This window comes from Telmatherina bonti (assembly GCF_933228915.1).
Source record: "Telmatherina bonti genome assembly, chromosome: 22".
In the NCBI taxonomy this organism is placed as follows: Eukaryota; Metazoa; Chordata; class Actinopteri; order Atheriniformes; family Telmatherinidae; genus Telmatherina; species Telmatherina bonti.
Window position 1 is genome coordinate 28,016,935 of NC_136631.1, and position 130,097 is coordinate 28,147,031.

The 130,097-nt window shown below is 43.4% G+C and overlaps 1 protein-coding gene across 1 annotated transcript; it reads right to left on the reverse strand.

Moving 5' to 3' along the window:
- Nucleotides 1–13,818: 13,818 nt before the first annotated feature.
- prkd1 (protein kinase D1) lies at nt 13,819–118,211 on the reverse strand (the record flags this gene model as incomplete). Its single annotated transcript, XM_079262707.1, has 21 exons — nt 13,819–14,046; nt 33,199–33,284; nt 48,005–48,111; nt 48,246–48,406; nt 49,341–49,439; nt 54,026–54,187; nt 58,642–58,748; nt 60,838–60,910; nt 66,319–66,371; nt 66,871–66,982; nt 71,608–71,775; nt 72,544–72,621; nt 72,751–72,874; nt 72,951–73,152; nt 76,515–76,592; nt 77,084–77,294; nt 79,121–79,144; nt 79,314–79,483; nt 79,580–79,711; nt 93,949–94,087; nt 118,005–118,211. The coding sequence occupies 21 exons, from the start codon at nt 118,209–118,211 to the stop codon at nt 13,819–13,821; spliced, it is 2,721 nt and encodes a 906-aa protein (XP_079118833.1).
- Nucleotides 118,212–130,097: the final 11,886 nt, after the last annotated feature.

Below are 130,097 nucleotides of genomic sequence, written 5' to 3' on the forward strand. Positions count from 1 at the left end.
AATAGAGAAAAATGCCAGGAGAAAAGAGAGCACAACAGAAAGCATCTGCACAGCAGCGAAGCAGGAAACAAAAAAGCGACTAAATAGTTGTTCAACATTCCTCCTCTTTGAAGCTGGATATCAGGTACCAGGCAATCAAAATGACACCCCTAAGTATGCTGAATTTCTATATAAAATCACTTCCAAATGGAGGAGCCTCTAGTAGATGAAGGGGAACTGCAGGTTCTGCGTTCACTTTTAACCACCAGAGGTTGCCACTTATGCAGAACACGCGATTTACATGTCAAACAAAAGCAGCGAATTCAAGCATGCATATCAAAGGAGGTTTCTGCTTCGATAGCAGCTTAAAAAAAAATCACAAAACACAACAACAGAAAGCGCTTTACTAAACAACAGTGAAGGCTTGAAAGACATGGTTATAGTCATTGTTTCTCCAGTTCAGACTCAGGAATCATTTCCATATTTGAACAATAAGATCTCTGAGCCCAGTTAGATTTAAAGAGGTTTTTCCAGAGTTAGACTTATTGTCCCTAATTCTTAGGGAATTACCCTCATTTAATCTGTGAGTTTGGTTTACTAGTTTCATTTTGGGCCATTCACTTTGAAGCAAAGCACAGCTTTTTCAAAAAAGTTGTGATACATACAACCTGCTTCAAAAATGTGCTTCTCTCATTAGGGCAAACACATCAGTTTACCATTCCTCATTACCTTCACGTTCGCATTCTCATTTTCTAAAGATAGTATATAAAGACTACTATTGTTTGTTGAAGTTTACAACAGAACAGTTATGTTTTCTAATTCTCTACTTCAATGTTTTTTCTCACTCTGCCCTTCTTTTTCTCAGTGAGTACCATGGCTGACACCAAACCTGTTTGATTGCTGGTCATTTTGAGCAAAGACAACATCGTAAGAATGGAACTACACAAGCGGATCCCTAACTCTCTGGAGGGGTTCATTGATGAGGTCAAAAATGCTTGTGGATTAGAGGAATATATAAGGGAACATATTTTGGGAACACATTTGTGAATCTGACTTCAACATCTGTGATTAAGGATCTTTCAGTTTAGTTAGAAACTGATTCCACAACTGTTATCCTGTACCCAGTAGATCTCTCAATAAGCACCAACACTTCATTCAATGTAGACAGTGAGGAGTCCTCACAACCCTGGAGGCCAACTTCAAGCCAATCGCACAAGTCTCTGATGTGCCATATACCAAGGTCCCCACTGCTGTTGTGCATATGCCTGACCACCTCGGCCAACTAATTAACAAGACTGGCTATGGATACCGCCTCGGGAATGGGGAAACCATCAGTCACCCTACTCTACACTGATGACATTAAGCTGTACGCTAAGAGTGAGCGAGACATTGACTCACTGATCCACACCCCCAGGATCTACAGCAGGGACATCGGAATGTCCTTTGGGAGAAATGTGGCTGAATGGTAATAAAGAGGGGGAAGGTAGTCCATACTGAGGGCATTGCACTCCTATAAGGCATGATAACAATTGGACTTATGGGTCTCATATTTGCAAAGATGTTTCTGTACACTATGCAAGCTACTTGGTTATAGTGCTCCATGTATTCTTTGCCTACAAGTATCTTGCACCATGCTGTGAGGTGCTGGATTGTTTAAGGGCTTCATTTGCACAGTCTGCACCTGGAGTCCTGCCTGGTATGGTAGATCTGAGCCTTGATTGCCCTGATAGTCAACACTTGCTTTTGTGCTGCCATGATTAGTCTGTGCTGTCCGTCAGTCCAGCCCTCTCTAGCCATTGTTTAGACTTGTTTATATCAGCCTCTTCAGCAATCTGTTGGTGGTACATCTTATGCAGGGGCTTTTCCTTCCATGATGTTTCTTTCTATTAATTCGGTCTCCTCCAGTTTCCATTGTCTGAGACATTCACTTAGTGCTTCATCCCTGGGGCCCTCTTCCTGATGTATTCATGGAGCTTGGATGTTTCATCTTGGATAGTAGTCCTGATGTTCACTAGTCCTAGGCTTCCTTCTTTGCACTTAGCGTATAGTTACTGGACACTGGACTTGGGGTGAAACCCTCCATGAATGGTGAACAGCTTCCGTGTTTTAACATCTGTGTCCTAAACTTCTTCCTTTGGCCAGCTTGTTATCCGAGCATGGTATCTGATCACTGGCAGGGCATAGTTGTGAATTGCCCGGATCTTGTTCTTGCCATTTAACTGACTTCTCAGTACTTGCCTCACTCGTTGCAGTAATTTGACTGTGGCAGGTTCCCTGGTGGCCTCTTCATGTGGGGTGGACTTGGAGAAGGCACTTGTATTTCCAGTGGACATTGATAGAACAGCATTGTTTTCCCTTGTCTAGTTTTTTTTTTCTTTTGTAGTTCTGAAATCTTGTTGTTTGTGGGTGTGAAACCACTAATGTTACCTCTGTTAGTTTTTTTGTTACGGTTAAACCGGTGCTGCTTTTGTTTGTGAAAAATTAAATGCCTGTTTTCCACTTGTGGTTTTCTGTGGAAATTTTGAATTTTAAACATCTCACACTAAGGACTACATGAGCTTAGTTATAGCATTGTTGAGTGGGTGTGTTGGGACCTGAAGACTCCAAAAACTGGTTCCGGTACAGATGCTGGTGAGGTGACAGCTTCCATGTGGCAGCACTTTAAGGACATGAACGAAGTGTTGGGTGCCAGGCCTTCGGTGGAGACTCCTATAGTGTGGCATGCTTTGTGGAAGATGAGGATCCAACATCAATGCTATTGGTAACATTTTTAAATGTAATGTGTACCACGTAATGGGATATATTTTGTGGTCAAGAATTAATCGATCCTGTGATGGCAGAATGATATCATACATCAAAATTATCTTAATTCTCATTTTTGGAAAGAAAAATATATCAAATGATATACTGCCTTTTTAACTGTTTCTGAATTATAAGTACTTATATATTCCTTCAAGAGACTGTCGAGCCAGGTCCTTAATCCACAGCAAGTTCCTCATCAGCCAACACCTCATGGGCAATTTCTCCAGCACGTAGTGAAACCCCAGTTGCCCCCAGAGCAACAGGAAGGCCCCCAACTCCGTCACCAAAACTTAAAAAAGAAAGGCTAATGCAATTCTTGATTTTTTTGGTGGAGGAGTCCAGGAAAGAGCAGAAAAGGCATAAGGAGAGTGAGACCAAGACAGAGAGGTCTTTGGGTTCTTCAAAAACTGGTTGACAAGTTGTAGTTGTGGCAATCAAAATGTTTCCTAGTGTGGTTGTTTACATTGCACAACTCTTCTTGAATATATATATATATATTTTTTAGTCTGGATGTTTTGTTTAATTTTATTTATTTATTTATTGTCCAGCATTTAAGCAAGCAGAATGATTATCTGGATGCTGTATTCTGCTCAGAGGTGGTAATTCCTGGTCCAGAAAGTAAAAGTCCTGTCCGGCAGCTGTTCCAACCAGTCACCAAACCAGCTAAATTTAATGAGCAGAGTTTATTTGCCAGGTAAAGGAGCCTGTTTGTGAAAACACCTGTTCTAAATGTACAGGTAGATCCAAAAACATGGCAGGACTTTTCCTTTCTGGACCAGGAACTGCCACCTCTGAATCTGCTGAGCAAATTTACTTTGCCAAGGGAAACATAATATCTATAGTATATCATATATATTGCTCCTCTTGATATTTTGGATTCCTCTTTTATTTTTCTATTTATTTTGCATAATTGTTTGAATTACAAAGTTTGTATTCCTGAACTAGACCAGAGAAGATAGAAGAGGTACAGAAAGAGAACCGAAAAGAAGAGAAAACAAAAAAAGGTCCAGTAGGGAGAAAATGAGGGACAGAGATAATGAAAGAATGAGAGGGAGAAAAACCAACATACATAAGCATATAGATTTGAACAGATACACACCTGCCTTTACATACACATATGCATACACATAGACACATTCGAGTCATGTTCCCCCTGCAGGAGGATGAAACCATCAACTCTCAGGAGAACCAGAACTTAACAAGCTCGATCAGACACACAGAAAGAAAACTAGCTGAGAGGCTAGAGGTGAGAGGATGGCCAGGAGAACCCAGAGACCCGGGCAGTCGGCAGCCACCCCCAAGCACAGAACGCAACCGCCCCACTTTGGAGGTGGCAGAGAGAGGGCCTGTTGGAGAAATTATTATGGGTTTTGGTTTGTATTAAGTATTAGACATATATGCATTGATTTGCTGTGATCCTGCTGTGTTTTGTGTCTATGCACAAAACTTTCTTTAAGTTATATGATCCTTGTCTGGAATGTGCAAAGTCTGAGACAGGAAGAGTTTCCTGCAGGACATCTGTTTTTGTCAGCTGCTTGGTTGACCAGTTGTCTAAAGGTTAAAGGTAATAAAGTAATACAGTGAGTGATTGATGCTTAGTGAGCTCAGTTTAGCTTTGGAGGAGAGAATGATTGTTTTCTGTGGTCTTCCCAGCAACTAGGAGGAGTTAAGCAAGGGTTATAATTGGGTGTTACTTCAGCATCTGGGGAGAGAGTTCTCTCTCCAAGCTCCAGCGCGTGCTTGTATTAGTTTATAATAAAATGTTCACTGTAAGAAGACAGTTGACTCTTAGATGTATTACAACTTCTCAAGGCCAGACTATTTTCCACCACAGGCCCCAGCCAGAGTCCACTACAGTCAGGGGGAACAGGCCCCATCGGGCCTGGACCAGCAAAGCCCAGCCCCGCCGGGCATCGGCCGCCCAGGGCAGATAGAACACAGGCCCCAGGGCCCAATGAGCCCGAAGGCAACCCCCCGAAGGGTCCAGCCCACACCAACGGAGAGCCAAGACACCCAGACCGCCACCGAGTGGCAGCCAAGTCGCACACCAATGCACTGTTGAGCTCCCCGATCATCATTACCCCCGTCCCCTTCAACCAGACACACACGCACACACACCCTATCTACCCCATCGGTTACACACAATCAATCTCACATTCCCCCACCCCTCTGCCCCACCTAACACACTCTCCTATACACCCATACACACCCCAAAACATGCCCCCCCTCACACGCTTCCCCTCGACACACCCTCATCTCATCACGCACCCCCTACTCAGTATTCATTCGCACACTCCCCTGTATTACACCCCCCCCCACCTCCACTCATCCATTCCTCCCTACATATACACGCACACCCCACACCAACCCTCCACCTCCATTCATACACTGCCCCCTATACATGCCCACACCGCCTCATCCCTCTACCTCTACACACCAACACACGCCCCATCAGACACCCCCTACCCTACCCCCACTTACATACCCCTCCTTGATTCACACACATGCCCCATCACATACTCCACTCTACACACATACACACCCCCAGTCCCCATTCCATTTGACCCCATACGGAACCTTTTCCATCAGTATCAGCTTGTCTCAACTCGCCTCCGCTCGGTTTGTAGGGTTTTCCAATTGGCTTTTGTACTTTTTTACCAGTACTTTTTTTGTAACTCCTCAACCCAGGTTCTGAGCGAGCTGAGTTGGGTTGTGTGTGACATCGCCAGACTGCATGTCGCTATTGGTCAGGTGCGCGACCAATCAGAAGTCAGGGAGTGACATCAGTGGAAGAGCGACTCCAACTCGCAAGTTGTTTACATTATGTGACAAGCGATGGTGCAACAAAAGTCTGTTCCGTGGTCCAACACTGAGGTGGAGACATTTCTTTGCTTGGTTGCTGAGGAAAGGATACAGAGGGAGAAAGATGGAGTGACAAATGAAAAAGTCTATCAAGAGCTTTCCAACTCAATGGCTACGGGTAGCAACGGAGTTTTCAACAGTGTCGAGAGAAGCTGCAAAGCTCCAAAGTGACTATCGGCAGGTCAAGGACCACAATGGTCAGAGTGGATCAAACAGACGAGACTGGAAGTGGTTCCAACAGATGGAGACGATTTATGATCAGCGACCTGCGAGCCGCAGACCAAGTAGAAGATTGCCTCTAGGTTCCTGTGTTGCTATAGAGCTTGTCGTGCACAACACTGACATCACAGTGATTTTGCACAAAGCCCGCCTATTTCAGACCTGGTACTAAATTGTAATGGAAAAGAAACAGGACCAAGCTGAGACGAGTTGAGGCGAGTTAAGTTGAGACAAGTGGAAAAGAGGCAATACTCCTCTTTATACATAAACACACTCCATCATAAACACACCCATCAAGCCATCAGTTTATATCCTTCTTTCAAAGGTATCATCAGTGCATGCACAGGAAGGAGCATCTCTTGATCCTTTAACCTAAAAGACACGTTTACATTTGGTGGTTTCTCTCCTGGATTTTGCAGTAAATAATCAATAGTTTATGACATGCAAGAAAGTTGGAATTGTATTACCGTACTGTGGTATGAGGTAATTACAGGTCTGTTCATCCTTCTCACAACTCCTCCCCACTGCCAGTTAGTCAGACAGTGAAACAACCTTCTGGTCAAAGGTCCCATAACATCTCTCACCACCATAATCAGACACCTACTGACCATAATCACCGTGGTACTGCGCACAGTGCTCACACCTGGCCATTTTTCTATTTCTCTCTGTTTGCTTTTTCCTTCATTACCAACTGTTGAAGAAGTCGGTACCCTCTGAAGGTGACGAAGTAGAAATGCAGATGGATCCCTCTAAACAAACAGATTTGGAGCACTACATGATAGCTGCATGTCACAAATCAGATCAAAATTTATTTATAAAGCATTTTTCATGCTAAAAAGCAACATAAAGTACTTTTCACAATAAAAACAATTTATGATCATTAAAATGAAAGTATTTAAGGATGTATTAACATCTGCAGAATAATACCAACCAGTGTCCTGAAAAACAACATGTTTATCCATAGTTTAGGAAATTCAAGTAATTTCACTCAGACTGAAGGATGTGAGAACTCTGACACATTCCACCATCACCCCACTGACTAAATAACCCCCAGCATACTGCTGGGCAATATTTGTTGAGCTTTGTTTGCTTTTATACTGTTGTTTAGTCTATTATCTTTGCAAATTTCTGTAGAATTTGCTTGCACTTTAAAATGACTCCTAAACAGATTTTCATTGCTCCTGTAAGAATGACAGTAAAGTTTGCAGCTCTGATGTAGTCAGTACAGACGCCTGGCAACAGCAGACGCGGTGGGAGCCAGAGTCACACATATCCTTCCTTGTGGTCATTCAAAGAAACATGTTTCAACAGATTAATTCACAAACTTAATCATTTTATCATTTAAAAAAAAAACCCAGTTTAAAGGGTTCAATATTCTAGTTTACATACAATTTAAAAGAAGCCGAAGACATGAAGAAGCTTTGAGAAATCTGCATTCCCTCCCAGATCCCACTGTAATGTTTGATCCTTCTGGTGTTTTATATATTTTCCTCTTTAACAAAGTTCCTTGAAGTTGGCATATTGATGGTTTGCAGCATGGCGAGTTTGGAGAGAAAATATGACCTACAGGAGAAAAATCTGACTGACACACAAAAAGGTAATGCTGTCAGTAAAACAATGTGAACAGGGGATGAAGTAAAAAGATGGTATAAAGACATTAGAAGGTGAACAAATAAAAAAATCGGCATGTAATAAAACAGGTGCAGGGTGTATGGTGTATGTACTGTCACCATAACAAAAGCCACTTCTCAACTTGAAGAACAGAATGAAAAGAATCGTTTCCACATTTTTATACAATGAGCACATATCTTCCTTAATCAGTCTATCGGCCTGGTGGTTACAAAAGTGAATTTGTGCTTGTCAGTTACATGTTTTTGCATGTGAACTTGTGTGAACTGGGCTGGAAGATAGATGAAGTTGAAGAACTTATCCCAGTTCTTTGAAACAAATATTATGGTATTCATTCTTTGTATTTTAATATAGGGAACAATATGTGGTGGGGAAGAAAAGTCTTTTTTTTCCATTTCCTGCTTGTGTTGTTCTCACTCTCATATATGTAAGTCACTTTGGATAAAAGCATCTGCAAATGACTGTAGAATAGAATAGAATAGAATAGAATGTAACGGATGGGATGTAGACAGCAGAAATAATTTCTATGAATTGTCAATCTGTTAAAAGGCATCAGACAAATTCTAATTGTCTCTAAAGGTTTAAACAGATTTTAATTAATTTAATTCAGATAATATTTTATTTCCGGGACTTGTAAATATTCTGACATATCAAATCAAAGATACTTTATTCATCCCCGAGGGGAAATTCAGAGTTCAAGCCAGCTCGTTCAAGGTTTGACATATCGACATGTAACATTAATGACAAAGAGTAAGAGAGTAAGAGTCAAGGAAGAGTCGAGGAAAAAAGGTCATGTAACTTCGGGCCGCGCCACTAGATGACGCAGTCTGGAGATACAAAGAAAAAAAACCTCATACACTGAAGCACAGACTAAAACAAGACACAGAAAGTCCAGGGAGGTGGTGAGTCATGTGGGAGGGGACCAGGGGTGGTTGAGGAGGGGGACAGAGTGTTTATGAACATCTCTTCTTCCGTTCTCAGGGGGGGCTGTGCCGGCCCAAGGCCGCTGGGAAGCCGAATCCAGATATGATTGTGGTTTGGGTTCCAGGCGAGGAAAACAATTTGCCCTCGGCCTTGAGTCCATAGCAGGTCTCAGGCAGGCAGCTCCAGACAGCCGAATGGGGGGGTCAATTTCCACCCATCCTAGCAGACATCTTCTCCATGTTGTTATCGATTTTGCGGACCAGCTCCGGGACCGCAGCCAAAAGTCCAGTATGGACCAGACTGGCATCCTGCTTACGGTCGAGTCCGGTCAATGCAAAGGTGTGCACTGCTAGCCCGGCACATACCGTTGCAGAACACAGGCAGCCTGCCAGATGTTGCCAAAATCTCACGGGTCTTCAGGTAGATCAGGACTCCACCAGCGCCAATCAGCAGAATCCCGATCACCAATAATCCAAAGATGTAAACATCCTCCACGTCCTCAGAGGACAGAACCGCCAGACACATCGGTCTCCACCTGGCCCATGAGTCCTGAACGTATCCAGCCAGAAGCGTCCCCTCAGGACATGCGGGCTCTCCTCAATTGCGTTGAGACCAGCCGATCAGATCCATGATGTAAATTTGAGTGGAATTACAGAGATGTAAAAGGAGGCTCAGAGACAGATTAAAGTTGCAGGCCAGAGCGGGAGGAGAGGGAGGAAAGGAGCAAAAGAGAGAAGCCTTCTCTGAGAGCAGAGTGGAAAAGATCTCATATTTATCTCATATTTACAACATTTCAAGATGAAATTATTCCATTTATATTCATAATGCATAATCATATGTATTAGATATAGTGGATAGTTCTGCTTAGACATTTAAATTTAAAGTCATGAGATGAAAAGACACTCATGACATTAAACAAAATAATTGTGAGATATAAAGGCCAGCAGCACTCCGGCCTCCTCAGAGGAATGGGGAATCAGACTTTGGTCGAAGTTAAAAATTTTGCTGAATTTAAATAAAGTTACAACCTTCACAACTAACCTGTGCAGATTTAAACCATTCAAGTCTTTCTATCCTGACTGAAAAATAGAAATTTAAAAGTGATTTGTTTTCTTATAATACATCATTTTACACAGCATAGGCTTAAATCAGATTATATCTGAGTAATTTAGTTTTTATTGGATGACATGCTGTTTCCTTTCAAGATAGTGATTAAGCACAAAAAAAGAAGACAAAAGAAGTGTCTTAATCATGAATATATTTGTACTGGTTTGAAATATATAACTTTTCTGGGTGGTTTCTACCCTAGCAGTTAGTTCTTTATCACTTCTCTCACAGACCTACAATCATCCAGAGAATGTGACATTATTTAGCACAAATCTTTAAAGCTGTTGTGTGTGATGACAAGCTTGCAAGCTTTTTTTTTAAACTTTGCCCCATATTCCTTAATATCTGGTAGAGCATGTGGTTTCCAAACTGAAGTGGGGACTCTCGGAAACCCAGACTACATAATAATAATAAAACATGTGAAGCACAAGTACCAAAGAAAAACAGCAGCATAGAATATTTAGAGCTGTGTGCAGCAGTACAGACTTTATTCTTTGTAAACATGAGGAAAGAGCAAACAGCAAGACAAACATCCAGCCTTGGTTTTAGCACTTGGTAAAATATCATTTGTTTCTTTCTTTTCAATAGAACAACAAACACCAGAGTGTAAAAGAGATGAAACTCATTTGTAATGCCTTGATGCAAAGGTTACACAGGTACATCTGGACAGGTTGCCAGTCCATCACAACCGGTGGAATCAGAGGTGTGATGGACTGGAAAAAGTGTCAACTATTGTCATTTTTAGACCTTTGTTAAACACATCAACATCTTCTCCAGGACTCAGTACACCTTCTGACACGGATGTCTGAGATGTCAGTCAGAGTTAAATAACTTTTAGCCAAATAAGAACTACGATGTGTAAACACAGAAACAAGTTTAATCGAACAGGAAACTCTGTATTACGGTTAAATGACAGCTACAACCCGGAGTGTCGCTGTTTACTGTCGTTACTTCCAGTCCACAGAAGATTCATTTAGCGACACAGAAAAGTGATGCCACTGTCTGTGTGAGCTGACAGAGCCGAACGCTTCAGTCTGAGCTAAGGCTGAATGTCCGGGCGACCCGTAGAAGGTGCGACAGAAAGACGAGACCACGAAGGGCTCACAGTGTCTATAACACATTATAAAATCATAGTATAAAATGTTGAACGGATGCAACTTGAGGGAGATCACGCTGGGGCAGGTAATGTTGGGGAGCTAGCAAGATTTGTAAGTGGCACCTTGTCTTGCCCCCCCCCCCTCTGGTTTTGCTCCTTGCGTGATCCAAAGCTTTTTTTTATTAGAAATGAACAACTCCATTTGGGTCGGAACGTCTGGATTGGTCAGACTTTTTACAGATTTACAGTAAACTGAGGGGTCTAACTATATTTCTTATTGTTGATGATTACAGAATGTATAGACTACTATCAGGACGAGGAACCACTTCACCCAGAGGAACATGTATCTGAGCAACGTTACCTACCCCGGCTTTAAATCATTAATGTATTACTGATTGTCTAAAGTCAAAATAGTCAGATAAGAGTTGATATGATAAAGGTTTTTAAAAGTGATAAAACAGTCATGTGAACTAATTTTAAAATAATAATTTCTTAAAGAATTTATACTAAATATTCCAAAGTAATAATCCAATCATTAAAATGATTATATTGGTAAATTATAATGTCATTAGTTAATTATCAGACCCTTATTTTGCAAGATCAGAAATGATTATAAGATAATCACAGGATAAAGTTGCAATTAAACCCCCTCTCTAATTACACAACTGGGATTTTGAGATTGTAAATAAATGAATAAATAGAAAACAAACCAAATAAAAAAGAGAAAGCTCGTTATTTTTAAAATCACGAAGACATATAGTGGATGTTATAGTTATAAGTAAATATTCCATAAAAATGGCACAAATTGTACACACATTGTAAATATAATTGTAAATAATTATGACGTCCTTCATTCCATGTTAGTACAGGATCATTTTTCCCACTATGAACAACACTATTATGAGACAATTTTACCTAAAGAAAGACTAACCTGGCAAACAAAATCAAAATGGTGAAACCACCAATGCACCAAATGGAAAAAAGATTTCAGTCTTTTTAAACAATCTACTTCATTATTAAGCACATGAGGGAGTGGAGGCCACATCCTGCTAGCAATGCAGCATTGATGTTAGTGTGATGGAAGCGTGGGGGTAGAGACGCCAATGAGGAGCAGGATGAGCAGGATATGTAGCGGTCACACCCTCTCACTGAAAGCATGCTGGGAAAAATTCATCTTACTGCTGGGTTGAGGTGGTGGTCTTCAGGTTGAATCTCCAGAGGGCTACTTATCATCTGCTGGTGTCTGTGATGTCACATAATAGCAAGTGAGGTCAGGTCTACAAGCAACAAACTCCAAGAATCACAAGCTAATTGACTGTCAATCAGTTAGGAAATTAAAAAACGGTCACGGAGCTACCAGGTCTTTCATCCATGATGGACAGCATTTCTGTCACAAGGGTCTCAGTCCCAGTTGGCTTAGGACCATAGGACCAGAATAGAGCTGCTTTTAATTGCACATGTTTATTGTGCCTGCTTCACACATTCTTATGCACCTTCCCAAAGGTTTACAGTGTGTTTGCAACCAGCAAGATGACGGTAACTAGTAGGGGCTGTGCAAAGAACCAGTTTGACCTGATGTATGGTCAAATGGCCAGCAGTGGTAAAGACGATGGAAAGACAAGACACGGCAGCTGGGTTTAGAGTCCTGACATGCATCTACAGCCCAGAGCGCATGTGCACATGCTAAGTGCTGGTTTCTAGTCTAACTGCTGCAGAAATCCTGTGATGGTGCTACTTTATGCTTTAGGTGCAGCAGCCTGTCTCTGAAGTAGCTCTGCAGGACTGTTGGCATTCAAGAGTGTGGGGCAGGAAAGGAGATTATCTTGCAGCATGGATGAGAGCTCAGCCATCATCTTCTTCCTCCCCACCACCTCAGCGAAGCTCCCAGTACAGAGCTGTTCTTTACTGAAATGCCCAGTACAGTTAAACTAGAAACCATCACTTATCATTACATCTGGCTTTACTTCACTTGTGACAAAGTTATTCTGAGCAGAATTATTCAACCAAATGCAAACATGCAAACATTTGGTGTGATCAGACACTCTGCATGTTAAAAGACTGCATGCAAAGAGAACTTCCTCGCTATGGATGCAGAAAAAGCAGATTAACCTCTGCACCAGCAGTTCTCACACGATACAAGTTAACGGGCGACTTTCCACAAACTGTTTTCTCTCCCTCCTGTGTGGAACAGTTTCCTGTCGTTTGGGGATAGAAAGCATTCACAGATCCTGTATGATGGCTGTCCTTACGCATTAGATTTTCAATAAAACTCACACTTTGTCATCAAGCTGTCATTCATTCATTCATTCATTCATTTTCCGAACCGCTTATTCCAATTCAGGGTCGCGGGGAAGCTGGAGCCTATCCCAGCTGGCTTTGGGCGACAGGCAGGGTACACCCTGGACAGCTCGCCAGTCCATCGCAGGGCCACACAGAGAGACGAACAACCACACTCACTCCTAGGGGCAATTTAGAGTAATCAATTAACCTATCATGCATGTCTTTGGATGGTGGGAGGAAGCCGGAGTACCCGGAGAGAACCCACACATACACGGGGAGAACATGCAAACTCCACACAGAAAGGCCACTGACCAAACCAGCCAAGGATTGAACCAGTGACCTTCTTGCTGTGAGGCCACAGTGCTAACCACTGCGCCACCGTGCAGCCCCGTCATCAAGCTGTCATGAGGTCTATTTTGATCAATGAAATCGAGTGTAACACAATAACTTACTTATGAACCCCCATGTTAATCACGAGAAAACAGTTCTTGTTATGTGGAAATAACTAAAAGAAGAAGAATAATTGAGCTCGACTGCTTGGCTTTTATACATCTCTGAGCTGCAATGAACCAAACACCAACCTCCACTAGTGTTGACATCATTCTCTCTATGTTTCCATCCTGCAAATTCAGCTTCTCTTTCTGGCCTGAGGTCTCTAATGTACCCCCTACTGGATCCTCCAATAGGAAACAAAAAGTACACATGCAAGAACGTGAACAGGCTGCGATGGTGCCTGGCAGCACAAGAAGCAGAGCGGAGGTCTGATTTATGACTGTAATAAGACGTACTGATATGTTTTTTCACAGAAAAAGAGGCAGACTTTGGTGGATTTGAATGAAACTGATGTGTCCTGATTTGTTTTTATTTGGCACTTTTGTTTATTTTATTATAAACCTCTAAATCTACCTGTGGAACCTTCCTCAGAGTTCACTGACCCTCTCACTGAGGGTCTCCAGCTCCTCTTTCTCCTGGTAAAGTTCCAGACCATGATCATCATCACTGCGGGGGGCATTGATCAGATTTGTGGGGTAGTCAAGCCCACTGAGCTGGGCATGATGAAGCCAGCGCAGGTCGTCACTCTCATGCGTGATGTAACGCTTGTTCATCCGAGACTCAAGGGTCCTTAGGTCTAGCCACATCTGGTAGTCCTGGTGGAGAAAACAAGCATACCGTAAGCTTAATGACTGTCAAATTGCTGATGTACCCAGCAAGAAGCAAAGGCGAGACGTTGGAGTCAATTGCATATTTATTTATTGTGACTTTTTTCAGCTCATTGTAACAAGTATCGGGCTATGTCTAAGAAGAATTGACATGATAAAGAAAAGGAATTTGTCATGTTGGAGAAAGAAGGTGACTTGCGATATAAATTTCAAATGTAGGCCAACCGTAAGTAGAAAAACAGAAGTTTGAAAAAATAATGCACAGATCAGCAAGGACCAAGCCTTTTCTCATCTGCACATCATTTTCTCATGTCTGAAACACACAAACACCAAAAACTGTTTCCATGTTTCCACACGTCTTCCTGCTACTATCTACCTGCTATCCTCACTGCAGCACCTCCACCTCAGCTGCATCCCAAACGTCTTCCTGGCTTTATTCCAGGAAGACGAAAAGGATCATTATTTTCCTGCTTTTCTCATCACTTGTTGATCTTTGGCTGCTCCTGATTGGACGTCACCGTCAGTTTAAGCTCTCTGATTGGTGGAAATCTAGCATGGCTTTATTGGTTAAAAAACATGTATACAATTTGGTCAATTTGTGATAAAGAGCCTAATTAAAGAAAAACCAATAGATTTTTATCAAATCTTGACTTGGCAATAATAAATTAGTTTGAATACAGGCTTTAGTGTGGCCTGTAGGTGACAATATGTGTTATTTAGAAATACGGCCTGGACAGCATGGCATTTATCTGAGCCTGCCTCAGATGATTTGGTGGGCAAAACTTCTTGTAGTTCTTATCATCACTACTAGGATCCTGAAATCACTGTCTTCCGTCTGTTGGTCCCTTTTCCTGTCCTCTTCACCACAACTGGTCCAGGAAGATGACTGACCTCCCTGGGCAGGGTTGCGCTGGAGGTTGGTCCTTCCTGTAAAAAGGGAGTTTTTTTTCCTTTCCTTTCGGATAAATGGATCCAAGTCAAGATTTGATAAAAATCTGTTGGTTTTTCTTTAAATAGGCTTTTTTATCACAAATTGACCAAAACAGATGTCTGTAAGTGTTATGTGACGACATTGTCGTGAAGTGGCGCTATACAAAGAAAACTAAATTGAATTGAACTAAAATCTTAAGTAGTTAAGATCAACATCAAAGGCTTTTTGCTCATTTTTGCTACAAGACTTTAAGTTTCTCTGTCCCTTCATTGCTTTATTTATCCATCTCTTTATATCTATATTGCTAACATAACTTACCTGATCTCTTCATACCTGTCTTCAGCTTTGTTTTTATGAATGCACACTTTATCACAATAACAAAAAAAGACGAAGCAAAATATTGAAGTGAAATCCAACATAACAGAAGACACCTTTTGGAAAGGCTTCAGTAGGGATTTAGAGTGTATAATCAATACAGACAAAACCACATAAAGCTCAGGTGAAAGTTGCCAATAATCTCCTCACAGTCTCAGATAATGTCCTTGTTTTAATATCTGGTTTGATCACAAGGCGTTCCCAGGCCAGCCGAGAGATATAATCCATTCAGTGTGCCCTGGGTCTCCCCTGGGGTCTCCTGCCACAGGTACATGCCCAGAACACCTCATCCAGGAGGCATCCTGACCAGATGCCCGAGCTTCTCACCCTAACTCTAAGGGAGAGCCCGGTCATCCTGCAGAGGAAACTCATTTCAGCTGCCTGTATACGAGATCTCGTTCTTTCGGTCACGACCCACAGCTCATGGGGACCACCACCCCAGTCTGCCAGTCCAGAGGCACTGTCCCCGATGTCCACGTGATGCTGCAGAGACATGTCGGCAAGGACAGCCCCACATCATTGAGAGCCTTAAGAAACTCCGGCCTGATCTCATCCACCTTGGTGGCCTTGCCAGAATCACCTCAAAGACTCCGGAAGTTGTTCTCCATGCCATCACTGAACTCCTCCCATGACCATGTTCCCCCAGCAGAACAATGGAGTCCCCAGAAGGAGCACCCTCCAGCACTCCCTCCAAGGACTCCAGAAAGGGTGGGTACTCTGAACTGCTGTTCTGCACATAAGCACAGACAACAGTCATCACCCGTCCCCCCCACCCGGAGGCGGAGGGAAACTACCCTTTCATCTACCAGGGTAAACCCAACGTGCAGGCACCAAGCTGGGGGCTGATGAGAATGCCCACACCTGCTCGGCGCCTCTCACCATGAGCAACTCCAGAGTGGAAGAAAGTCCAGCCCCTCTCGAGGGTACTGGTTCCAGAGCCCAAGCCATGCGTCGAGGTGAGTCCAACTATATCTAGTCGGAACCGCTCAACCTCGCGCACAAACTCAGGCTCCTTCCCCACCAGAGAGATGACATTCCACATCCCTAGAGCCAGTTTCTGCAGCCATGGATCGGACCGCCAGGGTCCCTGGCTCTTGCTGCCACCCAGTTCACACTGCACCCGACGCCTATGGCTCCTCCCGCAGATGGTGAGCCCACGGGAGGTGGGGCTCATGTAACCCTTTCAGGCTGAGCCCGACCAGGCTCCACGGGTAAAGGCCTGGCCACCAGACACTTGCTCTCGTGCCCCAGGCCTGGCTCTAGAGGGTGGCCCCAGTGACCCATGTCTGGGCAAGGGAACATCTTCACCAATGGTCATCATCATCATAGGGGTCTCTGAGCTGCACTTAGTCTGCTCCCTCCCCTAGACACCTGTTTGCATGGGCGACCCTACCAGGGGCATGGAGCCCCCGACAACATCACTACTAGGATCTTCAGGACACACAAACCCCTCCACCCCAATAAGGTTACGGCTCAACGAATTTATTATTGCCTTTTTGTTTGCCACAAGATAGTGTGATGCATTAAAACGTAGGCTAATGTGTAGCATTAGCATTAGCCCCCCCCCCCAGAAATTATTTATGTCTGCTCATACTAACATGATTAATTAAAATGATGAAAGAGCTTCTCTTCTCAGAACTTGGTTAATGCACAGGACGGCCATATTAGGGCACTATTTGTTAGTTATCAGAAGAAAAAAGAGGGAGGAATCAGGAACTATTTGCTACTTACCATGGAAACCAAAGAGTAATGAATGAGCTAATAGATATTTAACTAAACTAGCAAACAGGTAGTTAACCTGTACTTACTGGTGAACACACATTTTTCAGTTTAAACATTCAAAATGAACATGCTTTAAAATGAACAAAAAAAACCTGTCATCTACAGATTTAACACAGCAACTTGGCATACAGTGTCTTCCCCCTGAAATGAAGCTCCTAAATTTACAGTTTTATGATGCCTGCTCTTCCTTCTGCGCCAAGGCCAGTGCCCATAAGTTGAGGTAAAACTACAACAAATGTGAAAATAATACCAGAAATTTCTTGTGCAATGATATGTGACTACAATCAACCTCCACACATAATTAGAAGTCCAGAGTTTGTGACCATTACAACAAACATGTTTGTCAACGTTAAAACAAAACCTAGCTTAAGAGAGAGTTGGTAGCTTTATCATTATCATCAATATGAATATATAACCAGAGATAGCCATAATACGTTTATGTATTATAAAGTAATATATAAATGTTGTGTGTGTGTGTGTGTCTGTGTGTGTGTGTGTGTGTACAAACATACAGATCAACTCCTCAGTCAATAACACAATGCATGAATATGACAGCATCTATAAATTTACTATCACAACCATACACTTACTTTAATAAATATGCATAGGTATACATGTGCAACCACATGCACACAAGTACAATATATCTGTACATACATATGTAAATACAATGACCACTACTAGAACAAGAATTTTCCCCCACGTGATCTTTACAACACTTATTTATTCTTCAGCAAAGAACAGTAGTTTCGATTTTCTACTGCCTACTTAATGCCTACAATTCCATTCTAGATTGCGCCGTCTGTTGGCAGCAGATTGTAGTAGCTCTGACTTGCTATCTTGAATTTTCTTTTAAAGTACAAAGTCTTCTCGCATAGATATTACCTCAAATTAAGTATTTTTTCTGAGGATTTCATGCCGGTTCGGAGGGTGTGTTGCAAGGAAGATTTTTCTGCAAATTTTTGCTCTTTCAAGGCTTGTTAGGATGAGTCTCCATGGCAACGAAAGACTTGTTTACAATCGAGATCAAATGATTAACCTCTCCCAAATCAGGATTATCAGCGAAACAACACATCAAATCCCGATGGAGTTGAAAAGAAAGAGAAGAGGTTGCAGAGCGGGAGTGAGACAGAGGACAAAGCGATGGAGATTTAAACCATTTCTTCCGACCGTCGTCATGGATAATGTGAAATTGCTAGCTAACAAAACGGACGATCTCGAGATGGTAACAAGGTCTCAGAAAGAATACAGAGAGTGCAGTATTATGTGCTTCACAGAGACATGGCTGCATGAACACATCCCTGACGGTAATGTGTCTGTACTGGGCTTTAAAACGGTCCGTGCAGACCGCAGTAGACAACACAGCGGAAAGCTAAAGGGTGGTGGAATTGCAGTGCTGGTTAACCAGCGTTGGTGTCATCCTGGACATGTTACTGTCAAGGAGAAGATATGCACAAGGGACATGGAACTGTTAGCTGTGAGCTTCCATCCATATTATTTACCCAGAGAGTTTACCTGGGTTATTCTGGTAGCGGTTTATATAATACCTGGTACCGCACCAGACACAGCCTGTGACGTCATCAGCTCCGTCGTTGCTCGGCTACAAACACAGCATCCAAACTCATTCATGGCGATCTCTGGAGACTTCAACAGTGTCTCCCTCTCTGCAACTCTACCAACATTCCAGCAGTTTGTCAGCTGCTCCACCAGAGAAAATAAGATCTTGGACTTATTTTATGCAAATATGAATAATGGATATAGTTGTTCTGCCCTGCCTCCTTTAGGAAGATCTGACCATAATCTGGTTCTTCTCACCTCCACCTACAAGCCCATCGTTCAGCAGCAACCAGTCATCACAAAGACTATCAAAATCTGGTCTGCTGAAGCTGAAGATGCTCTTAGAGGAGGCTTTGAGGTTACAGACTGGAACGTCCTCTGTGAACCTCATGGAGACGACATCAACGCCATGACTGAGTGTGTGACAGATTACATAAACTTCTGTGTGGACAGCATCGTCCCAACAAGAACAGTGAGGTGCTTCCCCAATAACAAATCCTGGATCACCAGTGACCTGAAAAAGCTGCTGAACATCAAAAAGAAAGCCTTCAGGGTTGGAGACAGGGAGTTATTGAGGGCAACACAAAAACAACTTAAAACACAAACTAAGAAGTGCAAGGAGGACTACAGGAAGAAGTTAGAAAGTCAGCTCCAGCAGAATAACGTGAGGGATGTGTGGTCTGGAATGAAGAAGATCACCGGCTTCAAGTTAAAGGGGAACCAGCCTGATGGAGGTCTGGACAGAGCTAATGAGCTGAACATATTCTTCAACAGGTTCGGTTCACCCCCTACCTCCAGCCCAACAGACCACACACCCTCCATAAGCCCACTGCTTTCCTGTCACACCTCCAATCTGTCACCCTGCAGCTCAGTCATGGACCAGAACACAGCTTCATCTTCCTCCACATCAGGACATCCTGAGACCTCCACCTTGTTTGTCTCCTGCAATCAGGTTATGAAGCAACTTGAGAAACTGAACCAGAACAAGGCTGCAGGTCCAGATGGTGTCAGTCCCAGAGTTCTCAAGACCTGCTCAAAACAACTATGTCCAATTCTCCAGCACCTTTTCAACACCAGTCTGAGACAAAATAGAGTCCCAGTGCTGTGGAAAACCTCCTGCCTTGTTCCAGTGCCTAAAAAAAAAAAAAAAACAGCTGAAACAAGTGACTACAGACCAGTTACCCTGACATCTCACATCATGAAAGTCCTGGAGAGACTCTTACTGGCTCATCTCAACAAGCAAGTAAACACCTTTCAGGACCCATTACAGTTTGCATATCGTAATGGACTTGGGCTTGAAGATGCAATCATATACCTGCTCCAGAGAGGACACACTCATCTGGACCATTCAGGCAGCACTCTGAGGGTCATGTTCTTTGATTTCTCAAGTGCTTTTAATACCATTCAGCCTGCTTTGTTATGGGAGAAGCTCCATAAATTCCAGGTGGATACCTCCACAACCACCTGGATCTATGACTACCTCACAAACAGACCCCAGTTTGTGAGACTGAAAGGTTGTGTGTCTGAGATGGAGGTCAGCAGCACTGGTGCTCCACAAGGAACTGTACTCTGGCCATTCCTCTTCACTCTGTACACCTCAGACTTCCAGTACAACTCTGAGTCCTGTCATCTGCAGAAATACTCTGATGACTCTGCAGTTGTGGGGTGTATCAGGGATGGACAAGAAGCAGAGTACAGAGAACTGGTCAGTCAGTTTGTTAAATGGTGCGGTGACAATCATCTCATATTAAATAGCAGCAAAACAAAAGAGATGATTGTTGACTTCAGGAGGAACAAGAATAAACAAAGCACTGTTTCCATCCTGGGAGAGGAGGTGGAGGTGGTGGAGGAATACAAGTATCTTGGAGTTCAGCTGGACAACAAACTGGACTGGAAATGCAACACTGACTACATCTACAAGAAAGGTCAGAGCAGACTGTACTTCTTAAGGAAGCTGAGATGGTTTAACGTCTGCACCAAGATGTTGCATATCTTCTATAAGTCTGTTGTGGAGAGTACAGTCAGCTTTGCAGCATCTGCTGGGGTAGTAGCATCAGAACCAGAGACTTGAAGAGAATCAACAAACTGATCCAGAAAGCTGCTTCTGTGCTTGGAGTAACTCTGGAGCCGCTGGAGCTGATTGTCCAAAGAAGAATGCTGCACAAGCTGATGAAGATGATGGAGGATTCTTCACACCCTCTCCACAACACAGTGATAAAACAACAAAGTGTGTTCAGTGAGAGGCTTCTTCAGGTCTGATGTAAGACTGAAAGATACAGAAGATCATTCCTGCCAGCAGCCATCAGCCTCCGGAACAAGACCTCCTCTAGTTAATTATTATTATATACTACAATATTGAATTTCCCTTTGGGGATTAATAAAGTTTTCATTTAATTTTCATTTCATTTCATTAAGTGATTAATTTTCAAAGATATTATCTACGCCCATGCACATACTGGAAAACAGCTTTTAAATATATTTCCACTGCAGTGAGCATTATGAATGAAAGGGTTGAAAGGTCAGAAAGGAGTTTTATGAATTTAGATATCTTGTTTCTTCTGTCATAACAATGACAATTTAAAAACAAAGTGTTTAAAATAGTGAAACATCTTGAATATAGCAAAAACAACTATTTACACGTATTTATACATAGAGCAGAAATAAAAAGAAATCACATTAAATAAAAGAATAAAAATGTAAATAAATAAATATAATCAATGATAAATATAATCACAAGATAAATGTAATAGTGCAAAAGAAAAATAAATAAATAAAACAAAAAAACACAATGGCTAACTAAGCATCCATTGCCTGAAAAAGCAAGCATAATAAATAATATAAAGAGAAAATAAATCAAAATAAATATTTAGGTATAGAACAGGACAAGAAAGAAATAAGAGTCAAATCCACAAGTTAAATGAAATGTAACTGTGCAAAAAATTAAAACAACTAAAAACAGAGTGATTGTGACCGAAACTGCGGTCCTGTGACAGGCTGCAGGTTCCTCATTCACCACATATTTTCTGTTCTCCTGAGACGCCCTCCACTCATCATAGGTCTGGTTTTCAGTCGCTTTGCAGTACAAACTATAGTATCTGTTTGTTATGTTTGTTTTGTTCCTGTGTTTTTGTTTAAAAAATACCCGCCTGTTCTGCCTCCCTTTTTCTTTTCCTATACTGTTGTGTAGTGTACGGAACAACTTGATACACTGACTGTGTAGTAGATGATGGTGGCTGTGTTAGCAGGCGTAATTTTGAGGCTGTTGTACAATATATCGTGGAATGGTAGGTAGAACAGACTGAATGTAGAGCAGTCCCTGCGCTGGTGCCTGCGGCGGTAGCTTCCCTTTGAGCTGTGCCTGTCCAGCAGTGTTTGCGGGAAAAACAAAAAGATGAGGTTGAGCCAGCATGTGTTGAAAACTGTCCTTTCTGCAAGGCATCTGGAATTCTCTGCTTCAGGATATCTTGCTCCTGTGCTTTGCACTGCATGCATGACATATGAAAACACAAAATAATTTAGATAACAAGAGTTTACACACAATGAAATGCACAAAAAAATCTAATCCTTTTCAGTCAAAAGTTTGGAAACGAAGTACATTTGACTTAGTGAGAAAGTTGGTTCAAACCTTTGACTGTACATTAGTGTACATTAGAATATTTTTCTGACACCTCAGTCAGGAATATGTATTGACTTCTCATAAAAAAGTCTCATAATTAGGGGTCAGGAAAATTAGGACCAAATAAAATGTGTGGATAATGCCCTGTCTTTTGCTCTAATCCATGGCTGTAAATCAAATTGCTCCTTAGGAATAAATAAAGTTTTCTGAATCTGAATGTACATTTATGTGCATTTAGTCCGACTCACCGCTGTGAAACAGTTGAGGCATTAACTTCAGGCGGCTGTTTTGTTGTCTCGCTTATCAGACCAGCACTTCCTGATGTTTTGTATCTTGATACCTCCTTTCCTCCTTTGGACTGAGGGCAAAGAGCTTCACAAAGACAGCTCCAACCACTCGGTTGCAGTCGTGCCCCTGCGCAGGACTTTGAGCCCCTGCAAAAGACCTGTAGTTGGAAAAGGTATGTGTAACATACCTGGAGTGATGAGTGATTTATAATATATTCCACTTTTTACATTACCCAGAAATTGTGTTTCTAAGTTGAACTCACCTTTTAGTGTTCTCCACACCTGGAGCCACAATCTTTTTGTAGCCGGAACCCACCCCTTGCTCAGGCTGTTTGCTGACATGATGGGTACACTGTTTTCACACCAATCAGCTCTTCTTGAAGTAAATGTTAAAAAAACACAAACAATGAAAGTATTAACATTGAGGCATAAGTTGAATAAAAAGGAATTATACAGCAAAAATCGATCAGTGTATTTTTGTTGGCCCGAAATAAGTCATGAACTTCTCACCCAGAACCTCCTCTGCCAGTGTGTTGGCAGCATGATATATGAGCCTGACTGCTCATCCATCATTTCTGAATCTGAATGTACATTTATGTCCTACTGTGAGTCCGGTCTACATTCCATTTTATAACACATCCAAGAGACAGGCCTGGAAGCAGACATCACTTGCCGGGTACTTATAAAATAATTCAGATAATAGAAATGTTCTTTCATAAATATTGTTCCCACAATATATTCATCAGTTCATCATTATAATCATAAGTAGACTTTTACATATTGTAGTTCTTTAGGATCTAGCCTCTCATTTCTAATGTGGTCAAAAGATGCTTAAAATAAAAAGAAATACACAAACACACTAATACATACACACACACATATAATATATATATATATATATATATACATACATACATACATACATACATACATATATATATATATATATATATATATATATATATATATATATATATATATATATATATATATATATATATAATGTCAAGTTGGATTTTAAGGTGTTGCCACTCTTCAAACATGCTCTTGAAAAAGCTGTTTCCACAGCAGTCTTTGTCGACTCATAGCAGCTCAGGAGAGCCTTCTCCAGCACCCAGCTGAAGGTATGTCCACGGAAAACTCTAAACTGAATTTCAAAGCAACCCAGCAAGTGTTTTCTATTGCATGGATCTCCTTTCTGCTGCAGCAGGGGGCTCCCAGCTTTATCCAGAACAGCTTCTGGGAAGAAGGGCCACATCCATGGCTTGCCCTTGTTGGCCTTCCTAAGCGCCATTGCCTCAATGGAATCCGATAATTTCAGGCTTCCATCTGCCCATCTAAAAAAAATGAGGTTCCATTTGATTATGAAAAAAAAACAAAACAAATCCAATTAATATGTCAGCAAAACAGTAGATCAGTTGCAGAAAATGAGCAAAACATTTTTATTAGAGGTAAATATTTACATACATTATATACACACTAACTCACAATTAAAGCAATATTCCTACTACTGCTAGCTTTTAAAAGAGGAACTTGTTACAGGAAAAGAGAAAAGAGCTTGAAGCAAGCTTTAAATAAATACAAACAAGTAACTAAGTAGCTACAATTATCTATAAAATAAGTGGAAGAAATTGATGTGGGTCAGTTACAGTAACAACGCTGGACACAGGACACAGGACACAAAGTTACAGCGGTGAGAATAACCATGTCCATTAAAAAAAATTAATGTCTGTCTGTAATATTATATTCATTAATGAAGTACGACAGCAAAATACCAGCTGGAAATTTTACAACATAAGCGCTTAACGTTACAGTAGTCATAGTGACAGATGAAACCTTCTTTGCTTACCCTGAGAAAACTGTTGTCTGAAAAAGTCTCTCATTTTGTAGAAATTAGATTTTTTCTTTGGAAGCATCCATCCTTATTTTGAAGCCAGCATCAGCTTCTGATCAATCATGTCTGATGAATTGAATTCAGGTGTGCAGCAGAAAAGACATAAAAATCCAGCAGGGCAGCTCCCTCGACACCCGAGTTTAGACACTCCAGATATAAAAGCTGAAAACACTGAAAATGAAAACTGTCAACAGTTTTTTTAATTGTTGAGGTAGACGCAAACTGCTCAGTGTGTGTTTGAGCACACAACTTAGAGGTGGAAAAACATCAACTTTTTTTAGGAATAGTAATCATAATTCCCAGACTAATATAAAATCTCACACATCAAATATAGAAAATAAAGAGACCTGACTGTTAACAGTATATGTGACATGTCATGTAATTTATAAAATTTATAAAAAAATCACACACACAGACAAATATATATATATGTATGTATGTATGTATATAGGAGGGGAAAATTACATAAATATATTTAAAAGAAAGAAAAAATAAATTTAATTTAAATTAAAACATAAGATGAAGGAACAAAATAAAACCATATATCAAAGACTAAACAGAAACAAATACACATACACACATGACCAGGCTAGCAACCTGGTTCATTTAGTTATATCTGCCAAGCCTTCGACTTAAACAAAACAGAACAAGTACTTACACACAACTTCTCCTTGATCCTGCATGGCACGCTGTTAAGGCTGTTTCCTTTTACTCTTCTTAAAAAAGTGACACGTTTCACCGGGTCTATATCATAGTTTACTTTAGAAGAATTCCACACGTTCTTAAAGTTGAAACTTTGCGGGTATAACTCAGCACAAGTGGAAATTGTGATTATTTTTACACTTTTACAAATTTTGACTGTGAAGAGGATTCAAACCTGGGCGTGTGCACATTAGAAAGAAAACTTATACGCAGAATTCTAAGCTTTACAGCCATCCCAGTCACACATTTTGTTTAGCTCCTCTCCCTGTTTTAGCAAAAATTGTGATTTGTCTTTCATAATTTTACAGCATTTAATTTTGAAATGCATTTCTTACAGGTTCCTTGTTTTATTTTTAGTAGTCGCAAAAGAACTATTGGTGATTATTGTCGGCATGGCTCTGCACAGAAAATACTTTCCCTGACAGGGGAAAAGCATGCCATGAAGAAAAAGAGAGGAAACTTGACTCAATGCAAAGTGAAATGCCAACTATGCAAAAATAAATGAAAATGAAGAAACATTCCATTATTAATGGATGTTAGTGGTTTTCAGCGTTCATAGTGATGTCATGCTAGGTACTAGGTATTTTATGCTTGTTATGTAACAGTTGTAAAAGTTTTTATAAAGTAGTAAAAAATAATTAATGAAATGAAATGAAAATGAAATGAAAAATACTTTATTAATCCCCAAAGGGAAATTCAGTGTTGTAGTATATAATATTAATTAACTAGAGGAGGTCTTGTTCCGGAGGCTGATGGCTGCTGGCAGGAATGATCTTCTGTATCTTTCAGTCTTACATCAGACCTGAAGAAGCCTCTCACTGAACACACTTTGTTGTTTTATCACTGTGTTGTGGAGAGGGTGTGAAGAATCCTCCATCATCTTCATCAGCTTGTGCAGCATTCTTCTTTGGACAATCAGCTCCAGCGGCTCCAGAGTTACTCCAAGCACAGAAGCAGCTTTCTGGATCAGTTTGTTGATTCTCTTCGAGTCTCTGGTTCTGATGCTACTACCCCAGCAGATGCTGCAAAGCTGACTGCACTCTCCACAACAGACTTATAGAAGATATGCAACATCTTGGTGCAGACGTTAAACCATCTCAGCTTCCTTAAGAAGTACAGTCTGCTCTGACCTTTCTTGTAGATGTAGTCAGTGTTGCATTTCCAGTCCAGTTTGTTGTCCAGCTGAACTCCAAGATACTGGTATTCCTCCACCACCCACACCTCCTCTCCCAGGATGGAAACAGTGCTTTGTTTATTCTTGTTCCTCCTGAAGTCAACAATCATCTCTTTTGTTTTGCTGCTATTTAATATGAGATGATTGTCACCGCACCATTTAACAAACTGACTGACCAGTTCTCTGTACTCTGCTTCTTGTCCATCCCTGATACACCCCACAACTGCAGAGTCATCAGAGTATTTCTGCAGATGACAGGACTTGGAGTTGTACTGGAAGTCTGAGGTGTACAGTGTGAAGAGGAATGGCCAGAGTACAGTTCCTTGTGGTGCACCAGTGCTGCTGACCTCCATCTCAGACACACAACCTTTCAGTCTCACAAACTGGGGTCTGTTTGTGAGGTAGTCATAGATCCAGGTGGTTGTGGAGGTATCCACCTGGAATTTATGGAGCTTCTCCCATAACAAAGCAGCTGAATGGTATTAAAAGCACTTGAGAAATGAAAGAACATGACCCTCAGAGTGCTGCCTGAATGATCCAGATGAGAGTGTGCTCTCTGGAGCAGGTATATGATGGCATCTTCAACCCCAAGTCCATTACGATATGCAAACTGTAATGGGTCCTGAAAGGTGTTTACTTGCTTGTTGAGGTGAGCCAGTAAGAGTCTCTCCAGGACTTTCATGATGTGAGATGTCAGGGCAACTGGTCTGTAGTCACTTGGTTCAGCTGGTTGTGTTTTTTTAGGCACTGGAACAAGGCAGGAGGTTTTCCACAGCACTGGGACTCTATTTTGTCTCTGATGACGTCACAGGCTGTGTCTGGTGCGGTACCAGGTATTATATAAACCACTACCAGAATAACACAGGTAAACTCTCTGGGTAAATAATATGGATGGAAGCTCACAGCTAACAGTTCCATGTCCCTTGTGCATATCTTCTCCTTGACAGTAACATGTCCAGGATGACACCAACGCTGGTTAACCAGCACTGCAATTCCACCACCCTTTAGCTTTCCGCTGTGTTGTCTACTGCGGTCTGCACGGACCGTTTTAAAGCCCGGTACAGACACATTACAGTCAGGGATGTGTTCATGCAGCCATGTCTCAGTGAAGCACATAATACTGCACTCTCTGTATTCTTTCTGAGACCTTGTTAGCATCGCGAGCTCCTCCATTTTGTTAGCTAGTGATCTCATATTATAGATTTCATTTCACATTATTAGAATCATATTCAATTGTTAGAAGAAAAATAAATCTTTTTACAATCTATTAAATTTGAATAAATATCTACACGAGACAAATTATTGGAATAAACAGCTTTTTTACATAGGTTCTAAGGTTTTTCTGGCTGTAATAGACAAATCTCCTATGATAATTATAGTATAATTTAGCAGTTCAAGTTTTAACTCCAACTGAATGTCAGTAATGGTATGAAAGTGTCTTTGTAACCAAATGGTTCCTTGTAATGTATTTACATCATCAATATTTCAATGCCTTTTAATTGTCTGCAAACAGATTTTGTCAAGGGTTGATATGATACAGGATGGTAGAGCAGGAAGCAGCTGCACACTGTCAAAGATGAGCAACAGGTTGAGAAAGATCAGCAAGAAAGCAAATAAACAAATAGAAAGACGAAGAGATGGTTCTGGGAGGAGCACAAGAATTTGTCATTACAGATGCAAGCAACTTACACTTTATTGATCCTTTGGGTTGACTCCCTCAGGGAAATTAACATTTCCAGCAGAAAAAGGAAAAGTAGCATGCACATGAAATTAAATAAATAAATAATAAACCAGTCTTGATAAAATTAAGACTAAGATTTAAATAAACAATAATAAAAACAAAAACTACCTTGCCCCCCTTATTTACTACATCTATGTCCTCACCCCCCAAGTGAGGAGCTGTAGAGCACAATGGCATGATGAACAAAGCTTTTAAGCCTCTTGGTTATACGCTAAGAAAGCAGCAGTCTATCACTAAACAGGCTCCTCTGGTTGCTGATGACAGTGTGCAGAGGGTTGCTGGCATTTTCTAGAATATCCGGCAGTTTGTCCAGAGTTCCTCAGCTCTTCCACCGTCATCAGAGTCCAGCTTCATGCCGACAACAGAGCCAGCCGGCATGATCAGTTTATCCAGTCTGGATGTGTCCTTCTTGGAGATGCTGCCCCCACAGCATACCACAGACTGGTAAAACATCTGCAGTAGTTTGCTGCAGATGTTGAAGGACCACAGTCTCATTAGGAAGTACATCCTCCTTTGTGTCTTCCCATACAGGTGGCTGGTGTGTGTTGTCCAGTCCAACTTACTGTCCAGCCACAGCCCAAAGTATTCGAAGCAGTCCGCAGCCTCCACCTCAGCTCCCTCTAACAGGACTGGTGGCTGTCTTGGTCTGCACCTCTCAAAGTCAATTACCTTTGTCCTTTGTCTTTAAGGCGTTTAGCTGCAGGTGGTTAGTGTGGCACCATGTAGCAAAGTCCTCTACCAGTCTGATACTATCTCTGTCATCCCTGATGCACCCAGCGATGGCTGTCATTGGCAAACTTCTAAATATGACACAACTCCGAATTGTAGCTGAAGTCCGAGTTGTACAAGGCGAAGAGAAGAGGGGCCAGCACTGTGTCCTGGGTATCATGTTTTTCTTCCCTGATCTGGTGGCACTTATCAGTGGAAACTCTATCCACCTGTGGCTTCCTAACTGTCTCTGCTGTTCTCATCAGTTTCATTCAGTTCACATGGTTTTCATGTCTCGCAACCTACTTAAACTCTCTCCAATCTCTTCCCCTCTGCCAGATTATCAGCAGATTCATGTCTAGTTGTTTTCCAGCATTCTACGGATTGTCTCCAGTTGCCGACCTACTGCTTCACATCCCAGGATTACCCACCTTGCCTTGCCCACGACGGACACCTCCAATTTCTTGGATTTTCTGGTAACAGACCCTTGCTTTGTCTTTGGATCCCCAAGCCTTGTCTGGATAAGTACTTTGCCATTCTCTTTACCTCCTGCCTCCATTCTGACCTTGTCTCTGGAGCCTGGATTCTAACAGCTGCTCATTCACCTGGATTGATCCTCTTCTCAGTCTCATCTCACATTCCTTTTTCACCAATAAACTGGTTATTTGTTTACAGCTCCTTGTGTGTAGCTGAATTTCCGGATCCTCACAGTAATTCATTACACTGGGGGGCTTAAGTGCTGCTGACCACCATGTCAGATGTGATGTCCTTCAGCCTGATGTACTATGGTCTGCTAGTGAGGTAGTCAGAGATCCAATCCACTAGGTGGAGTTCCACTCACATTCTGCTCAGTTTATCCTGAAGCAAAGGGGGCTTAATGGTATTAAAGGCTCACTGTACCACTTCCCTCGATGGAGCAGGGAGAGTATGCCATCCTCCACACTAACACCTGGCTGGTAGGCAAACTGCAGGCGATCTTGAGGATGTTGCACGTGGGGTCTGAGGAGGCTGAGAATCCAACGTCTTCATCAGATGTGAAGTGAGTGCCACTGGTTGGAAGTGATTCAACTCGCTGGGCCGGTTCTTCTTCGGAACTGGAACAATGTGGGATGTCTTCTAGAGGGTGGGCACTCTCCCAATCTGCAGGCTATGGTTAAAGATCTGTTGTAGTGGTTCCCCTAGTTCTGCTGTGCACATCCTCAAGAGTATTGGACACAATTTGTCTTGGCCTGCGGCTTTCCTGGGTCAGAGCTTCCTCAGCTGTCTTCTGACTTGATCTGTGGAAAAGATTGTGTTGGAGCAGGTGAGGAGGAGGGGCGTGTTGTGTTGTCTGGGGGGAGGAGGGTCCATCACCACATGGCTGTGGTGAAGACAGGGACAAGGACTGGTTGACCTTGTTGAAGAAATCATTCCGTTTGTTAGCCCTCTCCGTTGTCCCCCCCTACGACTCTGGTCTTTGTGTTGAGACCTGTGATGGTCCTTAAAACCTTCCCAGACCTCCCTCATGTTGTTTTCTCTCAGCTTCTGCTCCACCTTTCTCTTGAAGCTGTCTTTGCCTTCCTTCTCACAGTGCTTCACCTCCTGCTGTGCTGCTTTCATGGCCTCCCAATCTCTGCTCCTGAAGGCAGCGTTCTTCTTGTTGAGGACAGTCTTGACTTCCCGTGTTACCCATGGCCTATTATTAAGGTAAAAGCAAACAGTCTTGACTGGTGAGACCACATCTGCACAGAAGTTCGGGTGATCCATCACAATGTGTCATGCCGTCTATGTCCTCACCATGCAGATTCATCAGTACATCCCAGACTGTGGTGTTAAAGCAGTCCCTCAAGGCACTTTCCTTCTCAGGAGACCATCTCCTGACTGATCGGATTGTCAGCAGTTGCTTTTGGACAAGGAGGAGTGTACAGTGGCTGAAGGTGGACAAGGTTGTTATCAGACTTCCCCAGTGGGGGAAGGGAGTTGCTCTGTATGCATCCCATACATTAACATACAGCAGATCAATTGCCCTGTTGTTTCTTGTCAGATTAAAAACAGCCAAAGTAAAGTCCAAAGTTGCATAGTTCAAGCCCCTAGAAATGATCATAAGGGCTTCAGGGTGCGTTGCCTGCAGCCTTGCTGTGACAGGGTGGATTTTATCACAAGCAGTAGCTGCATCTGCTCTACGAGGGATGTAAAAACAGACATTGATCATGTGACTGAACTCCCCCGGCAGATAACATGGCCACAGGCTAACAGCCAGCAGTTTGAGGTCCCGGCAGCATGAACCTGTCTTTAAGGAGACACGTCCTGGGTTAAACCAGTGTTCGTTGACATACATGATGAGTTCCCCACCTTTGTTTTTCCCGCTTGCTTTAGAGTCTCTGTTGGCTCTCACAGCAGTGAATCCCAGCAGATCCACATTAGCATCCGGTACATGTGGTTAAGCCATGTCTCTGTAAACATGAACAAGTTGCTCTCCTGGTAGATTTGCTGGTTGGCAAGTGTAGACAGCTTGTTCAGCAGCAAGCTCACATTCCCCATGATGACAGAGGGAATTGATGGCTTGTAGCACCCCTGGTTATCTACTAGCTCACCCTTTAGCTTAGCCCCAGCCTTGCAGCACTGGGGTTGTCTCCTCAGCTCTGCTGGGATGGGGTTTCATATCCTGACTTGTCCCTTTGATCAAAGAGCCAGTAGTTCCTCCCATGAATAAAAGTGAGAAAACTGGCTTTTAAAGTTGAAAATATCCATGGATATATGAATCAAGCAATCTCTTCGCAAGAACAGTGAACGATAGTAGAGGAAAGGGGTTTAAAAAAGGTTTAAAAGAGCATAAAGTTGAAAACTTTACCACATAAGAAAATCCATCCATCCATCCATCTTCTACTGCTTATCTGGGGTCGAGTCGCCGGGGCATCAGCCTATGAAGGCTAGCCCAGACTTCCCTCTCCCCAGCCACATCTGCCAATGCTGGGGGGGGGGTTTACAAGGGGTTTCCAGGCCAGCCAAGAGATATAATCCCTCCAGCGTGTCACCCCCAGGGTCTCACCTGGGGTCGTCTCCCAGAGGGACGTGCCTGGAACACCTCACCAGGGAGGTCCAGGCAGCATCCTGACCAGATGCCCAAGCCACCTCAACTGGTTTCTCTCGATGCGGAGGAGCAGCTGCTCTACTCTAAGCCCCTCCGGGATGACCGAGCTCCTCACCCTATCTCTAAGGCAGAGCCCGGCCACCCTGCGGAGGAAACTCATTTCAACCACCTGTATACAAGATCTTGTCTGGTTCTGCCTGTTTCCTCCGACCTGAAGCAGCTCTCAGAAAAGTGTATACTGAAGTGATTCCATAGAAGCTAAATTAATTCACAATATTGTATTTTTCAAATTACATTGTTAAAGCCAATGAAATGATCTAATCATATGGTTTAGGCAATTATATGAGATTTGTGTGTGCTTTTATAAGTTAATTAAAAGAAAATTTAGAATGCCTGGATTTCTAAATTTTAGTTGAAAGAGAGAACCCACGCATACATGGAGAGGAGATTCAAACTCCACACTGTTTGAACATACCAATGCAGAGGTAGACCTTGCAGTAAGGCAACAGTTCTACCTTTACACCCTTGTGCAGTGTTTGTCAATTTTACATACATTTACAAACACAGTAAGTACTGGTCAGGTAATGATTAGGTAATGAATCGTTCCTCAATAAGTACTTGGTTTTGATGTTTCACTTTACTGTAGGGTACACAAACACAGTAAGTACTGGTCAGGTACTGATTACGTAAGGTATCGTTCCTCGATAAGTACTTGGTTTGGATGTTTCACTTAACTGTAGGGTACACAAACATCGTAAGAATTGGTCAGATACTGATGAAGTCACGAGTCATTCTTCGGCAAGTAGTGGGTATGATGTAACACTTTACATGAGCGGGTAAACAAATTTTCACCAGGCAGTGTGTTAATGGTCAAGTAAAGTTAAGATTTCATAGAATTACAAGAACATGAAATTGCTAAAGCCTGATATCCTTCCTGATTTTACAAAGGACAGTATCTTATTACATCAGTAATTGCTAAGAAACAGGTTTTTGACAACTGCAAGCTGTTTCCTCACTGGTTCAAAGTAAATCCAGAGTGTGTTCACGAGTAAGTACTGGTTAACTAACCATTTGTTCAGTATAACTAACTAAGCAAATGTTGTGTCCTTATTGTAAAGACTTTCCACATAAATGTCTGAAAACACTCCAGAAGCAAAAATTTTATATATGTTAATACATCATAAAAATATATACAAAACAGTAATAATAACAATAACACCTACTGTACCATATTTCACACGTTCACTTGTGCAATATGTCCAAACTGTTGTCACAATAAATGATTCATTGATGGTTTTCTTACCTGTAACCAGGGGTGACTGAGGGTCTTGTCCACACTGTACCTCTTTCTCATCTTTACTTGCAGCAGGTTGTTGATCAGGTCTATTGCTGTAAGAAAAGAAAATAATAAACTTGCAGGAAAGAAAACAAGAATTAAAGAACCAATTAAAGATTCTCTTTTTATCTAAAAGGCTTTCAAGCCAGCATTCACATGCCTTCAAAATGATGCACCATGCCATGTGAAAGAGGTGGCAGCAAGAATCCAAGTTGACCTTCTAAACTTCTGAGACAACAAGAGGGGTGGTAAAAGAGGCAAAAAGAGTCTGCTTTGTGTCAGCATCAAGCCAACGTTGTGGAATTGGAACCAAATGTTTCACCACTCAGCTGACTGGATCTGATGAGTATGAGGACACAGTGGTGCGATGCCTCTGTTTGGTATGTTTACGGAGATGACTAGCCAAAGAACAGAAACCAGCCAAAATGTTTCAATGGTTTTATTTTCATCAGCACCATCCACTGATATTTTTTTTAGAAATCAGCTTCCAAAGGCAAACGCATCAATTGGAAATTAGAACTCTGACCAAGACAAGAATATTAAGGGATATCCCATAATAATAAGCAAAAACAAAAAAGGTTTGTAGATTTACTTCAAGTAAATAAGGTCATTAGTGAATCGATCTGGACTGAGTCCCTCTATTTCTATTGATTATTGAACAAACTAAATACTGGAACAAAAGCAGCCAACATATCAAAAGCAAGATGTCAAAGTATCAACTCAGAAAACTAAAATTCAGAAGGAAAAACACAAATCTTTGATTCATGTCTGTGACTTAAGGCAAGGCAAGTTAACTTTTACAACACCTTGAATATACAAGTCAAATTGCTTTACATAACATTAAATGCCTTACAGATTGGGTAAAGAAGCTTGAAAGACAACAACAACAACAAACAGAAGAAATCACAATAAAATCTGGTCTGGTCTCTGATCTCTGGTCTGATCTGGACTCTGGTCTGGTCTCTGGTTTTGACTCTGATTTGGACTCTGGTCCGGGCTCTGGTCTGTCTTTTGTCTGGTCTCTAGTCTGGTCTGAGCTGGACACCCCTGCTCTCTCCTTACCACCACCAGCAGTTGTCCTTTCAATTCCCCATATGCTTCAAGTTTGGACACATTGATTTATTTTCTTTTTAATGAGTCGATGTCTCCAAATGTTTGACTGGTGTTGTATTTCATAACATATATAAAAAAAAGTCAAGATAAAAACTGACTATATTTACCCAGCTTAGACAGCTACACTTCAATCTCAGATCTGCTACAGTATATTTGATCAGAGAGAGGCTGAAAAACTCCACGTTTAACCCCCATAAAAAGAAAAGTGGAATTGTTTTTTCTTGTGGGCAGAGTCTCCTTTTCACCTTGTATTTCAAAATGCAGATATTTTTACACACTAACAGTTTATTCTCTGACATTTCACTCTTGTGCGACCTACATGTATTTCCAAACAGCAGCTGGAGTTACTTTGGCAGGATGAGGAGGTGGGTGGAAACGTCTGACTCAGGCAGATAAATCGGGCTTGCAGTGAGCAGGATCATTCCAGTCAACACAAAGTGCAGACACATTTAGAGGCATCAACATGAGTCACTGACAGTGGGAAATAGCTTGGACCACCACAATGGACATGGCAAGCGAGAAAAAAAATCCCATTTTCAAACTTTTGCAGATTAGAAGAAAAGGAGCTGATCATGCTCAGATAATTTATATAGTAAATGTAATCCAAAGTCATTTTTCATGTGACAGCTTGTAATAAATAAAAGAAAGGCGATGATGAGTCATCATAAATCAGCCAGCCTCTTCATGTTGGCAGGAATAAATGTAAGGCCTTTTGGAAACTGGAAACGATAGTCCAGACCTGCAGCCTAGATCTTTTTCAGTTTCTCCAGCTGCTCATTTACCTGACAGCAGGAGACAGACAGGCTGGAGGGAGGGGAGCAAAGGAGGTCTGAGGAGACAAACAGGATGGAGGGGGAGGCCGAGGACATCTCAGGAGACAGGCTGGAGGGAGGGGTGCAGATGACATTTTGATGTCATCCATGTAGAGGAAATGACTGATGGTGGCTCCATTCCTGAGTCTTTATGTTTATTTGGCTGAGGGGTTCCAGGCCTGTGCAGAACAGCAGCAGGGACAGGACATCTCCTTGGTATATGCCACGTTTCATACAGATTTGGGCAAATGGCTTGAATTTGGCCTGCAGGGTGGTCTGCCACAGCCTCATTGAGTTTGAAATGAAGGCTCTTATTGTGCTGTTGATCTTGGACAACTTCAAACATTTCAGGATCCACGTATGCAGCATGAAGTCTTGGGTTTTTTGGCAATTAATCCAGGGAGTGCACAGGTTTGTCTGTGTGGTTTTGCAGTCGCAGGTGACAGATCTGTCTGCCAGTAGCTGGTGTTTGGCTCCTTTGGTCCCTTTACCAATGCCTTTCTGTATCTCTGCTAGGATTGTCACCTCAAAATTTCAGTTTCAATTTGGGTACTGTTACCATACTTTTCTATACAGTACTTTTTGTAAAATGGTAACACACAGCCTAATGCCAATAATAATAATAATAATAATAATAATAATAATAATAATAATAATAATAACTGTGGGTGCCTTTCTGGACACTTAAGGTGCAAATCAATAACCTAAAAGAGCATAAAGTAAAAATGACAATCAGAGACAGTGGAAAATGTTACAGAGACTATGCCAGTTTTAACAGATGTGTTTTGAGTTTGGATTTGAACAATCGTACAGAAACAGAGTTACAGAGGTCGAGGGAAGAGAGGTCCAGAGATGTGGGGCAGAGCAGCTGAATGCTCGGCTCCCCAAGTTAGCAAGGCAGGTGCGGAGGATGGAGAAATTGATGGAGGTGGAGGATCTGAGACAACAAACTGGTATGTTGATGTGCAGGAGGTGAGAAAAGTTGGGAGGGGTGAGGTTATGGATGGCCTTGTTGGTGAACAGCAGTTTGTAGTGAATACGATAGGTGATGGGGAGCCAGGACAGGGGTGGTGTGGAGCCATGTATTCCTTTCTCACTTAGCTGTGATGATTTCATGTATTTTTTCAGGAATAAAATTGACACTATTAGAGATCAAATTCACAATACTCTTCCTTCTACCTATAATGTTGAGCCTGTTGTGGTCTCCGAAGCATCCTTAGAACCAGGATCTGACTTGTGTCTAAATAGTTTCTGTCCTGTCCAACCCTCTGAATTAGCTAAAATAATAGCTTCATCTAAACCATCCACCTGTATCTTAGACCCTCTCCCAACGAGCCTCTTTAAGGACATTTTCCCTTTAATTAATACATCACTACTAAATCTTATCAATATGTCTTTAGTGACAGGATATGTACCACAATCATTTAAAACTGCTGTAATCAAGCCTTTACTTAAAAAGCAATCTCTGGATCCAGAGGTGATAGCAAATTATAGACCTATATCTAACCTCCCGTTTATGTCCAAAATTCTGGAGAAAATAGTTTCAGCTCAGCTACATGCCCACCTGAGCAGAAATAATTTATGCGAGGAGTTTCAGTCAGGATTTAGAGCTCATCATAGTACTGAGACAGCATTGGTAAAAGTTACTAATGACCTTCTTATGGCCTCAGACAAAGGACTTGTGTCCGTACTTATCTTGCTTGATCTTAGTGCTGCATTTGATACAGTCGATCATAACATTCTGTTACAAAGACTAGAACAGGTGATTGGAATTACAGGTACAGCGTTAAGCTGGTTTAAATCATATTTATCTGATAGACTTCAGTTTGTTCATGTAAATGACAAGTCCTCCTCCCAAACTACAGTAAGTCATGGAGTTCCTCAAGGTTCTGTACTTGGACCAATACTCTTCACACTATATATGCTCCCTTTAGGCAAAATTATTAGACAGCATGGAATAAACTTTCATTGTTATGCAGATGATACTCAGCTATACTTATCCTTTAAACCAGATGAAACAAATCAGCCCAATAGGCTACAAAATTGTCTCATAGACATAAAGACTTGGATGTCTAGAAATTTTCTCCTCTTAAACTCAGATAAGACTGAAGTAATTCTCGTTGGATCTGAAAAACTCAGAGCTAAATTTTCCGGTTTTGTAATGAACCTGGATGGCATTACTTTAGCTTCCAGTGCTACAGTGAGAAACCTTGGAGTAATATTTGACCCTGACCTGTCCTTTGGCCCACATATTAAGCAGGTTACTAAAACAGCCTTCTTTCATTTACGTAATATAGCCAAAATTAGGGACATTCTGTCTCGGAGTGATGCAGAAAAACTGGTTCACGCTTTTGTTACTTCGAGACTAGATTACTGTAACTCTCTATTACTGGGCTGTCCTAAATATGCCCTGAAAAGCCTTCAGCTGATCCAGAATTCTGCAGCCAGAGTCCTGACCAGAACCAGCATGAGAGATCATATTTTCCAGTTTTAGCCTCTCTTCATTGGCTGCCTGTTGAATCTAGAATAGAATTTAAAATCCTTCTCCTTACATATAAAGCCCTCCACAACCAGGCACCACTATATATCAAAGACCTCATTGTTCCTTATATACCAAGTAGAGTACTTCGTTCGCAGACTGCAGGCTTACTTGTGGTTCCTAGAGTCTCAAAGAGCCGAGCAGGAGGCAGAGCCTTTGGTTATCAGGCCCCTCTCTTATGGAATAAGCTCCCAGTTAGTGTTAGGGAAGCAGACACCCTCCCCACCTTTAAGACTAGGCTGAAGACTTATCTTTTTGATAAGTCCTATAGCTAGGGATGGTTAGCATCCCTTAGTTATGCTGCTATAGGTTTAGACTGCTGAGGGACATTTCCTGATACACTGAGCTTCTTTCTTTTTCTCTTTATCTCTTTCTTTTACCCCCCCATAACAGTGTTGCATCATTAACATGTATGTCTCCTGTCTCAGCAGGTCTCCCTGGCCGGGAGTAGCAGTTCCTGTTGTCTGTTGTCTTTCTGTCCTCTTCCCCCCACACAGCAGAGGCAGATGGCTGCCTGTCCTGAGCCGGGTTTCCTTCCTGTTAAAAGGGAGTTTTTTCCTTCCCACTGTCGCCAGTGTGCTTGCTCAGGATGGGAGATTGAGTTGGACTCAACTCAATCTGTTGGTTTCCTTATATAGGCTGTTATGAATTGGCCTTCATTATGTTTTCCCCTCTGTCTGTAAAGCGTCTTGAGATGGCATTGCCGTGATTTGACGCTATATAAATAAAGTTGAATTGAATTGAATTGAATTGGTGTGATGGGTGGATGGGGTTCTTGTAATGACCCGGGCTACTGCCCGGGGGAGATGGAAGAGTTAGTAGGAATTGCAGATTGCAGATTTGGTGCCTATTAATAACATTTCTGCTTTACTGTTGTTTAATTTCAGAAAATTTGAGGTGAACCAGGATTTAATCACTTGGAGACAATCTGTGAGGAAGGATGGTGAGAGGGAGGAGTTTGGCTTGGTGGAAAGATAGAGATGGGAGTCATCTGCATAGCAGTGAAAATGTATGTATGTCTTCTAAAGATATAACCAAGGGGGAGGAGGTAGAGGATAAACAACAGGGGCCCCGGGACAGAGCCTTAGGGCACACCTGTGGTGACTGGGAGGTGGATGTTTTTAACTGGATGAACTGAGTGCGGCTGTAGAGGTATAATTTGAACCAGCTGAGGGGAGTGAGGGTGATCCAGATGGAGGAAAGTCTAGCAAGGAGGATGGAGTGGGAAAGGCTGCACTCAGATCGAGGAGGATCAGGATAGATAGAAGACCCGAATCAGCTGCTAGGAGGTCATTCGTGATTCTGAGTGATGCTGATTCAGCGATGTGGAGTGGATGGAAACCAGATGGAAAATGTTCGTACAGATTGTTGTGGAATAGATGGGTTTGGAGCCGAGAGGCAACCACTTTTTCCAGGATTTTTTATATAAATGGGAGGTTGGAGATGGGACGGAGGTTGTTGAAGATGTTGGGATCCAAACCAGGTTTATTTAGTACAGGGGTGATGACAGCTGATTTTGATAATGAAGGACCCAGTACAGTGGGGAGGGGGAGTGAATGATGTGCATAATAAGAGGTGCCAGTGAGGATGCAGATGCTTTGACAAGGGGGTCTAATCGACAAGGGGATGATTTGAATTTTCTTATAAGTTCAGCAATGGCAGGGATGAGGGGAAGAGTGAATGCAGTAAGCGAGAGGGAAGACAGCATGGAGAAATATTGGTGGTGTATTGTGAGAGAATGAGCAGTTGATGGATTTTAGAGGTAAAACATAAAATCAAACTGTCACAGAATGCAGAGGAGGTTATGTGTGGAGAAGGGAGTCAGGTGGTTGATAGTTTTTAGGACAAATATTAAAGCCTTGAGGTCACATTTATTTCAATTAATTAAGCTGGCATAGTAGGTGGAGTTGGCGTGTTTGCAGCAGTCCTTGTAGTGGGTAATATGGTTGAGATCAGAGGTGGCAATTCCTGGTCCAGAAAGTAAAAGTCCTGTCATGTTTTTGGATCTACCTATACATTTAGAACAGGTGTTTTCACTAACAGGCTCCTTTACCTGGCAAATAAACTGCTCATTAAATTCAACTCGTTTGGTGACTGATTGGAACAAGTGCCGGACAGGACTTTTACTTTCTGGACCAGGAATTGCCACCTCTGGTTGAGATACATTTCTTAATGAAAAGTTAAACCCATTTTCATGTAGAGGTGTTCCAGCTGGCGTGCTTTGGCTTTGAGTTGTCTTAGAGCGGGGCTAAACCAGAGTGAAGAGCAGGTGGAAGTGACTGCTCTGGTGACTGTTATTGTATGTTACAAGTTCGTCAGGACTAGAAAGACTGCCAATGTGTGGTACAGAGTTGATACTACTTGAAAGAGTGTCCAGGTTAATGTCCTTAATATTAAGGAAAGATATATTCCCAAATAATGTGTTAGGAGAGAGCCAGATTAACATCAAAATAAATTAACGTGATCAGCAAAAGGAAGTACATTTACTTTTCAGCCTGTGGGAATGACACTTGAACAACAAATTGAATAAAAAATTTGCCCTTTTGAACGAGTTGGAACGTTAATAAACTGTCAGAAGCCAAAACTGTTAAGACAGGATATAAAGTCCCTGGTGAGAAAATTATTTACATTATCCATGTGTATATTAAAATCACTGAGAATTATTTCATTGGGTGAGTGTAAAGAGAGCTCAGCCAGAAAAACAGGAAATTAATTTATGAAGTCTTTATTTCCTTTATTTGAAAAACTTTGGGAATTACAACACAAATAATCTAAAATAAATAAATGGCATCGGAACTTAAATTTTCCATCCAGATCAGAGAGAACCAGTTAAACAAAGCAATGGATTTCAAATTAAAACAACCATGGTAAATAAAACAATGTAGCAACAAAAACTCATCCTATGCTGATAGTTGTATCACTCTTACTGGTAAAACAAAAGTGAAAACTTTTCTCAATCAGTCCAGAAGTTTCAGTATTTTAATTAACGTGGTTGTTTTTATTTAAGCGTTGTTGCTTTATTTTACTCATTCTAATTGTTCAACAGGTTTGTGTTTGGAAACTATACATGAAACATCTAATATGTGTTTCTAGCTATGTCCATTATAATGTCTCATCTATCTAAATAAATTTAAATTTTGAAGGCTAAAAGAATGTTATAACTACCTTTTTATTTTAATTTTCCTTTTGCCTTTATGTTAAATATTTAAGATTAAGTGGGGAATAGGGTGATGTCTCTTCATAAAATTGTCTATGTGACTTAACTAAGACATCAGTCAGAGCATTTCTTTAGGCCAATAACTTTCTAAAATATTTTAAAACGTAATATCTTCTTAAAATGCATTTATTAACCACGGACATGTTTTAGCTCTGTGTATGTAGGTTACTGTAGGGTTACTACTGGAAAGCTTACAATAACACAAAGAGACTTTGTGTTATTTTCTTTCACATAACAGTGCAGTAAACAGGTGAACTACAAGTCTTTGTGTTTGTCCCTTAAATATTTGATAAAATTTGAGGTGTTGCTTCCATTTGCAAGACACTCTGTTGCTTTGCTGCACTGTAATTCCTTGGGGTGAAGTGGCTCCCTTTTAGTCTTCATTTTGAACCTAAAATATTCCCAAACTGTAATTCAGGCACATATCTTGTCAACATAAAGATACTTCTGTAGCCACCATGTCTACCATGATTTCTAGGCTGTAGGGTGCACCTGAAAGTGAACCACACATTCATCGAGCATGCAGCAGGCGCATTAATATCATGTTTAAGGTTTGTTGAATCCTTCACTGAATCCTAAACAGCCTACTTTTTTGTGTAACAATGATAATGGCTTACAGCTTGGAAATTATGGGCTGTGTCTCAATTCGTTAGTGCATAGTGTATAGTGCATAGTGTGCACTACGCACTTTTCTCTCTAGTGCGCACTACGGTGGGTAAGTACTGTCCCAAATGGAACACTGGACGTAGTGCACTAACCGGTGGTGACGAACTCGCATTTGACCACAATTATTCTGCCGCCAAAAGTAAAACAAAGCGCTAAATTAGGAGAATGAATTTGCTTCTCTCATGAAACTACATCGCATTAAAGATGACAAAGGATCCTCCTCCGATTGGCTGAACATGAGTTGGTACGTATATTTATTTATTTCTAACGTGTATGACCCGCCTGCATACGTGCCCAGAGTGCGTACCTGTTGCCAGTCTCGCATCATTGTTGGCTTATCGTTTCAGGGACGGTTCGTCCCACTAAATTCTTTATAGGAAGTTGTAATAAAGAAATGAACAAATCCAGCAAACTTAACTTTATGTATCATATCATCATATATTATGGCCTACACTAGAGTGATCTATCTCAGTTGTTAACAATACAAAGCAACATCAGACTGTCATGTGTCTTTGCATGTCTCCCACAGGCTTATTAATATAATAAAGTGCAAATCAAAACACTAATAAAACGGCTTTTAAATATGCAAAGATATTGTCAGTGGAAAAAATGTCCTTTACATTAAGCACATCTGTTTTAACTGGTGTTTACTCTGATGCTGTGCACATTAGGATTAGGATTAGGATTATAAATGATAATGTAGGGAATGTAATGCTGTAAAGAAGATGCTCAGACACAGAGATGCAGCAAAGTTGTTATAGAAACATTTTATTGAATCCTTTATTGAATCTCCCCCTGCTTGTAGCAGTCCATCTTCCTCATGACGCTCCTCAGGCAGCCTGTCTGAATCCACCTGCAAGCTCGCTTCAACTGCTGCCTGTCAGAAGCCAGGTGTGTGTGGAGAGGTCTTTCAGGATCCTAGAGACCAGGTGGAGGTCCGTCTTCCTAAAGGCTCTGGAAGGAGGTGAAGAACATCCACCGTCCTCCACAACATCTGCATGAGCAGCGGTGACCTTCTGGAGCCAGATGATGATGATGATGTCAGGAGGGCAGCTGGGGAACAACCAGAAGGAGAACCAGCAGCATCTCCAGGAACCGTCTGTGAGGCTGATGAGAGGCAGAGGATGGCAATGATGTGTTACTCCCCAGATCATGACTGCATTTATATCTAAACAATAAATAATTTGGCAAATGGGAAACAAATTGTGTGTCTCTATATAATGAAGATGTACAATGAACTTCTCTTTACATTTTTCTAATATAATTAAATATTTTGTAATGATTGATTTATTACCACACACAAAACACAAGAAACATTCAGTAAATATTACATGACACCAACTACAACGTAAACTAAACACACACACACACACACACACACACACACACACACTCGATCGATTTTCAATCAGGGACAGACGAGGTGGAGCCATGTAGAAGAAAGTTACACACCACACACTTTGCACTCTAATAATCATACCAACTAAATTCACTTCTATGTTTATTTTATATCTATATTTTCTCGTTCAGTCTCAGCAGTTCAGATCTGACCATACGATGCAGATTTATGGCATCAGTGGTAACCATAGTAACAGACCGTGCTCTAAAAACTGGCGCTATATCAGTATTAATAGTTTACGTTATAAACACCATAATGCTTCATCTGGACGTTCAACAAGGATGAATGAACATACAGAACCTATAACATTCATCATTTATAACACATATAACCTGTATACGTCCACTACAGCGGATAAAAACTGCTAACAGTGTGCTAACCTACGGTGCTAACTACCGAGTCTGACAAGTGGTCAGATCCATAACTGTCGTCAGGGATAGATTAGCAGGTTGCAGTATACATCACAATCATAACGGAATAATTTAATACTTACATTTATACAAATGAATCCCCGCCTGGACCGGCGTTAAACTTCGCCATTATTTACCTGGTAAACTGATGGAAAGTCCATCCTCTTCCGCTACGTCAGCAAAATGGCGTCAATTTAGTGCGCGAAGTGTCCATCGTTCCACACTGCATTTATGGGCGGGTTTAGGGCAGCATCCGGGTACTTTCAGTGCACTGAGTTTTTTGCACAAAAGTCAGTGTAAACGCACTACACACTGAAACATAGTGCGCGAAGTAGTGTTAGTGCGCTGATTGAGACACAGCCATGGTATTGCTTTTTTCTCTTGCCATTTTTCCTCCTCCAGTGTTTTTCATGTTTCAGTTCTGCTATGTCACATTTGCTGGCCTCACAGACACACGCTCCAATTTACAAATTATTTTGTGTTAAAAGAAAAATAGTACTGTTTTTTTTTTTTTTAAATGCTGGTATAGTATTGTTTTCAAAGTTTTAGTATTGTGGTAACATACTGGTATCCATGTGCCCTCTTATCTTTGACAATATAATACCTGACAAGAGCTTCCATGTTGTTGAGAGTCAGGTTATCGGCCAATAGATGGATGGGACCCAAATCTGAGACCATGGTCCTCAGCCGGAATAGGGTGGATTGCCCTCTCCGGGTCGGGAGTCAGGTCCTGCCTCAAGTGGAGGAGTTTAAATATTTCGGGGTCTTGTTCATGAGTGAGGGAAGGATGGAGCGTGAGATGGACAGACGGATCGGTGCGGCGTCTGCAGTAATGCGGACTCTGTGCCGGTTTGTCGTGGTGAAGAAGGAGCTGAGCCAGAAGGCGAAGCTCTCGATTTACCAGTCGATCTACGTTCCTACCTTCACCTATGGTCATGAGCTGTGGGTCATGACCGAAAGAAGGAGATCTCGTATACAGGCGCCTGAAATGAGTTTCCTCCGCAGGAGGAACTCACCCTATCTCTCCCTTAGAGATAATGTGAGGAGCTTGGTCATCCGGGAGGAGATCAGAGTAGAGCCGCTGCTCCTCCGTATTGCGAGGAACCAGTTGAGGTGGCTCGGGCATCTGGTCAGGATGCCTCCTGGACCTCCTGGATGAAATAGCTAAATTACCTCTTATGCACATCATCAGGCTGTGCTAAGGCCTGGTAATGAGCCATTCATTTGATTCAGGTGTGTTGGAAGGGGGTTGCTTCCAAAAGTTTCTGGATGGTAGATCCAGGGCTTAATGTGAGTCGCATCCAGCTGGCACCTCTAACATTGGATCCAGAACCCTTTAATTGGATCCGCCATCTGCTGTGTCCATACAAAATAAATGATTATATAAATAAATGTTTGTTTTGTGGTTAGAATAGTCTTCTGTTTTGTTACCGTTAAATATTACCCATATAGGTTAAACAAAAAATATTGTGTTTACATAATTGAGAGGCGCTAAATGGTGAATTTTGGGTTACGGAAACAGAGGGCGTAGAAGAGGAGCAGGATACACAGGGCGCAATGATTTTGAGATTGCAAGTAGCTTTCACTTAGATGGGAAAAAAATGTCAAAAAGACAAGAAAGCTTGCTGAAATTTTTCAAACTAGCTGGCCAGTCGAATCTTAAACAAGCCAAAATTGTATCGGCAGATTAACAGTGTGTCCCAGTGGACACATGAGCAGTGTTAATGCCAGTGATGCACATGCTAGCGGTAATGACCCACTCAGGGATCAAGGCAAAGAAGATGACGAGATGGCAAACGGGGACAGCGAGAGATTATAATAGCGATGAAGCAGTTACATCTGTCGGGGACAGTCAAACTGGAAACATCTGGACGGATGCTCAGTTTAAAGAAAAGAAAAAACCTATCCTTGGCTTACAATGAGTCAAACTGGACTGGGTTGTGCCATTTGTAAAAAAAAAAGTAGGGTCTCTGGGTCCAGAAAAAACTGCAGGTATGAAGCTTGCCAAGGAATGGGTCTCAGGATTAGTTACATCATTTGCACCTGACATTTAAAAAAAAAAAAAAAAAAAAAAAGAGCCTTATGAAAAAAGATTTTTGAGCATTGCAGTACAAAAGCACATGTAAATGATTTGATATAAATGACATCAAATGTTTATGACAGGTACAGCTAGGACAGATTTACCAATGCTATAATAAATAGCCAAAATGACCAGAAGCAAACAGCTTCCAGAATTTTTCAAACCACTTACAAGGAAGCCAGGCACCATAGGCCAGCTTACAGGTTTGAACATGAAATATACTGTCAGGAAATGGATGGTTTGGAAATGGGGAGGATTGTCACAGTGTTGAAAAATTGTTGGATGCCTTAAACAGTGCAAACTTCAGCGAGGCCTTCCTCCTAAAAACTCTCGTTGGTCTCACATGTGATGGTGCGTCAGTGAGTGATAAGTGGAGTGGCAGTTCGAATCCAAAGCCACTTCCCAAACATCATGATTTGGCACTGCTCAGCTCAACCTCTTGAACTTGCATTTGCTGATGTAATAAAAGAAATGGGGGCTATTAATCCTTTTAAAATCCTTATTGATAAACTTTATGCATTACACAGCACATCAAACAATAACCGAGCGGAGCTCAAAGAATGTGCTGGCGGTCTGGACATTGAGTTGTGTAAAACTGGTCGGGTGGTGGACAACAGATGGGTGTCATCTAGTCTCAGAACGATTGAGGCAGTGTGGAAAAATGATCCTGCTCTCTACAAACATTTTATTCAGGCAGCGCAGGATTCTGTGTGTGACAACACAACTCCAGAAAGCTACAATGGCAAAGCGCATCACATCCCATGCTTTTGTAAACAATTTACAAGTCATGTACAAGAACTGTCAGAGTTGTCTCTCGAACTCCAAAAACGAGAATGCAATATCATAATTTTTTTTTGTCAACAGATCAGGGTGTTCCAGGCCATGTCTGAGTGGCCCAGTCGACACTGCCTACTAAGCCAGTGCGGGATCAAAGAAAATTCTTTCCAAGGTGTACCCCTGCACGCAGGACGGCTAACCAACAAATCCCTGGACCAAAGGACATTGAGGATTTAAAGGTGCTTTATCCACAATATTGGCTGCAGGATCACGCAAGTGAGTTGTTTGGAGAAAGTGAAGTTGAGATACTCTGCCGGCAGTTTTTCATCAATTTCTGGCAAAATGTCGATTTTGCATTCAGAGAATACCAGGAAAATGATGGGGAATTGATCCCAGATGGACTCAAATGGTTGCAGTGAACTCTATCCCCATCTCAAGTGCAGAGTGTGAGAAAGGCTTTTCCCAGATGAGCCTGATCTGTACAGCAAACAGGGCCTCTCTTCTCCCCTCTACCATCTCTTTCTTTGCCTCGCCTGCCTGCAGCTTTACCAGTTCAACCTGATTCCATACGTGAAGTCATGGATTGCAAAAGGACATAGAACTGCTCAAGACACCAGGAGTAGAGAAAGAAACAGGGAAAAGGAGACCGGGGGGCCCATGGATGCTGTATGGCCCTTTTTGGACTAAATTGATGGTAGGAAGACATCGTAATTATTCTCTGCCGTGTATTTGTTACCATTAATTATTAGTAATTGCAGTATACTGAGCTAAGAAAAAAGCAGTTACTGTAGGCAAATTTCATTGTTACTCAAAGTGACCGCAAAGTGATGGTTTGATCAAACGCGTGCCTGTGCACGCACTAATATATTTGAATGTCAATAATTACCTGCAGTTTTATTTTCTAGTCTGGTCCGCAGTACGTATGAGGTTCTGTTTCTGTGTGTGTACATAATTTCATATCCTAAAAGTCACATAAGTTGCCTAAAGTGTAGTCTAATTTGGCTTTATTTGTTTTTATATTGTATTCATGATAAGTTGGTATGGTTGTGTCATCCAGTTGATTTTTGCTTAACTTCATAGTCCGAATAATACTATTGCTATTGTTGTTTATGAAGGCAACGTTGCGGTGTTGGCGTAGTTTTTCATTTTGTTGTATCTTTATATTTTCCACCCAGTTTAAACGCCGATGTGATTCTCATGTATTGTCAGGCCAGTGCTCTCAGTTTAAAATATATATCACCTGGTTATGCGCACAGTGATGTTTGGATTTACTTAAATGGGTTATAGCAGACCTTGGCCCTGTTTGTATGCATGTCTACGTGTGTGTGTTCCATACCAGGAAATTGTGAAATGACAAAACTTCTGCTCAGCTGTGAGGACCTACCGGTAACACTGATTTTGTACAGCTTCAGTAACATATAACCTTTAACCAACTATTTTAAAATGGTATTTAAAAAATGTGTTCTTTTCAAACCAAGAGTTGGAAACAGGAAGCAGATTGTTTTCATTTTATTTTATATTTTCCATCCTAAGTAGATTTGGTGGGAAGGTACTGAGACTTATTTAATATTTTCTTATTGTACCATCAAACATCCAGGTATTTCTATCCTGCTGACACACAGTATTTATTAACTAACACAGATGTTGTGGTTTATTATTTATTGAGCAGTTTCTGTTTCAGGTCTGGTATTTCTGGTCCTGAGTTCACATTCATGTCATTTAATCCTTTTACCACTAAGAGAAGGAAAACTCTTACATACCTTCCTGGGAGACTTTCTTCCAGGGATGAGGAGGGTACATGAAGGCAGCATTCTGGATCTGCTCATTGATATCTTCATCTTCATTAAACGGGAACGTTCCACTGAGACTGCAAACAGAGTTTAAATAATGCTTATTTATGTATTGTGTTTATATAGATTTAATATTTTAGTTCTAAGACAAATAAACAAGCGCTCACAAAGCACCCTGAAGGTGGCGAACGTCCATTATGTGTCACTTTACCTGACGTAAATGATGACGCCCACAGACCACATGTCCAGAGAGCGGTTGTAACCTTTGTTTCTCAGGACCTCTGGAGCAAGATAAGCTGGTGTGCCAACCACAGAGCACCTGAATGACTTCTCTCCAATGATTCGAGCAAATCCAAAGTCACAAAGTTTTACCTGAAGCAGGACGATGGAAGCATGTGAGACCCAATAAACTGCTAGTTACCAGGATTGTGGTCCTTGAGGGTCAAAATGCTGCAGGTTTTCGTCTATCCCTATTTGAACACATCTGACTCAAATTAATACGTCATTGTGCAGAACTTCCTTGACTGTTGGATACATTTAATGTGTTTTGGAGCAAAGATACATAGAAAAACCAACAGACCAGCCATCTGGAGGACTGACTTTGGACACTCCTGCCTTAAATGATGGTTTACATCACTACATTTAGGCTTTTAATAAGTTAATCTGATATTTTTGAGACATACGTAGCAGACATATGGTTGATCCTAAGAGGATGCAAGTTGTTGCGCTATGCTAGGCTAGCCCCACAGGAACCTCTCTGTACTGATAGATGATGAACATGTATTCCTCTCACATAAAACTTCTCAGAAAAGGCAACAAATACTTTCATTTGTACTTTCCTTCTTTCATCCTCTGAGCCTCTTAAATCCTGAACCTGAACACAGTATATCCCCCAACATCAGGAAAGCAGTGACGTGAACTGCCTCTATCTCCAGGTCCACCGCATCTGTCTCAGGCAATCATTTGAAAAGGCACCCTGACAGACTGGACCAGAACCAGGCTATTTGGGTTTGCACAGTAACTTGTCAACCTTAGTGTGAGACAGGAGGAAACGCATGTCCTATGACTTATTCACTGTCTTCATCTAACTCCTTACATTGCTCTGATGGATGGCATCAATAGTAACAGAGGTGAGTTAAGTTGACAATACAATGGCTGAAAAGAAAATCCATTTGGTAGATGTCTATCTGACAGAGGTTAATGGGGCAAATTGGGGTTAATTCTGAGCTACATGCTTTAAACTCACCTGAGCAGTAATCAGGAAACAACCATCTAACCTTTAACTTCCTGCATGAACACAAAGTACCTGCGGAAAAGAGTCTGCAGAAGCCAGGAGGACATTTTCAGGTTTTAGATCACAGTGGACGATGTTCTTGAAGTGGAGGTGACGCAAAGCCACCAGGATCTGATGGTAAAGCAGAAACACATTAAAAAATGAACATTCTGCCTTGAAGTTGTTTACTGTAAATGTTCTTTACCCGAGTTCAAACACACTCAAAGTTGAGCGTTAAATCATACTTCCTATTCTGTGACATTGACCAAATCACAAGATGCATTCAACCCTTTAATTTTGCATCCTTTAATTGTCTTCACACCCTGGATCCATGGCTGAAGTCCATCATCTGACCTTCGTAAAAGGAGCATGGCGATGCAATCCTCTCGATGACATCAATATGGACTGAGATTCACTTTGCTGCTGGAGTTGTCCGTTTTAAATTAATAAGTTGAAAAATTTTGATCCTGTTCAGAGAATTGAAAGCACCAGAAGAGCCAGACAAACCTGGTAGGTTACCATAAATCAGCTGTTTTCTGACTCCACCCGAGAGACAAACAAACGAGACACAAACAGTAGTTCTGTAGGAAGTTTGTGCTGGTTTCACTTCACCTGCATGCGATAAGAGGGGAGGAGTGGGATGACAAGTTCATATCATTTATACTGTGGTCATTAACAGTTCATTCATTCATTATCCGTATCGCTTATGGGTTGTGGGGAGCTGGAGCCGATTCCAGCAGTCTTTGAACGAGAGTTACTGATAGCTGGGCAAGTTAACTACCGTCCTATCATTTCGTTGCGGGCATTACCATAGCAACGGGTCAATCAACTGACTATTGACAGATGAATGAGAGAAACTTGCAGTAGCTTGAGGCCAACATAAAATAGTTTCTATACTTAAGTATATTTTCTTAAATAAAAAAAAGAAACATTTGTTATAAAATGTTTACCATGTGGGACCATGACGGGACCATGTGGGACCATGACGGGATCATGTGGGACCATGACTGGACCATGTGGGACCATGACGGGACCATGTGGGACCATGACGGGACCATGTGGGACCATGTGAGACCATGACGGGACCATGTGGGACCATGTGGGACCATGACAGGACCATGATGGGATCATGTGGGACCATGACGCGACCATGTGGGACCATGACGCGACCATCTGGGACCATGACAGGACCATGTGGGACCATGTGAGACCATGACGGGACCATGTGGGACCATGTGGGACCATGACGGGATCATGTGGGACCATGACGGGACCATGTGGGACCATGACGGGACCATGTGGGACCATGTGAGACCATGACGGGACCATGTGGGACCATGTGGGACCATGACGCGACCATGACGCGACCATCTGGGACCATGACAGGACCATGTGGGACCATGTGAGACCATGACGGGATCATGTGGGACCATGTGGGACCATTACGGGACCATGTGGGACCATGACGGGACCATGTGGGACCATGTGAGACCATGACGGGACCATGTGGGACCATGACGGGACCATGTGGGACCATGACGGGACCATGACGGGACCATGTGGGACCATGACGGGACCATGTGGGACCATGTGGGACCATGACGGGACCATGTGGGACCATGGGATCATGTGGGACCATGTGGGACCATGTGGGACCATGACGGGACCATGACGGGACCATGTGGGACCATGACGGGACCATGTGGGACCATGACGGGACCATGACGGGACCATGTGGGACCATGACGGGACCATGTGGGACCATGACGGGACCATGACGGGACCATGTGGGACCATGAAGGGACCATGACGGGACCATGAAGGGACCATGTGGAACCATGTGGGACCGTGACGGGACGCTGCACATCGTGCCGTGAAATGCGGCTCCTCGTGATTTAATCCTTACATTTTGGACTGTATTTGTTTGCTGCTTGTCTCATGATGTGAAGGGAAGTCATATTATCGTAACATTTTACCACCACATTAATGAAATAGTTTACAGCACAGCACACAGGTGCAGAGGGGAGGAGGCTGGATCTGTACTGATTCTGCCTGAAAAGACATTTTTACTGGCTGTTGTATTTTCTGCGTTTCATTTAGTTATTTATTTTTAAATTGAGCGTTGATGTGTGTGATCAACGTGTGTAGGCTGTTGGAAAGTTGTGAAAATACGGAACAAAGTGTGTCCTGCATTGGTTCAATCCGGGACGCAACATTTGTCTGTCAATTAAAGGACGATTCCGTATTTTATGGCAAACATAGATTATATGGTGGCAACTCTACTTGAAGTAGTTCTTCTCCTGCGCAGAAACTTCTCACAGAATTGCCGTTTGTGTCCCCTTTGTTGTCTCTCGGGTAGAAACGGGCCGGAACACTCCTGTTGTGAGACTGAAGATGCAGCGTTTTTTTGTGGCAGCTGTTTTCGTTTATGCAGCACTTTTCTGTATTCACAGTTTGTTTCTTTATTTGCAACACTTTTTTTTTTTGCTTTACTTTTTTTTATTTGCAGTGCTCTTCTTTATATGCAGCGTTTTCAGCTTGCATTTCTATTCCTAAATGCAGCTGTTTTTCTGTATGAAGCATGTTTGCACCCGTCGGCCACCGCAGATTTAACATTATTTTTATCCAAAAAATACATATCTTACCAATGCAAAATGTTTATCTCCACAGAGTGACATAAATTTATTCTGTTGGGTTGTTTCTTACTCATACGTGTGTTAGGCATCTCAGCATGTGTGAACGGGATGTGAGAGTATGCACAGTGCGGCGCAACCGGATGTTCGGGACCGGAAGTGTGTGCGTGTGGAAAAAATGGAAAGCGGAAAAAGAGACGGAGATTGGAGCAGGTAGAAGTATAGAGAGCAATCATTTATGTTAATGCATTCGTAAAAATAAAGCCAACCTCTTCAACAGATGTGGTCTTTCCTTTTGTATGTCACCCTCCCGTCTCTTAAATGCTGAGTGTCGACCTGTGAAAGTTAGCTTCGGAGGAACGTAAAACTTCTTTGATCAACGCGGGAGAAGACGGATATTCCCTTTACCTCCAACCACAATTGGAAGAGAATTCAGGAATGGGTAACAATTTTGTTTATACCATGGTCTGGGTGAATACTCGATTCTGATTGGCTGCAGGGTGTCCGTTAAAAAGTGATATGGGACACCAGTTAAAAAAAAAAAGTTAAGTCAAATAGGCCAATAGTTCTAAATCATTGTGCTGGCTCAAACGTAACAAATGTTAGCAACAAATGGGCAGAACAGAGCAGAAAGAATATCTGGACTAACTACGTCAGACAGCAGCCCATGGTTACTATGATCTGCCAGTCTTGAAGTTATTTTAATTTTCCAGGTTAATTTAGACCATCGGATGAACAATAACCAGAGTAGAAAAGGGAGAAAGGAAAAAATGATCAGATTCTTCTCCATCTCACTATTGTATTATGTTGTCCTACCAAAATTGTTAGTTGAAATCAATCACTGCAGATAAAATATTCATCATATTGTTTCAACAGTATGAAACAACATTTAATTAGTTAGTTTGTAATGAAGCTCCAGGTCTCTGAAAGAGGGGACAAAGCGGCTCTGATCGTCACCCTGAAGCAGTGTTTCTCAGCATTAATGCTCCAGCGGATATGCCAGCTTCACAGCAATCTTCTGAAGACTAGAATAAAATTATTGCAATAAAAAGAACAAAGAAATTGCAGGAACAATCTTCATGAATTAAAAAGGTCGTGCTGTTCGCATTTAGATTTTTCCACGGCCGAATTTTTCTTGTGCTATTATAGAAACCAACCATCGCACTTCGTCCCTGATTTCCTTCATCATTTTTCATTCATTCATTTTCTGAACCGCTTAATCCAATTCCGGGTCGCGGGGAAGCTGGAGCCTATCCCAGCTGGCTTTGGGCGACAGGCAGGGTACACCCTGAACAGCTCACCAGTCCATCGCATCGCATATTGTGAAGAAATATGTATTTTCAGGCAGAAAATCAACTTATTTTCATTAGAATCCGTTAAAAGGAGGGGGACGGCACTTCCATTCAACACTCTTATCTATTAGGCTCGATCACCTGATGGCGCGCCACGTTCATATTTCACCACCATCGGTGATTTGTTGCAACATTATCTACTGCCGAATGAGCTGCAGTTGCTGCCAAAGGCGGATGCCTTGGGAACGCCACAACAAGACCAATAAATAGTCCGTTCTTGTTAAAAACATGATTTTAACAGTAAAGACAACATTCGTGATTGATCTTACATTATTTCCCTTGTGAGTGACCATGGCATAAGTGGGATAATGCCCGCCAAGGTGTCCATTAATAGAAATTAATTGACTTTGCGGAGGCGTGAACCGTCCAATTCATTGTTAAATCCTGATAATGGACACCTCGGAGGGCATCATTCCTTACTTAATTTGGTGACTTACATGAATAACCATATTTCTGACTGGTTTCACAAGATTGTGGATTTTTCCTGAACCTCAGTCATTCACACATTCTCATCAAATTTACAAATATATTTCATCCCATCACATTGTTGGGGTGTGCTTCAAGGCTCAGTGCTTTGACCTTTTTTATTCACCATTTATATTAAAAATCTATTGGATAATTTGCCAAAAGTCTATCATCACTTCTCTGCTTTAACATGTTTGCATCAGGAAAAGGATAACTGAATGAAGTAACCCCCAACTATGGTAAATCCAGTATGATTTTCATCTGTTACCTGTGTAACCAGGAACTTGGTGATTCTTTCAGGAAGCCGACCTTTCTCGCTCGAAAGGATCATCTCCAACATGTCACCATGGAGCTTCTCCATTACCACAAACACTCGCTCTGGTGTCTCAAACATGCAGTCCAGGATGACCACACCTGGATGGTGCAGGCCCTGAAAAAGGAGACCAATGAAAAAACTTTAGAGAAACTGTTCCGAATGTAACCCAGTGGACACAAACAACACAGGTATGTCTGTTTTACTGTGCAAAAGTCATAAATCACCCTTTGCTTTTATAGATATATTACCAGTAAGTCAATAAATACACTGTAATAAAAGATTCTGTGGTCATGTAGATTTTAATTGAAGAATTTGGTAAAATATATTTAATATTAATGTGTCCTTGATTTTGTTGTAATTCAAACCAACGTATTCTGGGTTAATCAAATATAAGCTTTCTTTTTATGTCATTCAATTTTGTAATTGAAAAGCACTTCCTGTTAAGCGCACATTTTGATAAACGTGACCTGTCCAGGGTGGACCCTGCTTTTCATGGATGGATGGAAAGCCACAAAAAATAGTGATAAGGAGTACCCTCTACCACTTTACTCATGCTATCTGGTTGGTCACCATAAGGAATTAATTTTGTTTGCACTGGGATGGTTAGAACAGTACATATTTACAGTGTATACTAAATTATAATACAACATGAGTAGTCACAGAAGAGGAGAAAAAGATTCAGCAGCAGAAAGCTGTTTTTTTTTTAGCAATAAACTATCTTAAAAATGGTTCAAATAATAAAGTCAAATGACCAAGGTTTATTTTGGGAGAAACCCTCAAATCTAGAATGTAGGCTATAATTAATTCGTTCATTCATTTTCCAAACCACTTAATCCAATTCAGGATTGTGGGAAAGCTGGAGCCTATCCCAGCTGGCATTGGGTGAAAGGCAGGGTACACCCTGGACAGCTTGCCAGTCCATCGCAAGGGATACACAGAAATGAACAATCAATCACTCCAAGGGGCAACTTAGAGAAACCAATCAATCGAACACGCATGTCTTTGGATGGTGGGAGGAAGCCGGAGTACCCGGAGAGAACCTACGCATACACGGGGAGAACATGCAAACTCCACACAGAAAGACCACTGACCAAACCTCGCCCCAGCCAAGGATCAAACCAATGACCTTGCTGTGAGGCCACAGTGCTAACCACCATGCCACCATGCAGCCCTAGGCTATAATTATGTAAAAAAAATAAAAAACACAAATTTAAGTTCAAGTTCAAATCAAGTTGGATGTCTTCAGTGAACATTTAACAATAAAGGGATGTAAATATTGATACCCACCAGCCCAATAATATAGCCTATACATGTAATTGATACAGGGATGTTTTTCATCTGGAGAATGGCACATTTTGCAATTAACATGACCGTGTTTCTCTTAGTGCCCCCAGATGCGATGGCGGATTGTCTCCTGTTGCCTTTTTGTTTCAGGTTAGTGCAGAATTTAAAAACATAAACACTGTACAAGCTGTTTCATGCTAAAGGTGGAGCACTTGGACAAAGACAGAAGACCATAATGGAGCCACTGGAGGTACTTTTCAATATTACAAGCAACTTTGCTGCATACAATTTCCAGGCAACACTTTTTTGTACAACTAAAGGTAGCAAAACTTAATGAAAATTTTGAAAGTACATATTTTATCATGTTGAATATAAATGTTGATTTATTTATTTGTGAGGGTTTTTTTTTTTTTTTAGGTAAATTGCTTTATACAGTGATTTGGAATTTAGGTGTTCGTGTTTATTTGACTCCATTTCAAGATAGCAATAATCATTTAATTCCCTTGTGTTCAATATTGTCGTGTTAATGTAATATTTTTCCCAGATGCCACACATTACAAAACTAGAACGGCCATGCAAACTCTTGAAAATAAGGTTCCATGCAACAAAGCTTGTATTACAGCAATGAAATATCAGAATTAACAGAATTATGAAACTGCACTGACTCCATTTATAAGAACAGGAAAAATACACAAAAAGAATACGACCAGATCTCAAGGATTCACGAAATGTATATTTTACTCTACAGGGTAGCAGGCAATATACGCTCACAATTAGAAAAAACAAAATTAGTCCCCTACGTGTTATGTATTGAGATTTCCAAATGATTAAAACATTGACAGTCATTCTTGTTTTTATGATTGGCTTATCAGTTTTTCCATTCCTCTCCAGAACTCAGCAAGCCCTACTGTATAGACGGCCAGATAAGTTGTCCTTCGGTTCTTGATTGAATACCTTGGAGAGTGTGGGGAACATCTCATCGAAGACTTCAGTGTAAGTGAACTTAATTTGCTTTTACCTAATTCAAGGATTGGAATTCCTTGATTACATGCTGACAGGCACATTGATATGTGATGTATAACCAAAATTGTCTTTGTAGTGTTTAATTTTTTGCCTTACCAGAGCAGCCGTCAGCTTAACAGTCTGTTGCTAAGAAGCACTACAGTTGTTGGTTCTTGGTGGATTAGCTCCTGGTTTTCATGAGTTTGGATTCAGTAAAGAGTGGAAAGCGGCCTTAATAAACATAAACTTAAAATTTTGTTTTAATTTATCACTCACTTCAACATGGGTGACCTAGAACCTTTTATTCAAACACCTTGTGATGTGTTGTGCAGTTTTTTAAGTGACATGCTGCTTTAAAAAAATTTTTTCTCTGATTACATTTTTATGTTGCAGGGTGCTGAGAACTTGAACAAATTGTTGTACCAATAACTGGGATCCCAAAGGACATAGCCTCCAGAAGTGGCAATGCAAAAGAAATTGGAGTTGTCATTGGGTGCGTGGAAGTCATTAAAGGACTTGGAAATATCACTCGGACTTGCTGTATTTTCTTGGGTTTGACCCATGCACTGAATCTAGATCGTCCCAAGCAGATGAAGTACACTTTTGAGATATTCCAAAACTTTTCTTGGACCTGAACGCATTACAGCTGTCAACAAAAGTCTAATCCCCTCAAGAGCAAACTTCTGGTTTGAAGTAAGACTATGGTCTTATTCTTTTGTGTCACACAAGGTTCAGCTTCAACAAAGCTTGAGAATTGCATGATTGAAAGTGCTAAATATTAGTTAAATTTCTGTTGTGGTGAGTTCAAGGTAAACATTAATATATAAATTGTTCTGTTACATGTTAGCTGTTGGGGCATGTGCAATTTAAAAAGATTTGTACTTTTTCTTAGAGATTATAACTGATATTAATGAATGGCTCAATGTGCTGAAGAAGCAAGCAGAGGGTTTTTCTTTTGGATAAGTACGTCTTTCAGTTTATACAATGGCTATAAATAGTTTCCTCTCTTATTTATCTCAAGCATCATTGTCACGGGGTTCTCTGCAGTTCACAATGAGGATGGCAACGTTGTGGTTTCATTTGAGGTGGTTTATTTCCAACTCCTCCCAAGTGAAACAATATTTACAGTGATTCCGAGCAATATGTACGATATTCACAAAATATTTACAGTATTTACACGGGTTTCTCACCATACGTTTTCTACACTCCAGCTGTGTAACACAATCCAACCTACTCGCCACTCCAAGCAAATCAGAATGCACTCCTTTTAACCCTGAAGCTCCTCCCACAACAGGAAACTTCCCAATTAACTGAGAAAATAAAGTTTTTCTTAAATAAGAGTTCTGCATCACAACTAGCCATACTGACACAATTCCAGAACATATATATGTAAAAACACCACAAGATTACAATAATCAACATTGTAGGAAAAGAAGGAATCCGATAATATGCCGCGATGAGTCATTTCAATGTGGCACTTGACGATGACATCACCGCCGGATTGCAACACACGTCCGTGTCTTAACCGCGGTGAGGACCTTGCCTCGGTTTACATCTATGACCCACGGTAAGTACACACTCCAGTAGGATAGCGTCAAGATCAGGTGTGCACCCTAATAACATGCTGACGGCAGGTAGTAGGTCGCGAGTGCCGCTGTTATACTGTCCCTGTGCTGCTTGTGACTTCCAGGTCCTCGGGACAACCCCCGGTGAGTACCGGTGTGTGTGTGTGTGTGTGCATCGGGAGTGGCGTTGCGCTGCGAGACGTGTGACAACGCTTTTTTGTCACAATCATCATTATTATTATTATTATTATTATTATTATTATTATTATTATTATTATCAGCAAATTCAGACAGTAGAGTATGTTCTTGATTTGCAGGAAACTCTCAGCTCCCAACACATGCCCTGCCCCTTCCACCATGACCAATAAGGATTATTCACTTAATATTTTTTAAGGGCTAATCTTCCAGGGTATTGTGTGGCAGCAGACAATATGCACACCCTTGGTGGACTTCTTTACAGGTCCTTACTTCTGGAGGTTCTGCTTAGGACATCATTCTCAATACCCTTTAAAATGCTGTTGTGGTTAGTTCCGTGCTTATGTACAAATTATTCTCTGTTGGAGCACATACACATTTCAAAGATTTGTGCTTGTTCTTTGAGATCACACCTGATATTAATGAGTGGCTCACTGTGCTGAGCCATTTTACCAGAAGTGGATTTAGGCAGCAGAGGTACATAAAATCACTCATGTTCAGCTCCACTGTGTGAGTGTTTACCTGCAGGATCGCCACCTCATTTCGCAGCTGATTCTCCTGCTTGGTGGGGAAGCGAAGTTTATCAATGATCTTGATGGCGACGTCTCGGCCAGACTTCCTATGTTTACCTAACAGCAATGACACACAAACATGTCCATCATTTAGCTGTTGTAATCTTCTCTGTTCTCGATACAAACTGGTGTTTCAACTGGTCAGTTTATCAGTCTGTAAACATCTGTACATCTAATATTTTTCATGTCTGAAATGGCATTTGCAATGAAACTTGTGAAGATATTGAGCACATGTCAACATTGTTTAATTTATGAGCAGTAGCGCAGAAGCTCCCCGAGCTATTGGTGACAATGACGAAGATGAAGATGTCTGTAGGGCTGCAGTCAGGCGTTGTTGGGCTGAATTTCAGAGGCTTATGCAGTTACTGAAGAAAACCTTCTACACCTGGTCAGAGAACTATTTCATTAAACCATGTGACTCCTCATAATTCATCCATCCAACTTTCATGTCAGTCACTTTAATCCCTGAAATCTTATTCAGAGCACAGACATTCAGATCTTGTTCTGCTCTATCGGTCCGGAATTAATGACGAGGGTTTCGTGTAGAGGCTACATGGTGGTACGCTGGTTAGCTCCAGTGCCATTGTCTCACTGGTCCACCAGATCCCTCCTCAATCCATTTGTCTACAATATGGTCAACAGCACTGCTCTGTCCAGGTTACACCCCACTCTTCCTATCCAGGATTTGATGTAGCATCAGCAATGCTCCTCAACCTTTCCTGGCTGGTTCCACCTTAAAGCCAGAAGGTGTCTGATTCAAAACTTGGCTGTGGCATTTCTTTAAGCCATTTTAGGTTCTCTCCAGGTATTTTTGCTTCTACTACCTATTGTTTATACTCATGTAATACAATGCAAAATAGCAAGGGGTGGAGACTATCCCAGCTGCTAGCAGGCAGGGAAGGAAGGGTACACCTTGCACAGGACATCAGTCCATTACAGGTTCAGTATAGAAAGACAAACAACCACTCACACTCACTCCCAGGGGAAAAAAAACAACTTACATTGTATTTTTGGACTGGGAGAGGAAGTTGGAGTACCCAGAGAGAACATATGCATGCACAGGGAACATACAAACTCCACACAGAACGGCCCCAGATGAGGTTCCAACCAGGACCATTCTTGCTGTGGTGGTTCTGATCACCCACAGACCAAAAACTGCATGTTGGGTTGTGTTTCTAAACTCTGCATAGAGTGAGTGATTGTCCTTTTCTGTGTATGAAACATCAACATATTTTTGCAGGTAAATATGATGCAAAGAAATACTGCTGCGTCTTTTACGAACTGTGATTATGATATGAAAGCGGGAAGGTGAAGGGTAGGAGTAGAAGACATCAGCTGTTATACTCAGCTTTTAGTCAGGGAGAAGTTGGAGATGAAACTCATCATGCTTGTTTTTAGCTGTGACGAGCACCTGCAGGACTAATTCTGTTTCATTGACACTATCTGTTGCTTTATCACTTACTTCTGAGCAAGCAAATCCAGCAGCTTCTGAATTTAGAGTAATTTCACATTTTAGTCTTTAGTCAGCAGATAATGGACCAAACTGGTGTCCACCCAACTGAGTTGCTTGTGGTTAAACTAACCTTTAAATATTATCTAATTTCTTACCAGTTTTCACCATCACTGAATTTTTCAACTTAGAAGAAGTTACAAATGTTTGACCTAAATTCCAATAAAATTATTCATTCATTCATTCATTCATTCATTCATTCATTCATTTTCCAAACTGCTGTGTCTGATTAAGGGTTATGGGGAAGCTGGAGCCGATCCCAGCAATCATTGGGTGAGAAGCAGGTACACCTGGACAGGTCGCCAGTCCGTCACAAGAAAAAGATTCCTTCAGCTGTACCATTTTCCTGCAGCTCCTCTGTTACATTACAAAACAAGTACAACAGTTGTCCTCAATGATTTACCACTGAGGTGACATTTCGTTGGAAATGGGGAAGGTCATCTCATTGGAAGGTAAGTGTCAGAGATGGTCTAGCTGCCCATTTTCAACAGTTTTTAGCTTGTTGGTAACACAGTCCCAGCTGTTCAGGATAAAATTGGATGGGAGCTTTTTGGAATTATAATGAAAGAGTCCCAAATTTGTCCTGTTAGAAGCAACACATTGTATGTGATGATGTCACTGTCAGTGTGGTGTTACCTCCATACACAATACCAAACTGTCCTGAACCCAGAACCTCGTCCGGGAAGATCTGATACACTGAATTGATGTCCTGGAAAACAAAAGAAACAGTTATGATTATAATATCATTAGTCATTAGACAAGCTTCACTTTAAAATTAAATAAATGAATTAAAACAACCAGAGTAAAACATGTAAAACTGGTTCCTCAAACCAGTTTGCATGTTTCCACTCGTGCTCGTATTCCATTTCTCCAGTTACTTCTGACTCCACCCATCACAGTCCATAGAATGCTTGCTGGGATAACTGGTGAAAATAAGTGAGTCCGGGGTTGTGAGACGAGCTGTTATTCACATCATTGGTCTCCTTGATGGCCTAGTTAGGGGATGGAGACTTGCCTCTCACCTGGCAAACAGGATAAACTTTAACTTTTCATGCTTTAGGGGAGGAAAAATATAACAAAGGACGCCCCAAACTGCCGAGCAGTTCAGTTATTCACTAAACAAGAAAAACAAATGTTTCTAAATGACATCAAATGGTCTTCTCAGTTCCCAAATGCTGACGGTGGTGTGAGGTGTTTCAACACTGCAGTAAAATCCTTGTTCCAGCAATTGTTTAAACAATTTACTGGCATCACATTTAAAGACTTCGCTGTGGCTGCACCAAGACTTTGGAACAGTCTTCCTCTGTCTGTCAGGACCTCTCAGTCTGTAGGCCAGTTCAAGTCCAGACTGAAATCTTCTCATTTTTCGTTGGCTTTTAATTATTTAAACTAACTTTTTGCGGTACACCTTGGCTCTTTTATACTGTTTTGTACTGCTTCATATTTTGAATTTTTACTGTTTTTACTTGTATCTTATTTTATTGATGTCTTATAAGTAAGTTTTATTGTTTAATCATCTTAAGTTTTATTTTTCAACGTACATCATAGCTGCAACAATTTTATCTGTATTTTCTGTTGTGAAGCACTTTGGTCAGCAGGGGCTGACTAAATTTTGAGTTGATTTGAGTGGACAACCTTTAACTGACTTATTCGATGCTCAGTAAATGCTAGGTTACAGTTGATTCAATTTAAGGTTATATATAGTTACACTAGTCAAAGATTCAACTGCATAAGATCTTCCTCAAAACATCTCCATATGAAGTTGGCCAACTTTGGCTATGTCCTGAAATTCAGAAATTTTGCTCCAAGGTTGAGTAAACCTGGACCCTTTTGCTGAAACTGCTTTACTTAGTGTCTTGAATACTTTGTAGGACCTGGGTCAAACAGTTACCATGGCAGTGGCTTCTGGTTTGGATACAGCAAACAGATGTGTTTTGAAAATGTGGAAATCTGAATCATCGCCTAAGTTTGAAACCTGACAGAGAGCTGGAATCCTGCATATTGAAGAGCTGAAATATCTGGCAATTTACTAAAATTTAGTGGTGTATGGAGGCCTATCTTGGGATAGCTGAAACTGTAGTTATCAGCTCAGAAGAGTTCCTAATGTTACCCGTTTGATTCACTCAAGCAGACATTCAACTCTGAAATGACACTTTTAATTTGTTTTCGTATGATGGTTATTTAACTATTTATCAAGTTTTTTTTATCTATTATCTTAAATTACCATTATTATTATTATTATTATTATTATTATTATTATTATTGTTATTGTTATTGTTATTATTATTATTATGGGTATTTAAGACCACCTATTTTTATATATGGATTGCACCAAAGTGGACACTCAGCTCAATCTAGGAAAGAATTGACAAGTTTTTAACGGGCAGAACCCACACACTCAACTCTGCTCTTCATCCCACACAAACATTTTCCTTCAAATGTGGTTCCATTGGAATGGAAAATGAACAGAATTTCCAACAGTATCAGATATATTACCATGAAGAACTGTTACAACAGAGATTAATAAGCAAACATTCAATTACTGACTTTCTGGTCAGTTAAGATAAAATATGAAAAACACTGAAATACAAGGAAACTTGTGGTGTTAAAAAGTCATGAAGGTATAAACACACCTCCACCACTACGCAGTCACAAGAAAACACTTAGATTTCCATAGAGACCAGCAATTTTTACAAATATTTAATAAAAGACAACTGCTGGCAGATGGAGCAAATGAGATCTCTTATCACTTCCAGATCCTTGTTCTCCACCCTGATGGTGATCCCAAACACCACCTAACCACCAGTCTTTCACACACAGACTAACTGTAATACTCTGTTTTAGACATAAGTATAAATGCAGCTTGAAAAACCATGTGAGTTTAAACCTAACCGGAGCACAGGGTTGTTGATGTAAACCCGTATACCAGCCACACTGTCAGTTAACTTCCAGCGCCGTAGAACTGCAGGAGGAAGGGAAATGGTTTCAAAGTGACGGGGAATGGCATCACCTCATCACCTCGTAGAGGAACTTTCACAAAGGCTTTACGAACAGACAGCCAACAACATGCTCCGTTCAGTATGCTGACACAGCACCAGTGATCTACTACAGCTTTGACACTAAAACTGGGAAATATTTTCTACTTTGTCTATTATCATGTCTCATTTATCTCCCCTGTTCAGCGACAGCCTAATATCACACTTCAGGAAAAAAGGACAGAAATACAATATTATAAACCTCCTCCTCCTTCTCTGAGTTTCCTGCCTAATTACCATAGTCTCTATGGAAACAGTAAGGCTGAGTGAGTAATAACAGTAATCTCCATTTGAGGTGCTTGACTACTTGCTCACCTTGGAGACAGCAAGGTGCACGTTTGCATGGAAACTCAACTTGAGATTTTTGGCATCCTTTGAGCTTCATGTAAATCATGGAAGTCACGCTGCCTTTTAAGTTTCCTTTATCTCTTTCTTGGCCATGGTGAAAACGGCTCCTGCACTGCTACAGCACATGCAAACTACACTACCAGTCACAAATTTGGACACACTTTTCCATTAAATCCATGGGGGAAGAGGGTCCAAACTTTTGACCCGAAGTGTACATTAGAAAGTATTTTCCAGCTTGCCAGGGAAGTAAGCCTCTCTCGCTGGGCTTCTCTTCCAGCCTCTCAGTCACTGTGAGCAGGATCGCAGGGAAAAGTTCTAATTCTACATTGGTGCCATTTGTCCTTCAATGGCAGCTGTTTGGTTAAAGTTGCCAGACTGCAATGGTGCTTCTCTACTGGCTTTCCCAACGTATAAATAAACAAATCTAAAATTCTTTGCTAATGAGAATGTGTTAGGTTATAAGCAGAGATCATAATGACAACACATACATAAATGCAGACTCAATTGTGGCCAGTAAGCAACAGAATATTTTTACCTTATATCTATTTCAATTACCTCATTTTATTACTAGAGGAAGTTGCATATTGATTCAATACAATCTGTTTGTTTATTTTAGCTAGGCTATTTATTATGAATTGTAGATCTTAATCAAAGATCACTAGGATCCTGTTTTCCAATATCCCCCTAAAGCAGGAGGTGCCTTTCAACTTCCAGAGAAGGCAATACCAATCTATAACTCCTGGTAGGAATTCAGGATTGTTAATCAATGTTTAACGACATAAAACTTAAACATTGTTTAAAAATAAACCTGATTTTCTTTTAAGTATGTCGCTTCAACAACACATCACTGAATTCTTCTGTTTTCCACACACTCAATACAACGCACTGCCATCGGGTTGTTGGACCTGACCCCCCCGCCCCCCTCTCGTCCCCCCAGCTGTTACCACGTGAGAGGGGGTGTACACCTGGAAAGATTTAGCTTCACCTGAATGCACACCTGAAGGGTGCATTAAACACAATTTAGCAAGACACATTCATCCATAAAAATGATGTGACGAACATCAAGAGTTACCACAGATTGCTGTAAATTTCACTTTATTGTTTATTCTTCCTCCTGTCTAAAATGAAATTCCCAAAATAAATCAAGTATATCTTCTCAACTACAAGGACTGTGTGTATTCCACAGAAAGCTGAGACATGGTGTTAATGAAAACGCATCAGGATCTAGAGTAAAGTTATCCTAGGAAAAAGCAAAATAATCCTAAAAATGAGTAAAAAGCATAGTAATCCTAGGAATGAGTAAAGTTGTCATGGTTCTGGTCTGCTTCCCTGAATCCTGCTTTATTTGGGAATGTTTTCTGCTCACTGAAATGATCACCAATCAACTCTATCCACTTCACCTGTTCTACTCTCCTCTTCAGCACCATGCAACCCTGAGTTCTCTGCCAGATTATCTGCAAGCCAACCTTAACTCCTGTCTCTCGCCTGTTTTTGTAGTTACCTTGCGTCTCTGGTCCCTTCTGGATTGATTTGACCGGCTCTGGATCTGAATCTGACCCTGACCCTGCTGCCTGCCTCTGGCCCTCCTGGATTGACCTGACCTGCTCTGAATCTGGCTCTGACCCTGACCGTGCTCTCTTCCCCTGGCCCCACCGGGATTTTCTCAGACCTACTCAGGATCTGGATCTTTCCCATTCTGGATGCTTCTCTTACTCACATATGAATCTCAGCGAATCAGTTCAATTTCTCTTGAACATATTTAATGACTCAGTTTTTCTTTTAGACCAAACCACGTGGGCATTCATTCCTCTCCTGAGTCTTCTTGGCATTTCTCCATTCCCGGAGTTGTTGACAACCATTATCTTGATTAAATATATTGTCCATTTGCTCATTACTGGCTGGAGTCCAACATTCACCGCCCCTTTAAAAAGTAATCCTAGAAAAAAGTAAAAATCCTAAGAATGAGAATGTAATCCTAGGAATGACTAAAGTAATATGTGATGAGGAACTGTTCTAATGTAGAAGGTAAAAAGTGAAGCTGAGCAGATTTCCAGGTGTGTCGTAGAGATGCTGCCAAGTAAACATCTAAGAAGCTATCGCCTGGTGATGCTGATGATCATCTCTATCAATGATCAGAGTCAGGGGAATCCCAGGACAGATCCGTTAGAAACACCACAAGGGTCCAGAAAGGCATGAAGACCAACATGGTTTATGAAAGGAAGAGAGAATACTTCACTATAAAAACTTGCCTCATCTCCATGGAAACTAGCAGGACCTTCATCTTCATGGAAACCAACAGGACCTTTTTTTTTTCCCTATAAAATCTCTTAGGGTTTGAACTGTTTGATTTGGATGTCAATGTTTGGTACAGCTGACTTTCTTCTCATCATGTTGGCATGCTACATGTTAGCATTGCTGCTTCCTGCTGTCTGCAAACATCTTCTGCACTGTCAGATCTCATGCTTCCTCCTGTACAGAAACGTCTGCAGTGAAAAGAAATGACTGGAAATGGTCATGATATGTCCACTTAATAGCACATCATGACAGTGCAAATATCCAGATGTCCTCACTGAGGCCATTTTACTGAGGATACCAACTGAGCCTGACACTCAGCCTGTATTTTTAACTTAATTTCAAGAAGTGGGAGTCATTGCAGGCTGTTAGGTGTTTGTAGCAGAAAAGCATGAAGGGAAAAACAGCTTTCATTGGGTTCAGTAATGTGTGTGTTTCTCACCACATTTTCCTGGATCTGGCAGTTGGAAACAGAAATGCTGATTGAAACTTCCTCTGTGGATGAGATACAAACATGAACACATTTCAGTGACGAGTCACAGTGAAAGTCAGAAATACACATTTCAACTGGAGGTTTGGGTTAACATAAGGCTGAAAGAGGGTTTATTTCAGTACAAAAAACTATTCTGACCAAACTGACATCTTAGTCATCCTCATTCTGATGTTGCTGAAGGCCTGAAATCTCTCTGATGGATTATGAGTGGGCAGCATCAGCCGGACGAAGCTGAGGGGTCCGCAGGGGGATGAGTCTCACCGTAAGTCAAAGTACCCGATATGCAATTTTCTAGTGATATAAACTGAGAAAAGTCATTTTTTGGTGGATCATTTCTTCATTGTAACAAAACTTCTACTTTTGGAAACGACTTTCTCAACGTTTATTCGGCATGTTTTTCATAGACACAACCCCCATACTCAATGCTGCTGCTCATCCATACAGTTCATTTTAAACCCTGAACCTCATCATGTTCGGCTGTCCTGAAGCTCAGAGACTTACTGTGCCCAGCGTGCTGGGAACTATGGCAAAGTCCTGAGGACACAGCTGGCATCAGGGCATGCTGGATGGCCATCTCCCACATCCGGGCCACATCGTAGCCCAGACCACTGACCTGAAACCAGTTGGAAAACTGTGGATGATGCTGGTGATTTCATATGTGTAAAGAAAGATATGAAGTTCTAAATATCTGTCCCTTGAATTTCCATTTAGTCTGGACTACCAGCATGCTCTCCGTGTTACAGACTGTGTCTGCTACATTCACTGAGCCAGTCGCTCATTCTGTGGGTGGTTCAGCTGTTACAACCTTTATTGGTTTTGGCAAAGTTGAGTTCTTTGATGGAGATTTCCGTTTTGTTTGACAAAATCCTGGATGTCCCTGTAAGACATGTCCTTATGTTTCTGTCTGATAATTCTCAGGACAACAAAGGAAAAATGGATTATTCATTCATTCATTTTCTAAACCGCTTAATCCAATTCAGGGTCGCTGGAGCCTATCCCAGCTGTCTTTTGGGCAAAGGCAGGGTACACCCTGGACAGCTCACCAGTCCATCGCAGGGACACACACAGACACACAACCACTCACACTCACTCGTAGGAGCAATTTAGAGTAACCAATGAACCTAACATGCATGTCTTTGGACGGTGGGAGGAAGCTGGGATCATTGTATCAATAATGATATTATGTACATTTGTAAAGTGTGTTTCTTTTATGCGTATGTTCTGAGATGAATTGTCAGTTTGGGCAGCCTGATCTGTTTTAGATGCCGAGTCAGCAGGACAAAGTGACCTTTGTGTAAACTGTTGGAATGTTATCAGGACGAGAAGCTTGCATGAACTTGTTTTCCATAGAACCGACCACCTGGAGAGGAACTCCATACAAACAGTATGAGTATGAAGAGACTGTAAGAACGAATACTGTTCGTTTTCACTTTGCATAGGTGTAGCGTCGAAACTGTTTGCAAGTAACATATGGCCGTTCTGTTGTACTGGTGTCTGATTGGTGTCTTCTTCCAACAGGAAGCTGTTTTGAGGCACAAACCACCTTATTTAGACTGCACTGGACTCGTGGATGAGGAAAGAAGTCTCAACACTGCTTGTGGTGATGGCGTAGTCATGCTCAGCTGCAGAGGAGGTGGATGATGGCTTAGGGAGCAGCGTGCAGCGAGGCAAACAAGGCACAGCTGCATCAGATCAGTAATCATCTGCCTCTATCTGCAGTAGTACAGCAGGACTCCAGAGGACAGGTAGAAGACAGTAAGTACCTGTGAAAGCAGAATGCCAGCAGGAGGACAGCAGAAAGCTGTTCCACTGTGTTATCTCTGAATAAGACATCACTCAACAAGCATGTGCTGCTTACCTGGTGACCTGGAGTGTTGCACAACTGCTACATTAATATTTACCAAAAACTAGTGATGGCAGAAATGGAACTTTTGGAAGATCAAATCATTTGGAGCGATTGTTCCGGATAAAGGAATCAATCTTCTGCCATGTTCGGAACGTTATACCACAGTCACATCTGCTGACCAAAAAAACGACATTTCAAAATATCAAACTCAATAAATTTGAAAGTTTTCATGTGTCTTGGGTCGTTCTGTCTGCTGTAGCTTCTTGTGTTGGCTAAAAGAAGGATCTTTCATTTTAACCAGTCAGTATTTGTAGTAGTGCTTCAGTATGTTTAAGAATTTTTATTAATAAAGACAGCTGCCTGCACTCGACTGAGAAGATTTCACATCCTGCTGAAAATTTCTCCAATGTTGGAGAATATTGTCAATTTAATCATTTTTATTGTGTGAAAATGTAGTAAACATTTTTTTTTTTTTTTATTTGGGACACGATGAAAAGATCGCAGTACACACAGCTGTGTTTCACCGATATCGAACTTAGGCAGGGGGGAAACCGCGGCATTTCGGAACGATCACTGGCGTAATCATGAAACATAGTGTACATTCACATCAGGACAGTCCGCTAAACTCAGCCCAGTTTGGAACTGGGTCCAGCTGTAGGGGGGTGTATCCATGCGGACCGAGATCGGGTTCTGGCTGCACTTTGGTCAAACCATTAGAATAATGTATCCCCATTCCCACCAGAGGTGGCGCTGCACTAGTATTTAGCAGAAGAGGGGACAAGACCGGCATGAAGAAGAAAACTCTGTTTCCTCCACCTGCCAGTTAAACATGGAGACCAAACTTTGGCTGTTTTGGGTTTTTATTGTGTCTTATGCAAGTATACTGCAGAAATACACTGCAACAATGGACGCAGTATGAACACCAGACGAGGCAGAGGACCAGAAACATCATATAAACGTAGACGCCTCATTGAGCACTGGAGAGTGAACCAGCTGCCATATTGGATGGGTCTCTGCTTTCGAGTCTTGCTGCAGAATCAACGTAGTTTCCCCACATAACTGTTTTCTGTGGACCAACGTGTATATATTACACACAAACAAAACACTTTTCCTGGTTTATAAATAATGTTAACACAGTGAATGATCTACTAAATGATAAATTTTACTCCTATGAGGTGTTTATGGAAAAATATGATACTGATGCTTCAGAATGAGAGTTTTACATGTTAGCATAATTACCTCCACCTCTGTTCAAGATAACTTAAAAAGTTATGGATGGATTTTCATGAAATTTTCAGACTTGTTGGAAATGTGAAAAGGAAGAAGTGATTTAATTTTGGTGGTGATCCGGATCACCGTTTGGATCCAGGAACTTTTTAACGAACTTGGCGGAGGTTTGTGTTTTCCGAGTGTTTTTCTGGGTAACTTTTAAATGACAGTTTTGATACAATACTTTATTTTCAGACTTTGTACAACTATATCTCTATATTGATAAATTAATAAATGTGGAAAAAAAAAGAAAAGAAAAACTGCTGGGATAGGCTCCAGCTTCCCCCAGACGCTTCATCGGACTAAGCAGTTAGGAAAATGAATGAATGAATGAATAAAAGAAAAAGTTAGTCGTAGTCAAGAGAAACCAGCAAATATTCCCGTATTTTGTTCAGCATACGGTTGCAATAACCAGCAAAATGCTGAAAGCAGATCGTGTGGAATTACATATCACAAGGTTGAATAATAATTTATTTGACCAGATAAAGATAGATAAATCCAAATGCATCAATAATGCAACTGGGAGAAAAATCAGAGAAAACTTGGTGAAGTTATTGTTGCGGTTGGCCCTACACCTCACAGGCGCATGGAGACCCATCCAAGACAGCGGCGCGATAAGATGTCAACCAGCATGATACAATGCGGTGTCTATGTATATATGATGTCTTGGCAGAGGACCCTTAATGCCATCGCTATGTATTTACCCACAATGCAATGCTACGCCAAATGCAGGAAGAGACTTTTTTTGGAATCAGCTTCCTGTATTTGGTCTGTCTGAAGTGTGCCGAGAACTGCGTTTGTAGGTGGACAGAGTCGGCTTCTTTGCTCCGAATCAGAATTTGTTTGGCACATTCACATTTCCCCAAACGAAGTGGACTTTCCGAGCAAACGGACTCGAATTCGAACCGAAAAGGTTCATGTGAAATCACAGATTGTTTCACATCAAACATTCCATGACACCGTTTCGATCTCGCCAAAAATCTACACAGAGGCAAATATCTGCTCTTCGACTCAGAATATTTACTCAAACACAAAGAGGTTTTCATCAGAAGGCCGCATCAGGGATGTCTTTCAAGGTTTCTGGAGGTTTCAGATGTTTCCAGCTGCAACATCTCTCCAGCAGATTATCAACTCTTTAACGTGCAAACAAGACCTGAGGGAAATCAGTTCTGGCGAATCAGGTGTCTAGAAGCAGGGAAACATCTAAAACCGGCAGGACTGTGAAGGATGGTGAAGACAAAGGCTTGGCGAGCACCGAGTCACTGACACATCTGCATGAAACTGCACATTGCTTGAAGCATTTGACCCAATCACAACACACCACCTGCTGGCTGTGCGTGAACGATGCGTTTGACGGGAAGCGTTGCCAGGACTTTATTTCGTCTCGGCCGTTGTGGGTCTGCCTGTGTCCTCATTGCCTCTGTGTTTCATGCCGTTAACATGGCTGTTAGGTTATGTTGGTCTTGGTGTAACTCTTGTTTATGTTTTCTCAGTTAGATTAGTGTCTTTAAATGGGGAAAAATTGGAGAAAAAGGTGCTTTGGCCGCTGTTCATGTATTTGACAAGATACAAGACTCTTCAAACGCCTGTAAAGCAGCTCCATACGTCTGACGTAACGAGGCCATGATTGGTGTGGTCACCTGACTTCTGACATGTTGAATGGCATGTGGAAATGGTGTTCGCAGCACTCCGGGTCAAGCAGATGGGCTTCAGGAAACCATCAATGTGTACCTTGAGGACAGACTTTGGACAGCTCTGCTTCACAATACAAAGTTAAAAATATCCTGACTAAACCTGTCGTTTCAGCGACATCTCAGTCAGATTCAGACTCAACATCATAGAGACTGGTCGACCTGAAGGATGAAACCCCCCAAACACGAGCTAAGCAGCTGTCAGTGTCTCCACCCTCATGCCTCCTCAATTTGTCATTATGAAATTAATAGAAACACCACCCTAGAGCTTGTAGCATGTCAGAAAAAGTTCTTACTGCGCATCAAACTGAAAAGAGTCAACTTCTCTACAGTCAAACAGTCTGAAGAAACAGATTAAGTTCCTCGTTATCAAGTCTATTTTCTGAACATAAACAAACTATCTTGCATCCTTCTACATGAAGTCTGTCTCACCAGGATGTTGCTGCCGGTCGCAGAAGACTCAGCTTTACGCAGATTCTCTCCAACATAGTAAACCAGTGAGGCTGTGGAAATCTCAAAGCAGTGAGGGTTGGCTCCATCAGGAAGCAAGGAGAAGGTGTGAGGCGGTTCCAGAGATAAGATCTCTGACAGAGGGATTTCCTGCAGACACAGCAGAGAGCAGGATACACTTTACGAGTTAACATCTCTAACCTTTCAGATGGAAACTCAAAGGAAATGAAAGGAGGCTGCTGAGGAGAACTGGACATCTGATCATCATCTTTGTAGATTCTTCCATTTGACATGTCAGAGCCAGAACTCCGGCGGTACGAAGTAACTCTTCCCATGATGCACTGGGAGATGTCCCGTGATGCACTGGGAGAAGTCCCATGATGCACTGGGAGATGTCCCGTGATGCACTGGGAGACGTCCCGTGATGCACTGGGAGAAGTCCCATGATGCACTGGGAGGCGCTCCGTGATGCACTGGGAGAAGTCCCATGATGCACTGGGAGGCGCTCCGTGATGCACTGGGAGGCGCTCCGTGATGCACTGGGAGGCGCTCCATGATGCACTGGGAGACGTCCCGTGATGCACTGGGAGGCACTCTGTCCTCTCCACCCAACTGGTCCAGGAAGATGGACTTTCTTCCTGGTTCTGGTTCTGATGGAGTTTACTTTTCTTCCAGCCTGCTGGTTTAAGCTCAGTCATTATTTTATGAACTGGTATATACACTGTTATTATAAACTAATGTTGGTTTTGTCTTAATTGGATTAAAATTGGATTAAAATGAGTCGTTGGATGAAAAAAATAGTTTGAAGTCATTGTTTGACGGTTTCAACAGTTTCCATCCAGGTCCAGTTTTTAACAACTAATAATGAAGAATCAGACGTTGACGATGCAGGAAACACTGCCTCAGGAGCCGTCTTACCTTGTAGTATTTGCTTCCGGTATCATTCTGAAACAGTGTGATGCATTTACTGTCCAAGCGCCAGTAATGTCTTTTTCTCTGAAAAACAAAGAGGTAAGGCAGTCGTTGATGAGATAATAGAGAAAAAGAATCATTAGGATTGAAGGGAAATGGCGAGGACAACATCATGGGTGACTGCAGTGAACACATGGGTAAACATGAAGGTACCAGGGTGTCCTTGCTGGTGTAATGGACCATCCAGCCCTCCTTCATCACATTACTGTTCTTCCTTTTGGTGTGTTTAACAGACTGGACGACTCGCATCAATGGGATGTTGTTACTGGTGGATGGGCTGCAGGAAACAAGACAAAGCAAAGCCTCATTTCTTTGTTTCTCTTTGTATTTGTCTATTTGGTTTGTTTGTGTACCTGATGGCACGGTTGGAGTCATCCAGGTCGGGGTCACGCAGGTCGCTAAGGTCACTGGGTCCCGTTTCCAGCAACAAACTCCCCTCTGAGGTTAGTACTTCATCCATGTCATCCAGGAGACCACCACTCCTGTCAACATTTTGGTCATCAAGGCAGCCCTCCAGCATTGCCATATCTGAGTCCATCCCTGGGCTGAGGAGCTCTGCACACCACCAAGAAAAGAAAAGAAGTTTCTTAAGGCATTGAACTGTGTCAACGCCTTGAGCGACACCTCAGCCTTGGAGAGATGGAGTCAGACAGATCGGATGTTGGGGAATATATGGAGGAAAGTGCAGTGTCTTGTCAAAAACCTGGTGGGAGGACACAAGTCTGCAGTTTTCTCACCTAGCAACCAAAGTTTCCATCTCTTAATGACTGGACAGGTCTCTCCCATCTCAAAACAGAGTCGGCTGCTAACATGTTAGTAAGACCAACACCTATCCAACATTTATCTGGGAGACACCACAGGTGTGAGGAGGCACGTTTTCCCAGAGATCTACGTAGAGATGTGCGATTCTGCAGTTCAGTGAGTCAGTGTTGACTGCTCTGATAATTGCTTCAGTGCTCTTTGTTTGTGCTTGCATAAACAAGCGTGAAGATTTTTGCATTGTAGCACTTCTAGCTGTTCCACCGCCTTATGTTAGCACTAGTATTACTGTTGGTACAATATCAAGCTTCAGCTTGTCTGCTTCATTTCTACCAAAACTGCTGGTAGACTGTGGCAGACTGCAGCACTTGAGGGGGAATAGCCTGCTGCTCCAGAGGATAGAGGAAGAAGAGGAGTAGGAGGGGTGGCCTGTGCTGGTCTGCGCTGGCCTGCGCTGGTCTGGGCTGGTCTGAGGTCTAGGACAGGGATCATAAACGCCAGCCCTTCACAGCTGGTGTCCCGCTGGTTTTGGATTTGTCCCTGCAGCAACACATCTAATTCAAATGAATGCATTTTTAACAGACCTGCACAGAACTTGACAAGAAGTTGCTGGAGATCCATTTTATTTGGTGCTGCAGTGGGAAAACGTTCAGTATCTGTAGGACAATGACTCAGAGTGAAACTGATGATCTCTGGTAAAGAGGCAAGCAGATTTGTCTAATGTACCAGCTCTGGATAACTGTTCATGTCTGACTTCGAAAGACTGTGAGGCGGATCTATGTGATAAATCCATGAGGTAGATCACAGATTAACTGATACTGCATGGAAGAGTTGCTGCTCCTCCTTCCTAAAAACAAACTTAAATCACAATTTAATAATTTAACCTCAGTGGATTTTAAAGCATCCTTACGGCTCATTTATACTCAACACAGAAGACAGATACGCAGAAAGACACTTTTTAAAGAAATACACACCTGGATTTCAGATTAAACTTTAATGACAACGATGAGGAAGCCCTGCAACAGTGCAAGGGTAGAAACATAAGCTAATACAGTTTTAACATAGATAAACTAGCTTTGCAACTAGTTGACTGTGGGCTGAACCAAATCTAATGTACCCCTGGTGGCCGGTGGTGAACTCTGCACATTTGTCTGTCTCCTGCATCATTAATGTGTTTAATTTGTGCATTTTCAGAGGCTTTGCAGGAGGCACCCTATCCAGATGCCGAGCCACCTTAATGCTCCCCACTGCATCGCTGCAGATGCCACACTGAACCACATGTCAATGCCACACTCCTTTCTTCCCTCACTCATAAACCCCGAGATACTGGAACTCCCTCACTTGGAGCAGGAACCCAGAGAGGACATTCAACCTTTTCAGGCTGAGGACCAAGGTCCCAGATTTGGAGGTGCTGATTCTTATCCCAGTCGCTTCACACCTGGCTGCAAATTGCTGATCTCTTGCTGGAGATCATGACCCAACAAAGCCAACAGAACCATGTCACTTGCAAAAAAAAAGGCCACTAGGCCAGATCTCTTCAACACCTTGGCTGTGTATAGAGATTCTGTCCATAAAAGTTATTAACAGAATCTGTAAAGAAGGGCAGCTTTGAGTCCAACCCTCAGATCTGACTTATTGCCGGCAATGCGAACCAAGTTCTGACACCGGTCGTACGGGGACAAGACGGCTCATACAAAGGGGTCCAGTACCCCATACTTCCAGAGTTCCCACCACAGGAGTCCCCAGGGGACTGGTCAAATCCCTTCTGCAAGTCCACAAAGCACATGTAGACTGGTTGGGCAAACTCTGATGCCCCTCCAAGACCCTTAAAGAGGTATAACGCTGGTCCACTGTTCCACTGTTCCACGACCAGGAGGAAAACAACACTGCTCTTCTAGGGTTCCACTATTTCATGGACCCTCTTCTTCAGCACCCCTGAATAGACTTCACCTTGGAAACTGAGGAGCATGATCCCCTGTAGTTGGAGCAACACCCCAGTCTGCAGTCCAGAAGTGCTTTCCTCGATGTCCACATAATGCTGCAGAGGCCTGTCAGCCAGAACAGCCCCACAGCATCCAAAGCCTAAAAGACGCATTATGTAACTTTTTTCTTAACCTCAAAACTCTGCATCCCACACTTGTTTGATGACACAGTGACATCATGTGCATTTCTATTACCACTGCTACCGAGCAGCATCCCGAGGTTGAGAAAACGCACAATAGAACTTCTACATCAGGGTGTTTTGCTTCGGTTCGTGGTATAATAAGGAACTGGCTGTTTTAATGCGCAAATATGGCTGATTCAGCAAAGAAACACAAGAAGATTAAAAGAGAGAAACAAAACAAGGGTCATTGTAAGATGGTCTTTTGCTGGCTGGAGAGTGCTAACAGGTCAGGTAGGATGCAAGATGGATGCTGAATTAGCCATCAATAGGGGGCTTGTGACAGGGTAATGGCCAAAGTTCTGTAGTGCGTCTGTGCGGGACCCTGGGTGGATCTCATTCACCCCCAGGGACTTGCCACCAATATGCTTGTTAACCACCTCAGTGACCTCTGGTGGTTTCTGGGTATTGCTACAATTTCTGCATCTAGCAACAGACCCTGAAAACACACCAGTTTGCACATGTAAACAACTCAGGAGACAGACAAAAGCCTAAATGGCCTTTAGGGACATATTTAACATCTCAATGACCCAGGATTTTGTTCAAAAATACCTCGAGACTTCTGTGCCAAAGACATATCATGGATCCCAGTTGTATCAGTGACTGCCCCATGACTGAGGAGCATTACCGGAACACTTCCAAGCAGAAACGCTGCTCCTGATAAAATCTCTGGCCTTCACTCATCCAGAAAAAAGATTACTCTATTGGAACTTTACACATTGCTTGTGCTGATGGCAGAACTAAGCACTGGCCAACCATCAGTCTGTTAGTGCCAACATCACCACATCCTCCTCCATCCTCCCCAACGATGGCTGCCAGCAACACTGTATCCTCAGGCCACTTTTATGCAACACATGACAGCAGAGTTCATGCAGTGCTGCTGTTCATCAGCAACGAGTCGACATGCAAGCAGGAATTAACTTCAGGAAGAGATGACCGTTTTTAATGATGAGGACTTTGCTCCGTCTAAGAGTTTCACATCTGTTTAAGGACTTGCCTTCATTCTTGGAAACTTCTCCCAGACAGTTGTTTGGCACTTTCAGGGCACATCTTTTATGACAATTAAATTTACAATCTAAGAAAGACAAAAAAAAGGAAGATAGGGCTCAGCACAGGATTGAATTAGATGAATGATGCATCATTAATGAGGAACTGATGAAGAATGAGAGGCAGACACCATGAAAACTTTCTAAACAACCAACACAGGACTCATGAAAGCTACAAGCCTAGGTAGAAAACAATGGGTAGGACATTAAGTTTTGCTCTAGGATCTACCTTCTTTTTTCTTTTTAAATAGTTTTTACGTACGTAAAACAGCTGTTCCTATTTACCAGCTTATTTCAGTTCTAAATTCATGAAATTCTCTGATGCAAGTTCTCCAGATGTTGAATTATTTGATTTCAGAACTGTGATAAAGAAACCACACTGTCTCCATTGCATGTCTATTTCACAAATAACTCCATTTTCCTTTCAATATTCCATAAACATCCTGTAAATGAGGAGATACACAGTGTTGTGATGAGAGTAGGACTTGATGAGATGATTCAGACTACTGGAGGAGCATACCTTTGCACTGCAGACCCTGTCTGAAGAGGCCTTTCAGCAGCTTTTTGCAGTGCTGGCAGACAGTTGGTCGGGTGTACGAGTGGATCAGAAAGGTGTGGGGAACTTTGACCTTTGACAGTAAAATCTTGTCCAGTTCGATGGGACGTCCAATGTAGGACTGACAGCTGGATCGCCGCTCTCTACCAGGGAAATAGTCTAACTGGGTCTTCTGCTGTGAAGAGAAATGGCCATGGAAGCAGCTGCTGGTCAGAACTCATTTAAGTTACATGTCATTCAGCAATTCCAGCAGAGCTCCTCTAAAAGAAAATGTACACAAAGTAAAACAGGTTGAAAAATATTCTCAGGCTCGACACTGAATGGATGTACATTAAACCAAAACACCAGTTCTTTTTTTTCTTTTATCTCTGTCTAAACTATAGATACTAACAAAATGCAGTGATTTGTGAATCTCATGAACTCATCTTTTCTTCCCAGACGGTAAAACAGACATTTTATCATTTGAATTTCACAGTCGTAATAATCTTAATGGATAACAAAAATCTCTTCAAGAAATTAATAGCAAATTTGAAAAATTCCAGTCTGGTTTCAGAGCTTGTCAATCTGGCCATAGCTCTAAAACTGCTACAGAATGATAATCTCTTGTCCCTCAAGGCCAAACAAACCAGTTCTGCTGGTGATGTTGGCCCTTATGGCAGCTTGTCTCATCTTAGATCAGGGCTGTCAAACTCCAGTCCTCAAGGTCCCCCCCACTGCAGGTTTTTGTTGTTTTCCTGCTTCAACACACCTGATTAAAATCAAATAGATCCAAAAGTTACTTTCATCTTCTTCAAATTGATCCATTAATTACAGACAGGTGTGTTGGAACACAAAGACAACAAAAACCTGAAGGATACTGGCCCTCGAGGACCGGAATTTTACACCTGTGCATTAGACCATCCAGTTCTCATCCCTCGTCTGGCTCAGCAGGCTGGTCTTCAGGAAACAGTGCTTGCATGATTCAAGTCCTATATATATATCCTGATCTGGTCCTGATATCCTAGTATTGAATTTCCCTTTGGGGATTATTAAGTATTTTTCATTTCATAAACAGACAGGACATTTTCTGTCACGACAGGCAACTTGTTCTTTTCAACTCTGACCTCAGGTGTCCAACAGGGATCCATTCTGGGGCCTGAGCGCTTCTCATTATACATGTTACCTTTAGGACAGATTATTGAATGCTACAATGGCATTCATCTGTATGCAGATCATCTGCAAATCTATCTGCCAGTCCCTTCAGACTCTCCAACTAATTTAAACTTCATTCATGGCTGCTCAAAGGACATTAAACACTGGCTCTCTCAAAAGTTTCTCCACCTAAATAATGACAAAATAGAATGCATTTTATGTGATGCCTCCAGTAAGCCAAACACAACTGTTTCCAGTCTAGATCTTTCAGCCCCCCCACCTCAATCAGGCGGTCAAAAATCTGGGGGTAAAACTGACCTTTTGCTTGGAGTTTCACAATCAGGTTGATGCTCTCGTGAAAACAAGTTTTTTTTTACCAGCTTCATCTATCGTCCAAAGCAAAAGCTTTCCTCAGCTGCAGGTACCTGCAGAAAGCCTCCATGTCTTTGGGAGCTCCAGGCCTGACAGAATCAGCCAATCTCGCATCTCCTGTTTACAGCTTGCACAAAATTCTGCTGCTTGTCTCCTAACATGTCACTCCCATCCTGTCATGTCTGCACTGGCTCCTGGTTTAATACAGGATACAATTTAGTTAGTTACGGTTTGTTTTTAAAGCACTCAATGGCTTTGCACCTGTTTACTTATCAGAGCTGCTGAAACTCTACCAACCCAGTAGAGCTTTACATTCTGCTGGTCAGACTCTTAGAGGTGCCTCGGTCCAGGTGCAGGCAACGGGGGATCGGTCCTCTTCACTGATTAATCAACTGATTGTAAATATGGGTTCATGTGATTTATAAATAATTTAATTCTGTGTTTGTTTCCTTTTAACACATAACTGCCTCTTCATTTGATGAAAGTGGTAGAACTTACCTCCATACTGGGACTCACTGGTGACTGGAAAATAAGAAACAATATGAAAAAATGAAGAGAAAAGTTACATTTCTAAAAGAAAAAGAAGGAAGAAAAAGTTGAATGTTCTGCTGAGTTTTGGCCGTCCTGCCGCTTGCAGAGCCAGTTCATTCAGAACACAGTCATATCTCAGCTGGGAGTATTTTGGACTGACCAGTAAAGCATCATCTGCGTAGTGGGGGGGTGAAGGCTCAGCAGAGAGCGGGCGACCCATGCTGACAATCCCTCCTGTCAGCGAGACATTGGAGAGACGCCGCCTTTTCATCCCACTGCAGTTGTTGGGAATCTTAAAGGCACAGCGTTTATGATAATTCAGACCACAACCTGGAGAACAAGACAGCATCCTTCTCAATCCTCTTAACTTCAGCTCATTTTCTTACTGAAAAACATTTTGACTTTGAATGGACAAAGCTGTGGTACCTTCACATTTGAGCCCCTGTCGTACGAGTCCCCACAGCATCTCTCCACAGTGGTCACAGAAAGCCGGAGCTCTGTAGGAGTGGACGAACAGGCTGTGTGGACGAATCTGGAAGTCCTCCACTGTGGCTGAAGCTGCAGAAGATAGGAAGAACAAACCAAACCATTATCTTCATCAGGACATCAGGTCAGTGGAATCAATGGATCCTTTATAGTCCCCGCGTTGTGAAGAAGCCACTGTCATTCCTGAATCTGAAAACCTGAAAGCAACACACCTGATAAACTGTGACCTTAACACCAGTTGGCCTTGTTTTAAAATGATACAGAGAACCTTCCTGTCATGGTCCATGCTCTGTCAGGTCTCTTAAACCAAGTTCATTTGTCATTTGTCCAGCTGAACAACCCTGACTGCTCCCCCTCCTCACCTGTGCCTTGCACTAATTAAACCCTGTCCAGTCTCTGTTTCCCTGCCAGATAGTCAACACCCCTTGCCTTGTTGGGATCCAGCTGTTTTCCATGTTCAAGTCCTCAAGTTATGGACCAAGTCACAACCCTGAGTTATCCTTGTCTTGCCTTGCTCATGTTGGATCCTTCTTGCCCTCTGTTTGCCTGAACACCGACCCCTGCTCTGAACGACAGCCAGGGGTTCTTGTCTGCCACCCTTGGATAAGAAGTCTGATGTCTTCTTCTCTCAGTATGACCATAGTCTGTCTCCTTTTGGACATCGGATTACCTGCTTGTTGAAGTGTTTCCAGATTCCAGAGTTACGCGGTCTGGGAATGCCTCACACCACCAAACTACTCCAGGCTCTCCTTGTCAATCTCCAGCTTTCATCATTTTCAGTGAATCATCTTCTGTTAAAACGTTTACAGCTGTGTGAGGCTGAACATGTGGGTCTTCAGGGTTACTCCTAATTACTTAATTAAAAAGCATTACCTGACTGCATTTACAACCACAGATGTTGATATTGAGGCGTGAGCACTGAAGGCAGTGCAAAGCTGTATTGGAATTGTAGTTATCTTAGTTATGAATTGCAGTTTCGGGAGCCTGAACATGCTCAAAAACTCACCAACAAACTAGAAGGCGTGCAGGAGGGGCGGGGCTTCAAACTTTCATTTCTCGCCATGAAAAACAAAATTGATACAACTCTCACAGAAAACAACATATCTGCTCCAAATTTGACAGAGATGATGCTAGTCCCATCCCAAAGAGATTTATATGTCAGTAATAGGATTATTAACTAGTCACGCTCCCTGGTGACCGGAAGTGTTGTTTATTACCTATTTATCTGGCTTTCTAGACCCCACCAGGTTCAAATTGGGTCAGACAGCAGAAAACAAGTTGATGAAGAGATCTGGTGCACGTTGTGAACTTCGAAATGACACAGTGACATCTTTAATCACTATAAATCTCTTCATTTTGATCCGATCACCATCAAACCTATATGGATTAATCAGGTTCTGGTCTTGAAAAGATTCATATGACTTACTGGTCTAAGCATAAGCCCCACCCACTTCTAGCAGGAAGTGTTTTTTTCCCTACATACTGCTATCCTTCCCCTCGAAATAAACCTCAAACATTTGAAAACATTTACCGGCACGTCAAACCCTTTCAGGATGCCACAGGTGAAAACTCAAGTTGCCAAATGTGTCCATGGTGAAAGGTGGTCTAACGCAATGAAACAGGAGTACCTGTAACCACCTCGTAAAACTTTTGATCTTCACCAAACTTGCCATTGCTGTTGACAGTCATGTCCTAAACGCAGTGAGTTAAATACACTGTATAAGATGTGATAAACAGTATTTCCTTCTTGGTTCTGGTCATGATAGAGGTTTTCTGTCCTGGTTCTGGTCCGGATGGAGGTCTTTCTACCTAGTGCTAGTCCAGATGGAGGTATATATATATATATATATATATATATATATATATATATATATATATATATATATATATATATATATATATATATATATATATATATATATATTTATATGTTCACCGCTCCACAACAAGTCCACACCGTGACAGCTGTGGACGCTACAGAAAAGGTTTTTTCATCATGAAAAGAAACAGGCTGTGTCCAAATGTCAAATGTCCACACTATTCCCAACATAGTGTCCTATATGGTGCTCCTGCCAGTTTCTAGACGTGTTGAAATGTCCAGAGAGAAAAAAGTAGAGCACTGAAAATGACAATGTGAATGACAATATATCTTAAAAAGTAGTGAGCATCGATGGTCACTTGACAGGTCAATATAGACCACAATGCATTGCAGGCAGGAGCTCAAAGTGACACAAACGTCAAAGTAGGTTAAAAAAAAACTTAATTTCCCTAATTTTTTTATCCTTATTTGTTGAATATGCTACAGGGAATAAAATACAATATAAGAAAATAAAGGTTTTTTTTTTACATGAGTTTGGATTTGGAATGAAGCGTGGTGGTTGCCGTGGTGACAGCCTGTAGTCATGTGATCTGTGATTGGAAGAAAATAGCCAGCTTTGCATCCGAATCACCAACAGATGAGTTCAATTTATAGTTCACTGTATGGTGTGGTCCTGTGTAGAGGTCAGGGACTGGTGTGGACATCAGGACAGAGCCATACACTCTCCTCTTCCTCTGGTTGTTCTGGAACTGATTCAAAGCAAAGTCTTATGAACAGAGAAAACAACAATCTGCATCACATCAGCAAACAGATCTGAAGCAGGATGGGCTGCTAAATGGCAGCAGTCACAGGAAATGATGGTCAGACCAGTCACTATGGCACTGCTCCAGACCCCCTGTAGAGCTGATCAATGCTTATCAATAGTACAGTAGGGAGAACGGGTTTGGTGCCTTAACTTACAGCTGGACACTCGGCGCGACACTGGATGTGGTGAGAAAGAAAAGGCTTTTCTGTAACCTGCTATTCATGGGAAATTAATGGAACAGAATGAATGAGACATTATTGGCTATTTGGGAAATAGCCCAAATAGCCAATAGGAAGAGGGACGGGAGGCTGTTCGCACCCGCAGATGATGCCGAGGTTTTTATCCTTCTTCTCCTGCAATTGGCCTGCAGACTTGGCAAAGCATGATGGGTAGTATGGGAGACAATTTTTACTCCCTTCCCGTGTTTGTGTGTATTTCTAAATGTCTGTTGAATGTCTTTTTATTTTCCTACACACACACACACACACACACACACACACACACACACACACACACACTCACTTTGTGCTGTGGTCCTTTAGCAGAATGCAGCTCTGATTAAACATTCTGCAGCAGAAAATTACCTCCATTTATTCATATTAGTGTTTATGGCTTTTGTTTGGAAGGCCGACTGAGATTTGCACGTCTCAACAAGCCTCTAAACTGTTATTATATGCTTCAGAAAATGAGGTGTATCTGTGTATGTTTGAGTGTTCTTGTTTATGCTAACCCACAGCCCGAAAACAAACACTGTGGGTGAAGAACCAGCAGCCTGCATATGTTCAGTCACACTAGATGTGTTCTGTACACATGTGCAACACAAGAATAGTACACTAAACCTTCAAAAGCCAAATATAGAAATGGATACAGCTCAGTTTCCCAATTTTCCACTCTCCAACACCATGTTTGTCTCTAAATGCTGGCTGGCAACAGTCATGAGGAGCCGCTGCTCGCTAGCACTGCTGCGAACACACCATTCAACAAGACTCTCTGGTTGTTACCATGGAAACATCTTGATGGAATAAATGACACATTTAGGGATTTCTATAAAACATTATATTCCTCAGAAACAGATCCATCAGACAACAGCATTGAGGAATTTCTCAGCTACCTCAATCTTCCAAAGTTACAACAGGATCAGGAAATGGTTTTGGACGCACCCATTTCAGTAGGGGAACTACATGAAGCTTTAAAACACATGCCCAGCAATAAAGCTCCAGGACCAGACGGTTTTCCAGTTGAATATTATAAAGAATTTTGGTCTATACTAGCACCCACTTTTTATAAAATGGCTTCAGAAATTAAGGAAAAAGGTCGAATATCTCAAAACATGAATTTGGCTAGTATTACAGTAATACTAAAACCAGGAAAAGACCCCAAACTCCCATCTAGTTATCGTCCAATATCACTAATGAACGTAGATCTTAAAATAATCAGTAAAGTGCTTGCTACAAGACTAGAAAAAATAACTCCACTTATCATACATCCTGATCAAACAGGATTTATCAAGGGACGACATTCCACCACTAATACGCGCAGACTAATAAATCTAATTGATTATGCCACCATACATAACCTGGAAACTACAATAATCTCTCTAGATGCTGAAAAAGCATTTGACAGGGTGAACTGGAAATTCTTATTTGCAACATTAAGAAAATTCGGGTTTGGCTCATCGTTTATCGACTGGATAAAGATACTGTATAGCAATCCAAATGCATGCGTCAGGACAAATGATCAAACTTCTCACAGCTTCAGATTGCAGAGAGGCACCAGACAAGGCTGTCCACTCTCCCCCTCACTTTTTGCAATCTTTATTGAACCCTTAGCAGCTAGCATTAGACAAAACAAAGACATTAAAGGCATTAACTGTAGAAATATGGAGCATAAGACCAGTCTTTATGCTGATGATGTATTACTTTTCCTTCAAAATTCACAATCATCCATCTGTCAGACAATCGCACTCATCAATAAATTCTCATCAATTTCTGAATATTCCATTAATTGGTCTAAAACCACCGTTCTACCCATCAACTGTTCCTTCCATAATACTCCTGACACTGCTTTACAGTCAGGAGATATTAGATACTTGGGAATAAACATCTCACCCAGACTGTCAGACCTTATAAAGCTAAATTATGTCCCTCTACTAAAAACAATTGAGGACGATCTCACACGGTGGAAATCTTTACCCATATCACTAATCGGAAGAGTTGCAACTATAAAAATGATGATTCTACCTAAAATCAATTATCTGTTTTCAATGATCCCCATTAAACCTCCCTCCACCTGGTTTAAATCGCTGGACTCTAATGTTACTAGATTTCTCTGGAAAGACAAACCACCACGGATTAGTCTTAAAAACACTCCAGAAGACTAAAGATAGCGGTGGCTTAGACTTGCCTAATTTCCAAAATTACTTTATAAGCAATAGACTACAATACATCTCTAAATGGCTTAAACCTAGCTATCTAGATGAACCATGGCTTAATATAGAAGAAGCTATGTGTGAGGATATGGCAATTTCAGACCTGCCATTTATCAGCACAGCTGTCAAACGCCAAAAATGCTTTAAAAGCATTAATATCAGCTCCTCACTAATGGCCTGGTGGGAATTTCTTAAACTAACCAAATCCTTGCTTATTCCATGCAAACTTACACCTATTTGGAACAATCCCGACATCCAGCAAAACCGGAAAATGATAAACTTCCCTCAGTGGAAGAATAAAGGAATAAAACAGTTAGAACATTTAATAGAAAATGGGAACTTTCTCCCTTTTGATACAATTACTTCACGATATGAAATCAGCAGCACAAAATTCTTAGAATACCACCAACTTAAATCTATTATAGGTAAGAAATACACCCCTGATCAATTAAACTTGCAGCTACCTATCAGGGCTGCAGAATTCTTAAATCTCAATGCCCCGAAACTGTTATCCAAAATATATAGATTACTATCAAAGCTAGACGATTCCATATGTCTCCCAACTTCTAAATGGGAAGCAGACTTATCCAGTAACTTTGACCAAAATGAATGGTCACAAATCTGTTCAAATACATTTACAATGACTAAGAATTCAAACATGCAACTAATACAATTTAAAATTCTGCATAGAACTCATTATACAGGACACAGGATGTTCAGGATGGGTCTGTCACAATCAAACATCTGTCCACACTGCACTGGCAACACGACTGACAGCTACTACCATGCTTTGTGGTCTTGCCCACCTGTCCAGGAATTCTGGTTTCAGGTATGTAAAGATCTGTCAAATTGCTTCAAATGTAACATCCCTACAAACCCCAAACTGGGCCTACTGGGTTACTTGGGTGAAATTAACATAGAATTTAATTCTGCAAACTTAATCCTCACCAGTTTATGTATCGCAAAGAAAACTATCCTTCTAAACTGGAAAAGCAAACAAAGTCTGTGTATCCAGCAGTTCAGAAATCTCTTATTAGATCACATCAGTGTCGAGATGATGTCTGCCTCCTCAAGAGATCAGTCAGCTGAACTTTATTCCCTCTGGTCCCCTGTGATCTGCTCCATCACTTAGTATGGGGGGAGAATGTGACCTTATTGCGCTCGGGGTTGGTGGCCGGTTGGGGTTCTCTGGGGGCTGTGGGTCTGTGGTGGGCTCCTGGGGGGGGGGGGGATTTTGACTGCTCCATTGCTGGAGTGGCTAGGTTTCTAGCCCTACTGTGGACCTGGATGGGCCAGCGGCTGGAGTTGCCGCGCAGCGGCAGGGCGAGGTCGCTGGCGGGGGATGGGTTGGCGGGCGTGACTCCGTACGGGCGCCTGTGCCGCCGTGGGGTGGGCTGGGCGGGGTCCCGGGCTCCGGTGCCCGGGGTTGTCCCCTGTCTCTTGGGGGTGGGGGGTCGGCTTGTGCCGGGGGGGGGGCTGGGCTGACCTGGACCTGCCGCTGCGGCGGCGGGCAGGTACGTGCTCTGGTGCCTGGTTGCGACCCTGGGACTTGTTGAGTGGGGGGTGTTTGATAGTGTGGATGGGATGTGAGTGTGTATGGAGGGATGTGTGTAGGGGGTGTGCGTTGAGGACTGGTGGCGGTACATAGGTATGTGGATGTGTGTGGGTGGGGAAGTGTGATGATGCGTGTGTGGGGGGGGGTGTCGTGGTGTCTGTGGGGGGGATAGTGCCGTGTGTGTAGGGGAGTGGGGTGATGCGTGTATGTGGGGAGTGGCGGTGGTGCATGTATACGGGTGTGTGTGTGGGGGGGGGGGGGAGGGGGGAGGGGGGCGTGCTGTCTGTGTGTGTGGGGGGGGGGGGGGCAGGGGTGTATGTATGGGGGAGTGGGTGGTGCATGTGTGTGGTAGGTTGGTGGATAAGTGTAGATATGATGGATGGGGAGTGGGGGAGATTTGGATGTGACGTGGGGGTCAGGAGGATGGTTTTAAGGGTGGGCTGAACGGGTGGCTGGGTGGACCTGAATGTGTCCGGAAGTGTGTGTGTGTGTGGCTGTAGGTGTGTGCTGAGACAGTGTGAAGTGCCGATGTGTGGACAAGGGGGTCTTCATGTCCCCAGGTGGGGGTGTCCTCTGTGAGTGAGGGGGCGGTGGACAATCGGTCTGGGATTCCCCTTCTGCCGCCCCGCCTCCTCTTTGTCCTCATGCCCCCCTTCTGCATGTGGTGAGTTGGTCCCCTCTTGGGTTGGTGATGACTCTGGTTAGAGTCGCCGAAGGCTCTGGTTACGGGGATGGCTGTCCCCGGCTTGTCCTGGTCCTTGGGGGGCCCTGGGAGTAGGGGGCATGCCCAGTGCTGCGGGCGGCTCACCTTCTGGAGGAAAGCTCACTTTCCTCCAGACTTAAATCCCTCAACCCCTCTTCCTCCCCGCTCCCCATCACACACAGGCAGGGTATTGGGAGGTGTGCACGTGGCGCTGGGTGGTGAGAAAGGCCATCAAGGTGGTCTTGATCGCTGCACCCAGCCTCGGCTCACCTCCCAGTTTTAATTACACTTAGACACCAAACACCAAAACACTGACGACTCACATGATTAGGGGGAAGAGCATGCGGTGTATGGTGGGCGGGGCTGCTTAGGTGGTCCCTCTCCCAACACCGCGTGGCACTTCCCTCAGTTTTAATTGCAACTAATACATACTTCACAATCAGTCATAAGTGGGGGGGAGGCAGGGACGATAGGGTCTTCTCATGCCCCTGCTCTCGGGGCTTTACTGGGGGGGGGGGTACGGGTGGGGGAAGAGTGCCGTCCATTAGGCCTAAGTCTGGGCTGGCCTGGCTGTAGGAGGGTTGTCACCGGCCCTGGGGGGGTGCTGGGTCGGCTGCATCTGTGGGGTGGTGGGGGGGACGCTGGGAGTGGTGGGCGGTAATTATGGGGGCCCTGATCGGGGCCATCCTGTCCTCTGCCCCCTCTGAGGTATCTCACATGGGACATGATGGAGGGGTGAGGTGAGGATGTGTGGGAGTGGGTGTATGGGGTTACAGATGGATGGTGGGATGGCTGGGGGGGATTAGGGTTGGGGATATAGGTGGGTAGGGGATAGGGATGTGTGAGGATGAGTAGATGTGTGTGTGGAGGGGTATGTTGGCGTGTGGGTTGTATTAGGGGTGTGCCTGTGTTGGAGGAGTGAGGGTATGTGTGTGTGTGTGTGTGTGTGTGTGTGTAGGGGGGGGTGTATATGCGGAATGGGATGTGTGAGTGAGGGTGAAGTTTGGAGGGGGGCTATGGGTGGTGGAGGGGTGTTTGGTGGGGCATGTGTGGTTGGGTAGAAGTAGAGGGATGGGGGTGGCGGGGTGTGAGCGGTGTGTGGGGGGGGGGGGTGAGCGTGTGTGGGGGCGGGGGCGATTGGGGTTCGTGTGACTTGGTATGGGTGAGTGAGTAGAGGTGGGGTGGGGTTGTATATGTGATGGATGATGTGCATGGATTGCAGAGGGTTGTGTGGATGGGGGTTGAGAGGGGAGTGCGTGTTGGGGGGGGGGGGGGGGGGGGGTATGCATGTATATGTGTGAGGGGAGTGCGTGTTGGGGGGGGGGGGGGGTATGCATGTATATGTGTGTGTGGTTTGGTGGTGGGGGGGGGGTGTCCTGTACCTGGGGGCGCAGCTGGTGCGCTGGGGTGCGACCTGGCTGCCGCTGGGTGGCGGTCTGGGGGTCCTGGTCCTCCGTCGGTGTGGGCTGTGCCCTCTGCCTGCGGGGGCGGGGGGCTGCTCACGGGCTCTTGGGGCCCTGGGGCCTGCGCTCTGTCTGCCCTAGGTGGCCGGTGCGCGGCGGGATCGGCCCTTGCCGGCCTGGGCCTGCTGGGGCCTGTTCCCCCTGACTGCGGGGGACTCTGGTTGGGCACCTCCTTCGCCACCTCCTGGGCAGATGCATGGCTGGCTCTGGAGTGGGGGGGTTGGGATCTGTACCTGGGGGTGACTGTCGGTTACCCGGGTCTCTGGGTTCTCCTGGCCTTCCTCTAGCTGTAGGCGGGCGGGGTCACATTGGCATGATCACTCTTCTCTAAACACGTTCCACTCTGAATGTTCTGCATGAATGTTCTGCATGTGTCACAGTCACTGAGTCATCCAGCAAGTTTATTCACTAACAGCAGGTACCTCTCTTTCTGTCTTTTTGACTTAACTTGCTAGTTTCTGGTCCTCATGATTGTCAACGGTTTTGTTCTCCACGAATCTAGAGTTGGCTTGTGTGGGTGTATATATTTATGTGTGTGGGTGGGTATGTATGTGTGTACTTATGTGTATGTGTATGTGTATGTATGTATGTGTATGGATATGTATATATGTATGCATATGTGTGAGTGTATGTGTATGTATGTGTATGTGTGTGTATGTGTATGTGTATATGTATGTGTATGTATGTGAGTATGTATATGTGTATATATGTATATATATATATATGTGTGTGTGTATGTATGTGTATATGTATGTATGTATATCTATCTTTATGTATGCATGCATGTGTACATGTGTGTGTATGCATGTGTATGTATGTGTATATGTATGTATGTATGTATATATGTATATATATAATGTATGTGCGAGTGTATATACATATATATGTAGGTGGGTATATATGTGCATATACATGTATGCATTGATCTCTTTCTTTTGTTTTTTTTTTGTTTTTTTATGTTCTCTTTTCTGTTCTCTTTCTGCCCCTTTCCTGTCCTTTCCGGTCGGGTCCAGCAGCATAAACTCTGTAATACAAGCTATTATCCAAAACAAATTGAAAAATAAAATAAGAATCAAGAAATACAAGGGGATCATTACATCTACAAAAGTTCCCCTTGGCAAAATAAATTTGCTCAGCAGAACACAGCATCCAGAACATCAGTCTGCTTGCTTAAATGCTGGACAAGACAAAAAAAAAAAAAAAAAAAAAAAAAAAAAAAAAAGGAAACAGTGGTCATATGGTGTCGCTGATGATAACCATGGCCGAAAACGTCTTCATATTTACAGAAATGTTAGCAGGTAGCAGATTTATTCCCCGAAATTACACAAAAGGAAAAACACAGATGATGAATTTGCTTCATCTGCTCCATGCAACCTTTGACCTTGCTTCAAAGATTCAGCAGAAGGAAGATGACGGTGGTGAAGTAAGAAAAAACTTCCCACGACCCCCAGGTGTCTGATTCCAGTCCTGCAGGGCTGCTACGCTTCCCGGATCCAACACACCGGATGCAAGTGAACGTGTCATTGTTAAGGAGATGCAAGAAGCAGTTTGCAACAGGTGTGTTGGAGCTGGGAAACAACTAAAACCTGCAGCATAGCTGCCCTGTAGCACCAGAGTCTGGCACCCTGCTCTGAACTGTCATCAACATGGAAATCTTGCATAACAGGACTTCTCGCTGCATTTAGGCTGGATTTTATCGCAATTGCTTCAAAGTGTAACAGAGTCTTTACCTGGAGATGTGCGGAGGACCAAACTTTCCATAGTAAACTCGTCTATGTTTACCTACATTGTTTTTTTTTCCCACTGTAATTTAATGATAAATGATAAAGAAAATATATGAGTTGATGGAAAAATTAAATCACACATTTAATCTTTTATTTCCTCATATATTCATGTGTTTATTTGTCTTGATGCAGTGTAACAGCACCTCATTTGTCTTCTATATCACCGTTTTGGAAGTCCATCGAGCGATTAGTAAATGAAACGTAAGTGAGACGAGTTCTTCATTTAGGTTTAATAAATAATGTGCAGAATCACATGGTCAAACATCTCAGACTTCAATCAAAATTACTTTAATCTGACCAGTTACGGCTCACCAGCAGCATTTCAGTTACGCAGCATTTTTTAGCTTTTAGTAACTAATTTATGCATTTATTAAGTTTTTGAACAAAAAAAGCGTCAGACCTCCAGCCAGCAGCTCATTTCCAGCAGATGTTCTGGTCCTACATCCATCTTCTATGGATCTACGATCAGATTCCAGATCCATTGATAATGAATCCACAGAGTCTTGGCTTCATTGTGGTGTTTGTTGCATGTTTGTTCTATTGCAGTGATGAAACGTTTCTCCTGTTCTGGATGGTCGTATCCAGTAAGTTGTTCCTGTTCTGGATGGTAGTATCCAGTAAGTTGTTCCTGTTCTGGATGGTAGTATCCAGTAAGTTGTTCCTGTTCTGGATGGTAGTATCCAGTAAGTTGTTCCTGTTCTGGATGGTAGTATCCAGTAAGTTGTTCCTGTTCTGGATGGTCGTATCCAGTAAGTTGTTCCTGTTCTGGATGGTAGTATCCAGTAAGTTGTTCCTGTTCTGGATGGTAGTATCCAGTAAGTGGTTCCTGTTCTGGATGGTAGTATCCAGTAAGTTGTTCCTGTTCTGGATGGTCGTATCCAGTAAGTTGTTCCTGTTCTGGATGGTAGTATCCAGTAAGTTGTTCCTGTTCTGGATGGTCGTATCCAGTAAGTTGTTCCTGTTCTGGATGGTAGTATCCAGTAAGTTGTTCCTGTTCTGGATGGTAGTATCCAGTAAGTTGTTCCTGTTCTGGATGGTAGTATCCAGTAAGTTGTTCCTGTTCTGGATGGTAGTATCCAGTAAGTTGTTCCTGTTCTGGATGGTAGTATCCAGTAAGTTGTTTTTGTTCTGGATGGTAGTATCCAGTAAGTTGTTCCTGTTCTGGATGGTAGTATCCAGTAAGTTGTTCCTGTTCTGGATGGTAGTATCCAGTAAGTTGTTCCTGTTCTGGATGGTCGTATCCAGTAAGTTGTTCCTGTTCTGGATGGTAGTATCCAGTAAGTTGTTCCTGTTCTGGATGGTAGTATCCAGTAAGTTTTCCTGTTCTGGATGGTAGTATCCAGTAAGTTGTTCCTGTTCTGGATGGTAGTATCCAGTAAGTTGTTCCTGTTCTGGATGGTCGTATCCAGTAAGTTGTTCCTGTTCTGGATGGTCGTATCCAGTAAGTTGTTCCTGTTCTGGATGGTCGTATCCAGTAAGTTGTTCCTGTTCTGGATGGTCGTATCCAGTAAGTTGTTCCTGTTCTGGATGGTCGTATCCAGTAAGTTGTTTTTGTTCTGGATGGTCGTATCCAGTAAGTTGTTCCTGTTCTGGATGGTAGTATCCAGTAAGTTGTTCCTGTTCTGGATGGTAGTATCCAGTAAGTTGTTCCTGTTCTGGATGGTATTATCCAGTAAGTTGTTCCTGTTCTGGATGGTCGTATCCAGTAAGTTGTTCCTGTTCTGGATGGTCGTATCCAGTAAGTTGTTTTTGTTCTGGATGGTCGTATCCAGTAAGTTGTTTTTGTTCTGGATGGTCGTATCCAGTAAGTTGTTTTTGTTCTGGATGGTAGTATCCAGTAAGTTGTTCCTGTTCTGGATGGTCGTATCCAGTAAGTTGTTTTTGTTCTGGATGGTAGTATCCAGTAAGTTGTTTTTGTTCTGGATGGTATTATCCAGTAAGTTGTTCCTGTTCTGGATGGTCGTATCCAGTAAGTTGTTCCTGTTCTGGATGGTCGTATCCAGTAAGTTGTTCTTGTTCTGGGTGGTAGTATCCAGTAAGTTCTTCCTGTTCTGGATGGTAGTATCCAGAACATTGTTCCCGTTCTGGATGGTAGTATCTAGAATGTTGCCGGGATCCACATGTATCTTTGGTATCTTGGAAAACGAAGTTGAGAACCTCTACTGGATTTTCTCACCATTTCTGGTGGAGTCATATTCAGAAATACTAAAAAATGGTTCCATGTGACAATGAGGAAGAATCCTTTACAACATTCCTGATCCAGATGCGGATCCGCATCAGAGTCTAAGTTAGACCGACCCTATTTGACTGTTCAGAGCCAGTGTGATTAAATTAAAGGCTGCGTCTACGCAGAGAGAACTTGATCTTTATCCAGTTTTATATGGTTGTATGTAGACATCTTGTCCACATGGAACCATCTTTTTGGGAGCCTTAAAATATCATTTTAAACCAGGCGCCAAAGGGAAAAAATGGGGACATCAACATCTACCACACAATATTTTAAAGCATCTATTGAACAAAAAGTAATCTTCCTGCAGGAGATTCACTGAACATGTGAGGAAAAGATGCCCCTGGCAGAGCTGCCCATTCGCAGGTTTTTTTCTTCTCTTTCATGCATCAGGTCTTTGTTGTCATGGTGACAGACCTCCAATCAGTGCGTCAGCGAGTTGATTTATCGCTCTTCTAGCTGTTAAACTGTAAATGGAGATGACTGAACCCATGTTGCTCCTGATGGGATCATATGTAGATATGACAGAGAAAAGGTTGTGGCTCTCTAGTGAGGAATGGCAGGAAAACTGTGACTGGCCTACAAACCAGCTGGGTGGCTGAAATGGCCATCCAGGTGGACTGAAAGTAAACAGACACACACAAACTTTACTCTAACTTAGAACAAGTTTAACTTCAGGTTTCATTTCCTACAAGATTATCCTTTAATGAGAGGAATCAAAATAGTGACATGTGAAGGTGTCCACACTACTGAGATAAAACATAAATATATCTCGATACGAGGAAAAGGATCAGGCACAAGTTCTCTCCGGGTTCAAGGAAGCCTTACTAAACCATTTTTAAGACCTCTTTCAGACTGTTTTGATCAAATATACGACCTTGCATTCATAAAATGGCAAAGAACATGAAAGCACCTTAAATTAGTCCTGTCCAAAACTTCCTGGAAGCAACAGTGCTGAAAACATGAATAACTGTGGATGTCATGCAGCATACAGTGCACAGCATGCAGCGAGCAGCCTACAGCCTGCAGGCTGTAGCCAACAGCCTACACCCAGCACCGGTCGTATTAGAGTTAAACATTAATAGTTAACAATGACTGGAGACAAAGCACACTTTCATAATAATTTGTAAAATTAAAAGAAGCAAGAAGATCCCTGGTTCGATCCTCAGCTGGGGCAAGGCTTGGACAGTGGCCTTTCTGTCCATGTTCTCTCTGTGCGGTTTTCCAGCTTCCTCCCACCATCCAAAGACATGCATGTTGGGTTAACTGGTTACTCTAAATTGTCCATAGGAGTGTGTGTGAGTGTTTGTGTGTCTCTGTGTGTCCCTGCGATGGACTGGCGAGCTGTCCAGGGTGTACCCTGCCTTCGCCCAAAAGCCAGCTGGGATAGGCTCCAGCATCCCCGTGTCCCTTCATTGGACTCAGCAGTTAGGATGATGAATGAATGAATAAAAAATATCGATGTTCACATCACAGGATGCAGCAAGCCTCATGATTTAGTTTAGTACATGGACAGCCGTCTCACCTGACAGTATGGCCTCCACGAGGTCTCCCTCCTGGATCTGAGAAGCTGAGTGCAGAAGTTGGAGGATGTTGTCTGACGTCTGGTCATGGCGAAACAGCAGGATCTTCTCATACATCCCATAGAAACCACACTCTGGCAACTGACAGAGACAGGGAGGTCAGCTGGATTCAGCTGCATCATCTCACAGACCTGCATGTTAAAACTCTGATGTGAAAGATTGTTTTCATTTCCCCTCTCCCACTGCGCTGACTTTTAGTGTTGCAGGGAAGTAAAAACCATGAGGAGATATTATCCCTACAGACTGCAGCAATATTTAAAACATCACATTAGAGATCTGGGATGAAGGAGTCTGGACCTGTTGGAGTCCCCATGATAAAGAACTCTGAAGAGATATATATCCATATAATATTCTCAGAGTAGGGTAGGCTGTTCATCTCTCCAGCTCGGGTTCTCTACCAGAGTCCTGGGAGGCTCCTCTTCAGTATCTCAGCTGTTCCTAGGACTGATCTCTTCTGGACGGAGATGTCTGATGTTTCACCAGGTATCTGTTGGAGACACTTCTCCAGTGTGGGGGACATGGTCCCCAGTGCTCCCATCACTATGGGTACTACTGCTGCTTTCACCCTCCAGGCCTTCTCCAGGTCTTCCTTGAGGTCTTGGTACTTCTCCAGTTTCTCCTTTTTCCTGATATTTCCATCATTGGGGTTGGATACATCGATCACTATGGCTTTCTTCTGCTGCTTATCCATGATCGCTATGTCCTGGGTCGCACTTCGCCCGGCCACACAAGCTCTGCGTCACATGCTGAGGGACCAAGAGCACAATGACAACAAATGGGCAACTGGAACACAAACTAGACGGCACTGGACACGAGATGTGTACAAGACTTTGTTGGGATATATACATATAGCCAGCAGTTAGTAGAAACTATGTATGTAACCGTGTGTGTGTGTGTGGTGTGTGTGTGTGTGTTTCTGGGAAATAGGAAGAGGTGTTGAGAGAGATTTAATGCCTTGAGAAGAAATTAATGGTCTTTATGACATTTCTATGAGAACAGATGAAAATGTGTCTGATAAATATAATGCCCCCCCCCCCCCCCCCATATGAACAGCTTGCTGCCTACATGTATGCCGGGCGTCCTACAGCAAAGTGTCAGAACCCAGTGAATCTTTGTGATGCTGCTTTCACACGATGAACTGATCCAGATAACGAGGATGCTGAAGCAGAAATCTGATGACATTTACAGGCAAAATGATGAAGAATCTGCATGAAGATCTACCCACAGACATTCAGACGTACCAGCAGGTGGGACTGCTGGAAGACCACCATGTTGACCTGGTCTGGCTTTTCCTAACACTTCTAACAGAAAACGACTTCTTTCATTTTTATTCACGCCTCCATCTACCTCCTGCGTGGATGACTGTAGGTCTTTTGTCTCCACCCACGTACACACGAGGCCGGCAGATTACGGCTGGTTCTGTCTGAAGAGCTTTCTGAGCTTCATTCAAACAACAACATCCAGTTTGCCTTCCTTCATGAACATCTCCACTCTCCATCTCTCCTTATCCACTGTTTCCACATGTTTACCTAAAATTCTCTATCGTGGCTCCAGGGGTTCGTCAACGTTCATTTCCATGTCTCAGAGAAGTTCCAAGCTTCATGGTTTCAGGTAACGGACTGTTGTAGTTCTGCGGCTGATGCCGGTAACCAGAGCGAGTTCCAGAGGCCGGAACATGTTGCCAGGATGACATGAAGCACCGAACCTTCCTCTCACACCACGGCTGCTTGCATGGATTTAAACAAAACACCCTTTTTCTCATTTTTACTGCTCCAACAGACACTGCAGGAGCTTTTAGGTTTCAGAGAAACAGTTTGTGTTGCAGCTTTCTGCCAGAGATGCAGCTGAAGACAAAACACAAGAAAAAAGCTTGTGATGAGAGAGATGGAGCTGCCAGAAGCCCAGTCCATTCATTGTTTAGTCCTTCACCTGCCTCTCAATTCAGCTCTTCAATGACACACTTCATAGATACGTCTTTATGTGTGCTGTTACCATAGCAGCCGCGCTGCTCTTGTTGTCATGGAGACAAAAGCACAAGGCTGAATCCTCTCCATCTTCCTCATCTTGTTATATTATATTGAGCTTCAAGTCTTTCTGTGCTGGACACGCTGTGCTGCATGTTGGACTCCAGGTCCTGGACTGGCCCCCCTCCAGCAAGCTTTTCTCCAAAGTCCCGACTTATCTCGCCTCGTAAACCCAAAACCATCTTCTACCTCAGCAGATAAACATCCCAATATTCACCCCTGAGGCTGCTGATCAACATGTGGCAGAAACGGCTCCCTGCACTGAGTTTCTCTGAAGTCATGCATGTGGTTTAGCTCAGCATCAGGTCTTCCTGCCTTTACAGGGTGGCTGCACATTTATTCACACCTTCACAAGTCATCACCTGAGTCCCCTGCAGGTACAAGACATTATGATAAATGTACCACAACCAGACAAATGCCCTGCTTCAATAAAATCACACAAAGTATGAAAAACAAATTTAAAATGGATTTATCATCAAATAAATACATATAGAATTATAAAATAAATAATAAATTAAAAACATCTACCATTAGAAAATCAATGTCATGTCGTAATTCTCCCAGTAAACACATGCAGATTAAACCATGAACAATTTAATAAATACGCTACTGAAAAATACTTTTCTCCACAAACTAAATATATGTAGAAGAGTTTTTTTTATGATTATTACGTTTGTTTTTACAATTGAAAATTGTCATTGAAATAAATAGATGGAAACTTGTGAAATATTGTCCCCTGAATGCGTTCTCCATCAAAAAATGACCATGTTTTCATTTATTTAAGCCTTTTTTGTTTATGTCATTGTTTATATTTTATATTTTGGATGAAACAACGTTGTTTAGATGTTTGTAAGAGAAATGTCAGAAAGGAATCTCTAAAACTTGTATTTGGTAAAGATTTGCAATTAAAGTTTTAATTTTATGATTTGTTAAAACCAGTTCCTTATAAAAGGATGTTTCCTCTGTGACGTCATATGACGCCCAACGGCTGCGTATGAAATCAGCAGGTTCATCTGTTGGAAATGTCCAGTCTTTCAGCTGCATCAAGTTATTTAACCTCAACTGATCAATCAACGCTGAACTTTTCCATCTGCTGCTGACTTATGAAAAATTCCTCTCGTGTTTGAACTTAGCTTCAGCTTTTTTCTGTTTATTTCGGTTGTTTCTGTGTTCGGATTCAGAAATGAGCGAAAACCGAAGCTAATCAGCATCTGGTTGGATCACGGCGTTCTTTCATCACACTGAAAGTTGTACTTCAGAAAACATCAGAAGTGTCATAAAGTTCAGACCTTATTCAGGTTGCTTACTTTGGTTCTGGAACTAGTTCTTTATCGAATGGTTTTATTAACACGTCAGACTATACGAGCTGCATTCACACCTGCTGAACAGGCTGAAAGCAGAAGCTCGCAGTGAAACCAAATGAAGAACCAGTATGAACAGGGATGAACTGGTTCTTCTGAGGGAGTCAAATCTTTGAAAAGATCCGGATCTCTTAATGAATGAATGAACTGTCCACTGAAAATATAATTGAAATTATGGAAATGAATTATGACAGAAAAACAAAGAACATGAATTGATTAAAAAACATAAAACAGACAAAAGAAGATGCAGAAAAAAGTAAACAAGTGTTTGTCTATTGTCCCATGGACGGAGTGTCTTTCCATCTGCAGAAAACTTCACCGTCTCAGTCATCATCTGTTGCCGGGAAACACGCAGAGACCAGCTCCAGCTGTGTGTTCGCACAAAGCAGGACACGCAGACTAAACCCTGACGGGACACTTGTAGCATTTCTCGGCAAGTTTCTCAACCTGGATTCATCCTTCAGGGAAGGATAGGAGAGGAAAAGGTGAGGCTGGTGTCATATAAGGCTCTTTGATCATTACGATCATCCGTCAGCCAGGGAAAAGCTGCCGGACCAGACGCCATCGGCCCTCGAGTGCTGAGGAACTGCTCCTGGCAGCTGTGTGGAACCTGAGCCTGCATCATCAGAGGATCCCAGCGTGATGGAAGACCTGCTTCCTGGTCCCAGCGCCATGGAAGATCCATCCTATGGAGCGGCTGGTGCTGTCACACCTCAGACCTCTGGTGAGCCCTTCCCAAGATCCACTGCAGCTTGCCTTTGAGCCCAAGGTGGGGGTTGATGATGCAGTGACATTCCTGCTGCAGAGGGCCTCCTCCTCCTCCTCCTCCCTGGACAGACTGCACACCGCGGTGCGCCTCATGTTCAGTGACTTCTCTTCTGCCTTCAACAGCATCCAGCCATGCAGGTGGACGCCCCCCTGACAGGTCGACCACAGTTTGTGAGACTGCAGAGCTGTGTGTCTGACTCCCTGATGAGCAACACTGGGGCTCCTCAGGGACCTGTGCTGACCCCCTTTCTGTTCACCACCTACACAGCGGACCTCCACTTTGACTCTAAGACATGTCGCCTCCAGAAGAACTCGGATGGCACGGTCATGGTGGGCTGTGTGGGACATGGACGTGAGGACGGACACAGGGACCTTGTGGAGAGTTTTGTCAGGTGGTGCGGGGAGGAGCACCTGCAGCTGAACGTGACAAAAACAAAGGAGATGGTGGTGGATTTCAGCAGGACTAAATCCGGTTCCTCCCCAGTCTGCATCAGAGGGGAGGATGTGGGAATAGTCCCGTCTTACAAGTTCGAGCTGGACAGTGGACCGCAGTGGTCCACAAACACTGATGCTGTTTACAACAAGGCCATGAGCAGACTCAGGTCCTGCAGTGTCTGCAGCAGGATGCTCCACATGTTCCATCAGTCTGTCATGGCAAGCGCCATCTTCTGTGGGCAGCAGGCGTCAAGGCGAAGGACGCAAACAGACTGAATAAACTCATTAAGAAGGCGGGGTCTGCTGTTGGCCTCAAACTTGCCAGGCTGGAGGAGGTGGTGAGGGACAGGATGCTGACAGTCATGGACAATCCCTCCCACCCGTCCACACACGAGGAGCAGAGTCCTGTGGCCTCGTTGCAGGAAGTCCTTCCTGCCGTCAGACTTTATAAGTCATCTCTTTCTGTCAGAGCTGTGCTCACACAACTGCATCATCTCAGGCGCCTCCCATTCAGGTACATTTATCCTCATTTCGGTGCTATGGAAACGTACTTGCTGCTATGTGTGTGTGTTTATGGGACCTATAATAATACGCTATTTATGTTTTTAATGTATATGCTGCTGCTCCAATTCAATTTCCCTACAGGGTAAATAAAGCAAATCTTATCTTATCTTATTTTAATCCACAAGAACTAATGATTCTTCAAAACCTGGTTTCTGATCCAGAACATCAAGCTCCGTCATCACCTGCTTTGCTTCCCCCTCTGAAATGAAGCTGATGAAGCATTCTTCCACATACAAGTTTCATTTTACTGCTTGCACAACCACATCATGAAATCCACGTTGTTGCCTCCGCAGTCGTGAACAGTCATCCAGAAGTCCTGGATTTGTTGTTCAAGTCTCCAACCTGCAACCAACGGAGACGAAGAAGAATCTGCAGGTTTCACCTGATGAAACCCAGCCTGTATGTCAGCATACATGCCACTGGCCTCTGCCTGAATCCGATGAGAACGCCGAGCAGACATCTGGTGAGACGACTTATAACAACGCATCGTTCAGGGACCTTCCTTCATGCGTGTCCGGATCATGGGCACCCCAAGCCCCGAACATTTCTCATCAAGCCTGAATGATTTTTCAGCCCAGAAGAAATAAGCTTACATTAACTGAGCCGCCTCATGACATTATATCAGAAGGTAGTTTTGTAATTTTGTGACTTAAGTGAATGCAACACAGGTACAACGCTGTGTGACCAATCAGAGAAGAATTTCACAGAAGGAGGGACGCCTCTGTGTTTTATTGGCTGACAGCCCGGAGTTTCAGTCCTAACCTGAACTCCGCTGTTATTTTAAATTAGAGACATCATGAGCAGTTAAAATACACATCACAGTTTTTATTTAAAGAGGAGAAGCAACTCTTGTGATGTCTGCCAGTGGACAGCCAGTCTCTGGGCAACACATGACGCAGGTAAACAAGTCGTTTAAACCCTGTTTGTCTTCAGAATGACATGAACATGAAGCAGATCATTCCTGGCAGTACTTCAGACTTCCAAAGTTAAGCTAGTAATGCTAAACCGTTAGCCTGGTATTTTTCTGTTCCACACATTTACATTAAATCCAGTGAAGTGTGTGAGACTGGAAAACGTCCCAGATTTCCCTTAACCACTAAGGAGGAGGTGCTGCTGTGAGTGTGAGTGTGCATGTGCATGTGTGCACGTGCGTGCTTTGTGTTTTAGTCGATGAAAACAGCTTCAACATCAGTGTTGGAAGTTTTGTTTAAATGTAGATATAAAAACAAATAGCTTTATAATAATGTTATTTATTCCTTTGTTTACCAGCAGGTCTCTGGCTGTTCAGTTGTTAAAAGTTCTGTTAAAGATGATTTTACATCTTATGTTGCTTTACAATATATTTGGAATAGAAAACCAGTCTTGTCATGATCTCAGCTTTGTGTGTGTTTATGTATTAATGAAGGTGGTTGTTGCATGAGTGTGTTGCTCCAAGACGGGGATGTTGGAGACTGGGAGAGCGCAAACCAAGCGCCACACTTCTCCCCATATTGTAATTATTTGTTCTCTTCCTATGATGAAAATCCCAAAGGCCCCATACTTTTCATATTCTGGATCATCGTATCTGAAATTCTTCCTTTACCTGGATCAGTTTTCGATATATTTTACAAGCTGTTGGAAGCACGTCCTGTATTTTTTTGCTCCGACCATTTTGTTGGAGTTACGTGCAGAAATGTTGAAAACAGCCATATGTCACAATGTTAGACTCCTTTAAAAAGATCCTGAATACAAACTGTGATCCGGATCACCACCCAAATTAAAACAGTTCTTCCTTTTCACGTTTCCAACAAGTCCCTAAAATGAATTGAAATCTGTCCATAACTTTTTACGTTATCTCGAACACAAACAGACAGATAAAGCTGGAAAACATAACCTCCATGGGGGAGGTACCTGTCCAGGCTGAGGTGGAGGTGAGGACCCAAATGCAGGAAAAGGAGCCAGGAATGAATGAAATGAAATGAAAAATACTTCATTACTGAACTATTACATTCAACTGAACTGAATTGAATTGAATTGAATTGAATTGAATTGAATTGAATTGAATTGAATTGAATTGAATTGAACTGAACTGAACTGAACTGAACTGAACTGAACTGAACTGAAGGGAAGAAAACACAATGAACCAGCAAACAGAACTGAAACCCAGGGCTATGAAAACTGGGGAACAAAACAAGACACAGGTGAAATGGATAAAGTAACGAGACCAGGTGAAAACCATCGACATCCTTTTCACGTGTCCAACAACTCCTGAAAGTTTCAGGAAGATCCGTCCATAACGTTGTGAGTTAGCTTGAACGGCAGTAAAAACGACCTCTTTGTAAATTTGATCTGACTGAGCTGAATTTCATGTTTGCAGATATTCATGTTCATCATTATGAATAACTACTACTGCTGCCATTCAGCTGATTGCTGTCATAATGTGTGTTTTGTTGTGTAGTTTTCTCAGTTCTGGGTTCCTCTTTCACTCTGTAGTTTTTCCTGTTTGGTCTTCTCTCTGTTCATCTGTTTTCCTGGGTTCATTTAGTTCATTTGCATGTTCTGGGTGTTTACACACCTCATGTGGTTTTTCTTTGCGGTTCCGTTGTAAAGAGTTTGTCACTGTGGGAGCTTGAGTTTAGTCTTCTGCCTTCTTGTTGAAATAAACATCTTGATTCTGCAGTCCGGCCTTCTGTCCTGCAGCCCCCCCCCCCCCCCCCCCCCCCCCCCCCCCCCCGATACAAACTGTGTGTTAATGTTGGTCTGTTCTCCCACAGTGCAGGAAACTTCATCATCATTACTTTAATTATGCCGTCCAAACCAGCTGCATTTCTGCACTCGGAGATGGCCCAGACATTCCAGACCAGAAAAAATGTCAACCTTTAACTTTACAGCATGAAACTTTGGGCAGAAAATGTCTCATGTTCTGCATATCAGCCGACCTGTCAGATAATTCCTGCTGGAAGGAGCCAGTTGCCAGAAACCTGAGAGTTGTCATCAGCTGAAGACGTACTGGGATCGTACGGTTCCAGCGTGCTGGTCGATCCAGCACTGGACCCAGTTCAGAGCACAATCTGCTGATCAGCCAGTCATCGTCATGAGCAGGAAATGTTTGTAGCATAAAAAGTCTGACAGGAATGATAAGACATGGGTCGAATGTGGCTTAAATCCATCATCACATCAGCGTTGCCGTAGCGATACACACTTTATTCCATCAAGGTTATTTTTATAAATAACAAACTTTGTGCAGAGACGTTCCTGAAAACTTTCAGGCCTGGTTAGTGCATAAGCAGGTTTTATAAAGGAGCCTTCTGGACCAGAATGATGGAAAGCTAACAACCTTCTCCGGCCCTGTATGAACACGTCTGCGTTGGGGTAGAAATGAGTCTGATGAGTGGTTGTGATGGTTGTTTACTGGTCCATGTGTTTTGTCCAGTTAAGACTTCCTGTATGCGTCCACTACACATCAGCCCAAACACAATCCTTTCTCCTAGAGAAGAAACTTTGTTGCTGAGCTGTGGGGAGTTTTCCAAGCAGGCAGCAGACCCTCCTGATGAGCCTCCCGCTCAGGCTTGTCAGAGTCAAACCAGCGTTAATGCTGTGGCTCAGCCTCCCGTTACACCGCCTGACTTCGGCTGTTTATTCCTGGAGGATTTGGGGTTGATTGTTCTTTGTTGTACATGCTAACTGACTCCATATGTGGGATCACTGAGAAGTTTTACGTCTTTACAGAAATGTCTCTGAATTATTAATGCTGACAGCTGCGAACCAATCCCTCCTGCTCATACATGCAGCCCGTTTCACTGGTTTCTGCTCCACTCCTTGCTTTTATATAATGATGACACTATAATGGTCTCCCTAAAAGCACGTCGAAGAGTTGAACAGCGCTGCTGATGACAAATGTTTCCATTATTTCATTTTGTTTGTCCATAATGGCAAACGTGCAGCTGGATCCCATCCTGCCATGATCCTTCCATCCGTCCTGATGTCGCTCCGCTGCATCACATGGTGTTCACCCTGCTTTTGCATGTTTTGGTCTGGTGCCCATTAGTTGTGGTTTAATGTGTTCTAACACCAGATGGCAATTATCTTGATCTGTTTCACACTGTGGTTCATGTACTTTTGCCATCGGATTGACTGGAACAGATATTGATGACCTCCTTCAGACCTTTGCAAATAGAAGTTCATGTCATTTGATTTTACAGCTCAGCATTGTTCCTCCAGCTTTAGTAAAACATTCAGTTTGTCTGCAACAAGCACGGTTTCAGTGTGGAATTGTTCCTTTTTCCTTTTTTACAGAAGCTCTTGTTCCACTAAAGCATGATGCTCCTCTAATGCTGCCATTTGGGCCAAAATAGCTGCAGAAAAAGTACTTTATCTTGAACCAGTCTCACTTATTTTCACTAGAAATGCTGTCAGTATTTATATTATCATGACAGTTATGATTGTTTTCTCCAGAATCTTCATGGGTTTGATTCTGCATTACTGTTTAACATTTTTAACATCATCACCACTTTAAATTCTGTTTGTTTTTGTGGCAATAAAAACACAATAAAACTCTTAACACAATCAATTTCATCACTGAACTCAGTGAAATTACTCCTAGACGTTTTCACTTCGGAATCATCACACATTTCCATTAAACCTTTTATACCTTCTCTGAAATGAGCAGGTTTATTTAGTTGGACCTTTCTGGTATTTTGCAACCTTTCCAACCTTGCCTCCACTGCTCTGGCAGTAAGTTTCACCTCTCTTTTACCCCCAGCCGGCTGGGGTTCAGACTGACTGGTGCGGGGCCGCAGATGGGATTGTAAATCATTTCCTGAAAACTACAGCTTCTGTACTGAAATACTCCATGAAAACTGTTTCTGGTGCTTTATTGTAATTGAGAAAATGCAAACTAGGCTAATTTTGGATGTTTCTGGCATTTAGACCACATATAAGCAGGTCCTGAACAAGAACTACAAAGCCCAAAGTCCTGCTAGATCGCCTACATCATGGCACTGACAGAGCTCTGGATGCCACTGAAGAAGCATATGAGCGTAAGGAGCTGTGCTACTCCAACCTGGCAGCCGAGGCAGAAGCCAGAGGCTGGAAGATTAGTGTGCGCCTGGTGGAGGTGGGGTGTAGGGGCTTAGGGAGGCTGGAGTCAGGAGACAGGCCATCACAGAGCGGACCAACAAAGGACGAGCCATTGGCTGTGGCTGAAGAGGATTGGCACCACCTGGGCTGCTAAGGCAGTCAACCACAGCACACACACCCAGGGCTGATCAACCTTACAGCAACCATCCATCCAGAACCAAATGGAACGTGCATGTGGGACAGAAACATCTAGTCCTTCAATGAACCAAACTCTCCAAACCTGGACTGAAACATCAGATTCAGTTCATGTTTTGTCAAACTGTTTTCCTTTTTGTGAAAATTGTGGAAATTCAGACAAGTTCAGACTAAAGAATTTTCCATATCAGACACAGATTATGTAAAATATAGTCGTCATGTCTGAACTGGATCATAAGATACGTATGAAGAAAGAAAGAGAGAGAGAAGTATGTGACGTGTGTGAAAACGTATCTAGTTGTGTTTACAGTTTAAACGTGTCCTTCCTCCGTTCCTAGCTGTATTTGCATGATGACTGTTCCTGCCTCACTGTAAGAAAAGAATTATTAATCCAGAAATGTTTTCATGGGATTTTAGAATCATCTCACAAATCGTGTCAAATTTTCTCTGTCCTATCTTTAACCAGCCAAGCTCAGGCCGTCTGGCAGCTTTCTCCTCCAGAGCCTCTAGTGTTCACTGTATCTGACCAGACAGTCCACTTCAGATTCCCATGAAGTTGTTTTTCGTTAGTCGAGGAGATGTTTTTGTCTGAATTTCAGCCTCATCCGCATCTTTGTAGGTTTATTTCTGTCATCTGATTAAGACACTGCTCAAAAAAAAAAAACAGGAAACACTTAAACAACACGATGTAACTCCAAGTAAACCAGACTTCTGTGAAATGGAACTGTCCACTTAGGAAGCAACACTGATTGATAATCAGTTCCACATGCTGTTGTGCAAATGGAATAGACAACAGGTGGAAATTATAGGCAGTTGGGAAGACACACCCAATAAAGGAGTGGTTCTGCAGGTGGTGACCACAGACCACTTCTCAGTTCCGATGCTTTCTGGCTGATGTTTTGGTCTGAATGCTGGCGGTGCTTTCACTCTAGTGGTAGCATGAGACGGAGTCTACAACCCACACAAGTGGCTCAGGTAGTGCAGCTCATCCAGGATGACACATCAATGCCGGCTGTGGCAAGAAGGTTTGCTGTGTCTGTCAGCGTAGTGTCCAGAGCATGGAGGCGCTACCAGGAGACATACAGTACATCAGGAGACGTGGAGGAGGCCGTGGGAGGACAACAACCCAGCAGCAGGACCGCTACCTCCTTCTTTGTGCAAGGAGGAACAGGAGGAGCTCTGCCAGAGCCCTGCAGAATGAGCTCCAGCAGGCCACAAATGTGCATGTGTCTGCTCCAACACAAACAGACTCCATGAGGGTGGTATGAGGGCCCGACATCCACAGGTGGGGGTTGTGCTTCCAGCCCAACACCCTGCAGGACGTTTGGCATTTGCCAGAAAACACCAAGATTGGCAAATTCTCCACTGGCGCCCTGTGCTCTTCACAGATGGAAGCAGGTTCACACTGAGCACATGTGACAGATGTGACAGAGTCTGGAGACGCCGTGGAGAACGTTCTGCTGCCTGCAACATCCTCCAGCAGGACCGGTTTGGCAGTGGGTCAGTAATGGTGTGGTGGGGCATTTCTTTGGAGGGCCACACAGCCCTCCATGTGCTTGCCAGAGGTAGCCTGACTGCCATTAGGTACCGAGATGAGATCCTCAGACCCCTTGTGGGACCATATGCTGGTGCGGTTGGCCCTGGGTTCCTCCTAATGCAAGACAATGCTAGACCTCATGTGGCTGGAGTGTGTCAGCAGTTCCTGCAACACAAAGGCATTGATGTTATGGACTGGCCCACCCGTTCCCCAGACCTGAATCCAGCTGAGCACATCTGGGACATCATGTCTCGCTCCATCCACCAACACCAAGTTGCACCACAGACTGTCCAGGAGTTGGCGGATGCTTTAGTCCAGGTCTGGGAGTGTCAGGATTTGGGTTTCTCCCTTTGCTTTGTTTTCAGGGTTCCTGTTTTATTTTGTAGTTTCCTGTTTAGTTCCCTCGGTTCTCGTTTAGCTTCATTGATTTACTGTTATTGAATTCACCTGGTTTCATTTTGTTAATTACTTCACCTGTCATTGTGTTCTGTGTATTTATACCCCTCACTTCTTGTCTTGTGTTGCTGGTTCATTCGTTGGTTTTTGGCCATCTCCTTGTCTTGGATTAAAAGGATATCTGATTTCTGCATACTGGCTTCCCGACTCCTGCATTTGGGTCCACCTCCCTCCCTCCAGCCACCGTGACATAATGAACCAGCCACCCAGGACCCAGCAGGAGAGGAGAAAAGGACACTCCAGGCGCCATAAGCAGAGACCACCAGAGACCATGACGAACTGGTGGGTATTTTGCTTGGGCTTGGACCAGCTCCTGAGCTGGTGGAGAGGGAGGTCCGGTCGCGGTTCTGGGGAACCAGACTGGCTATCAAGCCACCAGCTCTACGGTCCACGTCTCCGGCGCTGCAGGCTCCCACGCCAGCGCCCAGAACCCGTCCGGCGCTGCAGGCTCCCACGCCAGCGCCCAGAACCCGTCCGGCGCTGCAGGCTCCCACGCCAGCGTCCGGGTCCACGTCTCCAGCGCTGCAGGCTCCCACGCCAGCGCCCAGGTCCACGTCTCCGGCGCTGCAGGCTCCCACGCCAGCGCCCAGGTCCACGTCTCCGGCGCTGCAGGCTCCCACGCCAGCGCCCAGGTCCACGTCTCCGGCGCTGCAGGCTCCCACGCCAGCGCCCAGGTCCACGTCTCCGGCGCTGCAGGCTCCCACGCCAGCGCCCAGGTCCACGTCTCCGGCGCTGCAGGCTCCCACGCCAGCGCCCAGGTCCACGTCTCCGGCGCTGCAGGCTCCCACGCCAGCGCCCAGGTCCACGTCTCCGGCGCTGCAGGCTCCCACGCCAGCGCCCAGGTCCACGTCTCCGGCGCTGCAGGCTCCCACGCCAGCGCCCAGGTCCACGTCTCCGGCGCTGCAGGCTCCCACGCCAGCGCCCAGGTCCACGTCTCCGGCGCTGCAGGCTCCCACGCCAGCGCCCAGGTCCACGTCTCCGGCGCTGCAGGCTCCCACGCCAGCGCCCAGAACCCGTCCGGCGCTGCAGGCTCCCACGCCAGCGCCCAGGTCCACGTCTCCGGCGCTGCAGGCTCCCACGCCAGCGTCCGGGTCCACGTCTCCGGCGCTGCAGGCTCCCACGCCAGCGCCCGGGTCCACGTCTCCGGCGCTGCAGGCTCCCACGCCAGCGCCCGGGTCCACGTCTCCGGCGCTGCAGGCTCCCACGCCAGCGCCCGGGTCCACGTCTCCGGCGCTGCAGGCTCCCACGCCAGCGCCCGGGTCCACGTCTCCGGCGCTGCAGGCTCCCACGCCAGCGCCCAGGTCCACGTCTCCGGCGCTGCAGGCTCCCACGCCAGCGCCCAGAGCTCGTCCACCTCCCTTGCTCCATGTTCCCGAGGGGGTCCCAGGACGGGACACTCCCCCCTTGCTCCATGTTCCCGAGGGGGTCCCAGGACGGGACGCTCCCCCCTTGCTCCATGTTCCCGAGGGGGTCCCAGGACGGGACGCTCCCCCCTTGCTCCATGTTCCCGAGGGGGTCCCAGGACGGGACGCTCCCCCCTTGCTCCATGTTCCCGAGGGGGTCCCAGGACGGGACGCTCCCCCCTTGCTCCATGTTCCCGAGGGGGTCCCAGGACGGGACGCTCCCCCCTTGCTCCATGTTCCCGAGGGGGTCCCAGGACGGTACGCGCCTTCCTTGCTCCATGTTCCCGAGGGGGTCCCAGGACGGGACGCTCCCCCCTTGCTCCATGTTCCCGAGGGGGTCCCAGGACGGGACGCTCCCCCCTTGCTCCATGTTCCCGAGGGGATCCCAGGTTGGGACGCTCCTCTTTTGTCCCGAGGGGGTCCCAGGTTGGGACGCTCCTCTTTTGTCCCGAGGGGGTCCCAGGTTGGGACGCTCCTCTTTTGTCCCGAGGGGGTCCCAGGTTGGGACGCTCCTCTTTTGTCCCGAGGGGGTCCCAGGTTGGGACGCTCCTCTTTTGTCCCGAGGGGGTCCCAGGTTGGGATTCTCCTCCACCGGCCCCAGCGCCAGCCCCGGTGTCCGAGGAGGAGGTCGCTCCTTCTCCCCCGTCTCCAGTGTCCGGCGAGGAGGTCGCTCCTTCTCCCCCGTCTCCAGTGTCCGGCGAGGAGGTCGCTCCTTCTCCTCCGCCTCCGGTGTCCAACGTGAGGGATTCAGAGCCGAGGCTGCCCCCGTCGTCTGGGCCTCCCGGCCGTCCTCCAGCGCCGAGGCTGCCCCCGTCGTCTGGGCCTCCCGGCCGTCCTCCAGAGCCGAGGCTGCCCCAGACTGTTTCCTGAGCGGGGCCGTTTGGACTCTTCCCCTGGACTTGTGCCCCTGGACTTTGTTTTTTCCCTTGGTCCCTCCTCCGGGCCCCCTCCTCCCGCCCGTCTCTAGACTCTGGACTTTTTGGGCCGTCCGGTGGCCGGCCCTTGTGGGGAGGGTACTGTCAGGATTTGGGTTTCTCCCTTTGCTTTGTTTTCAGGGTTCCTGTTTTATTTTGTAGTTTCCTGTTTAGTTCCCTCGGTTCTCGTTTAGCTTCATTGATTTACTGTTATTGAATTCACCTGGTTTCATTTTGTTAATTACTTCACCTGTCATTGTGTTCTGTGTATTTATACCCCTCACTTCTTGTCTTGTGTTGCTGGTTCATTCGTTGGTTTTTGGCCATCTCCTTGTCTTGGATTAAAAGGATATCTGATTTCTGCATACTGGCTTCCCGACTCCTGCATTTGGGTCCACCTCCCTCCAGCCACCGTGACAGGGAGGAGATCCCTCAGGAGAACATCCACCGCCTCATCAGGAGCATGCCCAGGCGTTGTAGGGAGGTCATACAGGCACGCGGAGGCCACACACACTACTGAGCCTCATTCTGACTTGTTTAAAGGACATTACATCAAAGTTGAATCAGCCTGTAGTGTGTTTTTCCACTTTCATTTGGAGTAGAACTCCAAATCCAGACCTCCATGGGTCGATACGATTTTCATTGATCATTTTTGTGATTTTGTTGTCAGCACATTCAACTATGGAAAGAACAAAGTATTTAATAAAAATATTTAATTCATTCAGATCTACAACGTGTTACTTTAGTGTTCCCTTTAGTTTTTTGAGCAGTGTATTTCCATTAATGTGTTCCATTATTTCAGACCTTGCTCTTTCCGTCCAGCTCATTTCTGACCCCCAACAGAGCCTCTTTGTTACATCTCAATAACAGCTTCTTTTCTTACATGCACATCTATGACTGGACGCTCTGCAGTTATTTTGCCTGTTATAAATGTTCTAATCTTTTCATTTTCATTCAATAAAAATATCCTGTTTTATCCAAGTTTGTTCCTGGGAGCTTCTTAATGCCTTCTGGATAACTTTGTAGTCTGAAGGCAGCTACAGGTAATTCCTCACAAACTTCACTTCTGTTGTAGCTTGATTTAGCAGCTGGTACACTGGAATTACACATCATTTATGGCCATTTTGAGCGCGCTGGTACACATACCTCAGAAAGAAATTAACCATTTTCATTTAACCAAGCCGCTAAAGCTCCCGGTCATTTACCAACCCAGCGTTCCACCAGTAATTGCTTTACTGGTGGAACCGGTTTGGCTGGCGTCACTCCTGCTAGTCCTGACATGGCAAAGAGCACTGCAGGCCACGCTCCTCACCCCCTACTATCTGTTGCAATAACTCAGACGAAGCCACTCCCTAACCAATGTTCCCGTTTCCCTCCCAGTGCGCGTCGGCTCCAGGTATGTTGTTGACAGGTGAAAGCTAGCAACACAGGGGATTGCCTCCATACCTCCTAAGTACAAACACTGATAACGTCTAAATACCAATTTACTATCTCAGCTATTTGAATTGTACTTTGTTGGTTTCTACTTTAACTGAAGGGGCCAAGCCGCTATTTAAAGCCACTGGAATGTCTAGATCCGTAATTTTGATGACTCGCCTTTACCTGGTGTAGATGGTGTGAATTAAAATGGTGCCAGTAGCAGTGAAAAGATTATTTATTTTTCAATCGTTCCTTCTCCAATATGCGCATAAAACAAATGGCATGCTGTGTATTACAAGTGTGTTGCTGGCAAAACAGTTAAAATTGAGTTGCCTTTCCTGACAGACACACACCATTTCCTCTCTCATATAGATTTGCATCAACGGCTGTAGATGGATTTCTAAGCTAAGCTAACAACTGCTATCTTTGTAGCAAGATTAAATGCTGATAAAAATGAGTTTGTTACACAAGGTGATTAATTAGATTCACTCGGATCACTTCATTTTCTGAAATATTTGTACAACACATTAAACGCAGTTAGCCCCAGCTAAAGCAATCTCTGCTAGCTTGCTTTGTAACTCACCTGATGTGAAAAGTACACTGAACAGACAGCTACTTGCAGTCACCGTCCAATTAGCCTCCTGATGGCTGAAATTCATCTGACCATGTTGCACTCTTAAAGTAGACAGGACTCTGCCTCCATTTTGCCAACTTTATCGACCCCGTGCTGAATCAGTCATGTATCTCGCACACACACAGCACGCAGGCTGTTGACGTGTTTTTGTCTACAACTCCAACCTGTTCCTGTGACAATACACAATAACAAATACAAACAAAACAACAAATCCCCACTCTACACCTTGAAGAAAAATCAAAATGTCCGAGTATTCCCAGTCTGCAACAACAACGTCAGCAACTAGTCTCATACAAACATCAAACAACGTTTAATCTCTAAGTTGCTCATTTATATCTTGACCATCCACACTGATGCTGGAAAATGGCTTCTAAAAAGCCTGTGTGAATCAAAGGGTTAACTTCACTGTGGGAGAAAACTATGAGAGAACATTCAAACTCCACCAAGAAAGCCTGGTTCCAACTCTTTTACCAGGAACCTTCCTGCTAACTGCCACACCAGCAGGCAGCCATGATCACGTTGTTGCATACAAGAGTGAATGAAGATTCTGAAATAAAGGTCCTGTGGGCAAGAATTCATGACATGTTGGGATCAGTGAAATTACTTCAAATACCAAGTGCTGTTATGAATGTTGATGTCATCAGTGGTTAATTACCCAAAATATGAGCGTTGAAAGTTGGAACAACATCTTCATAGCAGCTAACTAAAATGACTACAAGAACAAGCAGACATGGTCCGAGGAGGAGACTCGGTGTTTCCTGGCTCTTTGGTCTGCAGAGATGTGTGTTATGTTGGAGCAGTTACAATAGGAGCTGGGACACAGCAGCAACAAACGACTCAAAAGAAGCATTTCCAGATCCTGAGTTCTGTTCTTGGAGACCGGCCGGCGATGATGCAGCACTGACCAGACTCTTTCGGTTGAAACCAAAACCGGTTCTTTGCTAGCACTGGAGCTGAACCACCTAACCACTGGCTCTAACACCAGCACCTTTTTGGTTTCCTACTGGAGGATCTGTTTTAGCAGCTCGCTGATTTAAGAGGCAGAGAAGAAATGATAAAAACGCTCGGTCATGATGAACAAAGTCTGAATGAAACAGTAGCGAAAGTGACACCTGCATAGCTGCAACTGCTGATCTATCAGTCAACACGCCTTCTATGATTGGTTGATTTTATATCTGTAAGATGTGAGTATTAAAAAAATTAACCTCATTTGTGTGACAAAGTGGGTAGATGCCACCATTTGTCACTGCCACATTTCCCGGATGTATGGTAGGCACCGGTATTTTGTCTGTTTGAGAGACAGAGAATGATGTGGCAGGGGTTGTGTTAGACTACTTTTGGTAGATTTTGATTTCAGTTATGTTTGGTTGGTAAAGGTAATTATTGAGTTATATTATTCTTCCTTTGTGGTGTTGCAGTTGTTTTGGTTACAACATGCACCGTTGTTTAATAAGTGTTAATCTTGTTGGAGGACCTCTGCCTACTGCCATCTGGTAACAAGTCTGGCCACACAACCTACAACAGTTTGAAAAAATAAAACTCATAAAATTGCTAGACTGAATTTTATCTCTGATATGAAAGTTCTTATTGATTTGACACTGATTCTCAATGTCAACTTTATTTATATATATATTGCACATTTTAAAAGCCATTGGCCATCCAAAGTGCTGCAAGATAGAACTATACATAAAATAAAGCACATTTGCCAACTCTGCGGGAGGGATCCCGAGGCGTTCCCAGGCCAGCCGAGAGATATAATCCTTCCAGCGTGGGTCCTCCTCCCGGATGACCGAGCTCCTCACCCTATCTCTAAGGGAGAGCGCGGCCACTTTGCGGAGGAAACTCATTTCAGCCGCCTGTATACGAGATCTCCTTCTTTCGGTCACGACCCATAGCTCATGACCATAGGTGAGGGTAGGAACGTAGATCGACTGGTAAATCGAGAGCTTCGCCTTCTGGCTCAGCTCCCTCACCACAACAGACCGGCATTACTGCAGACGCCGCACCGATCCGTCTGTCGATCTCACGCTCCATCTTTACCTCACTCGTGAACAAGACCCCGAGATATTTATACTCCTCCACTTGAGGCAGGACCTGACTCCCGACCCGGAGAGGGCAATCCACCCTATTCCGGCAGAGGACCATGGTTTCAGATTTTGAGGTGCTGATTCTCATCCCAGCCGCTTCACACTCGGTCGCAAATCGCTCAAGCGAGAGCTGGAGATCACGACTAGATGAAGCCAACAGGACCACGTCATCTGCAAAAAGCAGGGACCCAATACTGAGGCCACCAACCCGGATCCCTTCAACACCTCGGCTGCGCCTAGAAATTCTGTCCATATAAGTTATGAACAGAATCAGTGATGAAGGGCAAACTCCCATGCCCCCTCCAGGACCCCAAAGAAGGTATAGAGCTGGTCCACTGTTCCGCGACCAGGACGAAAACCACACTGCTCCTCCTCAATCCGAGATTCAACTATCTGGCGGACCCTCCTCTCCAGGACCCCTGAATAGACCTTACCAGAAAGGCTGAGGAGTGTGATTCCCCTGAAATTGGAACACACCCTCCGGTCCCCCTTCATTTAAAGGGGGACCACCACCCCAGTCTGCCAGTCTAGAGGCACTGTCCCCGATGTCCATGCACTGCTGCAGAGGCGTGTCAGCCAGGACAACCCCACAGCATCCAGAGCCTTAAGGAACTCCGGGCGGATCTCATCCACCCCCGGGGCTTTGCCACCAAGGAGCTTTTTAACCACCTCAGCGACTTCAGCCCCAGAGATAGGAGAGTCCACTCCTGAGTCCCCCAGCTCTGCTTCCTCATCAGAAGACGTGTTGGTAGGATTGAGGAGGTCTTCGAAGTATTCCCTCCACCGACCCACAACGTCCAGAGTTGAGGTCAGCAGCTCCCCATCTCCACTGTACACAGTGTCGATGGAGCACTGCTTCCCCCTCCTGAGCCGCTGGATGGTGGACCAGAATCACCTCGAAACCATCTGGAAGTCTTTCTCCAAAGTTTTTGCCTTGGCAACAGCCGTTGCCGCATACCACTTAGCCTGTCGGTACCCATCAGCTGCCTCCAGAGTCCCACAGGCCAAGAAGGCCCAATAGGACTCCTTCTTCAGCTTGACGGCATCGCTCACTGCTGGTGTCCACCAACGAAACCTGGGATTACCGCCATGACAGGCACCAACGACCTTACAGCCACAGCTCCAGCTGGCCGCCTCAACAATAGAGGCACGGAACACAGCCCATTCGGACTCAATGTCCCCCGCCTCACTCGGGACATGGTTGAAGCTCTGCTGAAGGTGGGAGTTGAAGCTCGCTCTGACGGGGGACTCAGCCAGACATTCCCAGCAGACCCTCACAACACGTTTGGGCCTGCGAGATCTGACTGGCTTCCTCCCCCACCATCTGAGCCAACTCACCACTAGGTGGTGATCAGTTGACAGCTCCGCCCCCCTCTTCACCCGAGTGTCCAAGGCATGTGGCCGCAGGTCCGACGATACGACTACAAAATCTATCATCGAAATGCGGCCTAGGGAATCCTGATGCCAGGTGTACATATGGACACCCTTATGTTGGAACATGGTGTTCGTTATGGACAATCCATGACGAGCACAGAGGTCCAATAACAAAACACCATTTGGGTTCAGAGGGGGGGACCATGACTCCCAATCACTCCCCTCCACGTCTTACTGTCATTGCCCACGTGAGCATTGAAGTCCCCCAGCAGAACAATGGAGTCCCCAGAAGAGGCACCCTCCAGCACTCCCTCCAAGGACTCCAGAAAGGGTGGGTACTCTGAACTGCTGTTCGGTGCATAAGCACAGACAACAGTCAGGACCCGTCCCCCCACCCGGAGGCGGAGGGAAACTACCCTTTCATCCACCGGGGTAAACCGCAACGTGCAGGCACCAAGCTGGGGGCTGATGAGAATGCCCACACCTGCTCGGCGCCTCTCACCATGAGCAATTCCAGAGTGGAAGAAGGTCTAGCCCCTCTCGAGGGTACTGGTTCCAGAGCCCAAGCCATGTGTCGAGGTGAGTCCAACTATATCTAGTCGGAACCGCTCAATCTCGTGCACAAGCTCAGGCTCCTTCCCCACCAGAGAGTTGACATTCCATGTCCCTAGAGCCAGTTTCTGCAGCCGGGGATCGGACCGCCAGGGTCCCTGCCCCTTGCTGCCTCCCAGCTCACACTGCACCCGACCCCTATGGCTCCTCCCGCAGATGGTGAGCCCACGGGAGGTGGCCCCAAAGGCTCGGCCACCAGACGCTCGCTCTCGTACCCCACCTCCAGGCCTGGATCCAGAGGGGGGCCCCGGTAACCCGCGTCTGGGCAAGGGAACATTTCTGCCCAGGTTTGTGCAAACCAGTGCCTTTAATACCTGCACAGTGCTCAAAACGTGGCAGAAGAATAGAGCGATCTACAGGATCAAACGCTGCTGTTAGGTCTAAAAGGGTTAAAAAGGCCCAGTTACCGGAGTCCAGGTCTAAAAGAAAGCCATTAAAAACTTTTCAGTGCTGTGAAAAGGCTTAAAACCAGACGGAACCAGTTCACCAGTGTTGGCCTGTTTCAAACATTCATGGAGTTGGTTAAAGTGTCTCTATGATGCACATTTCAGTCTAATTCAATTTAATATGCAAGTCCAGAGGGGCAAGAAATAATCAATCATTTTTCACAAACCCCTTCATTCATGTTGTATTGATCCTCTCAGATCAACCTCAGCCAGAAGCAAGCCAACAGAGAAAGCTCCGCCCCATGTCCTGCGAGCTGCGTGTGATTGGTCAACTAGTAGGAGTAGTTATACGGAGCGGTGAAGATGGCCGTGGCTTTTTTCTTGTGAAAGTGCACAACCTGGAGAAGATGACCAATCACTGAGACCCTTCCCGGTATGTCACTAGAATGTCGAAGTAGAAAAACCTGTAATTGTTCTAATTGTTTCCGTTGCCGTGGAAACCGAACGTAGAGAGTGCTGGAAAGCTCGAACATGCGTTTAGGTGATTAAAACCAATGGCACCGCTCATATGTCTGATGAGTATTCAACACTATAGCACTGTAGAAAGCTCAGAAAAGTAGACATAGCATCATCGAGCACCTTTAAAGATGACTTTCTCTAAAACCTTGGAAATAAAAGGGAGAATAGAAATTGGCCTAAAATTAGACAAACCAGTGGATCCAAACTTTTTTAAAAAGAGGCTGTACAGTGGCTTAAAAGAGGACGACACGCATCCAGAACTGAGACACGAGTTTAAATGAAACAAAATAAAAGACCCAACTGAGCATTTTACACAGGCGAGATGTGATGCAGTCAGATGGACAGATGATTCCATGTATTGCCATGCCAATTATTCACATGAAATATCCCCAGGTAGAGGTGTAAAGGCCTTTATGCACGACACTAGTTCCCCTCCAGGATGTGTCCTGAGCTCCCTACTGCACACCCAACATTGAGGCAGCCATGTTGTGGAATCCGCACAGCAGCCGTGGGAATGATGGACTACAGCTGGTTTAATCACATTTTAAATCCGAATTGATTAATTCTTCTGGCATATAAATGTTCATTTCGGTCTAAGTTAATTCTGCACATGCCTTGTCTCGTCACAATGTGCAGTCTTCCTCCTGTATCCGATACTTTCTCTTCCTCCTGTATCCAATACTTTCTCTTCATCCTGCATCCGATACTTTCTCTTCCTCCTGCATCCGATACTTTCTCTTCCTCCTGTATCCGATACTTTCTCTTCCTCCTGTATCCGATACTTTCTCTTCCTCCTGCATCCGATACTTTCTCTTCCTCCTGCATCCGATACTTTCTCTTCCTCCTGTATCCGATACTTTCTCTTCCTCCTGTATCCGATACTTTCTCTTCCTCCTGTATCCGATACTTTCTCTTCCTCCTGCATCCGATACTTTCTCTTCCTCCTGCATCCGATACTTTCTCTTCCTCCTGTATCCGATACTTTCTCTTCCTTCTTATCAGATACTTTCTCTTCTTCCTGTATCCGATACTTTCTCTTCCTCCTGTATCCGATACTTTCTCTTCCTTCTGTATCAGATACTTTCTCTTCCTCCTGTATCAGATACTTTCTCTTCTTCCTGTATCCGATACTTTCTCTTCCTCCTGCATCCAATACTTTCTCTTCCTCCTGTATCAGATACTTTCTCTTCCTTCTGTATCAGATACTTTCTCTTCCTCCTGCATCCGATACTTTCTCTTCATCTTGCATCCGATACTTTCTCTTCCTCCTGTACTCTTGATCCTGCATCTGATACTTTCTCTTCCTCCTGTACTCTTGATCCTGCATCTGATACTTTCTCTTCCTTCTGTATCCAGTACTTTCTCTTCCTCCTGTATCCAGTACTTTCTCTTCCTCCTCAGCTGCTGACAGAAGTGAAGTAGTACGGTCTGTCGAGCTGCTGCTTCAAAACTATAATAAAGAGTAAAGTGAAAACGGTTCTTGTTATGTGGTTTCCCATAGTGTGACCAAAAAGAAAAGAACCACAAAGTGCAGTTTGTTTATTGACGTGTACGTAAGCACATTACGTCCATCCTCAGTCCAACCTTTCCTCACCCAGACCTCACACAGATTTATGTGAAGGTAAAAAAATGTGTTCCCATATAAACTTCAATTCGGAATTACTGTTTTGATTTAAACTCTACAGAAAATACTTTAATTCGGCATTATTTAATGTGCAATAGTTATTTCCAAATTAAAAATCATCATGTAACCACACTGATTGTACAGAGATTTGGTAGCTGTTGGATCCATTTAATAAAACAAACAAACAACGATGTTCAGCACCATGGATTGGGTTGTACTGGAAATTTCATTGTGCTGGGATGCTGACAATAAAATTCTATTCTATTCTATTCTATTCTGTTCTAGAGGAGTTTTAATGGCTAACGGTTGTCTTCCTGAGTAATTCAGTTTTATTAACTGCTTGGTACAAACATAAATTGGACTCTTTGGAATCAGTTTGACTTGGATGACTATGAATTGGCTTGTATTGATCTGTCCCGACATGACTTTCTTGTGAATTGGTGTTACACTAATAAAGCTGAACTGAACTGAATTGGTGGGGGGCCCGAGCCCCCACACAGCTTTGTGTAGTACCGCCCCTGGACGGAGAGTTCAGAGGGCTACAAGTGCAAACGGATCTTAAAGCCACCGTGTTTCCAGCTCTGTGAAGCAGCAGCCGGTCAGGGAACTGCTCTGACTGGTCCCTTACCTTCTGGTCCACGATGGAGCACGCCACCTCCCGGACCTGGCTCAGGTTCAGCTCTACAGCATCCAGCAGCACCGGCTCCCGGCTCATTCCGATCTGGATGTGGAAGGAGATCACACCTGCTCCTCCTCCTCCTCCTCCAGAGTTGATGTTTGGAGCCGCTGAGAAGGGTAGCGGGCTGGGAGCCCGGATCAGCGGAGGAGCGCTCATGGAAGCTGTTTCCAACTTTCCCCAGAAACAAGCAGGGTCAGCACGGAGACGGGGAGGGGGTCCTGATGGAGCTGCAGGGTCGCACCGCGGTGAGCAGCTCAGACCGACAAGCCCGACAAGGAGTTGATGCTCGATGAAGACAGAGAAAAGCTGAGGATGAGGAGGATGAGGAGCACGCGAGCGCAGAAGCAGCTACAGGAGCCTCTCTGACCACATGAAAGGAGCAGAAAACAGCGCTGATGGCAGTGACAGAGTCATGGACGTCAACAGAGGATGGAGAGGAAGAGGAGGAGGGGGAGAGGAGAACTTACATCTGCTCTGATGCTGGAGGATAGATGGGACATAAAAGCTGACATTTAGGCTCCAACACTTCTTACAAAGTTCATCTTCCGAAGCGGACAAACGGAGTTTAAAGCTGCCAGACAGAACTCTGCACTCAGGAGAGGAAAAGCCACATTTCTCTTCATGGTTTTAACCTAGGGACAGCTGAACATGTACAAATAAAAACAGAAATGTACCCCCACCCCAGCAAACCAACCCCCCCTTCTACACTTGCTGTTTTTCAGAGTTTAATGTAATTTTTAAATGATATATTTAAGCAGATATTTTTAAATACTGCATCAAAAATTACAAGTTTCACTGAATGTTTTTAACCATTTCATGCATAGTGTCCTCTGCTGGACGCCTGCTGGACAGCAGTTACTGGTTAATCATGGCTGAGCGTGGTGTGTTTGCAATTATCCACTTCAATGACTCATCCACACGGATAGATAGATAGATAGATAGATAGATAGATAGATAGATAGATAGATAGATAGATAGATAGATAGATAGATAGATAGATAGATAGATAGATAGATCAATCCTCCATCCTGAGCTGCACGAGGCGACAGTGGGAAGGAAAAAACTCCCCTTTAACAGGAAGAACAGAACCCGGCTCAGGGAGGGCAGCCATCTGCCTCGACCGGTTGGGGTGGAGAGGACAGGAAAGACGGAACAACATGTACAACTGCACTTATTCAGGAAGACATGCGGAAAAAAGGAGAAATAAGTTAGATTCGGCAATATTGGCATATATTTATACATTAATATATTAGAGAAATAGAGCGAGGTACTTCTCAGAGCATCAGGTAACATTCCCATTGCTACATAAGTAATGGATGGCTAGACTACCCATAACTATAAGAGCAATGAGCATAATCTGGACAGTTGTGTCCCGAACATGCAGACTCCAACTCAGGAGATGCTCATATCCTAACTATAAGAATCATGGAAAAGGAAGGTTTTCAGCTTGATTACTCAGTAAAGATGAGTTGGACTGAATTTAATGTGGCTGCAGATGATGATGAATGAGGATGAGGAGGTTACATGGACCTGAGGTTGCTGCACCGGTTTCTGTCCGCCAAGCTTTGGTCTGATTGCTGGAACCATCCAAACTGCAGCGTGACACCTGACACATGTTCCTGTGGTCATGCTGGTGCTGAACCGGTCTGCACGCCAAATAACACGATAACTGAAAGGAAAAGTTCTTAAAGTTGTTGGGATGTTTATTTAATATATCCACACAATCTGGAAATATTAAATGAGAAAAGTCCAAAAAATGAGGCCAGACAGAAATAAATACCAAAAAAGCTTTTCGACAGACAACATTTCATCTGCAAAAGAAACAGATTTAGACTCTTCACAGTTCTTCTCATTTATAGTCAGATGGCTTGCAGAAAGAAATGGATTGCTTCACACACAATGGACCTTTCCACTGTGTCCTGGTCTATCTCAGCTACCCCAGCTCTGCACAGGGTTAATGCTGCTACATTCACACTCCTTTGCCTTGTAAAGACGGCAGCACTGCCATGCACATGCGGTCCATGCTGCAACTGGAAGAACATCTGTGTAGAGAGGAGATGAAGGGAAACACACATCTGTTCATGTTGCTGGAAGCATTGTGGTCACTCTGCATTCCTCTCATGTACAAATGCCAGGGTGACGCTCCAGTTAAAAAATCCATCAAATTAATTACAGGCTTCATGATTAATTCATCTCGATTTTTTGCATTTTAATCACAGAACAATATTTGCTCCAAAAAGCAACATTTTTTATTTCAAGTGGATTTTAGTGGATGGCTGAAATATTTGACACAGATATTAATATTGTAAACTCAGGATCTATTTATGTCAGGAAAATGCATTTAATTATACTCCCATTCAAAACAGTGGAAAAAGACAGAAATTATCCCTGAGCACACCTGAAAGTACTTTAACCAGCAGCTCCAGTCTCCATCATGTACTCCGTGTTCCTCTCCACACGCTTCATCACCAGACATGAACATGTGACAGTAAAAAGACTGTTGTGGCTTCAGTCTGGTCCTGCAGCAGAGCTGATCACTTCCTGCTCTGCCTGCAGCTGGAAGCTGGAAGCTGGATGATGTAACTGGAAGCTGGAAGCTGGATGATGCAGCTGGAAGCTGGAAGCTGGATGATGCAGCTGGAAGCTGGAAGCTGGATGATGCAGCTGGATGATGCAGCTGGAAGCTGGAAGCTGGATGATGTAACTGGAAGCTGGAAGCTGGATGATGCAGCTGGGAGCTGGAAGCTGGAAGCTGGATGATGCAGCTGGGAGCTGGAAGCTGGATGATGCAGCTGGATGATGCAGCTGGAAGCTGGAGGATGCAGCTGGATGATGCAGCTGGAAGCTGGAAGCCGGATGATGTAACTGGAAGCTGGAAGCTGGAAGCTGGATGATGCAGCTGGATGATGCAGCTGGAAGCTGGATGATGCAGCTGGGAGCTGGAAGCTGGATGATGTAACTGGAAGCTGGAAGCTGGAAGCTGGATGATGCAGCTGGGAGCTGGAAGCTGGAAGCTGGATGATGCAGCTGGATGATGCAGCTGGAAGCTGGATGATGCAGCTGGAAGCTGGAAGCTGGATGATGTAACTGGAAGCTGGAAGCTGGATGATGCAGCTGGAAGCTGGAAGCTGGATGATGCAGCTGGAAGCTGGAAGCTGGATGATGTAACTGGAAGCTGGAAGCTGGATGATGCAGCTGGAAGCTGGAAGCTGGGAGCTGGATGATGTAACTGGAAGCTGGAAGCTGTATGATGCAGCTGGAAGCTGGAAGCTGGATGATGAAGCTGGAAGCTGGAAGCTGGAAGCTGGATGATGCAGCTGGAAGCTGGAAGCTGGGAGCTGGATGATGTAACTGGAAGCTGGAAGCTGTATGATGCAGCTGGAAGCTGGAAGCTGGATGATGAAGCTGGAAGCTGGATGATGCAGCTGGGAGCTGGATGATGCAGCTGGGAGCTGGATGATGCAGCTGGAAGCTGGAAGCTGGATGATGCAGCTGGAAGCTGGAAGCTGGATGATGTTACTGGAAGCTGGAAGCTGGATGATGCAGCTGGAAGCTGGAAGCTGGATGATGTAACTGGAAGCTGGAAGCTGGATGATGTAACTGGAAGCTGGAAGCTGGATGATGCAGCTGGAAGCTGGAGGATGCAGCTGGATGATGCAGCTGGAAGCTGGAAGCCGGATGATGCAGCTGGGAGCTGGAAGCTGGAAGCTGGATGATGCAGCTGGGAGCTGGATGATGCAGCTGGAAGCTGGAAGCTGGATGATGTAACTGGAAGCTGGAAGCTGGATGATGCAGCTGGAAGCTGGATGATGCAGCTGGAAGCTGGAAGCTGGATGATGCAGCTGGGAGCTGGAAGCTGGATGATGCAGCTGGAAGCTGGAAGCTGGATGATGCAGCTGGAAGCTGGAAGCTGGATGATGTAACAGCTAATGATAACAAGCTAACTGACAGCAGCAGCTTTCTGAATTCAACCATTTATGTTTGAATCCGACTCTGAGCCTGAGAGAGAAGATACAAAGATGGTGGAAGGAGCATGTTTACAACAAACTCTGCCTCTGAATGGTAAAGTTGTCATTTTAATGTCTGCTCACCTTGCTGTAAAGTCAGATAGCAGTTGACAACAAGGCATGTCGTTCATGATAATACGTCTCAGTTATATTCTGTATTGGACCATGTTTTAAACTATGAATATACTTTTGAAAAAATCTGGAGTTAGAGATTTAACAAATGAGGTAATATTGACCGCTGAATCATATTTCTCTACCGAGCTTACACACACGCTACACCAAACTTACCAGCAGCCAGATAAACACACACATTTTAACGACACAGAACTGCACAAAGCAGCGCGATTACATTAGGTTTTATTTACCGTCAGTGTTTATCTTAATTAATTTGCCTATTTAGATGTTTTAGCTAGGTGTCTGGAAAATGTGGTGATTTCCACATGAAAGATCTCTGGTTGATTTAGCCACCAAGTGGCCATTTTACTGTATAGATAAATAACATGAAGTTAAATATCCTGTATAAAGAAAGTGTCACGGTTTGGCTGCAACATCCTGATGAGGCCTCCTGCTGACCCATGTAGACGCATATTTTATACATGCAGCATCAAATACCATCTTTAATGTTCTAATTATCATCTCTGTTAAACTGCACATGTGGAAATTCTGCAAATAGAAAGAGAACAAGGACACAGCAAGATATTATTTGATACTGTGCTTAAAAAATAAAATGTCCCTTTTTCATTTCTCAGGTGCTCTAAAGAAAGGATGAAGCTCCAAACTCCCCCGTGTCTGATCCAACATCCAGGCACGGAACCTGTCTGTTTAAATGCTTTTTTATTATAAAATGCAAAAAACATTTATAAGCAGGATTGTGTACATTTACCTGTTGGAGGAAATGAGAGGGAAGTTTCTCTTCTATACCCAAAGATTCAGAAATAAAGCTAATCAAATGGCAAATAACTGTAAAAGGTGATTATATATGTTCTTGCCATTTTATATAACAAATAGTAACTTTGATGCAGTCACTTAGGATAAAAGTACTTGAATTAAAGTAAATACACAGCTTCACCATATACACATTTCTGCATCTGACTTTTGAATGTAAAATGTAAAGCTGAATTAAAAAAATAAAACAGCTCATTAAAACACAATGTCTTTATTAGGGTACAGAAATAAAATCAATGCTCATTTGTACTGTAATTTTTTTTTAAAAAATCAACCCCTCCCCTTAGGTATTGATTCTGTACCTTAGTTATTTATTCTGTAACTCAGCTACTGTAACACAGTAGCTGAGTTTTCTGGGTTAAATGTGGTTAAATGTGGTGTCTCTTCGAGGATGGCTGTTAGGATCAGGGAAGGCTGGAACCACGGCATCAAGAGATGTGCAGACTCCTACATCATCTTCACTGCTGTTGCCTGGGTTACTTTTCTGCACAGAACCAGATACTGACATTGGAACAAGCAATAAAAGTGTCTTTCACCTTCCAGAATATATATGTGTTTGATTAATTATTATTTTCTGTATGTAAAATTAATGAAAAAGACAACTGTCCTGTACTTCTGAAGTGAGGGTGGAAATTTCTTGATGACAGCTGTGTTTCAGTTGTTCCCTTTACTTTTGGATCAGTCTATCAGACTCCTGTAGACCGCTGGTGCTGCGCATGGCATGAGATGTGCAGGACTAAAATCTGCAAATAGAAGTTAGAAAAATATCAGATCATCTCATGGATAGATTGTAGGTGTAAATAGCTGTAGTTTATGAGTTATCACCACACACCAAAATATACAATATAGAGTATTAAAAACACACTTTTTATTTCACACAATGCTATTCACGGACAGCGTTTGCCCCTCACAAACCTCATGTTGATAAACATGAAAGTAATAAATATCTGACTTGATGCGAATGTGACAACATATTTCAGATCCATACACGCCAGAAGTCAGACCCCCACATCACTGGAGGCTGTTCCCATAACAACTACCCAGATAAAGCAGATGGGGGTCCACACCTCAGCGGTAACATGCAGCACCCTCCACCACCAGACTTTACAGGAGTAATAAAGTAAATAGTGCCTAAACACACTACAGCCTCTGGAACACTGACAGCTTCAGCCTCCAGGAGGATCATTTCTGCCCAGTGATAAAATTTATCCACAAAAGTTACATCCTGCACAGCTCCCATTTTTCATACATCATGTGAAAACATCAGAGAAATTAATGGTTAATGGTTCAGTGATAAAATCAGATGCTTTTGGAAATAAAAAAGCAGTAAGATGTCTTTTTTTTTTTTATACAAATACATCTCCTCCCTGATGAAATGATGCCAGCATTAGACTACATGATGGCCACGGTGTTAGATTAAATGATAACAACTGCCATGTCGTGGTCGGAAGAAAACACCGGCATCATGACAAACCAACCATCATGAATACTGTACTTACTGTGTGGTAGCAGACATGAAAAATAAGAAATACAGAAGTCTTTTACAAACATTTATGTGGCAGAGCGTAAGATAGATATAAGAAAATAAAACACGGGGCTCATTTGTACACAGCAGGAGGTTAAACCTTTAGGCTTGTCCCATTAGCATTAGCGTTAGCATTATCTGAATCAGGTTAAGTCACGTCACTGCAAAAAATAACTTTATATCAGCAGCAAAACTTACCAACTGCATTGATGGTGAGCCGCTTAAAGTTGCAAATACCCCTCTTTCCAGCAGCGGCAAGGTTGATGCCGTCTTCACCTGGTTTTTTTTTCCAAATGTTTGCAAAATGCACAAGCAGGCCGCAGCCGGCAGAGATGCAGGTGCATTATCAGCAAAAAATAATGTAATCCATCTGTCCCCTGATGAAGGAAGAGAAAAAAATCCTGGTGCTGGTTTCGGCAAGAGACAACCGAGCAGTGGACATGGGACCACTGTTTCCACATCTTCTCACAGCTTGTTGATCATGGTGACTGAGGCAGGCCCAGCAGGTCTATTTAGTTGTAGAAGAGGGATGGGTTTATAAAATTAGCTCCCCGGGATGACAAAATCCCATGTGGGAAATTAAAAACGTGTTTGTGAGACTTCAGCCTTGCAACAGTTTTACAAGGCGCCAAAGCGCCCAGTTGGAAAAACTTGACCGTCTTCAAAAGAAAGGCTTCCGGGGATGTTAGCACCTCTGGTCAACGCCAATACACACGTTTTAACTTGGAAAAGTGCAATTTCTGGATGATGATCCCTTTAAAAAGTTAAAGTTAGTTTTTTTTTATTAAAATTTGTTGTTAAATTGTGAATTGGTTTTCAAAATGTAATTTTGTTTTCAAATTTTGATATAAGTTTTTTGACATTTTAATTCATTGTGCACTTCCCAGCCACTGTAACACCGGGCCCTGGACATGTGTGTGTCACGTCTGCACAGCCGCTGAGCAGATACCTGGTTTGTCTTCAGGAAATCTGGGAAAATGAAGCAACGAAGCAGAGATGGTGGATGTTCTGCTAACTTCATTCAGTTTTCTGTTAGAAGACAGACACCATGTTGGTAAATGAACAACAACTCTTCATTTGCAGCCAATCGCTGCTTTTTGGCTCCAGGATGACAAAGGCTAAAACACCAGCTGAGTGACGGGTATAATTTGCAGTACTTGAGGATGTTTACGGTGCACCTGTTGCATCTGCCTTGCTAAGCTGCTCTGCTTGCTCACAGCACACAGCCATGAGGGCTGGTAGTTGCTAGGAGACACACACACATATATAGACACTGATACACACTTCAGTCAGCCCTCCTACACTTCAACCTTGCCTCCATTTATTACCATTTACTCCCAAAGATGATGTTAGAATTGTCTGTCAGTGAGAACTGAGTGTGCCTCTGGTTTGGAGGATGTTTCTGGAAAACGAAGGCGAGCCAGCTTGTTGGCGCTTCAGGAATCAGTTTTTACAAAGGTTTTGGTGACATGTACATGCCAGACAAGGTCTCCAGATTACACATATAGTAATGATAATGATTTCTGAATAATTCAGTGAAGTAAAAAGTCTAAATGTTGTCTGTGTGCTGTGGTAGCAGCAGGCTGACAGCTGAAGGCTGATTTATGCTCTGGGTGCTTCCATCAGAGGGCAGTGCTGAGTTCACCTCCCAGTTCCCATGTCAACAAAACACACATTCATGGTTTCTTCTTTCAAGTTTTATACCTTCATATGTTGTGACTGTCAACTGCAGTCTTCCTCAGAAGCCTCATCTCATAACTGTGACATGTCATTTATCAGCTGCTACTCAGCCGACAGGGGGCGTGGCCAAGGCAGCGGGCTTGGCCAGGCCAACATGTGACATGTAAACTTCACATGTAATCCCTTAACTCGCGGGCTGTTTTCTTTTTTATATCCCGCTCCTACAATATCTTAGACGTTTCCTATTTCTATAAAACTATGCATGACACACCGGTAGGCTCTCCTCTTCTGATTGACCCCATTTTTGACCAACTGGATTGATCCATGGTCCTTTCTTAGCTAATAATACCCACTGAGTTTCAACCTAGGTGGACTGACCATCACATACTTTTCCGCTTCCAGACCTCGCCCACCAGCTCTGATGCCAGTTCTGACCCCGCTGCCGTAAAGCCAATAAAATTCCCGTTATGGCGATGTGCAGCTTGTGTGTGTGGGATGTAAAATAACTTCAGAAAGTCGGTGCGTAAACATTTGCAACAACGTGCGTACTTGTCTGCCTCCTTGCACAAAAGCAGAGGAAGCCTTTTTTGTCCACTTTTTCTCTGTATGAACAACTGCAAACACGCCAAGAAACAGAAATACACCCGGGAGGAGGTGGGGGAGTTGTTTACATGGAGGAACAGTGATTTTTACAGAAGAAGACGTCTCTGACTGCAGAAGAAGATGTGGTTCCTGAAGGAGAGGAGCATGAAAAGTAAGAACTTCTATATGCAGCTACGGTGTCTTTATAAGATGTTTAGATAAGTAACTCTGTTGTTTATGGGACTGGAGGAGGGGGGGGGGCTTGTTTACTTTGAGTGTCAGGATGGGAGAGGAGGGGTGGGGGCGCCTGCATTGTTTCTTTGTTTATGTTCCCACTGTTGGCGTATTTGCGCATGCGTGCAGCGATGCTTGTCTGTTAGAACATAAACTTATTACAGTTGCAGTACTAATGTGGGATAAAAACTTCTTGTTTGTCTTTATTAGTCTGTCATCTGATTCTGAGCAGAAACCCAGCAGCTCTTCAGATGAAGAAGGACCAGCTCCTTCCAGAGGAAGAGGAAGAGGAGGAGGAAGAGCTAGAGGGACAACAGTAAGGGGAAGAAGCAGCAGTAGCACGGGAGAGTCATCAACTCCAGGTTTGGAAAGCTGACATGGTGTTGATGAGGCAGACATAACACCACCTCAGCCTACATTCCTGCCCTTCAGACCACCTGGACCCCTGCTCATCATAACAGCTACATATTCTGCTATTCCAGCTTTTTTACTTTCCTTTTACAAACACTCTTTATCAGACAATAGTTCAAAACTAATGTAAATATGTAAATTGAAATGTGTTATGGTGTTTTTATGATTCCATTTTGTTTACATTACATAACATGACATTATATTGTTTACATATATAAAAATTATGACCATAAACTTATTTTGACTCTTTTATTATAATGCAGAGTAGAAAAAATAAGCTTTTAGTGTGTGTATGCATCACCTGGTGAATTTCAACAATACTGATAGTAAATATGAATATACAATAAGATTCCTCTTGACACCACCTTTCATTAGAGTCTCATTGATGACTGTACGTTGTGTTCTGGAGTTATAGCTTATTGGAGTATCCAAAGTGGCCATTTGGAGACTCCAAATGGCCACTTTGGGGAGTGCATGAACATACTTACCATAAAGCACATAGAATAATCATTTTGGCTGCTATTGTCACCAAATTTTTCCTGGTCATAGGAAAGGCTTCATGCTACAGCTCCATCTGATTTTCCAGTCCATATCTCCATCTCTCCATGTGCAGCATGTTGACAAAGTAGAAGAGAAATTCAGACGAGGGAAAAAAACTGAAATATCCTTGTGTTCCAACTTCAGTAACTTTATGCTGGTTAGTTACAATACATCTGAAAGCTCAGTGTTTTCTTTATAAAGAGACCATGCTTATGAATATACTCCAAAGGGTTCAAGAACAGCATCTAATTTAATTTGGGTATGTCTTTTTCAGGTGTATTTGGCATTTTGGGGGGGGTGGCTGTTAAGGGGTTAACATGTGAACTAAAACACTGGTATGTTTGGAGCCCGCGGCCGTCCTACCTCTCCACTGTCCTCCACCACAGTCATCATCTGAGGAGCAGAACTGATGAACCCAAAGACCTGCTGCGTCATGACCTGGTCTCGCTGGACATTTTTAACCAACAAATCAGCTGGTTGTTGATGTTCTGCTTATTCTGTGATGGTTTTGTGCAGGCAAGACATCAGGAGGTTTGTCTCTGTGTTGAAGCAGCATCAGCAGTAAGGTTCCTGATGAAATAAAGGAAAGAATACATTATTTGGGTATCTCTGTTGATCCCAGAGTAAGCAGCACATGCACCATCTTCTTCTTTTTCAGGCTATTCCATGTGTTGCAGGCAACTTTTCTTCATCTTGACATTTCAGGCAACCGATGGAGCCGCTGGGAACTGAAGCCATCCATTCTGGGCGGAACGTCACACCATTTAGAGCACTTTTTCAGAAAAATCATGATGCCTTTTTATTATTTTGTTAATTATTCTAATCCCATAATTAGGATTAGGTTTTACTTTATTTAAATGCTATTGATTTAAAATGTTTGTCATTTGCTTGGTGTGGGACAGAAGTTCAGCTGAGAGAGTCTACAGATGGAGGCACTTCAGCCACTTCTTATCTGGAAATCGTTTTCTCTGAGAATCTCCTCTAAGCCTCTGTGTTTGCTCCTGCTTGATAACATCTGAAGAACTGACCCATGACTGTGCAACCATGACACTGTGCTAACGCCCTGTATGATCCCCGTTTGGGAGCAGACAAGTTGGAAGATAGCAGAAGTCTTACTGTGCATTTGACTCAGTCTGTTCCCCTTTGCAAAGCCAAAAAGAATTATTCAGAGTTTGTCTCGCTTGTTTTATTTAAGGTTCAAACCCACCAACTTTTCTGATGAACAGCTGATAAAATACCAGTCAGCAGGTGCAGAAGTCTGATAGGGAGGAGCAGAAAACACCTGACTGGACAAAGGATTGTTCAGATACAAGTTCTCTTAATGGCTGATATAACACTTTGTTCTAAAAAATATTTCTATTGAACCAAAATTAGAAAATAATGTAATAATTTTCATAAATTTTTATTTATTATTACTTTTGTCAATTTCCGCTTATTGCACAGGACGCTGTTTCTCTCCTTCAGTCGGAGGGTATGAACACATTTCAGGATGACTGTAGGCAGTGATGAAGGAGATATTGTACAAGGCAATAGAAATCAGTAGTACGTAGTACTATGACTGTACAGATGGGTTGTACAGTCTGACTGCGGTGGGAATGAAGGACCTATGCCAGCGCTCCGTCCTACACTGAGGACGTCTCAGTCTGCTGCTGACGGAGCTGCTCAGCCCCTCCACTGTCTGGTGCAGCAGGTGCCAGGTGGTGTCCATGATGGATGTAAATTCAGCACCTTCTCCACGGGAAGCCCAGGACAGAGCTGGCCTTTCTGACCAGCATGTTAACCCTCCTCCTATCCCGGTCACTGCTGCTCACCCCCCCAGCAGACAGCAGCGTGGGGGACAGCAGAGGTACCACAGAGTCATAGGATGTCCTTAACGGCCTGCGTACTCCACAAGACCTGAGTCTCCTCAGAAGGTGGCGACGACTCTGGTCCTTCTTGTACACGGCCTCTGTGTGGCGGGACCAGTCCAGCTTACTGTTGAGGTGGACACCCCAGTACTTAAAACTGTCCCCCAGATTAATGTCCTCCCCCTGGATGTGTGCGGGGGTGTCCTTCTCCAGAAGTCAGTCATCATCTGCTTGGTCTTACTGGTGTTTAAGCACAGGAGGTTGCACTCGC